At 40.9% G+C, this 134266-nt stretch overlaps 1 protein-coding gene across 2 annotated transcripts; it reads right to left on the bottom strand.

The window, feature by feature from the left end:
• Window positions 1-15838: 15838 nt before the first annotated feature.
• LOC120783052 (chemokine-like protein TAFA-1) lies at window positions 15839-119639 on the bottom strand. 2 transcript variants are annotated; one of them, XR_005706294.1, is made up of 6 exons: window positions 119558-119639; window positions 116935-117071; window positions 33975-34115; window positions 23424-23548; window positions 21918-22009; window positions 17070-17094 (listed from the first exon to the last, which is right to left on the bottom strand). XR_005706294.1 is itself a non-coding variant. In XM_040115732.1 (5 exons), exons 2-5 carry the CDS (start codon window positions 117056-117058, stop codon window positions 17077-17079), a joined length of 408 nt encoding a protein of 135 aa, XP_039971666.1. In that variant the 5' UTR covers window positions 117059-117071; window positions 119558-119639; the 3' UTR covers window positions 15839-17076. The 2 variants fall into 2 exon arrangements, 1 of the variants encoding a protein (XP_039971666.1); XM_040115732.1 differs by lacking the exon at window positions 21918-22009 and having other exon boundaries at window positions 15839-17094.
• Between the last annotated feature and the right edge of the window lie 14627 nt (window positions 119640-134266).

Genomic DNA, 134266 nt, shown 5'->3' with positions numbered 1-134266 from the left:
TGCACACAGCCAGTTAAGGAAGTAGAACACGTAGCAGACTATAAAGTCTGCATCACAGCTCACCTCCATTTGTGGAGTCACAGAACCCAAAAGAGAATCTCAAAGGGAAATCTCACAATAACAGCAGATTAGTGGCAACCAGTGACATTAACATGAAGGAAACCTTAATATCAAAGGGTCTGATGTTCCACACTTTGCTGCTGATGTGTGTTTCCAGGGAACATCCTTCATTAACCTCTGTGGTGATGATTGTGAGCTGCAAGGCCATCTTAAACAAAGCTGCCTATCAGGCTGCTGAGCTGCCTGGAAGGATTTCTGGGTCACTGACTGTGAGAGCTTAGCTCATAACAAAATGAAGGCTGTTGTCGCTGTGGAGTCGCACAACAGATGGGGTACAAAGACTGTTTACGGCCACAGTAATGGCAAAGTTTTTAGTTAAAGAGGTTAGTGAGAGTCGGAGGAATCAATTAGCTTTGGATGGGGCGAGGTTCCTAAAATTCATTAGTGACAGCCTAATTACAGAGGAACAATGGGCTGATAATTACATTTGCAGCTAATAGCGTATTACTGAGTTGATACAATCAGCAATTCTGCAATGAGAGACAACAGAGCTAGAAAACTCAGGCTCACTGCGGTGAAGGATAGGGCCTGTTCTTACAGATGTCCAACATCAGAATGTCTTCTCATGAGTCTGAGTGTTGGTGAAGAAGCACGTGGCTGTCACTGAACAATACCAATCCATTCATGAGCTGTCTGTGTATGTGATGGCTGGCAAATTTACTTAAGATTACTCAGTGTTAGCAAAGTATTTGGCAAGGTGTGGAAACAAAGTTTGTTGAATGCAAAAGAAACATTGCTCCCTGGCCTCACAAGGTTTTGTCAGCTCAGATGTATGTGTGCGTATGTGCAACTATAGTGGTTCAATTCTGCTGGAAAAAAAAATGCTTCATTGAAATATTGCAAGGGAGTTTTGCATAACAGAATTGCTCAATTTAATAAATAGTGAATATGTCATTTTAGAAATGTAATCACAGCTAACTTGAGTTGGGTACACCCACAGATATATAGGACTTCATTAACAAGGGAGGGGACACAAGTCATGCTGAAGGAAGCGGGACTGCCCAATACAGTCACGTTTCTGTCCTTTGATGATGGACAAGGTGAGCTGAGACACGGTGGGGATGCTGAGGACAGTAAAGTCTGGCACGAGAGCTCTGTGCTGTCATTGACCATTGATCTTCTGGGTGGCATACCCACCCCAGAAGAATTGGCAGCAAGGTGCCTGTCAGACTGAGGGAAGTGTCGTAATTACAACAGCTTGGAGGTTCCTTGATCCCTTTGTCGGATTCCCTAGTGAATGTCATACAAGACCTGGGCAGGAGACAAGGTCATCCTTGACTGCAGGTAAGTCATCTTAGTTGTTGAGTTGCTCTTCTTTCAGCTGAAAAAAAGGATCCCATCTGTAGGTGTGACAGATGTTTATACAGCTGGTACTGGGTAGAGTTTTGGTGGGTTGGCTCTGATTGGTCAAACAAGTACATGCACAGTTAAAACTGAGCAAAACTATAGAGCAATCCTAGTCTTAGTAACCAGACTGACAATCAGTTTGGGAGTGAGCACTCCACTCCTTTGTTTTGAATTGTTGGTAGGCCTATATTTAGATTTAGATTACAGGTTTTGCCTTTACAATATTTCTTTCAAATGTTTGTATGTAAAGAAATAAGGTAAGATAAAATGAATACCAGGCAAAACATTCTTAATGGGTCGACAGTATAATTATGGTCTTGTATTACATTACCATGTACTACAGTATGTATTACAGTATGTATCGGATACATACTGAATGGCCCAACAGTTCGTTTTTTTATTGATTTTATATGTAAAGAGCTATACGGCATGAGAGGAAGCCTTGATGTCTTTAAATGTAGCAGCAAAAATGAATCCAAGAAAAGATACCACTAATTATCTTAGTCATTTTTGCCATATCTTCGTGAATCCTGCCAGTCCACTTTGTAGTATCCATCTCACTGGTAATTTAATCCATGAGAGGAAGGTCCCATTTTAATTGATCGTTGTTTGGTTGGCAGGTAGTGCACAGGAAACCCTGGGCCATGATCAAGGGAACTATAACTGCTCATTAGGTAGTGTAATAGCATAAGATGTCCTCAGGGAAAGCCATAAACCATCTCCCCATTATAACTCATGCACACCTTTGCTCGTGAGAAATGTTGTAGTCCACGGCAGTCTAAATGTAAGAAAAGCCCACGAGATCAGACTGACTGGCCTGCTCTCAGCTGCCTTGACAGATGTCACCACGTGAACGATTGTCCTTGGGTAAACCTCTAGTGGGTTGGGGATGTGGTTAAACTGTATATAATGTAAGCCGTAGGAAATGAAAAGTCCCTGAGAGAGTTTGAGGCTTTATTTGAATAACTTGTCATATTTGCTTGTGGTCATGAATGCTGGTGTGCTTCTGAACATTCAAGAGGAAAACGCATCAGTGTCTAAAATAAACTAACCAACAAAAAAGTATGTAAATTACAATAACCTTAACATTCACAAAAGTTTTCTCACAACATTTTTTTCCCGACTGCAGCTGGCCTCACCAACAAGGCCAGAGACACCTACTCACGCTGAGTCTCACCCCCTCATTACTATCTTACACATCACACATAGTCTTTATGCTGCATACTGTCAACTTTTGAACTTTCCCTGGAGAACACTCACGCACAAAACCACACAGCTTGTTGATTTAAATAAAATTGCACGTATTTTTATAACATTTTTTCATATTTTATTGTCAGTTTTCTGTTTTCTATTTAAGCTTCTTGACTTGCAGTACTTGCATTATATTTTCCACTTACTGCGGTTATTGTTTATTGTTATGTACCAAAACACCAAGGTAAATTCCTTACATGTGAAAACCTACTTGGTATTAAAACTGGTTCTGATTGTGATTATTCTGTGACCTTTACTGACTGTACTCCAAAGTTTTTCATTTCTTATTTTGTATGTGCACATATAGGCTGCAGTATGTTGTATGAACTGCATAATCATCAGCAATAGCTAATTTACTAATCTATCATCTCAGGCACTCTAGCCCCGAGATGATAAATGGATTCAATATTTCAATCAGGGACACTTCGGTTGTAAAAGTTATTTTGATCACCGTGATTGTCTCATAGGTTTTCACAGGCTGGCACTGGACATGGAAACAAGTCACAACCCCTTCACTAGGGCAAGGAACACGTGGAAAAATCTTTGCGGGTTGCAGAAAACAATAAAATAGCAAAAGAAAGACACAATATACAGTGTATATCATAGACAGTGTAGCAGATCAGAAGAGAGACGAACAGACATACAGAATATAAAGTAAGAGTCTCTTACAAGGTCATAGCACAACATTCTCCTGAACAGCATCACCAGTGTAATGACGCACACAATCTGGCAGGAGAAATAAGTTTTGGACACGTCAGTAAGGGCAACACCTACAGCCGCTGCCAGGAAGAGCATTGTTTTGGAGAAGGTCTTTAGCTGGCTGCGGTGGGCCAAAGAGTTGATGGCAGCATCTGCATGGACCGGCACTAAGAAGCCCTGGTGTCCGACATCTGGTTGAGAGGAAAAATACGCAGCACAGGCGAACATATTCAGCTCACACTCACAGTGTGCAGACAGCCAGTGAAAGTAGAAATACAGAAGCAGCGAAGATGCTTACTGTCAAAGGGTTTCAAACTGTGCTTTCTTTTTGAACTATGACCCTTCTAATCATGACACTTCTCTGCTGCCAAAGGAGTCTTAGGTGAAGCACATGCAGCCTAATGTTAAGTTCATTTTCAATTCCTTACATTTTTGTTTGAAGCATCAGAGCTCTTCACTGCAATGAAATGAGTGAAAGTCATAACTTACATTGACCTTTTAGTATCCGCCAGTAAACCTTTTGCATCGCTGCAGAAAGCTGTTGCAGGCAGTGGACCCAGACATGACTAGATTGGACCGTGTGTCTGCCAGTCCCTCTGTCTAGCAGACAGATATATTGACTTTCATTCATAGGACATATCTCGCCATTTGCTCAGGGTAAATGTTAGAGCCATGACTATGCTTGACTGATGCTGTAGATCTGCTTTAGACGAAAGTAAATATTCTCCTCATGAGCAGTCCTGACGAGGTAGCTACTGGCTGTCAGCGGGACATTTACGTCTCTATTACAACTGGCGGGGCATGACACAACTCAGCCAGCCTTACTGCTATTTACACCCACTCACATCCTGCACACTGTATTTGTGACAGTGTGGCCTGTTCAACCAGTTTCATCCATTTCTTGGTTAAAATATGTGCAAAGACTTAAAGTATGTATCATCATGTCTAGTCAATACATTTAATTATGTCCATCACTTTTCTTATAACCTCACCCTTATTTTTCATAGTCCATCATTTATAGCCTGTCAAAGCCAGCCCACACCTTCTCCTCTGTCCCTGAAGTCTAGCAAGGCCATGGGAAAATTAGCTTGAGAAAAATATCATTTCAAATGGGTTGTACAACAGATATCAACACAAAGCTTCTACATCTCTTTCGGTGAAACAGGCTTTCAGTGGTCCTTCTATCCAATGTTCAAGCTGGAAACACATTGGTTGGTGCTCTGGCACTATTCTCAAATTACTTATAAGGTTTCCATCAACTCAGTTTATTTACATTAACTGAGACAGGAAATGGGCTATGCAGTTGCAGAATCATGTTTGATTTTACATCTATAAAAAAGTTTCAATAGATGTAAATAAAGTTTTTGAAATCCAATATATGGTGTTGTACATCACCATCCAAACGATCTCAACATTTTTTAAGTGGATGTTTTTTCCGGACTTAAATCTTATAGGGAAATTGAACTCACAAGATGTAGCCTGGCTTCGTGAGGTCACAACTTTCATGCTTACAATAAAATTTTCCTCAGCAGCTTAACTACTATAATATGCCAAGACACTGGTAAATACAGCTTCACAAGTGAGTTAAAAGGGAAATCATAAATTGCAGCAGTGTATGAAGTCATCTGCTCGTATGGTTTCATTGTGCATTTGACAGTTAAGGTTATGTTTACTGGTCTTGTTAATCTGGTGAGTAAGATGGTCCTGTAATGGAGGGGAATTAAAAAACTTAAAATTGAAGAACAGGTAATGGAATTTCCTTTTTGCTTAAAAAAACCTTTCAGTCTCAGTTCAGTGGACTTCAGTGGCCTCCCCAGTCACCAGATCTGAATCCAGTAGAACACCTTTGGGATGTGGTAGAACAAGAGGTAAGCAGCATGAATGTGCTGCTGACAAATCTGCAGAAATGATGTGATGCCATCATGTCAACAGGGACAGAATCACAAAGGAAAGTTTCTGACATTTTCTGGGAACCAATGCCACGAAGAACTGAGGCTGTTTTGAGAGCAAAGGGAGGTCCTGCCCAGCATCAGCAAGGTGTTCCTAACAAGTTGCTCGGTGACTGTATGTATAAACTAGACTTTATATTAACTGGCTTGTGCAATGACATGATAGGAATTAAAGCCACAGGATACTGAGAAATGGTGTAAAATGCCAAAATCCTCTTACATTGGCTATATAATGCTGTTTATTTCAATTCAGTATGACTTTTCTCAGTTATTTTGTGAAAGGTTTCTGTTGCCATAATTCAATAAACACGATTCCTCTCTGTATCGCAGAAGGCTTCGATTCAACCTTCATAAATGTCCCCTCTATGAATGCCTATGAATATGCAATTGCATCGTAGACATGTCTTATCACATACATGACATCCTATATATGAAATGGATAAAGAGCTGGTGTTGCTGTGCATAATGCTTCCTGCTTATGACATCCTAATTAGCAGCACCTTCACTAGTTCACAGCAGTAAGCGTGTATGAAAAACTCCTCTAGAGTCTACATGGATTTAGTTCTAATGGCCGTGGACTATTTCTCATTTTGTGACTGGTTTCACTGCAGTCCTCAGAGGGTTGGTTCCCCACGTGCACACTCCCAGGTCAGGCCATGACCCTGTCAAGCCTACCCACCTGGGGGATTAAACGGAGAGGGGGACTAGTGGTTTGGCATCAATGGAAGTACTCTGGAGGCCCCCTGTATTCAAGCGTTCGGTGTTGTGTAAATCAATACTGTGTGCACATGTGTACATATGCATGTGTGTGCAAATGCTAACTGTTTTCCTTGCAGTTGCATCCATGCCTCGTGTATGTTTGCGCCTGTACGGTATTGCATGCATATGATATACACATGCAATATTGCATTGCATATGAATGAAGCTGCCCTCGCATGCATTTCTACTTGGACATGCAGGTGACAGACACAATAACAGGGACTTCTGTCTAGTATATTGCAATCCAGAACACCACCACATCCTTCACTATGGCCTGAAATATTACCATAAAATGGGTTTAACACCTAAGCACCTCTATCTGTGATAGAGAGATATTGATTCAATATCTGTTGGTCAACATCTGTAAGGCAGAGTGATTGAAGCCTAAAGTCAAACATCATATGCTTCTCAAAGATAGAATTGAATGCAAAGCTGTAGGACTGCATCATATCATACAGGTGTTCCTATTACTATGTCTACCCTTTGCAGGGGTAAACACAATAACAAACACTAAATCGCCCCCCCCCCCAAAAAAAAAAAGACAATTTGAATTCACTTGAGAAATGAATTTCATACTGTTTGCTAGCCTCCACTCTGATTTTTCTTTTCTGAACCCTTTATATTACAGGTGCAGCATAGCAATAGACAGAGGCCAACCCTCCTTTTATACAAACTTAATCTCCATTCTTGTGAATGTCCTTTGATTTGTGACCTTTTGGGCTATGGGGTACACTCTGTGTGTCCCTGTAAGAGGCCTGCACCACCCACCCTCCATTCTGGTGGCTCAGTGATTAATGCCCTGCCCTCATCTTTTACTCTTTTGCTGCTTGAATCTGTCACATTGTGTTAGCTTCTTAAAAGTGTATGTTAGGTCTGGAATGTAGTTTGGTTTTTACCTTGTCTCCGCCTCCTTAGGAGAATATTCTGGCCAACACTTGTTGCTTTATAAAGGTGCACAGTCCAGTCCAATTATTCAGCAATAACAATAATATAACACCGAAGGGAGTTGATTAAATTCCAGTCACTCCCGTCACTGACTTTGTCACATGGCTATCTATCCAAAGACTTCTTTAATCTGATCGCTTCATGTGGGTCACAAGTGGATTTTCGCTGCTCTCTGAGCGCCCACTATTCATGTTTTATTAATGTCATATGCTGTCGAGTTGGGCTCTCCTAACCGACTTACCAAGTCATCCCTTTCCTTGTCACAAATCAAATTAGCCCAGGCTGTGATTAATCATCAGGCGGAGCACCCAGTGAAAGGGGGCTGACACCTTATTAATTTCCTTAATTATATCTTGTATTAGGTTTTAGAACTGTCCCGTCTAATTATGCCGCCTTTGACTCCCAACTCTTTCAACCTGGCTACACAAATTATTTGTGCAACCAGGGGTATTTAAATGGATTTCATTTAATATAGGCAAGTGTGATTAGTGTAATAAAGACGGGGTGGTGGTGGTGGGGTGAGGGGGTTGTTCAGGTGGAAGGTTTTCAAACTTCTTCGGTTTCAGTTCTTTCATTTCTTACAGACCACAAAGTCAGGGATAGGCTCGGAAGTTGGGTTACGCACCATTTTCCACACCATGGCTGAAAAAGGCTTTACAATATCTTGTGATGTTTGAGTTTTAGCTAGTAACACCAGGAATTATTGATTTCTGTAACCTTGATTTTGCCATATGAGAGTGAATGAATTGTGGACAATAAAAGCAGAAATACTATTTGTGTGTCTTGCATCTTTCAGATAGATTTGAAAGGCTGCCTTGGTGAATGGTAAGAAAAAAAGGCAAAGATCATTTATTTTAAACTTACACTTTATGTTTTGTGGTAGCGTCTTGTATAACAGCATCTTTAAAGGCTGTAATTTCATTGTCTCTCATATGAAGCCTTGGCAATATTAATATATTGCTATTTAGCATGCAGTAAAACAAATATCTGACTGCTGCAGCACAGCGCTGTGCTTCTGGGTAGCGAAAAATTATGAATCAGCCAAACGCTCACAGAGCTTTGCCGGCACTGTCATTATTTGTGTTTAGAAGGCAATTCTGGAGGTGCTGAAATGAAAAAGAGAGATTATGTGGCTGAGTGCACACACACTGCCTATGAGTCATAGGAGAAGGACTGTGCTGTTTAATCGATGACACAGTCCAGGCATTCATTTACTCAGCTGATCATATGGGGAGTGAGTTTAAATAGTTTAGCTCTGAGCACTTCAGGAAAATGCGCAGCCAGTCTTATATGAAATGAGAGTGGTGGCTCGGGACGTCCCTGTATCGGCCTGCTGCGTACTGGGGGTCACAGTTTCTCTCCAGTTGAACCTTTCACATTAAAGCTTTGCTATACTGAAAATTGCTTCATGTAAAACACAGCACTGCTTTCATACGTACTAGATGGATTCAATGAAGCTTGATATATAAGTGAGCAGTCAGAGTTGAAAGGTGCACCCCACTGACAGTCACTGGGCCACAGAGGCATGGGGCATTATATTACTTTTTGAGGCACCTGTAAATACATACTGGAAAGGCACTCTACACAAATGCATAACGTTGTCTTTGACTCAGAAATTCATCATGGATGTGTGAGGCTTTGGTGTCAAAACAAAATTAACTTCACAGCTTTGCAAAACAACATCTGGAGCGTCATGTTGAACACACTACTGAACACAAGTGCGAGCTCTTCTGCTTTTGATATATCATCCTTCTTTGGTATAGTACTCTTAAATGAATATTGATATTAACTGTAGGCAATTTAGACCAATAAATAAAACATTTGCCAACAAAAATTAACTTTAGATTACCCATTGCAGTTTTTAAAAATGAATGCAACATTTGTCAAGTGAGGATCACTTCATATGAGTAGAGACCGTGTACGCCGACTGCCTCTTTGTGAGCATATGTATGTTGTGGGGAAAAAATAAGTCGCCTCTATACTTCAGTGCCTCTATTTAGTCTGTCAGTTTGCATTATGACAGCGTTGTGTCACCTAAAGTTATTAAGTATATGTAGGCCTATTTTTCTTCTATTTGCTGTCTGTCAGGGAGAGTAGGATACAGTGTAAGGTTCTCTTTGTGACAACAGAGAAGCTAATACAGCAAAAATATTCATGCTACATAAGTCACTTGGTTGCAAAAAGCCACTTTTCAAAATGTATTGGGTTAAACTACAGTACATTTCAGGAAGCTGTTGTATGTAGGTCTGGTGTCAAAAAGGCATACAGGATATTCTCTTGAATTAGTGTAAATAGTCCTGCAAGCAAAAGTATTACCAATTTAGTTAGAGAATAAAACTGCTCAATATAAGATAATAATGAGAGGTCCTTGTTGACCTCTTCTATACAGAGGGCAGACAACTATTTCTCCCTAATAGATCCAGGAGGAACGAAGAGTGAAAAGGGCACATCTTTGTAAAGCATTCCAGATGTTTAGCACAGATTCTGGAGCACCCATGTGTTTTCGGGCCTTCTTTGTGTTCGGGCACCATGGCCATTTTAAATTTATGTCAGCCAGTTTTCCTGTAGTAATCATATAGTATGTCAAAATTATGACCATAAAGGCTTGTCTTACAAGATATTATGCTGCAATCCTCCAAACTGTAATTCTCTTTGACATCAAACAGAATACCATGCTTATGAGATGCCAGAGGCTATTATATAATATTGTTTATGTAGACTAATTGTAATGGGTTCTTTTTATACATGTGAATGAGTCATAAGAAGGAGCAGGTTATGTATAGAGCTGCTGTAACACGATTTAATGACATGGGCAATTTGCAGTTCTTGGGAAAACATTGTGATGCATAGCAGCGGGTTTTAATACAACACCTTGTGTTACAGCATGACTCTTTGCATGGTCTGTCTGTCTAGTTGCACTCATCAATGTGGCTTGACAAATAAAATGCATTGTGCTGATGGCTCAGGCACTAGTATCTCACTTCCAATGTGGATCAATGGCCATCGCCTTGAGACAGAGACACCATTCTATTTGGGATGATAGCTGCGGAAAAACAAGGTGGGGAAGGTAATACAAAAAAGAAATACCCTGGATAGTCATACCCAGGCACTGTCGTGGGAATAACATCTAAATTGGTTTCTGCACCATGCTCATGTTAACATTCCATTCTAGCAGCAAGGTTTGCTATACAAGCTGCTTAGATAAAGAAAGGCGTTCTGCCCTTTTGCGTGCTTGTGTGTCTGTATGCTTGTTGCTAGGTTATGGTGATTTGCAAAACAGCGTAGGCGGCTGTGAGTTATACGTATTTGGGGCCGGGATAGCACATTATGGTAATTCACACTAAATTCTGGTTTGATAGCCTCAACAAGACTTGCAAAATGACTATAGGTCACACCCAATTTTCTCTATAGCTTATGCAAGGAACGCCTGCCTGTATTCTTGGCACTGTACAGTCTAAGCATGGCACTTAGATTTCACCTGCCTAAGTGAAATGATAGAGTTGAATCTAAATGAGGCATGCTTGGCCCTCTAGGGTGGCTCTGTCTCCTCCAGGTCCAAAAACTGTGTCCTTCAGAATCCCTGCTTGCCCTTGTGCTTCTCATCTGCATACCAGAGAACGAAGCAGCTCATTGGCTGGCTTGAAGCTGGGAAAAGTGGTTCTATCCTGAGCCTGTTAGACGATCACCTTTACCATTAACCCAGACTAAAGACTCTGCTGAGAGCTGTGTCTTTCTCTACTGTATCAGTGTGTTAATATGTCATTAAGGAATAGCTAGTGCATTACACAATAAAATGTAGGTAACTGCTAAAATGCATGTCCACAGATTAAGTGTACCATTTGGATTTTAGTAAATCTGGGAAAGAAAATTGTGCACACCTAAATGAATTAAGTTCCCCAACACTATTTTTAGCAGCTAATTATTCTATCATTCTTAGTTATCAGTGTTGACCAAGTGGTATCTGGCAGGTTGTACTGACAAAGAAAACAACGTGTTATATTTGTTTTATATTAATTTGCTAAATGTCACAATATTTTGATTTGGTTGGATTTTCTCTCTTTAAACAGTGTCTATTTTTCTGTTCTATACTTTTTTATTGTGTTTTTTTTTTCTGTTACTTTAGTGCCTTTTAAATCATAAAAGCTCAAAGGTTTCTATGAATTGTTGTGGTTGTGGTTTCATGCTTGGAGTTTTGTGATTTGTTTTAACGAAAAAAGGACAGCGATTCAGTTTCAAAGGCAACAGAATGACTGCTTCCATGACTTCTCACTTTTAATGAGAAGTCATGGAAGCATGATATAATGTAGAGCAGACAGAGCTGGGTAATGAATGAACAGAGACATTCATCTTGACAATTTCTGTGTGAGAAAGGAGTTTAAATTTATTAAATTTTTCCCTTAGTAAAATAATGTGAATTAGATGAGAAGTTTTCATTTTTTAAAATTATGCCTGAACCCATAGTTCGTTTGTCATTTACTATATATAAATGAACTGGGACCTAACATGGATTTGGTTGACATTCAAGGTGTACCACTGTAAACACTGGGGCTTTTTAAAATATTGATCTTTATTCCGCATAACTTTGTGGATTAATGCAGTAGAAATGTTGGAACTGTATGGCGATTAAGTGGTAAGCACTGTCGCCTTATGGAAAGAGGAGCCAGGGTTCAAACTCAAGCCACTGAGCTGGGGATCTCAGAGTTTGTATGTACTCTCTATGTCTGTGGGGTTTTTTTTTCCAGGTGCTGTAGTTTCCTCCCACAGTACAAAGACCTGCATGTAGGTGAACTGTAAACTTAATTGATTTCTCGCAATTCTGAACAGGATAAGTAGTATATCTATGAAGATTCTATGTTATCAAGATTACAACTGATCACTGAAAATCGTATGTGATATTGTACTTCCCTTTGAAGTACATAATTGAAGGGATATGGACCTACTTGTTTAATCTTGAGGACATAATTCCATCCAACCTAGGTATTTAATTAGTTGTGAGTGACGGTGATTTCCAGTCACTGGAACCACTTTAGGTCATGTGAGCTGTAAAGGTCATGAGGCAGTAACACATGAGTCACCAGAGTCTAATTAAATCAGTTGTGAATTGTCGGTGTAGGGCAGTGAAACCTCTTAAAATTTAAGATAAATTAAGACTGGCATTCAATTGAAAGGTGTCATTCAAATTGTACTATCTGTTAAAAATGTACTCACATTTATAGAATAGAAACTATAGATTAAGACAAACAGGCATCTTAACAGAGACCGAAAGAGAAATATTGCACAAACCCACTGACATGGCAAAAATGTTTCAGTCAGCGTGTAGACAAGACAAATGCTCTAGTTATCCTTTCCACTGTCCAAACTTTAGCTAAGTTCACTGCAGCATACTGTGTGTGGGGGCAGCTGTGGACCAATGGCACAGTGCTTTGTCTCTGGCTGGCAGCCTGAAGGCCAGATTGTTGTTGTGAACTCTCCATACAAACTTGCAGACAACTTGAAACCCCCCCCCCCCAAAAAAGGCAAATTTTAATCTGTTCCTGGTTATTATAAACACTTTATATGTTTGCACAGAACAAATTTGCTAATATACTAGGAGAAAATATCTTTTTTCCCAAATTAAAATTATTTATGCAACAAGGTGATCTTTTAAACATATTTTGAAAGAACTATATCTAACTAATAGATAGATAAATAAATAAATAAATGTGTGATCAGAAAGTCAAAAAGCCTATATGATGTAAAGTACACAAAGGGGTTTTTTATTGTTCTGAATTGCATTGCACTGGGGTTTCTATATTCTGGCCAGGCAATATACAGTTATGTAAAAAACACATGCGCTGGTGCTTCTTGGTTTTCACATGTGAAAGAGAAATTTTTGCAGCTAAGTGTTTCTTAAGCCTGAAAGTGGGGCTTTGTGTCCTTATCCTCTTGTGACGGCCCCATTCTGACAACAGCAGACTGTTTGCACCGCCTGTAGTGGCTAGAGAGGCTCCTGCATCCCCTGTGTGCCAGCATGAAAGGGTCATGAAAACAAATGATTGAAAGTGAGTATTTCTGTAGATTTTTGTATTATAATAAAATATATGGTTGTAGCGTTTGAGATGTTTGAGACTCAAACTAAGCCTATGTGACTTATAAAAATATACATGGCATGCTTGTATATTCCCGTCAAGCCTGGAACAATGTATTAGCTCCTTTCTCTACCTGATCCATCTCTTTTCCAAATCATGCTGTTGGTTATTCATTCTCAAGTGGCAAACAAGTGAGAATCAGTGTGTTTATGTCGGTTCGGCTGTGTGGAGACACTGCTATGAAAAATGCTCTCTGTTTAATGGTAAAGTGTGAAGTCTGAAAGTGTGGTCTGTGATGTCCCACTGGTGCCCCTGGTGGGACAAGACCTGTCATGCTCAACAACCGCTCATGTACATCATGATGGATCTCGTTTTTTGACCCTTTGCAAGTTGCTGTATTTTGGGTTGAAATAGGAGGGGAAATAAGGTGAGGAAATTGTAAAGCAGCAGAGATATAAATTATCATTATGGCAGCTGCTGACAATCATAGACTGGCGAGTCATTTGGCTGACAAGTGTATTGGTGGTTGGCGGGCATGGCGCAGTGTCATGGGACTAGGACAGTGATATATTGTGTACCCATCAGAGTGTTCATTTGTTACAAACAATGGTGTTGCAGCAGGCCACTGGTGTGTTTCATTTTACACTATGTTGTTGTCTGTTTTGACCTTGTTTAGTTCCACAAAGTTAAGAAACTGTTACTCAAATGTAGCTGTGGGCTACTTTGTCAACTTTTTGATCTTTGCGATGACTACGGTGTCTTGTAAAGGATCACATCTTCCTCATTAACTTGTTAGTTATGTTGCTGCTGACACTGTGTATAATGACATGTCATTTTCCCATTTCTTATGTCCAGTAATCATTAGGAATTAATCAACAATCAACAAAAGACTGCCCGATATCATTACTTTTCATGGCAAATAGGCCTCTTGTAATAATGCCATAAAGTAACTGAACAGCTATCACTGAGACCAAGTTTTAGTGTCATTAAGCATATTGAGATGCTCTTAGTTGTCCAGCTCCAGTGGATGTTCATTGTAAAGGCGACATTCACAATGACTCATGTCCATAATGACTATAATTATAGGCCGCAAAGCCCCCACAGGAGTGTGCCCTTTCCACAAATTATAGGTTGCTGTGCTAAATGATTAAAGAATATGAATGTGATAAAGTGCAAAGACCAGAAGGGCTGTCAAAGAGCAGTGGAGGCTCCTACCAAAAGCTCCTAAAAGGAACCGAGCATTTACCCTTTACTCAGGGCAAAAGTTTGGGTTTTATGAGATACCCTTGGAAGTTTCTAATGCAAGTTTTATAAACAACACTGTCCAATATCCTCTTCTCACATCTTGGTTGTATGAAAGAGGTTGTCCTTGCTGTCAGGCGTTTATTAGCCGTCCAGCGTGATGTGGACGTGGCTGTCTCTGTGTCTCGGTGGGAAGTCGGCAGGACTTGATAGATGTCTCTCTTTTGAGACTGCTCAGCACTGTGGAGAGGGAAGAGGACCTGGCCCCTGTTATCTATGCATGTGGTGCACCTTTCTGCTTTGCCTAAAATGGAGCAGGACCTCTCTTCACAGCATGAGTCCATCATTTCTGGATAGAACTAAGGAGTGCATAAAAGAGAATAAGAAAAAGCACCTCTTCCATTGCTGATCCCTAAGCACCTTTTAAGCAAAAATCCCCTTAGAACTTGCCTAAGTAGGGGGCAAGTTCTAAGTAAAATCCCTTGATTTTCAAAACAAGCACTGAATTTGATGATAATCTTCACAGCACGTCATTGCGGGATGCCATTTTGACAGACTCTAAGTACCCTCTCTAGAAATACACACAGAATCATGGTAAAACAGAAAAATGCGCACATACGCTCACATGTATTCATATACAGCAACAGAAAAGAATCCCAGAAACACTGTCATACATACACACAAACTCATTCCCTGACTCATTTTCTTTTGCACGAGCCCAGTAATACTGCAGGACAGTAAATCCTATTAGATATTAGAAAACAAAGAAGGGAATGGCTCATTGGAGAGGAAAAAACAAGCTCTTGCTCTCCCTCCCTTAGCATATTCCTTCATGATTCTGGAAAGACAATTGGGAGATTGATGTGTCTGTCTTTTTCATACCTTTTGTGACTGCTCAGTGAGGCGACGGACTCCATGAAACTAGCTAAAATTCCTAAATGATGAATGTACACTAGTGCGTCCACTGGGAAAAGAAGCAAATCTCATATCAGCCGTGAGAGGAGGCTGATATTGAAAATCATCTGGAATTTTGTCTGGCACAATATTGGAAATCTTTATTCTAATTGAATGAATGAATTGAATGTGCTTTTATGATAAATCCACTCTGCCACCAAGGGAATTGTATAAATGAAGCATCACAGATTTGTTTGTGTGTTTACTGCATGTGAGTGTTGACTGCCCCTAAGTCATTTTCATACTTGGCTTGTGCTGTTGTTGATTGCTTGTTTACTCAAGCAAAAACTCTGTTCACAATGTTAACATATCATGTAAATGAAAGTCTTGACAAGATCTAGCACCCACATATTACAACATATCAAATAGTCAAAAGAGGAACATTTTTCAAAATATCAGTTACCATATGAAGGAATGGGAAACAGCATATCAGTATAGAAAACCATTTTTATTTCTCATAAGGCTGTCCTGTAATGTACTTATATCTACTGGGGGATAACTGCATGTTTCTCCATTGTGACTAACACTTTCTCACTGTCATTTTGAATAAATCATCTCTCTCGGGTGTGTGAGAGTGAGATCTACACGACAAACACAGTCAAGCAGTCGTCCGTGACCACTCTGCACAGCAGAAGCAGACACTAACTGTCCGATTATGGTCCAAGTTTTTCTGATGCTGTTCCACGTCCCTACTGTATCTGAGTGGAAAGCTCAGGGGTTGGTGTTAGCGCTGCTTTCTTTTGTGAGGCAGTTCTATACAGTGTTTTCCTCATCTTTACAGAAACTACGAGCATTTTCTTGCTTAACCAACAGCATTGCTGAATGACGAAAGTGACCAATTCTTTTTTTTATGATTCTTTGTGGCTTTTTCCAATGCAAGCATACACTGCAAAGCAGTTCTATACAACTGTATTGGGAACAGCCCCTGGATTATATTCAGGGGCTGATTAATAGTCGGAGCTCCTAATAGAGTCTTAAATATATTTTTCAGCTTCTTGGATCTGTCATCATATTTGTAATGTATTTATACAGTATATGTATATATACACAAATGATCTTACATACAAAGAAAAGAAGTGCTCATGAATTTACATTGGGAATGCCCCCAAAAAGAAGTCAAATTCAAATGTCCATCAAGGGGTTTGAAGGTGAGGCCACGATGGCAGACCCTAAAGCCTCCCAAAGATTCTTCATTACTTCATTATCCAGTGTTTTCCAGCTAAATCTCCTCCGTGCCTTCACAGCATAGCCATCCTGCTAAAGTAGTGAGTCCAACACAAATGCCTTCCACACAGAAGTAAAAGGACATCAAGGTAAGTTCTGTGGATCTCATGTTCAGGTCCATGTAGGCTCCTCAGCCTTTTTAACTTCAGGCAGAAGGGGCGAATGTCTTAAAATAATGTTTTAACAACCTCTAAATAACCCCTGCTAAGCTGTTTCAATTTTTGCGGGGGAGACAGAGTGAGGGAAACAGAGAGAGAGTAGGTTGGAAACTGGCCACAGCTGTGTGGATGAGGAGAGTCACCAACATGGGGCTCATTGATCAAACAGGGGATTAGACTGGTTTCAAATCCTTGGCACCACACGAGCAAAGCTGTTTTATCTGGGTGGATATCCTCTCTGTGGTCCCAGGTAATCCAGTCAGTAGCCGTGGATGTAATAGTTTTAGTCCGTTCGGTGGGAAGAGAAAGGGTAGATGAAGGGAAGAGTCTGGTACGCAGCCCTGCAATGGGAGCTCTCTGTTAGGTCCTGGGATGAATCTGCAACACAGAGGAGGAAGAGGAGAGGAGAGAAAACACAGATACACTTAGATAGAACAAAGGCGTACAAGTGTGCGAGGATTAGACTCTGAACAATTGCTCCGTTTGCATGTTTCAGAAACAAGGGGAGTCTTTTGAACTGTGGAGACTTTGTACAGCCCCGTCTCACCTCCTGGTTCCTGCTTCTACTATAAGCAGGCAGCTTATAAGAGTGGCAACAACGCAGAAAATGGAGGTGTGTTTGGCATTTAAACATTTCCTGGGATATATCAGGAAAGCGCTTTATACATTAAAAAAACAACAACCCTGATGTGTGTCCGTGCTGTGTACGTCCGCTTCACAAATTGACGTTCTAGCATATTTTTGACTTTATCTCAGACAATTATAGCCACATCCCTTCCCCCCTCAGCTTGCCTGCCCCCCCCATTTGCACCTTCATACAAAGCCAGCTAATCAAAGCTGAGGATTTTCCTCCAACCTGATAAAAGGGCTTTGACTTTGCTAATTGGGATTGGGGCCTCTGCTGTGGAGTCTTAGCTGTCTCTTCCGTGACTCTGGTCAGGGACTCTTATTCAGCCTCAGTTGCAGACCTGGACACATTTCAATCGTACATGGAGCAACCTTGAGACTGCTATTGAATGTCCTGCTTTTCAGCATTCTGCTCAACCTGAAGCTCAATAAAAACTGTGTGCATGATGTGTACAATTAGTTAAAGTAGTTGAGTCATTTGTCCTTTTATGACCATCTACGCAGCAAAAGCATGTAAATATTAGTCTGAATATTTCTTTAACTTGCTTTCATTACATTTTCCAGTTATTTTACTGCTTCAAGATTTGACAGTGAAGAAATCTGAAGTTACCTGCACACTGTGGAGCTAATTAGAAATCCCATAATCCTGTTCTACTAAGAAATACAGCCATGGCATTTCCAGCAGGCATGGCAGGTGGTAGCCAGGTGTGTGGATTTGATTGTGTAGGGTCTTCCTTGGGACTCTGTGAGCTGTAGCTCGCAGAGAGCCTCAGAGCTCCAATATGTTGGACATGCTAGCAAGAAAGCCAAATGATTTCCTTAAGCTTTTTTTCTGTGGGTAGAGTCGTGTGCACCTGTACTCACCTACTGTATTGTGTGTCATTTTGGGATTATTCTTAAGAAAATACTCAGTTAAGCAGGAGACTCTCTGGCTTTATAATTTGGGTTTAACATCAACATTGAGAAGAAAATGGAAAACACACTGCAGTGTATTAATGTTTTTTCGTTGACTGCATTGGATTTGACATAATAATTTGATACACTGCAAAAAATCTTGATTCTAGCAAGTCATTTACTTCATTTTAGAGTCATAAACTATTCTTTGAAAAATTCTGTGAATAGAGTGATATAGTTTTGCCAGTTTTCAATCAAAATTAACTTATTTTAAGAATTTTTTGGAATAAAGTGCAATTTGCCTCTCTGACTCTTTCCCTTCATCAAAATGGGTATGTTTTTAGTTCTGTTTGGATCTAAAGTGATGCACTTACTTGTAAGAATGAAAATATCATTTGTATTTTGATGCTGATCCAGATCTCAATGCAGATTAATAATTTCTATTATATTCTAAATATTCTATTTCTATAATTGTCTATTACTAAAATAACATATTTGCAGGATTGCACAGATTTTGCAGGGAATTGTGCTGAGAATTTCCTGGTTCTATCTTGTTTGAGGACACTGATGCTGGAAAGTTTCTGAAACAAGGGAAGCTCCACTAGAAACAATCCCATTGGCTAATTTTTTTTCAAAGAAAAACCTTTTTGAAGATACAATGACAGAACTCAACGTGTTGAATTCTTCTCCAGGTAATGTCACAGCGGCTTTCTCTGTACAGATTTGCTCTTTTCTCTCATGATCCTTAAACAAAGTAATCCTCTGGGCTCATCTGTCCGGCATTTGCATCTGTATCACCTACTGTACGACGACATATCAAAACGTTGGAGCAGAGAATGACCTCTGCCGGAACAAGAGCAGTAACAGATCACACATTACGGCTCACTCTCTATCTCAGACAAAATCCACCAGAGGTTTATTAGTGGGAGAAGAGGGGTTGTATGCAAATTCTGTCATTTCAACCCACATGCATGTGTGTGTGCTTGTGAGACTAAGAGTGTCCTCTGTTCTTTTTTTGTCCTCTGTCTCTTGAAATGAGCAGTGCAGCAGGTAGCAGCGGATTGTTCAAGGATTTCCTGCCTATCCCACCTTTGCTGGTAACTAAGCCATCTGCATTCTAATTTGCTGGTCGCATTAAACTGCAATTTACTCAGACTTCAGTTAGTAAAAGAAGCCAAGGGCAATTGCCTTAACAAAAGAATTTAATGCAAACACAACCTACCCTTTCTCCCCTTTCTCATTTAGTGCTGAACAAATCAGTCATTCCAGCTGAGAAACCTCTTCAAACAGCACTAAAGAGCACCCTCTACAACAGAAGACTCCAGACAACAAAATACATCAAGATCCATTTAATGTGACAGCGATAATGGATAAAGCAAAGAAAACGAGTATAAATTAATTAGTAGAATTGGAATGAACTCCTCCACCATAAACCTTTATAAAAATGTCAAGAGGATGACAACCTGGGCATTCTTTGCTGCCATCTGTCAGCTTTCAGTCTCATACTTTTCCAAAAAGTCATTTATTATTTATCCCAAATGACACACTGTTTACCATATGTATATGATTTTATGTTTGTCGTCATGATGACATTATACAGGAGTAAAGGAGGAGGGGAAGTGCGGTCAAGCACAGAGGTGAAACAAATGATTTTCTTTGTGAAGTTCAGCTGTATGTGGCATGGCACATGGCATGGTCACTTGGAGCTCATTTTGATCAACTGCAGTGTGCATTCCCCCAATTTGACAATTAGATGGTGATGCATCTGCTGGCAGGTCACTTTTGCTCCGAAACTGCCTCACAGATGGGCTACATCTCGTCACAGTGTGTTATTTTGCTTGAGAAGTGCCCTCCGCTCCTTTTAATAAGGGACATGCGGCTTTCTGAACAGCAAGTAAATCATGTTGGGCTAGTTGGAGTTGATACACACTATAAAGTGTGAAAGATGGCGGTGTAAAAGAACTGATTCACTGGAGTGCAATGTTAAGCACCCACTACTCTGAGCAATTACATACACCTTAGTAGAACTGCTGTAGGCTTACACTGTTAAAACAACTACTGTACATGAATGAGTGGTTATGCTGAAGTGTGAAATTACTAAAAAAAAGCCATTAAGGTTGATTTAATGCCTGATGAGGGTTGTATTACGTATGTATGACATTCCCGCCTTGATGCTGGCGACATATTCATACTCACTGTAACAGACTAATAGTGAGGTTATCAAATGAGCATAATTCTTTTCACTATCATCAAAAGCAGGAGCAAAGAACGAGTAGGAGAAAAGATGTTTTCATTACAGCCTCTCTCATTCTGCCTGTCTCTCTTAAGGTGTATAATTGTTTGGAGGGAGCAGAAATGGATTGATCTATTTAGCTAGTGGAGCGGGTAATGTAGATCTATGGTGGGCGAGTGTTTTGGAAGGTGCTCCCCAGCCTCGCTCTCACTGTCACTTCCACAAACAAAAGGGCCTGCCTTGTCTGCTGCTACAGAACAGGCAATGAAGGGCTCCCTCTCTGAAAGACATAAAGAAAGAAAAGAAGAAACATGGGTGTCAGGCAAGGGGCTTTGCTCGGCTTCTTACTTTAAATGCCAATTTTTATGAAAGATGGTGATGAAGTCTGTGTGTGGGTGAACATGTGTGCGTGCCTGCCTCATCGCGCTTCACTGACACTTTTCGGAGCAAAATGAAAACCTACAGGAAATAAAATGGCTGTGAACAAAAAACAAACAAACAGAAGAAAAACAAAAAAACAATGCTGTGTTCCAGGCTTGCTGACTTATGGGGAAACAAATACAAATAGGGAAATTTGGCCTGAGAGGCAGGTGAATGAGGAATGTTGGTCAAAAAAAGAGAGTAAAGTGCAGGATAAAAGGCCTTTCATTTAGCCTGTGGGCTATGCTGTGTGCTGATAGCTGCTTCAACAAGACCCTCAGAGGGGGATCAGGATATCAAGTGGACTCTGATAACAAGCCACACAACAAAAAGGGAAGAGGGCGGCCCGGGGGGTCTTGTGCACACATGTGAGCATACATGCACAAACACATACATATCAGACACATCAAACATGTGTGCGCATACACAACTAGGAGCAAACACAGAGAGGAGCAAGTAGCATGTCACAGATTAGTGCCTAATGGGATTGGCAGACTGGTGCAAGGCATTGTAATCAAGCCCACACAGTGGCCGATAGAAAAAACAGGACATGGAACAAAGGAAGCAATGAAAGGAAGAGGGACTGATCCTGCCATTACACACTGATCACAGACAGAAGGGTTCGGCTAAGGGGTGGACCTGGCTCTGTGTGTGTGTTGCTTTAGTACTCAATGAATGCGCTGCTACACTATATGCATGTTTTCCCATCTACACTTCATTTTAGTGATACTTGGGTCACCATTTATATGAAAAATTCAGCAACTTCCTTTTTTTTTGGGTGCGCTGCCTGTGCTGGGTGATAAATATTTACAGTGGGTGGTGGTGCGTTCAGTATTTGTGTCACGCCTGCCTAATCATGCACAGCATGTAAACACACATTTGATTATTTCGCGCTGAGTATTTGAGTTAATGAGAAGTCATTGAGCATGAGGTGGTCCCACTCTTACTGCCCGACACACCAGCGTATACAGTGAGGTGAGAGAGACGGGAGAACAGAAACACAGAACATCTTGAGAAAAAGACTAACCTTTACAGAAGCAAGAATGCAGCTCAATTTCTGTTGATGCATCCTCTGCATTTTGCTTCCAGAAGCTAAAAAGGGGAGTATGGCTGGGTATTCTGCAAAGAGAGGGTCAAGAAAAAAGGACATGTGTGTATTGGGTAGAAAAGCAGCTTCAGGCCTGACCTTTGGCCCTCTTCTTTTACGATTTTGATTAAATTAGACCAAAGCCATTTTACTCATAAATATGCATTAATGCTTTTTTCTCCATTTGTGTGCAAAAATGTACAATCCTGACTAATGTTTCTCAAGAGAATATGAAGAAAATAATTTGTCCCACGATATATAAAAACAATCATCGTCTCAAGTTTACTTATTTCAAATTGTGCAAAGGACTGAATGGAGAATTAGAGATGCATTCTTTGAACTGAACCAAATACTAAACCTTACGTTGACAGGCTGGAAAAACCCCATTCGATCAACCTCTTTCTGAAAATGTTAAGCCTGTGGTGGCTGCGAGAGAGCCCAGGGAAAGCTTTATGTCTATCTGCTGGCATATAAATCTGCAGAACAACCTTGGGAAGCCCCGTGTGGTCTAACCTTGACTGGCTGTACCCTGTTTCCCTACTATCACATTAGTCTCTTCTTCAATTCAAAGTCATTGTCACCAACCACTAAGAGAATTCGGGTGTGTATGTCTGTGTGTGTGTTTGGGAGGGTTGCTGATCACCAGCGGTGGTGAGGGTGGGGTGGGCGGTGGGGGTGGGGTGGGGAGGGTGGGGTCTGGGGGGGTCAATTAAATGAACTCCTTTCATTATTTTTGCATGCCGCATTGGGAGTCAGTTTACAGTGCTGAAGGGCAGTGCAGAAGCGGAGTGGCCATTAACTTCTATCTATGAGAGGAGTGTGGCCTGAGGCAGAGCCTACCTGTTTGTTTACTGCCTGCTTTATGTTTGTTCCTTACTGCTATGGGCCCTTGGATAGGTTGCTTACACCGAACAGAATCCACATCGTTATACGGAGGGTATTCTCGATACAGTGTGACCTGTGCACGTCCATGTTACCCACAGGTTTGATACTGTGCATGTTTGATTTTTCAGTGACAGAGGATTAATTAAAAATGAAGCAGGCAGTTGGCAGAGAAGCTTTGTAAATGAATTTAAACGGAGTATTCAAACACAGCTTCTTGTTATCTCTTGTGACTTCCTCATTTCAAGTCTAAGAAGAAAGGTTGAATAGTAAAGTGAAATCTGTCTGGCATTTTAGGCACATACTGTGTGAAAATGCTGTGAGTGTGGTGTGGTGTGCACATGTAAGTATGTGTGGGGGTGTGTTTATGCCTGGGTTTAAAATGTGCACATACAGAAAAGACATGTATTGTACATATATTTCTGCATCTGTGCATTGTGAGTATCAATCTGTGCATGCAGGTGGATGCATTTGTGCTTAGGGGTGTGTGTGTGTGTGTGTGTGTGTGTGTGTGTGTGTGTGTGTGTGTGTGTGTGTGCGTGTGTGCATTTTAGGAGGTCTCACCCTTGTGGTCTTGATTTTGTTCCCAGAGGAGCACATCCATCCAGAGTTGTCAGGCAGAGTCTTACACTCCTCTCCCTCCAGACACGGTTCCATCTCACACCACCATTTCCCAATTACAATGGATGCTGGGGAAGGTGAGCACAGATACGCAACAAAGCGGGTTGGTTTATCACACAGACACTTGTGTACACACACATTCCCGTATGCATGCACACAACGCAGATGCTAAGTCTTAAATATGAACCTTAAATGGACATTAAAAGTAAAAATAAATAATAACATATAATTAAAAACACAAGGAGTAACCAGAGTTTAAAATGTGGGCAGAATCATCACATAAGCTGAACAAATGCAGAGGCTTCCCACGTAAATATATAAAGTGTACAAATTCTACCCAGGCACACTTGTCGATGTGCACTCCCACACACTATATTATGAGAAACTCCAGAGAAACACACAGCCCTGTATCTAAATGAATGTTTTTCTTCCTCTTTGGCCTCAGAGCAATTGTATCATTGCTGCACAGGTACTTTTGCTGTTGACAATAATGTCTTATACCAACAGAAATTAATCATCATTTTGTTTTGATATAGCTACATTGCGTGTAGGGGAGCAATCTCATTTTTAATCAAAACTAATTGCCTCTCATTAACATCGACTGAATTCTTCCTCTAGCTATCTGACAAAAACAAATATGTTCTCATCTTCTCATCAAGATTTTGCTCTCCCTCCCTCTTTCTCTCTCTCTATTTCTCTCTCTCTCTTTCTCTCTCTCTCTACTTGTGTTTTTGTGCATGTGTGTGTGTGTGTGTGTTCTAAAAATATCTTTTAGGTGTTACTGATACAAAAAAAATAAATTCCATTCAGGATAGGTGAGTAACTTGAGTGAGTAGAAGGTAGAAGGTAGAACGTAAATAAATAAGCTTTGTTTCCCTACAGTATACTGTATGTTCTTGTAATGAATTTACCACAGCCCATATGGTTAATTTATCACATCAGTAAACGAGCTGCTCTGTTCTCTCACATTCAGTTGCACTGTATTTAAGATTAGCAACTGTGTCACTTGTAACAGTATTTATAAAAGTGAGACAAAAAGCACTGCTGAAAAATGCATTTTATAGAATTTTATATAGTTTTTCTTTTCTTTTGTGAAATCCGGATGTCCTGCAATGGAAACCTCTTTGATTCCAATCATAGCACACATATCAAAAACATTATTTCAAAGTAGAGTTCTGATTAATTTATTAACCACTAAGTTTGAAAAACTTTTTGTTTTTCACACTCCTCTGTTTGAGGAGTGTGAAGTTTCTGGCAGCAAATGTGAAAAGTTCAAAGCAATTTTTCAAACGATAAGTCACCTTTTAGGCCCCACAAAATTTTTTCAACATGCAGTATTTTTATCAAAATATGCTGTTTAAATCTCCAAAGAGCTTCTTTCCTTTTATCATGCTGACATAAAGAGGATGTTAGGGTCAAATGATTGGTCAAATGCGATGAGTTAAACTAGAATCATTTCATTTTCCAAACCCATTTTTTGAACCTTTTGGAGCAATATTTTTTTCCCCTCCAGCCTGTGTTGCCAAGGTTACAGGCCAACCACCAATCAATTGTGAGTATGAGCAACATGCCGTCTCCAGCTGATGGAAGAAGATGGTTAAGTGCAGTCCCTCAAAGAACGGAGTGTGCTACAGTTCTGTGTGAATGGGCACAGACACACCAAAACACACATGCATGCACGCACACGCACGCACTCACACACGCACGCACGCAAACACACACGCACACACAAATATATTCCAGAAAAAGACTGGATACAGAGTTACACCCCACTGCTGTTCAGAAAACTTGCTGCATTGCCTGACTTCATCCTTCACTTTTACCCCTCCATGAGCCCTGAGGATACTGAATGCCAGAACGAGAGCATCCACTTACCAGCTGTGAACCCGCCCTTTGGCTTCCCCCATGGATGTTTACCTTATCCACTAATTACCACATGTTGGTCCATCATCCACTGTGCTCCTGCTATCTTCCTTTTTCTCCCTCTGTCTTCCTCCATGGGCTAAATATGCATTTCACATTGTTAATCCTGTTTACATTCAGCTGCATTTTAGCTACAACCATAACTATGCAGGAAGTCCTTGTTAAGTGCCAAATTATGACTTGGCTTGAGGAGATGTGCTAAATCAGTTCTATCGAGGGATGATGATGTGCCGCCACTGTTTAGCCTCTTCCTCTTGCTGCAGAGAGTGAGGGGGAACTGGGAAGTTGTTTTTCATTATACCACCAGCTGAAAATGATTTATATTCAACAATATGAATGCAGAATCTACTTAAAATTGAAAATGGTGAAGTAATACTTGCAAAAATAAACTCAAGTCCTTCAAATGTAACCAGAGAGAAAGCAGGAAAAAGACAGAAAAGGAAGCGAAAGGAGGCAGGACATTAAAACACTGCCTCGCACGAGCTGCTGAAACATGAGAGCTACTTTGCATGAAATCTCAGTGATATTTACTGTACTTCACAGAACTGAATTCACCTCAGCCTCTTTGCCCTGAAATGTGTGCATGTGAAGCTTGGATAATTTATACACAGGAAGTCTTTTGATGTATTATTTGTTGCATCCACTATTTATTTCTATGATGACGAGTATTACATTCCTGTACTTGAATTAGGGAAGAGCCAGAACACCAACTGTTTTTTTTTGTTGCAAATAATATATGTCTAAGTGTATTTTCCATGATGTAGTGTTTTAATGTCTCTGAATTTTATTTAAACCAATACTTCAAGGGGGCAGCATGGTTGCTCAGTGGTTAGTGCTAACAGTGTGTTGTTGGATCAAATTAGCTGAAAAATCATCATTTCAACAAAAGAACATTGAATTACCTTTAGTAAATGTTTTTTTTTTGTGTGTGTCTGTTTTGCTTCATTATAAGGTCTTCATCATTGAAGGTTTCCATGAGATTCCTGTTTTTCACTCAAGCTCTATGTTGTATTTCAAACTTAAGGAAAACCATATGTTAAAGGACCCTCATTCACTTATTTGTTGAACAGTTGACTTATTGAGATTGGACATCAAATCCATTGAACGTGTACATTAACAATGGATGGTAGATCTACCATATGTTGTTACACTAACGCCCTCCTCCACTCAATGTGTTTTGCTTATTGTCACTTCACTTGGATTTTTAACGTTCAATATGCAGAATGATGTCTGTGCAGAGTTCAATATGCAACTTACACAAGAGTGATGTGGAAATGTGAAAGCTCCAGTTCACATACATCGAGAATGGACTTTTCAGTGAAGTAGGAGAAATCTTGTTTCTAGTAGTTAAACTTTTGAAATGAAGGATTATATTTATTAATTCTAGATTCGGGATTTTTCAATGAGGGAGAAGGAGCAGATGTAAAGTCTAAGAATTTTTAACAAGGTATTTTAACTTTTGTTTGGAAAAACAGCATCACTAATTGTCATTCTGCTGATGCATTGTTCACGTCTTGTGTTACATAAATAAAGATGCCTGATTCCAAGATTTTATAAATGTTGTTGACACTGTGGAGTCATGAGGCTGCGCAACAGTAGCCGTCATGACTCTTTAGCTTGAAAATAAAATATCCAACCAGAGACAGCACTACCTCCTCATTATCTGTATATTATGCCCACAAGATAAAAGATGGATTACCAGAGTCTTGACAAATTTCAGTGTGTTAGCCAGAAAATATGTCATCGTTCAGAAATTGTAAAGGGTTGCACTCCTGTGTTCAAATCATGTAAAAAAAACAACAACTTATTGTTGAAATTATTCCACAGCAAAGACCAGATGATGTGGGTAACCCACCATCTTTATGAACTGCAGTTTTGCACAACTCTAATTAATTAAACTCTTGACAGCTTCCCATCCTGTGCTAAAATGAGAGTCAAAGTTTAATGAGCAGTGACTATGAAATACATCTTAAAAATCTTCATGCTCAAATTTTATTTTGCCTTAAAAATCTATTTCAGTCCGTCAATGCGGATGAGAGCAGGCTCATCTCAGAACAACTTGACAAATCTTTGTTAAAGACATGTCTGCTCTGATGGCCACGAGGATAAAAACCAGACAGAGTTGAACCTCATGCAAAGACACACACACACACACACACACACACACACTTCATGTCTGTGGCTGTACCCGGGCCAGGACATCTGGCTCTGACCTTGACCACTGGAAAAGAGCCATTTCTGGGCTGGGATCCATGCATCACTCTCTGGTGACCACTATCTCCAACAGTCGTTTTACTTTAACTACTCCCTGTGCAATCGTCAGCATAGAGGGTATAACCTTTGTTTCAACATCAGCAAACTTTACTCTTCCTCTGCGTCTGCTAGGGAGTGAAGGGGGAGGGGGATTACTGTGGACCACTGTCCTAAACCCCGTTTTGGGTCGACTATTAATTTTCAGATCAATCCATTTAAGCTTAAAGCCTTCAATGTGATTTAAAGCACCAACATCAATTAACATGGTCCTCACATCTTACCATAAAGTAACTCCTGTACACTGTCAAAGTTGACAGATGGGCTTGGAATAATCAGCAAACAAGGACTATAAGAGTTTTTGATTCAAGATGTTAGCCATGTAGCAGGCTGGAGTCTTTAGCTTTGATGGACAAAAAACCGAGAGTGGAACTTGAATTGATTGAAAAACATGAAGCGATGGACCTTTTACAAGTGCACCTGTCAGATCACTGGTGAGTGGGCTCTGTGATAGATTGAACTTGCTGACACGTCCCTGCCAGGTAGCAGAATGTTTGAACACCTTGACGGATGAGGGAGAGAATTGATTTCTGTCTGCGTCAAAATGTGTATACGTGTCTTTGGCTCAATGAATACTTAATGTTTTTTTTTTTAACTAGGAGCACCCACACGGTGCTTGGTGGACTTAATCATAGCAAAACAAGTAAGCTGTAGTGTTTGCTTTTTTTCTGGTGAGTCACTTAGAGGAGTTTGCCCTCAGTCAAGATCTGGAGCAGAAAGCAATTAGGCTTTGAATTCTCATGCCATTTGTTGGGTAAATGTACAGTTTGGGGCGAAGGATCGATGCTCCCCAGAAGATAACATCTAGCTCCACTTTTTTTCTTTCACTGACTCATTCAGGTCATCTGGGTATTCTTCTCTTCCCCTCTACCTGAGCAGTTTAGGTCAGTGTCCTGCAAGTGCCCTGATTACTCAGTTATCAACCAAACAAATGGCCTAACAATCATTCATTCATACAGTGATCAGCCACAACATTAAAACCAGTGACTAGTTTTAATTTTGTGGCTGATCAGTGTATAATCATGCAAGTAAGAAAACAGTCCATTAATCAAGTGATCCCTCTCTCACTTTACTAGAAGAATTACAGAAAAAAAAAGCACATTTCCATCTGCATGAAGCAAATGAAGCAATTGTATAATTACAGCAGGACTGACACTTGGGCCACTGAACCCCAGGTCAGCCTCAGATAGTCATTATTCTGCATTAATCTTTGCCCCTCTCAGAAAAGAGAGAGCTGAAGTTTGATTACCTATTCCGAATTTATTGTTTGACTTTCCATTCACATAGCTTTAATGTATTTCTGGATTTGTAATGGACATCCTGCAGAATTGAAGTGGAATTCTTGTTTTCGTTTCATTATTTTCTGTGTGGAATTCAAAGTAATTCTTAAAAATGCCTGCAGAAGGTTTTACTTGTTTGCATGACCACAGATTCACTCAGTTGAAACTGGAATGTACAGTTACACATACAAACATCAGCGGAATTTATCGTGGATGATGCAAAATGGGCATGTGGAATAATTCAGGTTCAAATCACTGAAACTAAAAATTTGATGTGTATTTCGTATAAATATAAACACATTAAAACATACCTTTTATCTAAATGTCCCATCTGATGTTATGATTCCTTTTTGACTGTTTCTGTGTGTGCATTTTGAGTAACAATGAGTGATTGTAACTGTTTCTGTGGAGTTGGTGTGTGCATTTGTGTGCCTGTGTGTGTGTGCGTGTGTGTGTGTGTGAGTGGGTGTGTGCATGTGTGCCTATTAATGGATGAAAAATGACTCCTTTTGTTGTGTGGTTATTTCCTTTCCTTTATGTGGGTACAAAAGCGACTCACGAAAATGTATCTCCCACACAGCTGACATAGATCTGCCCTATGTTTCCTAACCTCCCTCTCTCTCCCTGTCAGATCAGGCTATTAGCATATTATGGCCTCCCAACTGCATGGGGCAGAGATTTTATGATAGAAGGATGAAATGTTCTCTTAGTTTTTCTCGGTTGTTACCAGTTTGAACTTCAGTATCAATGCAAGCAAGTGCAATAATTAATAAACTCCTGCAGTTCAGATATGTTTGCATGTACAAAACACATAAGGATTAGCTTTGCTAATGGGGAAACACTTGGATAAATCACATGTCCTGCTTATAATGAAACTATTATGTTTTAAAGACCATATCAAACAGTGTGTCTTATTCAAGCATACTCATGATATTCTGATTTTATTCATAAGGCGCATATGTTTGAACAGTAATGTACCTGGAAGAACTGAAGCCCTTCTTATCCCTCCCCTCAAGTAGATTCCATGTGTTTCTCCCCTGGATGTACCTCAAATGTACCATGACAACCTGTCATGCTCGGCTTTATGCGCCTGCAGCCAGACAGAAGGGTTCATTCCCCATCAGTGATCCACAGTGAGCGGGCATCTGCGTGCATCTCTTGTTGAAGGAGTTTACTGCTACAGCAGCTACATGACAGCACAAAGTGGTAGCATGTGTACATATTAGGGCATCTGCACGCATGTGTTGAGTAAATCGGTGCATATGTATGTGTGTATCTTTGTGAATGTGTGTGTATTTCCATACTCTGGCTGAGGTCTTACATATCTCATACACTGGGATAAAGGCAGTGGTGCAGTGACGAGCGTCTAATCTGAGTGCGTGTGATCGGCCCGGTGAGGTTGGAGAGATATGAGCGTTTGACTTGTTAAAAGGGATGTTCTTCACTAAGAGCCTCGTTGGCCATGACATAACTGGGACATAGTTCTCCTTGTCAAAGCTAATAATCAATTCCCACTATGCAGATAATCTGACGGCAGACCCCCACTGAGTATGACGCCTCCCAACACAAGCTGTCGTCACATCCCCATGCTGTATATTAATAACAACCAAAACAGTTACCAGTAGAACTGAAATAACCCCATGGAGCTCACATTCACGAGGTGGTGAACACTTGACAGTGGGAATGATCTTCACTGTGTGCTTTGATGTTGGAGTTTGATACTAATGACAGTTAATGCGGCACATCAGGGAAACTGCCTGTTTCTGCAAATTTGGCCAAGGATAAAGGAGTGTTCATTCTTCCAGGCTCTGTATGTGCGTCCAAACCAAATGACCTCTGAAGATATACTTTGGATTTGTTACATCTTCATATTTCTTAAAATTTTTTTATGGGAATATAACCTGTGTACAGTACACTGGCGGCAGGTGTACCCCAGGGGGTGGCGAGATGAGCTGGGCTGCAGCATCATTCTTTATTTGGATGGAACATTAATAACGCTGGGACCTGGGGAGAAAGCTCCATCTGGGCCAGGCTGGTGCGCTGCTGAGGGGCCAGACCACTGACTCCACAAGTCTATAATCCCTCACATAGCGCAATGTTGACAAACACACTCTTTCAGGTGTAGCTTTCCTAGACAATCAAACCCTTAAATAGAGTGACTGGAATCCCTGTTGGAACCCCTCCATTTATTTCCACATTTACAAAAAAAAAGATCCCTTAATTAAAATGTGTGTTTGCAATGACTGACACTAGTGACTACAAATAGACTCTTATGAATTATCACATAATTATTACTCCCATGGTGGTTTGAGTATTAAATAAATAAAAAGCCTGATTCACTTTAAGGCAGGTGAAAACTATCCAAGAGAGGTCGCAAAGGCCCCAACTTATGGAAAAACAATTATTAAGAGTGCAGGTCAACTTAACTCTTTCACTGTGGTGCAGTGGTGTTCAGTAGCGTAGCTTGCTGCTCAGTGACTTGTCATTTCCATTTTTTCAATGCTTGTTAATCAATACGAAACAACAAGGATTCTCTCGCTGTGGGAGTCCAGAGCACAGAGGCATGAAGTGTTAACAACATCTCCCACTTCACCACCTCCGCATGTTAGTCCATGTAACTTTGTTTTTCATTCCTATATCTTTGTCCAACTTCTGCTCACAACTTCTTTGGATTTTCTTATCTCAGGGTAGGAAAGGCCTGACGCATCACGTTTTATTCACCTTTTATTTTCAGATACAGGGTATGTTTTTTTACAGTCAGCTAACTAGCTGTTCATCTTAAGGACTGAGATGTAATTTGTATTAGTGGGCAATAAAAAGTTTCGGTCTGAGGTTTTCAGGTGTTTTATGAAGTCTGTCTAGACCATGTTTAGTAAAAAAGACTAGGAGGATATAAAAGGAGTCCAAAGTCCCTTGTCTTTTATGTGCTGTAGAGGAGACGTTTAGTTGTCTGCCTCTCTGTACATGGACAACAAAGCCTGCTAAAAAGGGTACATCAGAACCAAGGTCAGATCTCTGTAAATGTTTCATTCAGGAGATGTCTCCAACCACAGGGCAAACACAGCATCAGTTTTTGAACAAAACCCAGTCAAAAAATGAAGCTGTTCGCTGAGAAGTTTTATTGGTTTTTGGGTAATTCTTCATCCATCCTTGAGAAAGTTCTTTTGTGTCACCCTTGGGTCATATCTAATTCATATCATAGGATCTTCTTGAGTGTCATCTGTGGCTAACCAACTCTGTGAAGCCCACTGAGCAGGCCTGTCTGGCCCTTCATGTAACATTCCTCATAATGAATACATTTTTGGTGTCATTTCTTTGTGAAAGGGCAGTCAGACAGATGACTTTGATCTCCGCTGAAGGTGGAGGTGAAAAGATTGAGACTGAGGAGCAATAAATGAGTTCTGTGGAGTGAAGGGGGACATCGCAGTTCTGTCTCAGTAGACTTCTGACTTCCTGTCTGCTTTTTTTTTTTTTCCCTCATGGAGCTATCTCTGCCTGATTGTTTTTCTCAGCTAAGGTAATTCAGGTGCACTAGCCTGGAGCTTCCCTGACTTGTGTTTATTAGTTATTCATTTCCATCAGCCTGAGCTGCCTTGGGCGATGTGATCTGCAACGTGCTCCTTGCTCAGGTGTTCAACAGCCCAACTGGATCATCCTCTCTCTCCTATGACGCCCAGCAGCACAACACTACTGGGTTCTTAATGGTTGAATGTATTTTAATTATTAGAAAAAAGAAAACTCAGAGAGGCAGAAAAAGTTATATATGTTGCCATTCTTGGTCTGAGGTGTTGATTAAAGCATGTGAAGAATTAGCGTTTTCAAAATAATTCACTCAAACCTGATGATAACTCCACCGTGGAACCGCATTACATTTCTGATATGAAATGTTTAGTGATAGAAATAGTATTCAGGTTCTTTACATAAGTAAAAGTAGCAGTACCTCGTGATAAAAATACTCAAGTAAAACTCTTGCATTCAACATTTTTCTTCAGTAGGAATACACGAGTATTTTCAACAAAATTTAGGAGGGTAGGAGGTACTTTAATGTTATAGGTCGCTGCGGTGAAGCTTTTTTTTTTTTACTATTTTATACATTTTGGGGTTGTTTAAAATATAACTGCAGTATATTTTATAAACATCACATACCCCTTTTTTAATAAAACATAAAACTGAAAGGTCACTCCTAAATGTGGCTGTCAGATATTTGTAGGGAAGTAAAAATGACAATATTATATAGTATATATACAGTATAGTAGAAAATTGAGATACTCAAGTAGATTACAGGTACTTCCAAATTGTACTTAGGAACAGTATTTGAGTAATTTGGACGTCTGCACTTTGGACCAATGAGTCAATAGGAAATCTCTACTTCAATAATGCATGCATTGCCAAAGTAATACTATAATAAACCAAACTCAGCAGAAATGTACACAGACCTTCAAGGTACTCACATGGAAAACTTGGTTTGAGCTTGATTCTTGTAATTTCTTTAAAATTTACGTGATTTTTATTTAGATTATCTTTTTTATGCAATATCATTTTGTTGAAATCTAAATTTTTCTTTTTTTATTAATTTGACATGAATACTTTTTTCCATTACAGGATTATGAAAAGCTTTTTGAATCAAACTTATGCAGTGTAAAATGACTAACTACTGGTAGAACTAAATCTGTCACCAGAAAAGACCTTAAACTGGTTGGTCCTGCAAAACCTTTGATTATGTTAAGCTGCTTTTGCTTATTGTCTTGTTTTGTTTTTTTGTTTTTTGTTTTTTATGTCCACCAGGTTCCACCTCTCTACATATAGGGCACACTACTTCCTGCACTGGCGCTGAATGTTGTCAGTGGGGGTAATGTGTACATAACTTTTTTGTACATAACAGGGATTATAGATAATAGACAGAGACCTCTTCCCTCACAGGAGCCTTCAGTGATAAATAGTCAGCAGCAGCACAATTTTAAAAGAAATGAGTTGTCCTCACCATCCACACAGGAAGGTTTGTTGCGTGTCGTCCCGGCCACTTTCCCCGGTAAACAGGAGCACTTGACTGTCTGAGAACGCTCCTCGATACGATTTTTGTTACAGCATCGATGGGCAGCAATCACCTCACACGTACCTCCCTCTACAGTCAGACAAACAGACACAGAGGTGCGCAGTCAGTACATGTGAGAGATTCATAGGAAACATTCACTGAAAATTAACAGAAGCAACCATAGAGAGGTCCTGTAACTTTTCATTAACTGACTAAAAAGCGACTATACACTGTACAGTGTTTTTAACAGAAAAATCCAAATAAACAACAATAATATGAATGAAAGATTAGGAAACCTCGACTACCTCACATCATATCATGTGAGGCTTGCTGGAGTACAACCACTGGGCGCTGTAAGTATGTGTAACAAATTGGCCCTCGAGGCATCTCAATTATCTCATCTAATTGCCTCTCACTCAATGCTGGCTGTCCTCACTCCATACCAATCAGCCCATGATGAAGATCACACACACACACTCAGTATGCATTAATGTGCCTGTCCTTACATTCTTGATATCATTCATATATTGTCAATATGATTAAAAGAGATGAATCTTTTGTCTGGGCTACTCCAGCGAAGACTTGGCAGTCACTAGACTTACATGGCTGACACAATACAGTCTTAGGCTACACTACACTAACGCATTAACTCCAAACCATAGGTGACATCAGTCATAGCAAATGCTGTGCAATAGGTCCAAGTCTGACAAAGGAGGATGTCAAAAAAATTCTGTGAAAAGAGGAGGTGATATGCGCCAATGGCGGTACTGGGTCAAAATAACATTAGGGAGGATTGCCCAGGCGAGGGAGAGGGGTTGATGGAGCTGAGGGACACCCTGAAATGAGTTATACAGGCAGAGTGAGAGAGCTAGAGGACAAGGTGTGTCTGGCTGCCAGCGACTGGCCATGCCAGTGAGTAATGAGGGAGCCACTGGAAGTGCCCCCTTCACACAATTATAAAGCGTGGGGCTAATGCAGCCAACGGAGCTGCGGGAGAGAGGCCCTCCATCACCGCTCTCCCCTTTCCTTACGCCCCAGGAAAAACTCTTTATCTTCCCTTGACAGCCAGCGCCACAGACACCTGCATCCAACAATTAAACTGGAGCTCATCCCAGGACAGAGGAGAGGAGAGGCGGAGGGTTGAACTTATCCTATACAATTTACAGAAAGGATAGAGTGCAAAAAGAAGGGGAGACAACCAAATGCCACATTCTATCTTGTTTGTGCCTTATTTCACTTGGCTGTACCAAGTTTTAAAGAGGACATCCTTCTGTGGCGAGAAGATGCATTTGCCTCTACTGGCATGACAACAACCGATGAATTACGGGACTGAGCTCCCAGCAGCCTAGACAAGTTTGGCAACAGTTTTCTTCTCCCATTCCGACCAATGTTGGCCTTGGTCAGACCAAAGGCTGCAGAGTCCTGGATTATAGGGCAAACATTTGCAGTCCTGCTGGACCGTACTGTCGTGCAGTATTAATGTCACTCTCTCAGCGCTTGTTGTTAGATATTTCTGGACACGAGGAGGCAGAACACAGACTAAAAAAGTGAGGATGAAAATCCCTTGAGTGTGCTGAAACCCCAAAACCCCCAATGTGTTGGCTTGTTGAATATTTTACCGACAGCTTCCCGACCTGCAGACTTGCTTTCAAGTCAGAGCATATCTCTGAATAAGTGAGGACTTTATGTTACATCACAGAATACTGAATTGGGTTTTATCCCCTCAGCTAGCTTCAATGCCTGATTTGCAAGTAAGCACTACAGAAGCATAACCAGCAAACATCTGATAAGAGACAACAAAACACAGCCCGTATCATATTCATATCACTTATTTGAATGTTACTTTTCCTGATCTGTTACTTATGGATTTGGTTCTTCGATGGGATTTAAGTTAAGGAAACATTGTATGTTTCCCCATTTCAGCTTTTGACAGTTAAATTCACAAATGACCATTTATAGAAAATGGATATACAGTTACACCTGGTGAAGAAGACTCTGTTCTTTGAGTGAGCTCTCAAAGAGACTGAGCAGCAACATGGGTTTACTGGGAGAATGAATCTCCTACGACACATATTAGTACATAATAAAGGTATAACTGTGAACATACATGTACATACAAGTCAACAATACTGAAGCTTTGATTACATAACAGATGTTGGGGTGTTGGAGGGAGTTATGGCAGCAAGGACTATTGGCATGAGGGTAGAAGATTTATATGATATGTACGTATACAGTGTAACTGACACTTGTATAAATGGGATAGGCTGTTACTCGTAAACTGTTAGTCAAACAAATGAAGTACCGAAGAACCAAGAATACTAACCATGAACAAAACTGCATCACCAATCAGGTGACATGAGTGCAACTTCCTCTGCCTGAATAAAGCCATGTTCCATTCCAAAAGTTGTACATGAAGGACAACAAACAATTCATAATTCATGTTGATCTTTATAGACTTGCCATAGTTTAGAAGGGAGCCCACCACAAAGGAAAGGCTGCACAATACAACTTTAACATTGGACAGGAGTATTTCTGTACAGTAGATCAAGCAAGTTTTGAGTCGCAACCAGTTGATTTTCAATCTTTACTGAATGAATTGAAAACTGATGGTTGGTCTTAAGGCACATTCAACAATATTCTTTAGGAAGTATGGTACAATTTGATCGTTAATAATGTAAAGAATACATGGTTTGTGGGGATTAAGCTTGTGAAAATGGTGAATCGGAGGACAAAACTGATCTTTCAGTGAAATATTGTTGTGTATGTTTTACTTTTAGACTACTGACTGAATACATTTAATTTGAAAAATACATATTTTTATGATGATGATGATGATGATGATGACTATTATTATTATAATTATGGCCATCAGAATTCAGGGATATCCCTAACACACACACAGATGAGTGCATGTCAGCGAGTGGATCAGCAATGGTGTGAGGTCCAGCCATTAGCCAGGTGGACATTAGGCGTGATCACTGTGAACCATCTGGTATGTGGAGGAGAGGAAAGTGTAAATGGCTTCACGATGACTCTACTGGGCCGGTCACAAGAGTCATTTAGACAACAAATGGCTACTTGGACTACACATAATCCCATTCAGGTAGCTGGGAGCTTAGGGTAATAAAATTACCATCCATTTTCTGTGTCTGAGTTTGTGTGTGTTGTGTATTTATGCATATGATATCTTATGGTATTTCATAATGGTTATTTTCTGCTCAAGTGCACGGTGGTAACGGTGTGTGCAGTCTGGTACAATATAGGATCCTGACAACTTGACACATGACTGCAGGTTGTGATGGATGTAGTGCTTGTAGCCTGTCAGGCAGCTAAAGGGGTTAAACCAACCTGCTAAGATGGAGTGGCTGGCTGTGCAATCTAGCCTTTGGTGAGGGGAGGTGAAGGGCATCGATGGGACCATTGACTGGTCGTTTTTCTCTTGATGGCCCACAGCGACAGTAGCCATTAAATGACTGGATGAGGTGATTATGTTTAAGGAAATCAATGCTTCATTGTTTTCAGTTTAGCCCAGTGGCCAATTAGGAGGTGTTAATGAGGGAAGGTTGTAAAATGTGGAGATAGACAGGGAGAAGGAATGGGGGCTCATGGTAAAAAAGCCTCACTTCATATTAGAGTGTTTTCTGCAGAGCACAAAGAGTTTGAAATTTGTGGACCGTTACAGGCACTTTGGAAAAGGCAAGCCAAGTTGCATGTGTACATAACTTTTTACATTAACATAAATGTGCCACAATGGCCTGAGAATAAGAAAGTATCAGAAGTATAAAGTATAAAGCATAAGAAAGTATAAGTATTCTGGAAACTACTTGAAGAATTGGGGTTGTCTTATATCTAAGGACTAGACAATTACATGTTCACAAGATCAGATATTCTTTGTGAATGGAGAGAGTGCTACCCTTGAGTCAAAGTATGTTCCCAGAAAGTGTTGCATTATGGGTTGTTTGTGGCATTAATTGTTTGTGGGCTAGAGTGTATCTTTAAGTCCATTTGAGTTACTTTTAGAGTTACTCAGCCCTAAAAGTGTTTTGTTAGTCCAATTCAACCTACAGAACTTTTTGAACGCTTCTGTGACATGTTCTGCTGCCGCGGAAGAAATACATTCACAATGACTGAAAACGAGTTGATGGAGTCTTTACTGCAGAACCTGACCATGGACCAAATCATCTGTCAAGCTGGTCAAAATTATGCTGTCACATATGATGAGGAGCTTAAAAAGACTGAAAAGTCTGAAAAGTTCTAACTGCCAGAGAAAATCACTTTGACCTCTTCCAAGAGCCTGACAGGGGGGTGTATGAGAATGGGGCCGACAAACTACAAAAATATGAGATTTACTCTACGTGCTGCTTGAATGGTATTATTCATGTTTCACTTTTACGAGAGAAAAGGCTTGAAGGATGAGGACTTTCCTCTCCTTGGATCAGAAGTTTCTCAGGCAAACTTTCCCAGCAGGACTAGTGTGAAAGTATGTTGTGTTTGTACGTTTAAAAAAAATTAAAAAACAGGTGTTGGAAAAGGGGTTGAAGGTGAGGTTGGACGGGCTCGTCTTATAGCTGGGCCAATACGGTAAACCTTAGATGCTTGAAATCCATGCAGATGAATCACCATCAACACACTCCCATGACTACATTAGTTCTGTTCATAAATTCAAGGTCACAGTGAGAAACCCAGGACAATTCACCAAAAGACTCCGGGCTTCCAGACATTTACTTTTTATTGTCTGAGTGACAAAGGAAGTACTCTACTGGAAAGTGATTGCTTTCTGATCTCACTGCATCTGGCAATTTTCTGACACAGAGATCAGTGCAGGTGCTCACGACAATGTCACCACAAAAAACACAAACTCGTTCCACTACACTCTAGCTCAGCTTCAGCGTCAACAACTATAATCTATGCAGAGCACCCAAGAGCAGTACTCACTGGCACACTATCAGCAAGCATTTCTGTCACCTCTTCTCTCTCTCACTCTCTTTAGCTCTCTCTCTCACACACTGTTTCTCTCACTGCTACAGTTATTAAGTAATGACATATGGCCGAGGGAAGGAACGCAGCAGCCGGGAAAACTTAAGCCTTTCAAGGACTTGTCATAACAACTTAATCAGTGCATACTCAGGTGAAAATGAGCCATTTCTGCCTGCATGTTGGAGTGCCTGCTTTGTTTTGCCAGACAGACAGGCAGCTGCTGCACCAACACAGTCCATCTCTGTTTGCAATTCCTCCTTCTATGTGGGCTTGCTGCTGTTCCCCAGTGCTTCTGTGTACCTGACAGTTATCCAACGTAGTGCTTCTAATTTACATCTCGGGTGGCAACAGGAATTATGGTTCTCATTGTCAGTAAATAATTGTAGACCTGTAGAGCTGAGAAATGTAAATTTGATACTCAGTTCTTATTCAAGAAGTAGAGTGAAGGCTGCATTTCAAATTACTGCTGAAAATGATGCACATTTTGAATACAAATTGAGACTCTCACTTGCCAAATGCCTCTTTCAGTATAAAGTAAACAAAGATACTTTGTACTGTGTGCCAGACAAGTCGATTCAAACCCTCGCAAGTTTTATTAAACAGCAGATTGTTTATTGAGTTGGTTAATTTTCATGATGATTATCACAATGCATCTGACTGAAAACTTGTCAGATATGTCCAAAATTAAAAAAACCTCTTTTCTGTTTGTCCCAATTAGTTGTAAATTTTTAAGATTTGAGGGAAGAAAAAAAGGCAGATATTAAAATAGCAAAGGCATCAAAGTGGCTGTGGGCCAGCTGTCTCACTGCATATATGTTTAATGATGCTCATCAGAATTCTGCTTTTCATTACTTAAACATCAAGCTGGAACTTCATGAACACTCCCCCTGATTACTTAGGATAATGTTTAAACACGTTACAAAGCACCGCCGAGTGGATTCCAAATGGAGGCCTTAGAGGCAGTGCCAGGGAACAACTTTTCATGTCCTTCCCCTTGGCAACTGATATGGTTTATATATTTGATGAGAAATTACACAACCCTCATTTACTGCTCAAATTCATCCACTTCTGTAACAGCACCAGTTAAAATACACAGTGTATGAAGAGAAATCCATGGAAGAGGCAGAATTAGACCTCAATGTTAAAGTATATTTTCATGATGGGGTGTATCACTTCTGTGGTGCTAATGCTCTCTAAATTGCATCCCATGGATTATGGAGGAGATGTGAAGCAGCAAGAATAGGAGAAAAGAAGAGACAAACTGCATGCATAGTGTATATTTCTGTGTGTGTGCCACATGAAAGATATGCATGTTGCTGATTGGATGTGTTAACATGGACACTGACCGTGTGTGTTAACAGGAGAAAGAGTTGAATACCATGAACTACTCTTATTGTTCGGACATTCTTTGCGGTGACGAAGTCCACTAAAGCTTGAGCCCCAGCTGACTCTTGCCAATGAATAATAAAAGGTAGCTTCAAGGAGGAAGGCTACCAGAGGAGTTTGAACCATTCATTTCTAAACACATCTAAAGAAGTGGTAGGAATGCCAGCTTTGGGGCGTGGACTGTCTCCATGAATAACAAACAAATTTATCTCAGGGATTGGTAACCATTATTTATCTAATCTAAAAACCTTTTGACCCATGTGTCACTGATGCATCAGGAGCTGAAGTGGATTCACCATTTATCAAGTGCCCATCAGCACCCTGTTGCAGTGATCCGTATGGTTCCTCTGACCTCAGCCAGACAGAAGGCTTCAGGCTGGTTTCTCAATGACCCTTCTGTGGCCTGGATTTCACTTTCCTCCTGAGGCAGCATCACCCACAGTAATGGGAGTAGACAAACAAGTGGACATAGCAGCTATAGTAGTGCCTGGAGCTACTGCAAACCTGGGGGGGGGAGTGGGAGTGGGGAGAAAGACACTCCAGAGCTAAAGCTGACAGAAACCACTGACCCAGCTATACTGGAGTCACACGAATCAATGTTGTTTTTCCCCTCTGCTGGTGTTGCTTACTTCTGAATCTAGCTATACTCTTACAGAATACTGAGCACTATTCTACTACAGTGTGTCTAACTTACAGAAACATATTATGAATGGGTCTGAAAAAAAAGAGGAGAAAGCTAAGGAAAAAAAAGAGAAAAATCTAGTATGCACCTTGCTTTTAACAGGCATTCTTCATGCAAGAGGACATGAAGATAGGCTCCAGTTTACTGAATAGGACAAGTATAGTGCATCAATTGCACCATTGGTGGTAATAGTCTTGACATCTTTAACAGGTAATTCCATTAGTATGAATAAGAGATGTGAGATGCTGCTGGCCACAGCCCAGGTCGATTCTTAATCACCTGTATGGGTTTCCTCTCATAGACCTGTATGTCTCCAATGCTCGCATCTTTATGGTTATTAAAGTTAACGATTGCTGCGTGCCTCATTTACCAAGGCTCTATCAATACCAGTTCAGCACCATGAAATTACCCCAGTCCAGAGAGAGCAGCATGACAAACCGGATTAGGAAGGGCTCTGTAATGCCCTGGCATATATAACTCTCTGTGTGTCATGGACTCAGCCCGCCGCAAGAAGACGCACAGTCAAGCTCAAGCCCGGTGAACGGAGGTGCACTACAGGGGCTGCTGACAACCATTATAGCTTAAATGTCAATCCAAGCTTTTATCACCCATATGATTATTCAGAAAAGTGATTTAAACTAATAGCTGGCAGGTGTAAAAAACAAAACAAGAAAAAAAAAAAAAAAAGACCGCCACTTTGGAGAAAACACATTAGAAGTTGTCTGAAGTTACCTTACAGATAAATGGAAAAAGGGTGGTGATTATGGTAAACATATGCAGGAAGTAACCTACTTCTGTGGTCTTTCAGGTTTAAGCATAACATTGTTGGATACTCTTTTACAAGCACAACAGTTACATTTTGTATGGAGATGGGCTTCATTGGATTTTAATGTGGTATCAAAATAAAAACCTGCAGTAAAGGGGAGAGATGGCTTGTGTCCCTTCAGTTACATCCTGCTTATCTAATTTCCATGAAAGTACTGCACTATACCACAAATAGTATAGTGCAGTGCCAGAAACACAATAATATAGAATTTACTGTATGCTGTCACACTCATATAAAGAGACGCATTAGATAAAGCCAGCAAACTTCCACTTAAAACTTCTTGTTTCTCACTTTATTCCTCTCATCTTGTGTGTGTGTACACACTTGTGTCTTTAAAAACCAACACAACCACTGAATCCAAGCCTGCAGGTGTGGCTGCACTTCTTGGTTTTTTACTGCACTCTGCAGTACGGTTGGTGGTGCCTGACCTCTATCCAATGTCCATATGACACAGGTCACTGCTCACTCTAAATGAGAGTCGGATGGTGAAATGAGCAACTAAATTCTCCATTCAACATCACAAAACTGCCTTTTTGAATGGCACCATAGAGCATACCTCAAAAAGAGACATTCCTTGGGAGAAAACAATTGGATGCTGTGAGCCCTGAAAAATGGCCTGAATATAAACCACGACTTTTAGTTCACCTCTTCTAAAAAAGGGAAACAAAGGAAAGGGAAGGGAAAAAGATATGAAAATGGGTAAAAGTAAAGTTACAAAATGCTATATAGGATTGTTTGTTATGACACAGGGTATAGCTACTGTCTGGTCTGAAGTCCATTCTGAATATTCTATGACGCAGAATGACACAGTGGAGGAGGTGTGATGCTGTTTGGTGGTGCGGTGGCTGTTTCTGCGTGTGGGGTATGGAACGTCGCTCTAGGTTCAGGCGAGGTCTGCCTGGATTACACACAATGCATTATCTAACATGCATAATGTATCAGCAGGCACTTAACATCAAATTATGGATGCATGCAAAAATTCCCAGAGTAGTGTATGTAGAGGAAGGGCACTTTGCTGTGCAAATAATCTGCCCACTTTCTGTAAAGCCAAGCAATCGGGGAGCCGCATGATTTTGAATAACTGGGAACCATAAGCAATAAATGTCAATAAACTCACATCCTTCTCCCTGGCGTGTTTGCATGTTTTAATGTTGCCTTTGAGCATTAGGGCAGTTGGCTCACTGTCTGTCAATGCTCTGTCTTTTTTTATTTATTTATTCATTCATTTATTTATTTTATCGTCAACACTAAAACATCCTTTTAAATGCACAAGCACACATGCTTTACAAACACATAACTCTAGGGCAAGTGTAGCTAGAAAATTGTGAGAAGTGGCCCTGCTTTGCAGTGTAACTGGTTGAGGCCCATTTGAGCTGAAGCAGTCTGGTCTTACGCACGTGCAGTATGTTATGTCTCGCTAACTAAATATTCTACAGGAGTGTCAAATGCACAGGATCTATTAACAAAAGCTTACAGCTTTTGCACATGCTTTAAGATTAACTGCCTTCTCTATTCTCTGTTTAGGTCCAGTGTCATTGCCTGACATGTACATGACAAAGTGTTTTCCATTAAGCATCTTATTAAAACGGATATTGGCTTTTAAATGACGCATTCGAGAGATGATAATTGTATGGCAGGGCATTGATCACTTTCCCAAAGACTGACTTCCAAGTGATGATCAATCTAAGTAAGAGCAAAAGGGAGGAAAATCAGTGTACTAAACCCTCAGCTCCTGTCTGACAATGCAGAATGACAATGTCAGGTGTGGCATTTAGCGGCTGACCTTGCTCTCAGTGGCGGCAAGGACAGGAGAGTGTTGTGGACTACAAAGAAGGCAGGAGTGTGAAGCTGTTATAAAGAGCTCTAATCTGTCATGACTGAAGAAATTTTATTCAAATTGAGCAGCTAACAGTCATTTTTTCATACTTGCTTATTAGATGATAGGTCATATACTCAAGAATAACTTGGATTACGTTTTTCATCATAACATTAATCATGAATAAATCCATGAATCAAAAAAAGGGCACAAGGGGGATTCCAACAAGATAATGACCATTCGTCATTAGGTTTCCATTTTTTCATTTTCTGAATATTATTCTGTAGCTTTTGCTCTTTCATATACTGTACAGTGCATACTTTAAGGTAGGTTATATTTTTGATATAAAATTACATATACCGAGCCTTTCACCCCATTTTTGAGTGTCGCTATTAGAAACAACTATAGATACTTTTGCCTTTTGACATGGTTGGACAATATGTCGTACAATCAAGCTATTTTCCAGCATAACCAGGCCTTAAGTTTCCAGGAAAATAGGATTCAAAAAGAGAGAGTTGTTTCCATACATTCCGCGGTCCCCTTGATAAAATGTAATTGTAGCCCCAGACGGCGTCTGCACTGTTAATTCTCACCGCTCTCAATGGTGTTTCTTTACTGAAGAAATCATAAAGCAGTGCTGATAACTTCAGACACAGGTTCTAAGTCCTATCAGAGAGCAGAATGGAGACTATTGAAAATACAGCAAAGAACACAATGTACAACAGATTAACCGTGGGCCAAATAGACATTGGACAATGATAATCTATTTTTGTGTCCCAGGGCATTTCTCTACCTTTGGGGAAGAATCGCAGCTATGACAAATGACTATATGTGAGACGACAGAGGGAGCGCAGTTATTTGCAGACTCTAAAATCGGAACAAAATGAGGAGTGGAACACAATTTGGCATCAGATTACTCACAGTGATATCCATCAAAACACACAATTCAATCACTCAATATCATTACTGTCGGCTTGATAAGCTTTTAAGCTGAAGATAACATCTTGATGTGGTTACACAAATGGGAGAAGAGTCTCAGTCTCATCTGTTTTGTCAACCGCATACCACAGCAATGAGTGAGGTGATTCATTGTAAAAATCGTTTATCATTACAAGCCACCATCTTCATCCCCACAGAGATGAAGACAACAACAAACTTTCTACACTATTGACATCTCTTTGAATCAATACTTTTATTTAGTACTTTTTCCCCCCATATGTTTATTAAGAGTGTTTTTATATGAATGACATGTTTTCTGTGTGTGCAGACAAAATATTGCAATCAATTTTCTTTATTTTTTAAGATTTCTGTGGCTTCTTCGCAAACGTCATATTATTGAGAAGTCATTGAATTGACTTCCTGAATGTTGGATTTCTGTGAAAAGAAAAAGCCCTTCCTTTCACTGTTTTCTTTTTTGACTGAGAGTGATTACTTCATCCTCCACAGCAATCCGGTGCAGAGAGGAATCAATCATGAATTGCAATATGCCATGATTCAGTCATAGAAACTATCCCCCATCTATGACATTAAATAGCAGAAGTAATGAATGACACAGGCTCCCGTACCCATTAATTATAAAGATTAGAATCATGACTTTGAATTGAATTTGTTCCCACGTTGATTGTCAAGGTCATTCCCTCTTAATCAGAGGACTTAATTGCAAAGAAACACAGAGACAGAATGAAATAAGTGGTTTTCCATTTGATTTTCTATTGCCACACAACTTGTTTATGCAAAGTTATAGTAAAAAAATAAAAATGACCAAATTATTCAATTTTTAGAGTCTTGTATGACCATTACACCTAATATTCACATACAGTGCATGTACCATAGGCATTATATTGTCTCGTAACTATGAAACCCTTAGGTAGAGATGAAATGAAAACTTGAATCTCCTCATCAGTCTTGCCTCTACATACCTGTAAATTTGATCTGTGCCACAAGGGTGGACTGTGAAATCATGTGGCTGCACATCAAAGTGTGACTGAATTCAGTGTGCATACTAATGCCAGAGCAATGCATGCACTGGGCTCTGTGATGCAGAGAGAGAAGAAGAAGAGGGAGGGGGAGAAAGCAAGAAAGCAACCGGAGAAAATTTCTCTTCAAAGAAAAATAAATATATTGGAAAAACTGAATTATGTTGACATTTAGAGAATATTTTATCCATGAGAAAAAATAAGGTTAAACACAATTTTCAGGTACATAAAGGTCCACCTTAACTACTTTCCATGCTGGTATCTACCTTTTATGCATAGATTATGGCCCCGTCCCTACAACACATCACCTGGGGAGAAATATGGCTAGTATGGTGCCAAAGGCAGCAGTCACCGTGTGTATCCTCTTTATCAATCATATACACTGCATCATTTCCCTGGTCATTGCCTGCGTTCTGGTGGTGCTCCAAGTTCTGACTGTGGGATCAGAGCAAGAATATAAGTGATTGTCTTCTGGCAGAGAGGTGAGCTGCCTTGACAGGCAATGAAGAAAAGAGCCTCTGCACAGTACTTCACTAGATGCTCTCCCTATTTCTCTCTGTTCTGTCTCCCTCCCTCCATCCATTCATCCCTCCACCCATCTGTCCATCCATCCATCCATTGCTCTCCAAGGTAGGTCAAAAGAAAGATCCTGCTTGGCAGCTCATTCCTCACTCTGATGAAGCTGCTTGTTAGAGACTCATCAACTCCTCTCTGTGTCTCACACACACACACACACACACAAACACACACACACACACACACACACACACACACACACACACACACACACACACACATGCACAAACATACGCACACACTGCAACACTATCTTTCAATCTAATACTTGTCTTAGAATGTCTCCATTTCACTTTTCTCACTGCCTGCCCTCCATTCTCATATCTCAGGTCTCTCTCTCATTAAAGACATCTCGAAAAGTAGAGTGTACGATGGATGTATAGCATCAGACCATGCTGAACTGTGACGTGTTTGAAGAGCGCAGATTACACCATGCGTGGGCTCTCTCTACTCCAGGTCACTGACAAGAGGTCATTGAGGCGGAGGGGCCCCACTTGCAGTAAAAATGCATCATTGCCCTAAAAAAATATGCTTTGGGATGAGACACATGCATGCCACAATGGAGAAAATGCAAAAGGGGGACATTATAAAATGATATGTGTGTTATGAGAGTGCACACACACACACACACACACACACACACACACACACAAAGATTAGACTTTCTAAATTACTCTTACGTGCTGTAATTATCGCAATTAAGCCTATTATACAAAGGAGGTGTTCAGCAAGGCACGAGTAAATGTTCCAAAAATGGCAACTAATGGAATTGTACTAGTTGTCTTTTGCTTGACACTGTTACAAAGAAGTGCATTTTTTATTAATTTCATCATGGAGTAAATTGTACATTAATTTTCACATTATTGCTCCGATCTGTCAACACCTATGCACTCTAAACGGAGGAAAATGCAATAACGATATTTGCCAGCTGTTTCTCACACACAAATTGAATTAGAGTGCAGCTATCAAGGACAGCAACAGATGGTTGATCACAACAAGAGGAGAGTAAATCTCCAGTAGTTACTGTACTATGTTTATCTCCATGTTATCATCTAGAAAAGCACCATTAATTACCTGTTTCCACAACCAATGTCACGTAACAGTCAGACAGACTCGCTCAGCTGCACACAATGGCAGCTTGTTTAGATGTGTTTTAAAAGTCTCCCATTTTTCGTTCTCAGGGTTGCTCTGGCTGAGGGAGATAGCAACTCTTTTCAAAAAAGAAATGTCTTCAGACCCGCCTGCTCTCTTTGGAATTCAATTAATCACCCTCAAATTTGGCATGTTGCTTTCTCAGAATAGTGCAGCTTGTTGGTAACGTCACAAGTGGAGCTCGGCACGCCCTCTCAGGCCTCCACACCTCTGTTGGCATCAGCTGGAGGGCTTCGATAAGACGAAGGAACAGGGCGAGACACAGATTGTGGTTTATACTTCAGTCTAGTTTCTAACCTAACCTTCTAGCCCAACCCAAGAGGCTCTCACTCTGAATGTACAGTATCTACTCTCAAAGCATAGCCGCACAGCGGCATTCAAGAGGAATCTGTAGGAGGAGGGACCGAGCTGATTTTGATTATCAGTTAATCACTTAAAGGGAAATTACGGTTTCATACAACCTGGGGCTTATTTGTCGTAGTTTTGGCCATGATTTCTGTTGGTTGTCATGTGCTTCTGTCCCTGTCTTACTTCGTTGTAGAGATATCAATATTTTCCCAGATCTTGGCAGTTACTTTGGTGAATACAGTGTCTCAATGGCCAAAGCTATGTATATAAAACCCAAGTTGTAATAAACCTTAGTTTGTTTATAATTAAGAAATTTACCAAGACACAAGCCTAATTTGGGTTTTGAAAAGGGGAAAAATTTGTCATTATTTTTTTATATAGACAGACTCAATATATAATCAATTAAGCGATTTATTAACCCACAATGAAAAGTCAATAGATTCATTGATATTGAAAGGAATCCTCAGATGCAGCACCGTGACAGCAGCTGATGAAAAGGATGAAAAGGATGAAAAGAAACTGAGGAAAAGGCAGTCTGATAAAAAGACAGATGGAACAGGTTGCCAGCCAGCAAACTCGCCATACTGTTGTGTCTACTTGTATAACTCATCACAAGGTAAATTCCTTTTTTCCCCTTTCTTCATCAAGGCTGGGTCTCTCACTGACCTTGTCACAACTTTAACCAAAACTTTTTCTTAGAGGACAACTTTCCCACTGTATTTATTGGCTCCTCTTTCAGGAGAAAAAGAGGACCGTGAATGTGGGTCAGCCCTGCTGGAACACCTGAAGTTTTTCAGTTCCAAAATCACTGATGCAAAATCTGGCTGTGAAGAAGGCCCTGGGAAACTCTCTAATCAAAACACCTACCTCAGATCATCACTTGAGGAAACCATTAGATTTTTTTCACTAATGCAATCAAATGGAAGGAGGTAGAAGGACTTACTCTATTCTTTTCTGACTAAAGCTTCCTCTAACATGAACATAACAGACAAGAGGAGGAGAGCCAACAAGGAGTCGTGAAAAACCCTTGACATTAGCCACTATCAAATCCCCTGTCAAACCTCTTCTTAAACACTGTTAAACACATTATTCCTGTCATGCACTTTAATGACACTGCAGCCTTGGAAATGGCAAAAAGTTTCCTCGCCATAGCGCATACGCAGACTTTTAAGGATACATATATAAAGTTGAACGCACAGGAATTTGTCAATCGATCACAGCACAGTACTGTACTGTTCTGTCCTTTGCTGTAAAAGGTATAACTGTCACATATGACTCAGTTAATAATTCCAAAGTTAATAGTTGTAAATCAACCTTTGTAAACCTGTCAAATAAATTTGAATGAGAAATTCAAAATTGTGCAAGTGTGGGAAATATTTGTACTTGTAAAAAAAAAGAAAAAAAAGAAACTGTCTTAAAATGTATGAACGAGTTATATAAGTTGTGATGTTACACAAAGACAGACTGTGAAAAAAGAAGCGCTTTTGTACGGATACAAAACAGAAAATTGCATGTAAAACTCAGCGCTGCACAGTTCCCACACTGTGTATGACACTGAAGTTATAAGTATGAATTTTGACCCTGTCTTTACACCTGAATCTGATTGGATAATGACAACCCAATTAGAAAAGCAGAGTCCAGTCAGAGGCTGAGTGGTTCCCTTATCTTCAACTCCAGCACATGTCATGAAAGGTGTAGTAGATTTTCAAGATGGAAGACAGCGGGGGCTCTTCTGTGTGTTTGCATACATACACAGCACATTAAATATTAATGTTACAATTGTTTTCCACATCATCATCAAAAATAATGAAACCCACCTGGATCGCAGAAGAGCCCGTGCTGTTGTCCATATTACAAACACAAATCTTTTCTACAAATACAAATATATTCTACACATGTATCAAACTTGAATTTCTCATGCAGATTTATATTACAGGTTTACTAAGGTTGCTTTACAACTACAAACTTTGGAATTATTTGTGAACTTCACTTTACTCAAAATCTTGTTGACCCTAATTTGAGCCCACAGTGTTAAATCAGAATGCCTTGTCATATTATAAGGCATTCTCCATAATGTTGGAAGACATAGGGACGAACTTATTATCTCTCCCACTGACTAAACTGGTCAAGTAATGAGCTGTGCTGGCAACATAGGAGCCCCTTAATGCTGCTAAAGGGGACGCCCTGCTAAGACCTCCATACTGGAGACGTGTTCTTTCTACATGTACAGCGGCATGTGGCAAGGTATGCTGCGCTGCCCCCACAGCAAAGCACTGTTCGCTAAGTGTTAATGAATCAATCAATTTCTCCCAGATAAATCACAGCGAATGCCTCGCATTGGCCGACTGTCACCATGATGAATTCCTTCATTTCATGTAATAAGCTGGCTGGGAAGTGATTTATCCCTGGTGTGCAGGCAGCTTTATACAGCGGTGGACAGAGGCAGGAGATACAAAATGAAGTGTAATATGTCAGTGAAATATTTCCCATGCAGTCAGTGAATAAGCTTGAGCCGCAGGAAAAACACTCAAGTCCAAAACAGTCAATATAAAAAGATTTCACTCAATCGGCTGATCTTGTGTCGTGCTGAGGGGTCCCTGTGTGACCGTGGGCAAAAACACATTTTCTGACATCACCGTATAGCTTGTATAACCAGTAACTGGTTTTAACGTTGTGGCTGGATGGTATGATGGTACATATACAAAGTATATACATACAAAGACAATTGACTGATGAAAGGAAAAACTAAACATAAGGTGTTGTGCCACCATTTGCCGCCAAAACAGCTTCAATGCACCTTGGCATAAATTCTACAAGTCTCTGAAACTCTACTGGTGGGATGGAACCAGTCTTCCGGGCGATATTAGCTCATTTGTGGTTTTGGTGATGGTGGTAGAGAGCCTTGTCTAACACGTCACTCCAGAATCTCCCATAGGGGTTCAGTTGGGTTAGGATCTGGTGACTGCGAAGGCCATAGCATATGATTCACGTCATTTTCATACTCAAACCATTCAGTGACCCCTCGTACCCTGTGGATGGGGGCATGTATATTATATATGCATACACACTGTATATGCATACTTTGATATATATTCTGTATATATATACATACTCACACACCGATCAGCCACAACATTAAAACTGGTGACTGGTTATAATGTTGTGGCTGATCAGTGTATTACAGAATGAGATACAGATATGTGGAAGTAAGGATTACATTCTAATGGTATTGATTGCCTTTGCTTTGCCCTCGTTCAGCGGCAACATTAAGAGCTGGTGTGATTTTTTTAAATGCAGACTTCTTTTTTGGCTAAGTAGGAGGCACTGCACGCTAATCAATTTAAACCACTGCTGAGCTACAAGCATCACATGTAACACTCCTCTCCCAGTTTGAGTCAAGGGATTGATGTGAGTGTTTTGTGCTGATCCCAGTTAAGTGATGCTATTACTAGACTGAAGTCCATTTACCATTTGACCCACTAAACAAAAATACTACATCAGTAGCAGAGCAATTAGCGCATATCACTGAGTATTATTTTAACTGCAAAGACATTTTGATGTTCTCACCCATACTTTTTGATTGTATAAATAAATTGAAGTGATCTTTACAAAAGTTGACTGAAGCGACCACGATCTGCAAAAGAACAGAGTGAGATAGAAGGGAAATGAAATAAATTAATGTGGATTTAAGTGAGCCCTATCAAACTCATTCAGTATGAATAAAGAATGTCTACATTCAGAATTATTAATCTTATTTATATTATCATTGCTAAAAGATTTATACTGACCAAACTCCATTGCTGATTCCATTTGGTGAAGTGGAAGAAGGCTCGCAGCATTTTTCTCCCTGTTCCACAAATTTTAAATTAAAGTATCCTCCACTTCAATTTATAACTCATTTGGAATCTCTAATGGTGAAAGTAATAATAGTATTTCACAGTTTTCTGCAGAGTGAGATAATTTGAAGCGAGACATTAGGTGGCAAGTGGTCAGTAAATGAAAATAATATTACTTACAGAGCGCTCAAAAGATGGTCCAGAAGCCCTTACCCTGCCTAATCTGTTTCAATTAAGCAGATATGCAGGGACACTTTATATGCGTGTGTGAACATTTGTGGTGTAGTTTGAACTGTTTGTCCACATGGTGTCAAAAATATAGTTTGTAAAATAGATATCTTTTTCATAGTAAACACAGTGTAACTTTTTTGATTCCTCCTCACCCAAACTCAAAGTTCACAAATTAAGCCCCTTGAATTAGCCCCTGAGGAGCTGTCTAGCCCTCTTCCTCGTCATTACTACCACCTTTATGGTGCAATCTGATAATTCATTAAAAATAAATGAGACATCCCCTGAACCTACGGGCTGTAGTAATCGAAAGGTGATGTAAGAGGCTTTGCTTTAACGACTCAGGCAGCGTGATAATTAAGGTGTCACCGCCTGCTATCTTGTCATTGTATGTGTGCGTGTGACTGTGTGTGTCTGTGTGTGAGCATGTGTGTTAATAGATCCGAGCCCCCTAATCTCTTAATATGTGTCTGAGGTCTCATTTGAGTTCAAAGGTCACCATTTAATTATACTGCGGCAAATACTTAATTTTCAATTATGATGGCGCTGGGGAGCTCACCTTGAAAAAGGACGACTTAGAGACAGGCAGACGGGGCTCCTTCTCACCTTTTCAGAAAAGGTTCTTGTGTTTTTTTGAAACGCTAGAGTTTGTCAGTGTGGATGATTTGCATGGGGCTGTGGCATAATGAAGGTCTCCTGTTGGTGACCCTTTTTAGTTGTGACTTAGGGGTCATGTTGCAGGGATAAGCTCTGGCTGCAAAGTAATCTGTCTTTCACTGGGGCAATTAGCATACACACACACACACACACACACACACACACACACACACACACACACACACACACACACACACACACACACACACACACACACACACACGCACACACACAAAAGCTTGCTTGCACACAAACATGCCACTTAGAGAAACATTTATGTCTGTTTTCATATAACAGTAAGTCACATGCAACTCTTCCTTGTAGATAACTGAATGGTCAACGAAAGAAATCTGAATTTGGATTTATACACAGTATAAAGGAAACAGCGTTACAACACAGTTGGGCAACTATTGTTTGAGTCATTATTCAAAACATAATTTTCACTATGGGAAATGACCTGCAGTGGTGAAACTGCTATTCAATTATAATATCCCACATTTGAATTGAAGTCAAAGGAAGTGACTACAATTGGAACACTGTCAGGTGGCAGGTTTGACAATGTAATTTTAACTTCAGCTCAGTCCAGAGGTGCTGAGCAACATTAGTAGAAATATTAATCTCCAAAAGTCTGAAAGTGGCAGTTTTGTCTTCAGAGTTGAGAAGTTTAACATTTTTTCCAGCAGAAATGAGGCTAGCATTATGCAAAATTGCCCATTTTATGTTGCCTCAAATCTTCTCAGAGTGGCAGCCAATAGACAGCACTCAGCAGGACGCTTTCCTCTGAGCAGTTGGCACCGCTGAGCCTGAGCAGTGGGACAGTCTCACAACACAATGAGTGATGAAACGGCTCCCGAAAAACGCTCACTTCCTCGTTCACTTCCCCTCTTCCTCCCTGTCTGTTTCGCTCTCACTCTTTCTTTCTCTTGAATAATCCACTTCAACTGAAAAGTCCCCTTGTTCTCAGCATGGCACAGCGAATGCATGTTGAAAGACGTTCCATTTTACTTCATCTCAGCAAGAAAATGAGTCTGTTTCTGGCATCACTAGAGAAACAGCTTTTTCAGCTATGTACATACCTACAGTATGTGGGTGCCAGTTATCAACATTTCCATTTTTCCAGACATACAGATGCCCCCCCTTCACACTTCCAACCCCAAACACTCTCACCTATCTTACTCAAATGTTAAGGGCAAGGAAAGAGGAGTCCCATAAAAAGGCGTGAGGATGGAGAGATGAGAAGGATAAGAAAACTTTTGTACTGTTGAAAGCAATTTCCTCTGTTCTGTTTGTTTGATTCAAACTCTGCTCATTTATCAGGCAAAACTACCTGCCAAACAGGAGACAAAATACACAATAACTAAATCCCCACAGAGGTACAGAGAGAGGAAGAGGAGGAGGAAGAGGAAGGAAATTAGTAACAAGCCCCATTTCCAGTGGCTGACTCACTATTGTCACAACTGGACCCAGTCTGCCTCTCTCTCTCTCCTCTTTCAATAAAACCTACACTTGAACACCTACACTCAGTCTAAGGTGACATCCGTCTGCATCATGAGTGCAACCTACACAGACACAGGATAATAGCAACGGTCAGTGATGCTGACTGAAATTTTGCAGATTCAGGCAACACAACGTGGATGTATTTATTTATGACATATACTGTATATATTAAAACATGCATATTAAGGATTTGGTTGAGTAAAAATAATACATTGCAGGTCCTTTGTTGTCATCAGCCTTAAAAGACTGGTTTTTAAGTCTTTAAATCTTAATACAATTCTCTCCTGTCATATGATTGTTGATATAGTTATAGTCACTATAATCATTCCTCCCCCACACTGGCCGTGAAGTTATCGCTTCATAATGGAACTACGGTGTAAACATGGCTGTAAGCAGAATTTATGAGACACATCAAACATCAGCAGTGCAACCGTACCCCTGAAACAACTGAGACTTTTCACCAGAAAAATTTTCTTTTTCATATTTATATTGATTCATTTAACTGTTGAGTTAATATATTCGGTTCAATTTTATGTCCCTTTATGACGGTCTGATTGTTGTTTTATAGAGTATTTTTTTGGTCGCAGCAGATGGCTGTTATCAGCAAAAAAGCTCTGACACACTAAACCCACTCTATGCAACCTACTCAGCAAAAAAAAAAGGCAGACAGACACAGTTAGAGACTAGCCGGTGAACATAGTGGAGCATGTTGCACCTAAAGAGCCAGACATTTTGTCAGGAGTAGTTGGAGACCAAGAGCTGACTTGAAACTTTTCAAGATACCCACTAATGAAGGGATCACTACATGGCAGAGAGGAGGAATAATTACAGCATCCAGTAACTCCTTCAATACACAGTACATATGTCATGTGAGTGTTGTTTAAAGACTTGCAAAAAAATCCAAACCATCCTTCTACATTTGAGTGAATTTCATGGACTATTTTTATATCGTTTTAACCCCTCAGTTCTGATTGAAGTTGTGCACTCTCAGCTCGCATTTGGAACACATTTTCATTCGAAGAAGAGCTCTGCTGCATACACCAGCTGGCACCTTACCAAACAGTTTCAAGTATATACAATATAACCCCTGTTTTGCATGTTCAAAATTGTGTTTTTAAGCAAAACAATTTGGAGAATGTGTGTATTCTTCTGGGACACGGCAAGTGCCAATGCGTGTGTGTGACTGAGCAGACTGTTACTAATTTCGTTTTTCTGTTTTCACCTGTTCCCTCTCTTTATTGGCAGAGGAGACCTTGAAGCTCTGTGTTCTCTCCATCACTGGGGACCCTTTAGACATCCAAACAGCACCTGGATCACATGCTAAGATAGGTGGCAGCTGTGATATTCCAAATAGCGAAAGAGAGGGAGCAAAGAAGAGGGAAAGGGCATGCAGGGATTTATGTCTACCATTCAGCACTTATTGGGTACATCAGTATCTGCATGTATCCACTGAGGTGTCTATGTACACTGGGAAAAAAAGTGTTTTTCCTGTGTGTAGCTTCCTCCTACTCACGTGAGCAAACCCGCAGGGTGTGAATTTTAAAGAGGTAGGGGGTCTGACGGGGTCTCAATTGGACCGCAAATAGAAATACACTATTTAATATAATCAAAGCGAATAGTTGGAGCCTGGCTGTAAGTGAGAGAAGCAGGCAAGATGATGGAGAAGGTGTGTGCGTGTGTGTGTGTGTGTGTGTGGGGGGGGGGGGGGTCTCGTTAGTTTCCCACAGAGGTTTATCACTAGGTGGTCAGATCATCCCAGGGTTCTTCCTTTTTCTCCTGTGAGTGGTTTAATTAGAGTTTCAACAGCATCGGAGAAGACAAGGGAGAGTGGGATGTGAAATGAAATAGAGGAGGTTACTGAGCAAAGAAACTCTTTGTGCTTGTTCTTGAGGCACAAATTGCAATGCGTTGTTTGTACTGGATTAATCAGCAATTGTTCCACAATTGAGAGCTGGAATATTTATTCTGCAGACAAGCTGATAGCACTAATGATGATAATAATAACAACAATAACAACACTTGAATCTCTTGGGAAAAGCCTTTTCTCTGGGCATTTCTCCAATAATTACATGATGCATACCCATAATTCAGCACTAATGTGTTGTGAAAAATAGCGGGGGCTGAAGGGTAGGTTACACAACCGAGGGAGGCTGAAGTCTGAAAATAAACCAGGCAGAGCTAACATGAGGCTGCACTGCTGTATGACTGTGTGTTTAAGAGATAAAGCAGCTGAAAGGCAAAAATAATAATCCCACTGAGACATGGATGGTCCCTGAAAATGCAAATGATGTTGTTAGTTCCTATGGATCCCCCTTTGGACAGAGGGATCCTTGCTTTGACAAGGGTGCTTGTTTTTATCTCATACTTGGCTTGTCCACGTCTGTGATTGATGCAGGCCTTTTGGAAGCAGCAGCACTCACTCTGTTTAAGACCACATACCTGAGTCATGAATGTTTCATTCAGGGCACTAAATATGAACTGGCCGAGTGAGAGCCTCCCCAAGAGCACTGAGAAACAGAAGACTCGTGCATGCTAATAATGGCTTCAGAGAGGGTGGAAGAGAGAAAGGGGTTAATAGTAAGAAGGAGGCAGCATACATATCATCAGTTTACTGGCTTCAGTATTTCCTTCAATTACTTTCTTCTATGCATTTCTAACCTTTCTGTCAATCCCGCCCAACTCTTGTTACCAGCTACAAAAATTCCGTGACAAGCTTCCAAAAACAGAAATCACATGAAGAGTTTTGACTAAACCGGCACAGCAACAGATCCATCTTGTTGACTTGGGAGACGTGGGGAATAGTTTTTTGCTGCAGTGATACGATGGCCTGTCGTATCTGAATTCAGGCAAGATTCATCAATATAACATTTGCTGCAGTGGTGGCTGACAAGTCCTGCTGCATCCTACTGTGAGGTCTGCGCAGGTTGAGGTGGAGTTGGTTGGGGTGGAATAAAACCACAGAGTCAGTAAGTCATACCAACCCACCTTGCTATGCACACTTGACCTGACCCCCCCATCCCCCTGTTGAGGTGAGGAGGGAGCCCTGACATACTCCATGTTAGGAGCGGAAAAGATTGGAAAAGCACTCATCCATATGCCAAGAAAAGTCACATCCGCAGCACGATAGTGATACATGTTCAAGAGGTGATATGAGTGTATTTTCCATTGGTTGCCCTGTAATGTTGGGACAGCAACTTTGATGTGTTTTAGGTGTGGCATGCAAATAATTTAGACACACACACACACACACACACACACATACACCCTTACTTAAATACATACTGACTCTTCGGCATCAAGTCCCATTCACGTTGAATAGTTCCTTCTCTCCATGAGTAGATTATGATTTGTGGTGAACTCAGGCACACTAGATGCTTAACAGAGTTGAACAGGATGGAGGAGTCTCATTCTCATCTGCCAGAGGGAGACATACGCATACACAGAGAGACTGACTGAAAGAAAGGCAACAGAGGGAGAGGGGACGAAGGAGAGAAAGGATGGGAAGGGGCGATACACTGGAATGTGTCAAATGTTGCATGAATCACTAAATGCTTCCTTCTCTAATTGGCTCTATAGAGTGCATCAGCGTCCCCTGCGGTGGGGGCCAAATGCCTCCCAATGCATGTGTGTGTGTGTGTGTGTGTGTCCGTCTCATATCTAACACTCAAAGTGATGGGGATCAAAGGATTGCCACTGTGCGTACAGTGAGTCATGAAGTAATATTGTCAGCTCCACTAAGGCTCAGACCCGTGTACGCAAACGTATGGCAGAGCTCAGGACTGCAAGGGATCTACAATGCTTTATTCCAACAGTTGAAAGGCTGACATCAGTGTTGAACAGACATTCAAAGTGAATACCAAAGGCTCTTGTCCTGGTCCATCATATAGAGTGAGCAAATCTTTACAGTGTGCATTCATTTTCATTCAAAAGCAGTTAAGCATTCCTGATACAAACACAGACAAGCACACATTAACCTGCAAACTCACTATATTGTATGTACACTCTATTGAAGCACATAGAAGACTCATAAGGATACTACCAAAAAAGGTGAATTGGGGCAGAAAAAATGGTTCAGGTTTAACTTTTCTGACTAATGGCTTTCAGTGGCTTACATCACCATTACATCAGTTTTACCAAGCACTTATTAAGTATTCATGGATTCTCCAATCCGTGCATTGTTAAAGTAGCCATAATCTTACTGCTGTGTGTGCAACAATTGAAACCGACAGAGCAAAACGCAAAAACGAACTGCGTGTAACTCTAACATTTATATTTAATGGAACATGGGAGGTAAGAGAAATGACAGCATTTATGATACATTGTAATTGAATAACATCATTAGGCATACATGCATTCATCATTTGTGTAATACATTCATGAATATATAAAAAACGCCATATTCAATGATTTTTTCAGCAATGGTTTCTGTGTTGAGTTGGATAGTGTTCACTAATGCACACTTAAACACTGAGAATACAAGTGATAAATGATAATTTGCTTCTGCACTTCGATGGCTCGTACTCAGTTTCTCATTTTGTAGTCTTGCTGAGTGCAAGTCTCTGTATAGGCTCCCAGCTGGCACCATGGCTCACCATGCAGTTGCTGTTTAAATCACTGCTCTCTCATATGGTATTTTTTGTACACAATACTACATGATGTCCATAATATTCAATATAACAAGGCCGAAGCGCACATGTACAATGTGCTTGCTTCTTTCTTCCTTTTTGGGCAGTAACAATTTGCCTTCTTAAATGTGTGTATACCTGTAGGTAGGAGGTTATTGTACTGCGTGGGCGGTCGGTGCATGGCGAGTGGTTGTTTTCAAATCAACATGCAGCTCAATCAGCCATCTCCCTTCAACTACACAACTGGGATGTTGTGTGATGGTCGTCAACAGGGTCTGTGTGTGTGTGGGGAGGGAGGGAGGGGGTACTGAAGGTCACCACGACCACATGGTCATGATGGACAAGCTCACATGCAACTAATTGGGCCAGACACACTCTTGTAGGCACGTGGGCAGTGTTTATAAGAGTTGGTCATGTGAGAGCCAAATTAACAAGCATCTGGACTGCAACAGCTTGATACATGAGGGCTTTTATCCACCACACAGACTGTTTATTGAGTCTAAGGTACAAATATTTATGACAGTAAAGAGAGAATTTGAATACCTTAATTAATAAAATACTTAACATTACAGTTGCAGGACGTGTATGTTATGTCTATAACCTTGGAATATATCAAATAATTTGGAAAAATACAGATTATTGAATATGCAATAAAACTTAAAGTGGAGTAGGATAATGAGAGGATAAGGGCATTATTAAGCATGAATTTTGTTTTGTTTTTTCCCCAGTCTTGTGGAAGGTTATTTGTTGCTGGAGATTTCAGAGAGTGAAGATGGTTTGAAAAGGGTATGGCTTAATATTGAAGGAAGAAAAGCATGAACTGTTCTTCAGATCCCTGTGCCATGTTTCAGTATATTTAATATATATATGCACACCGTTCAATCGGTAACTGCTTTTAAGGATTGGTGTAATTGCAAAAATATTGTACTGTAATGTCTCTTTGTGAATGAATGAACCTAAAATTTCACCTAACAATAAGTCAATTTCCCTTCCTTTTTTCACAAATTTCCTTTTTGCCTTCCTCTCGCTAACAAGTAGGCTTTTTGCAAAAAAAAAAAAAAAAAAAAAAAAAGAGAAACGTGATGTGCTATCTATGGTGGAACCGAGCTGTCACACATGTACACTGCAAAGTACCATATCTAGAGTATTAAGTGAGAGAAATAAAACAGTACGTTAGGTGTAAATGACTCAAGCAACCGGTTAACATTGTTGGCAAAGTTCTGTTCTTAGTTTTCATAGTTTTCTAGTTTGCTATTTAAATTTGAATGGGGTGAAAATGAGTTTAATGCCAAGGAAAAAAAAAACAAGTTCACAACTAATCAGACAGTATTATTGCTAAGCTTGGAGTCTTTCAAATATCTTTTACAAGACATGTATTTGACAGTGTTATATAAAATGAAGTGCAATTCCAGCTTGCATAACACACTCCATATGTGTGCAGATGGCACATGGATTGAAATATTTAAAGAACAAAGACACTGGAATAAACTGATCTCTTGTCTGGTTCTTAATTAACAGTGTACTGCAGTAGTCATTTCAAAATTCGAACATCTCAAAACATATCAATATCATTAAGCAGATCCCCATGTCCACCTACAAAGGCTGACAAAACTGGTGTTAGTATTGTTTCAAATGAGCTGAAAAAGCAAACAATTTCAGTGTATTTTCTATGTATTATCTACAGTATTCTAATTTTGCCATACATCCCAGCTGTACGCAGGGAAGCAGGTGAGTGGGTGATACACTTGTCAGCCATATTCTGTTCAGAAGTGCTGTTATGGTTCTGTTGTTTGTTTCTTCCCATTCCCCAGCTATCCGCCAGTATTGCCAGGGAGAGTCAATTTAATAGGTAAGGGTCTGACTTTGGGACTGCTTGAGCGCACAGATATCAAACTGGTTGATAGAAAACACTTTTAACCACACAGGGTGTAGGCCATTACAATATGTGCATACACAGATACACAAACAAAATGTCATATACTGGAAGATATACAGTGGAAAAAGGAAAGGAGAAAGGATGGTTTCGTGCAAAACTGACAAACCTCTGAAACTGTGGGTAATTCTACCAACCCTCCTACCTCTCCCCTTTCTTGTACTTCTTGAGGCTGCTGAAAATAAAACTAGACGACCCATGGTGTACCCTGACCACTCTGTCTTAGCTAAAACTCCCAGGCCTCACCCCAGGAGAGACCCAACCTCCTCAGATGTACAGAAACTGAGCCCTCAAGTCACTTGGCTCTCCTTTACCTATCTGAAAGTCCTTACAATCATCATGGTCACATTTACCAAAAATCTCAATCCAGGAGATAAACACTCCAGCTGCTGTAAACACTGCCAAACCACATGTGTTCACAGTAACCCTGTTTTGTGACCAGGAACCTCAAAAAGTCCGTTTAGTTTAACTTTGCTAACAAAACTTGGCTTCCCTCAAGCCATAAAGCTGGCAATGATCAGAGTGCAGTCATTACAGGAATAACACTCGGTGAACATCAATAAATGCCCAGAAGGCTCATGGTTCAGGTCAATCATTCTAGTCAGTTAACGGTCTCCAAACAACAGGGCAAATTCATCAAAGGGCCTAATCACATTGGGCAAGTCCACATTTCGCCACAGAACAATATCCGCTAATGACATTAGCGAAGGGCTAGTAATATGATGTGATTTCCTGCTGTCACACTGAGGTGCTGATTGATGGTAGGGATGAGTGGATCATAATTCAGGGAAACTCAGTGTTCCCATACAAGCATCTCCACATGCTTTACACACACAGTTATGGGTGGGGTTGTATGCAGAATGTGTGGGTGGGATAAAAAAAGTAGGATACCTCAGTGTATGATAAATAAAAAACACCTTGGTTTGCTATTTGTTTAAGACCAAGGCAACACTAAATGTCACTCTATTATGGCTAAAACATGTTGGCATATCGCTTTGAGTTTGTCTACTTTTGCTGTTTGCTGGAAGTGAGACTAATATGTTTTTTTCCTGAATAAAAAAAAAAGTATTTCTGGGGTCAAGAGATTGAATTAATCTTTAACCCTCCTATTGTGTTTCTGTCAAATTTGGCCATTTTCAAGGTTTGTGAAACATACATTTAATTTTTTTCTGATCAAAACAAGGCTTCTTACATCCTCAAGAATGGCCTACTAAATACAATTTGCAATGAAAAACACTTTTTGATCCTTTTTCTTTTTTTTAAATACCTAGAAAAAAAAAGTTACATCTATGGTGTTATGGGTATTTGACCCGGTAGTAATTATGGGTTGTTTAAGCAGAAAAATACATAGTAAATGCTGCCAAACCGTCATAAATAACAAACATTTCAACAAAACAAAAATAATAGTGATAACATCCTATAATAATAGTATGATATTATTGTGTAATAATGTTAAAACACAGACACCCTCCCAATCAGACCCCATGAATATAGTAAAAGAAGCAAGCACACACACTAACACACACACACACACACACACACACACACACACAAACACTAAGACACAAACACACACACACACACACACACACTAACACACACACACACACACACACACACACACACACACACACACACACACACACACACACACACACACACACACACACACACACACACACACACACAAACACCTTGCCGGAGATGACACTTCATAAGTCTTGTTGTTTGGTTGACCAAAATAAAGTCTTGTTTTTGGAAATTAAATTAAATTTTCTCCTCTTTTTTTCATTGGAAAGTATATGCAGCCAATTTTGACCCATAACACAACAGTTTATACAATAAGTGCTCATTTCCAACATATAAGAAGATACAGACAAGTTATTTTGGGAATTATTTTTTTATCGTTAGCACCTAATGGTCTTATAATATATTTCCCTCTTCTGTTCATCATAAACAATAGAATAGATAAAATGTGCCTATTTTAAACTACAAATGATTTGTACTTTGTAAGTTAAATGTGGTTTAAGGTACATAAAATATCAAAGTAAATATATATATTATTGCTACGGATGAATAATAATTTACTTAGCAGATGAAACATTTTATTAGATGATAATTTGTGTTTTTTTCAATGCTTGTTAATGAATTCAAACCCGGGTCAAATCTGACGAACACTACAAAGCAAAGAAACCCTTGAGTAAACCCATGGAAGTACTCGCACACACTATACAGTACCAGTTCCCTGCGAAAAACAAGGAAGGACTGCAGTTGGATTCTTGGGAACTCAGATCAACAGGATCCCAGATATGTCCTCAACACAGAATAAATCTGTAATAACTATTACTCTTTCCCTAAGTATCCAAAGACTGTAACCAAAGCCAGGGTGGTGAGACATAAAATGCAATTTTGCTGTCATTGTTAAAATCCACATAATCAGCCATGTACCTTTCGATTAATATGACTGGATCCAAAGAAGTGCATTATCAATTTTCAAAATGGAAATAAATCATTAGTATGATGTGCCTTTTATGTCAGTGATTTTTATGAGCAAAATATTTCATCTAAATATTCAGTTTGGAGGCAAGGATTTTTATTCGAACTGTGGATTATACCGTAAAGCTCAAACAATGGCAGCAATTTTAACAGTGTCTTGAGTTTTGAAATAGGTAGTGACCACATTTATTTATCTCCCGTATTAGTTACACTTCACTATACTTAGCCCCTGGGCCAAGTTGCCTCAGATGTGTAGTCCCGTGCTGAGCAGTCACTGAGCAGTAACTTTTTTGGATGTTCCATGGTGTTTAAGTGTTACTGGGTTTTTGAGCGGGAAGAGCTCAGCATAGGCGGTCTATCCGCTCTGCCACCTCGCTGACAGGGAAGCAATGGTCCCTGGATCCAAGCCTCTTTGGCTCCCCTCCTCCTCCTCTTTCACTAAACACCACCTACGCCTCCCCAGCAGCACCTCCATCCATATTCACAGCCGCCTGCTCCCTGTCATATTCACCTCCCTGAGCCTCCACTGCAGCCCAGCTTCATTGTCACTCAGCTGGGGATTGGTGACCGGGAGAGCTGGGAGGAGGCCAGGGTCTGAATAATGGCTACTCCAACTCCTACCACGAGAGACCAGCAGTCGGTTTAGAGGCAATTTTACTGTGCCTATGAACACAGACTCCTGAGAGACACACACACAATAAAAGTGTGAAAACAACAGGGAAAAAGAAAAATGGCGCAAAAAGAAGGCAGCAGAGAGCTGACAAAGAAAACAAAGGAAAATGTGTTTCTCCTCTAACAATCTCCACAGCTGTTATTATCTGTGGCTCTATGCAATTACCACATCATATAGTCATTCAGCAAAATCGAAAACATAACACCACAATGCACTTCCTCAACACAGACACTAACACTGCAGTATGTGAGCACATCACAGCCAAAAATTTGTGACAATGCAGCATAGACAGATCCTAAAATACAAACCAAAATAACACGGTGTGTGGGATTTCTTCAATCTTCTTGCTCTGGAGGTCTGATGTAGTGAGGAGCGTGGTGCAGGACATCCCTGCAGCTCTTGTCCAAGCACAGCTGCCCTCTGATGGTGGTCCCATGCTGACTGGTGAGCATTACTGGCCGGGCTCCAGCTGGTGTCCCTTGATAGCCTCTGATCAATCACGACAGCTCATTACTGATCATCCCCCCTGCAGACAACAGTAGGCAGTGGGGTACCACCTTGGAGTCACCTTGGATATTTAAAGTAACTGTTTACACAACCTCTATATATGCCAGCCTGCTGAAGTTTACACTGTTGGTAGATGCGGTAAGTGGGCCTGATTTTATACAGAAACAGACCTGCTGAGTAATTGTCATAAGGCTTGTGTTCCCGGTACAGAAGGCAGCTGGCAGCTCTCTGCTGCCTAATCCAGCTTTGTGCCTGGTCCAGGTAGCTGTCAGCTCCAGCCTGGTCAGCTGGTGGGCTGGCAGCTAGCAGCACCATGGCAGAGAGGGCTCACTGTAGTTCACCTGGATACTGGGGCTGACACCCATCTATCCTCAACACCGAGTTGTGAGTCTGAGGTGTGACAAAGGACCTGTCACACCTCTGTCGGAAGGTCAGCCTTGATGGAGGTTGCTCTGCAGCAGATGCTCAATGTGGATGGGCAAGGTTAATGTGCCTGGCCTTACCCTGGGGTACACTGCCTTGTCAAAAATTAACAGAGGACAGCTCAGTTGAATCTCAGAGCAAGCAGGTTATAGACAGGCTTGCAAGTTTAGAATAACCTTAATTGCAAATCCTGCTCTTCTATATACATCAATGAGCCAAAACAGATGAAGTGAATAATGCTGTTTATCGTGTAACAATGGCACATGTCAAGGTGTGGGATATATTAGGCTCTAAGTGAACATTTCTCAGTTCTCGTAGTCAGTTTGTTGGATGCAAGAGAAATGGGCAGGTGTAAAGACCTGATTGACTTTGACATGGGCCAAATCGTTATGGCGACATGTCTGGGTTAGAGCATCTCCAAACTGGCAAATCTCTTGGGCTGTTCCTGGTCAGCAACGGTACCTACTGACAGTGGTCTGAGGAAGGAAAAACCACGAACCCGTGACAGGGTGTTGGCGGAAGTGCTGGAACAAGTCCCATCTGACTTAAGACTTATAGGATCCGCTAACATCTTACTAACATCCAGATACCACAGGCTACTTTCAAGGGCTTTGTAGAGTTCATGCTTTGTTGAGTCAGAGCTGTTTTAGTGGCATGCAAAGGACCAACACCACCAGAGGTGGTTGTAATGTTCTGACTGATCGGTGTAAATGTTTGTTTTATAAACGTTTGTTTACTGGTCAGGAAATTGTAAAAAGCTCAGATATACTTCGCTGCCAGGGCATGTGCCCTCTTCTCTGCTGACACCATCCTGAGCCGTTGACGGATACTGTAAATTCTCAAATAATGGCTAGGGCCATTATTTACCTCAGCTATAAAAAAGAATGCTGCTGTAACACTCTGCCTCGAGGTGGTGCAAATGTCAAAACTGCTGAGGCTATAACTTAGCTTGCCTGTAGATGGTGCATGCTTGCAGCAGTAAAGAACTGCTGCTGCTGCTGCTGCTATGTGGTGTGCTAAGTGGTTTCTGCTGCTCTCATCCTGGGACACTATACTTGGTTACAGGATATACATTGCAATGATGATGGAAAACATTTGATTCTAGCATGCTTAAGAGCTTTTTGATACTTAACCAGGGTGTTTTCATAAGCAACGCTGAGCTTGCCTGTTTTTCCACTTCATGCTCATTGTTTTGTCATTCTGTTCTATTCTGGTACTGTCGATCTGCTAATGTGTGTATCATCTTGTTTATTAATATAGCTGCCGAAGCTGGAGCCACGTGTTAGCAGTTTTACAAGAAATGCCACTGTCATATTCCCAACATGCCTCCCTGGGACATTCAGAGAAAAACTCGAGTAGAGTGTTCCATTTCCGGTTTCTCCAGAGATGGCTGGTGCTAACAGCATTATCATTATACAGACATGTGCTGCTGAAAATTAACACAGCTAGAATGAATGATTTACAGGGAAATTGTGAAAGGTAACTCCCAGCAATACACTTTCTTCATCTTCAGAAAATGCTTTAAATGCCATGGGCATGGGAGACAAATACTGGAAAAGGTGTATTTTACACAGTGCACTGGAATAGAATGGTAAATATTGCAGCATCAAGTCAATGAAATGGATGTCACAGTGGGACTTGTGTGTCCACGGCTGTAGCCCGAAGGTACAACAGTGGAGTTCAACACCAAACGGAATTCTCTCTCTCGCTCTCTCCACTCTGAAGTCCAGTCTGCACTATATAAAGAACCATGTCAGTGAAATTCACTCTGACAGCTACACGTTTTTCAATTTTTTTTTCCTAGGGCTGTATCATACTCTCAGATCATTTATAAATGAGTTGGCGGGATGTCTGCATCACGAGACGTGCCTGAGCATGGCGAGAGCACGATAATAGACACAATAGTTCTGGCTGGGCATCAGTTTTCTCTAGTGAAGTGGGTTACGGTGAGGCTTATTTTGTAGAATCACACTTGCAGTCATAAATTTTTCTCCTCCTGTTGGGCCTCTGTGCCAATTTTCAGTGTGAAAGGCAACACAAGCCGAACAAATAACAGGCCGGAAAGATATTTTCATGCTTGTACACACTTAGAACACACTTACTGCATGTCCATGTAGCCATACAGCTTAAAGGTAAACCATATGTGAATAATGCTAGCAGTTACTGGAGGAGAGAACAAAGCTGTAAGAGCAGGTCAATATATTGACTTCCATGGCTCACAGAGTCTGGGATTAAGGCAATGAGGCACTGTAAGATTGTTGAGGCTGAATGATATGTCTACGCATAGGCATTCATTTATATGTGGTCCACTGTAGACATCTGATGCTCCAGTGCAAAGATAACTGCCCACCCGGACAAAATGTGGTACATAGCAAGAGGGAGGTCAGGTATGTGTGCGGGATGACAAGTCCAGCTACCTGAAGGTGTGCAGGTGTCAGTCATACTGTGCCTTACATGCTTAGGGGTTTTGGTGTGGATCCGTCCCATCATTAGTGATCTCTACCTGTTGTTCTGTCATGACAGCTGTAACATCTGTCAGTATACCAGAAAGCTTCAATTTTCCGCACTCAAGGTCATCTGTGCTGCAGGGGCTGGGGGATCAGTAAAGCACTCTGAGGGTCTCAGGCAGCGATGGGAAGTGTGTTGAGTTTGCCTGAAAAAGCTGCTTGTCAGCGTTTTGCTACACGGAGGAAAGGTCAGCGCATCTGGGCATGCTGGTGCTGGTGCTGCTGCTGATTGCAGGGGGACATGTGAGGGAGCCACCGTGAAGGGCACATGGTTCGTCACAGAAGCACAGAGGGCCCGAACCTTCAGCTTCCATGTCAGAGAATTGAGGTTTGAAAGCAAACATCCTTTCCAGGACCTGGGAGAAATGACCATTCCAAGGCTATCTGAGTAACTTCAAGATCATGTGCTATTTTAAGTATATAAAGATTTAATTACATCTTCCATAACTGTTAACTTCTTAAGCCAAATGTGGCTCCTGAGCGTCAAAACAAATGCTGCAAGCTTTTAAAACAGCAGCAAAGTACTTTGGCTCACTTTCCACCGTTATGTATTAGCTCAATAAAATACAGTGGTAGAAGTAAAACAGTTGCGTAACAATTGACCAGCCTCCTCATTGTAAAAGGCTGAACATTGCTGTCTTGCCAAATTTAACTCAAGGCTTGGGACTAGAGTTGTGCGTGGACATAGGGCCTGCTTCCTCCTGGCTCTGACAGGCGCCCATGGGCTGCCCAGGGCCATTCCACATCATTTCTAGCCCCAGTTCCCTTTCATCTCCATTATTTATAGAGTTAGAGCAGAGGAACAATCTCCCTTGCGGCAGCTCATTGGGCTTATGTTTCCACTCCCTCCCCATTACAGAGAACCTTTATTTACACAGACATCACTAGTTAACCACTGGCCTCACAGGGACAATGCTGTATGCCTTCCATCTTTCCCTTCTGTGTAATATACTACAGTATGAGGGAGAGGGAATTGAGACTTAGCATTTCACCGGGAGCAGCAAAAGAATTTATCAAGTTTTGAGAAACCAGTCTTTGTGCTTTGTATCCTTGCAGCGGCTCTCAACTAAATGTCATCATCTGGCAATGTCCTCATGTTTTCAAAGTTTATTATCCTTAAGGGAGAGAGAAATCAACTCTGAGAAAGCAATTCGAACCTGAACAAATCCTGCTGCAGTTTCATTTGAAATTTTTAATCTGTCACATATACAGTAGATATCAGGAAAAAAAAAATCAAGTAACTATAACACTTTTAAAATAGAAAAAACTTTTAAAATAGAAAAATTTTTTTAAGAATATACAGAAAAGTCATGGAAAGAAGGGCTGGGTGGGGTAGGGGATGTACTGAGGATGGTGTTGCTAAGTCTCTTGGAAATACTTTAGACAAAGCAGACTTTTGAAGCCAAAAAGTGTGATGATGGAAAGAAAGAGGAAGGGGTGAACAGACTGAGAAAGAGAAATGCCAGTGTGTGTATTGTGCATCCTAATTTATCTTCCTCTGAAATATCAAAGGGTGATGTTTGGAGCTTTTGTCATCCTGATTTTAATACAAAGTAGTAGCTAGATGGCTTTGTAGGACAGCAGGAAGACACAGTTGTCCCCCTCAATGTGACGCATCCAAAGCCTGCCCATCAATCTCCAGACCTGCTGTGTCTGGGTCTGCTGCTTGGGAATTCTATGTCAGTGCCAACACTTATGAAAGCTGATGCTGGCCAATTATACTTTTGTACTTCGAATAATCAGGTAAAATTTCATGATGTATTGCATGTCAACTTAATTCCATATGACTGTGTATATGTCTGCACGAGAGCCTCAGTGTGTGTACATACTGAATTTGTCAGTGGCGCCACGTGTTAAACCATGTATGAAAGTAATTACGTCCCTGGAATGAACCAGTGTAAAAACTTGAGGATGCAATTATGCTCCCATTGAATAACTCATCCTTCCTGGCAAGAGCTAATTGCATTAAAATGGATTGTGTATAGTCCTCTAGCATGAGGCATTAAGATTAACGCCAGGAGAGTTAATAGTGTGTCATCTCCCGAGAACCCCCCCCACCCCACCCCCACCCCCCCGACTCTAATATAAGATTAGAAGCAGGGAGAATAAGAGATTGCAGGAGGATAGAAAAACATGCTCTGTTTCTCCTCTCAGCATCTGCTCTCCCAGCTGGGAAAACACCCAAGCTATTCATCAGGCTCCGTGCTGTTGTCTGCATGTATTCAACTCACTCAAAGGTCACAGCGTTAAAACACCAATCTGAAATCCTCTGGCCTGTTTTTGGAGTTCTGTCTCTTCAAATAGACCAAACCTTTAGGCCAAACTTATTTGCATACAACACAGATGGGTGTGGGTAGATATATGCATTTCTGCATCATTTATCAACCTCTTTTTTTCCTCTATGTTTGGTGGCCCAGGGTCCTGTTGACAATATGTCTTCTCCCCTCTCCCATACTCCGTTATGATAATTACTTTCTTTCATTCATATTTTTCTCTTTAGATTTAGAAGTCAACTTTTGAAGATGTCTCCTACATGGCCATGCTACTCAAATCAGTCTCGTGTGTCGACACAGAGGAGTCCTCTGAATACAGCTACCTCTTCTCTCTGAGGTACAAGTGTTAGGTGTGTGATCTGTGTGGCAGCTTACACTCGTAGACACTTGGGGTCCAGGAAAATGTGTGCGTGTTCAGTTGTAACACTCCCAAATGGCTCAACGCGCTGTGTCATAGTTCCCTGTCAGGCCCTCAGCGCTCCACCAGGCAGCTAATGCCTTGAAGAAATGGGCTCCCGAGCTCAACATTAATCCCTACAGCATTTCTGTCCTCACTTCCCTCCTTCCTTCCTGTCAGAGTGAATTCAATGTGACACATATTCACAAGAACACGAGCCCTTGTAATTGTTTGGGCTCTGGTGGATCCCAAGTCGTGATAACGGCGGTTAGCCATGTGGCTGTAATGCCAGTGTACCAAAACTTCTAGCAAGCTGGGGCAAATCCTCACTAATGGCTGCTGAGATATGTTGAAAAAGAAAAACAATTTCTCAGTTAAATGATGTGTAAAACAGATGTTGCTCCATTTTTTTTTTTTTTTTTTTGCCCTTTTGGGTCTAGGAAGAGCCATCTTAGACGTTCTTGGCTCACATCACCAAAGCAAACATTTTCTCATCCATAAATACTGTATAAAAAAAAAATCTAGAATATATATTCTGCATAGAATTAAATTTGGGAACTGATGATTTTTTGTGATGTTTTGCGCACAGTTTGCAGTTTTAACAAGCAGTTCCAATCTTAAAGGGTGGACTTAAGGCGGAAAAATGAATCAGGGAGGCGTTGCAGTGTTTCAGACAATGACACAGAGACTAAAATGAAAAAAAGTGAAGTCAATGATTAATATTTCATGTTTAAAAGCATGTCAGACATTTTGTGATTTAACTTTTGAAACAGAACTGTTGTTTAAAAGGATACTATTATTTATTAAACATGTTTATTTATTAAACATTAATTATAACAAGCCTGGTACAATGTAAATCTACTACTATGAAATAATGAAGCATTCAACTAACATTGATTTCCTTGAATTTTAAAAATAATTTATTGCTTAAAACTGAACAGTGAAATAATCCATTTGATTACTCAAAATCAGTAATTCCATCATATAACTGTCAGTCCCTGAGATCTTGAAATTATGCAGTCTTTTTACAGTATTTAGTAAGCCAACAAATAATTAAACTCGATGTTTCTTTGAATGTATCTGTTGTAGCAAATAAAGTATAGCCTAAAGTAAATGTTAAGCCGTATTTTAAGGAAGAAATTTCTGTGTCACTAAATAAATGCCACTAAATATAAATATCCTGTAAATAATATGCCGTCTGAGTGAACTGAGAACTGAGAACTCTGAATTGATTGGATTGAGAATTAATTCACAATCTAAAATTATTTCTCCATTGAACACCGTACAAAAGGGGGCACTAGTTTCAGACTCTTAGTCCAGTGCAGTGTGTGTCAAATCGATCATTTTTGTATTATTTCCTCTTGATGAAGGTCACTGTCTGACCGAACAGAAACAAAGCAGAGGAAAGTGTGTGAGACTGTGTATCTTTTTATGAAAATAGTTTGCTGCAAAAATTTGGAAGAATTTTACATTCCTCTGCCTGTATGAGTGTATGCTTTAAATATGTTTTGTTTATTTCTTTTAATTCTTTTAAAAATAACATTTATCTACAGTATAAAACTGTTGAATGGCTAAAAGAGTTACAGCAGTTTATGTGAATACTCATTTGTTATAAAATGACTCATTTACAGAGTGTGTGCACTGTGAGAATACAGATGTAATGATAGATTCCCCTTGTATGATGAAAAAGTGGCATGCTTCATTTATGGGTGAATAAAAAATGGAACTGTTTTTGACAAAAAACTATTCTGGTCAAAAACGCTAAAGCTGTGAAATCAAAACTATACTTGAACTTAAGGGGTACTTGTTTTATTTAAATGAAGTGGATTATATTAGTTATTTGTGTTACTCTTCTGGTAGACTTATTAAACATCACTTCAGCACCATGCACTGTTCAAATAGCCTGTTGCATGATGAGGCCCATTAGGCCTGGTTCCCATGCCTCTCCTCACGCGGGGGCAGTACGAGATGTTACGAGACCTTGTATTTACATTGTTATCTACAGTCGATTTATTAAAAATCATCTAAAGGTTCTGATATAAACAAATATGGCCAACGTGTTCTCCAGCAGTTTAGAACATTTTCAACACTGTACAGGCGCAGGTCTTTTGAAATAAAACAGGCTGTGGGGCCAAGTTACTTCACCTGATCAGAGTTGCTTAACATACAAAATGTTCACAAAATACTTAATGGTCATTAAGTATTAAAGCTAATTATTAGATGATTGCTGGGTGACTGTAGTGTGTGCACATTGTACACCGGGGTACTGCTCTTTGCCCATGTGGTTGAATTAAGCCTTTTTTGCTCCATCAACATAATGTTATTAACAACATACAAGGATCAATCAAAGGTGTCATGAGACAAGGCAGCTTACGCTGCTGCTACAGCTATGTATTAAGAATATGTTTATGATCTAACAACATACTCCACTGTATTATTCACTGATTCTGTATTTACATTCAGAGTAACTATGCTGGGTCTGACTGTTTTCACGTAACAGTGCTCTAGACTAAGGCTGCGCACTGACTCAGAGAACTCAGATTGAGGAAACACCAATCAGTGGTAATAAGGCTTCTAAAACCCTGCACAGCTTTTTACTGGAATCTATAGGGGACCCATTCTATATTTGCTTAACATCCTCTGGTTTGCTGATTGCTTCTGACAATGTGCATCTCTGAAGTCTGAGGGTGCATATGTACATGGATAAAGTACCAATATCTGAGCTCATGTACCTCTTGAGAGAGAATAAAGAAATGGTCAGGGGAAAGCACTTTTCCAGCCACAGTAAAAACCAACTAATGTGTGAGACTTAAAAGCTGTGGGGGAGGGAGATAACCTTAATAAAGTCGATAAAATTATTTTTCCAGGGTGAAACAACAAACTTTTATATCCTCGCTATTATGTTAAGAGAAGCTTTGATGAATTCATGCAATGGTAACGCCAAGAAACAAATGAGTTTTTGAGGCTGACCAAGAATAAACCACTGAAACTGGAGTGGACATCAATCAGTAGCCCTACAAGCTGGTTGCAAATTTTGCACCCCGATTCTCATTTTAAATATCCAACTATACTGTGCTATAAAACCTTAGTTAGCCCTCTTATGCTAGATGGCTATGAGAAAGGTTTTATAAGAATCACAATGCCTTACTTAAAGCTACTGTTATTTTAGGATTTATTTGATATCTTGTCCTCATACTGTAGGTGCTAGGTTCTTTGTGCAGTGATTCTAACCATACTTCACATTTCACAAGAACTCATGGTTAACATGCAGAGAGCTAAACGAGTTTTTTTTTCAATAATATCAGCATTGTAACCACATGCCCTAGTGCATCTGAGTTCACTGTGAGTCACTCAAAGCTCAGTCATCCAGCCATCTTACTCTCCATTCCATATTTGGACGCATTTATTCCACTCATTTCCAGTCGTGGAGAAATTGCAGCTTTTGTAAGATGGCATTCAATCCACAAGATGTAAAAATTTACTTTCCATCTGAAAACATTGCATGCTACCAGATAAAAATTTTACTGGTTCAGCAAGTTAAATGAACAGCTAATACTGGGGAAAAAGAAGTGCAAGAAAAACGGCTGCTTTTGCCATGTGTTGATTTGAATGACCTGACACCAATCACGCCCAAACAGACACTGGGAAACAACAGCTGTAGTTTTGGGCGAGCGTACCGACTGACGCCACGGTTTCCAGAGAAGACATGTGCAGCCCACGGCGTGTCAAGTCCGTCTCGCTGAGGCGGAGGTGCTTCTGAATGCACTGCCATGAGCGAGGAGCAGACAAGTTTTTATGTGATTAAGAAGATCTTACAGCCAGCGCTGTGATAATACATAGTCTTGCTATTGATTTGGCCCTGGGTTCTCCTGCTGTTGTTGTTTAGTGGCCCTTGACTTCGCTTTTGTGCTGAGGAGACACCTACCGAGTCCTGACTGCCAGCTGACTGACCAGATTCCTGAACTCAGGGCTGGATGGCGCCCCCCCCAATAAAAACCCATGGGAGCACACATGCTCAGGGAAGGTGAGAAGCCTGTGTGTGTGTGTGTGTGTGTGTCCATGTGGCTGCGCATCTACTAACTGTCTCTGTCTGTCACTGGACACATTTCTGATGTGTGTGTTCAGATATGTGTATGTTTGTGCGCGCTGAGTTCCTATCGACTGGTAGCAGTGTGAGTTAAATCTAATGAGCCTGGGGACGTGTGGATTAATCGAAGGAGCTGGCAGACAGATTCCTCTACCACTGCATACAGAACCAGTCAGAGAGCTGGTCAGTCAATGCCTCTTTTTCAATACATATTCAGATAAACGCACACATTCTTGTGTGTATTTGAGCATGTGTTGAGAACGCCCTCTGCCTCCCACCCCTCATTCCCATGCAGCATGGGGGTGTAATCTCAGTGTTTCAGAACCAGTTCAGGTACTGTTACTCTGAATAAATAATGCAGTCAAAATGTATCCATTAGTTTAAAGCAATGTGATAACCCAACGAGAAAGTGAAAGTGAAAGAGTTCATTTTGAATTCCGCTTTTTAAAACAAGCTGAGGCAGGAGGCTCCTGTCTTAAGGAGGAAAGCCCAGCTTTGTTTTTTTGTTTTTTTTACCTCAGAAAAAGGGTAAAGTAAATTCCTTCCCCTCTCTCACACACTACCTTTTAGAGAAGAAACCCATTAGGCCTGGGACAAATGGTTGATGGGACAGGAAAAACTCAATAATTCAACAACCATTGTTTCCTCTGATGTGCACCGCACTCTTCAATTGACCTCTGCTCCTCTGTTGTTTTTCCACTACCGGCTTGATGGATCTCCACACTATGAAACAAGTTTAGGAAGACTCTAAAGACCTTAAGAATACTAATAAAAGCATAGCTAGAGGCAGCAACTGTAGTGACTGCATTATGTATAAACACACACACATGTATGTCAGCCAAAATGAAACAGGCAAACAGAGAAAGACACACAGATAAGTGCACATGCCCTGGACTACATAAATCAACTCCTATCTGTTTATCAATGACAGCCAAGCTTCTTCCCCACAGCTTAACGGTCACTCAATGATAAATTAATTACTTGAGCGTTGCTAGTCTCTCCACTACAGCTACAGGCTTATCTCCATACGATGAACTTGCATGCGTGCATACACAGGCTCAGACAGAGGTCCGAAGCACTGTAACCCCAGTTGGGAAGTTATAATCAAATCTCTTTTTCTCCCATTAAAGTGCTTGTCAGACTGCTGAATCTGCTGATGTCATTGACTTCAACGGTTTAATGAACACGTCAACAAAAAGTGTGTGTACTGTACCAAAGCACAAGTGAGGGGGCAATTAATAAGCACAACAGTCCAACGGCTCACCGGAGGAATGTACTGTAAGAGGTGTTACTGATGTGGCAGGGCATTCGGAAATCACTCGCATTTTTACTCAATTATCCAACAGATATAACTGCTGCCTGACAACCAGTGTTTGACTGGGGAACAATCATTGGGTACCACTGCATTCTTTGCATTTCCATGTGGGGACCTGAAATCAGATGCTTAAGGTGGATTCAGAATTGTGTGTTACCCTTGACCATATAACTTTCCAACAAGTCCTCCAACCAAATGACCATATAAGTCTCTTGTGCCTACCCTCAGACACAACCCATTGGAGCCTCCATGCAGCAGGCGTACCTTGATCTTTGTCGTCATGATAATAATAATAATAAATATGCGATAAAGGTTGGTTAGGTCTAGGTCTACAAAAACTGCTTGCTTGGGTTTAGGAAAAGATTGTGGTTTGGGTTAAAATACATACTGTATTCGAGGATTAAAAGAGGCGGAAAACACAGATGACCTGTAAAGTTCCCTACTTGCCCTTCAAGGTGTATATTATTCACTTTAGCACTTTGACAATGAAATCTTATCTACCGGCTGGGTGTTGTGCAGTTCAGCATGGGGCTGGTATAATTATTGCTTTGATTAATTATTTTTTTTTCTCCATTAGGCAAAGAGTAATCCATCATATTGATAGTCCCCATAGATCCCTACGGGGAGTGCACGTTGACTGAATATTTATATGATGTGAACCATGTTTTACCGAGTCATTCATTGAAACTGTGTGAGGTGATATTTTCTTCTGTGCCACAGCGAAAACGCCCTCACCAGCAGCCTGACAAAAATAAAGATTTTATTTTCCCCACTATGTATGGCTCATTGATGGTCTTTCAGCCATGAACTGAGGGTATCACGAAATCCTCTGTCGGAATATCAGAATAACTGTTTCACTTTTTCCTCCCGTTTTTTGGAGACAGGGCATTTGGGAATGATTTCAAGTCTTATTCAAGGCCCTTAATAAACCAATACTATCGCTTGGGTAGATGAAAGCAGACTCTCCCACACAACCCAAAAGGAAAAGTCATTGAACTTCAGAGCCCAAAGTACTGTAAGATAACGCAGAGACGTGTTTCTGCATCTGTTGAGCCATGGCCAATTGGATTTGTTGAACCAATGATAAACTAGAAAAATGAAGGGCTTTTTCTGTGTAGCACCAGCATGTTTTAGGCAGATTAGTAAACCTCTTCCTCTTCGTGGAAATGCAAAAAAGGCAAACAAGTGACACAGACGAAAAAAAACAAAAAAATCCTTTTAGTAAGAGAGGCGCTGGCTGTTCCTTTAGTGGCAATAAGCCTGCATAAGACCACTTGGCTCACAATACATAATGTAAAACTAGCTGCCTGCAGAAGCTATGCTATCATGGAAAGGTGATGCATGATGGATGGAAGCGCAACTCTGCCTACAAAGGCTGAACTCTGTGAGGAGAGGAAGCTGCTAAGCCCCGCACACAGCATCTTAAGTTCCATCTACCGCATCGCTATTGGTTAACGATTCTTTACTTTGTTCCTGTGGGAACAGGAACCTATTATGATGGAACCTAGAAGGGAGTGAACGGAGTACTTTCACTGCATAATGCCAGTCAGCTCATATGCTTCATCACACACACTGAATGTCTGTTGAACATTCAGACATATAGCTTTTTCACTGTCTCGCACACAGTGAAAAGCAGTGTGAAAAAGCCTTATTGTCGTCACAGAATTCTGATTAACTTCAGACTAAAACCTCATACGTAACGGCAACCATCATACCAGTCTTTACATACAATACTGTATGTTGTAAGGTGTAATCAACTTCATCACTGATAGGATTCACATAACATTTTACATCCATGTTTTATATAATAATGTATCTTCATACTGCACCTAGATACCAGTGAAAAAAGCCTAGATATAGCACCAACTACACAGCCCAGACACACCACCGCATTCACCCACATACACGCAGGCAGTGTGTGTTTCCATTATAAACTTTTGCTCCCATCCCTGGTTTTGTTCTCTACTGTAATTGGAAAGCCAGTGAAGGCATTCTGGCAAACATGACCACGCAGCCAGGGGAAGGCATCCAGACAAAAAATATTAAAATGTATAAGTTTGACATTTTTTTTTTTTTTTTTTTATTGCGCAATGTGCAGTTCGGAGTTGGGTGTGGGTATGTCATGCACTAGAGTGAAGGGGACACTCATCTTCTCACATTACCCTCCGGTGTCTTCCCACGTCTGTCCTGGACGGTTATCTGTGGGCATGCTAAAGTTTAACGCTGATGAGAGCTGACTGACATCATGAGAAATTAATGTTACACATCAGCCAGAGTGCTCCTGCAGCTCAGGGTGGAGAAATTTAGATCTTTTCCTTTTTCCTTTAGCGAGGTGGATGGTGGTTTGACAGCTCTGTATTTGTGTGAGTGTGGGAGGGTAGTGGGTAGGTTTATAGTGTCTGGTGTTCATGTGAGGGATATGGGTTATGGGTATGTGAGGTTGAAGGTCTCAGGAATGCCCCTAACTTTCACAAGAAGTTTATTAATTCCTACTTTATTCTTAAAGTAGGGCACACTATAAGAACATTTTCCAGATGTTTGTATGAGCTTGCCTGAAAATGCATAGATTCTTTAATAACATTGGCCACAACCATGTCAATGGTCTCTGCAGATTAATTAGCGCATAGACATCTCCACCTTCAGACTAACGCGTAAACTTTGTTCTCGTTATGTGCCAGGTCCTTAATGAGCCAAGAGGCTTTGTGTTCTATGCTATTTTTACTGCCAAACGTTTTTGTTTTTTTATCTCCTCTTTTATGCAGTGTCAGCCTGCACAGAGGCTATACCAACAGTTCAAACACTTACATTTCTGCTAAATATGTGTCGGAAACCTTAATGTCTGGTGTTTTGAAAAAAAAAAAAAAAACAGACCTCATTTCACAGAGGAACTTACATTACAAGTTACTTTGTTGAGAAATTTATATGCTGGACTTAATTACTGCTGTAGCCAAACTGCCCATCGTCAGCATTCAGCAGGAGAGATCAGAGAGTTGAGTTCTTTGTTCTTCTGGCTAATTAGAATGTATATCTAACAGCAGTGGAAAACAAGTGTTGTAAAAATCATTATCATGAGGAGCATAAATCTCAGAATACATGATAATTTTACACAGCGCTCCACTCTCCACAGCTCTAATGTCTTAATTTCATCACGACACATGCAGATTTCAAACTATATACGGACAACTGTACAAATATTTTGTCCAATTGTCAGTCTCTCTACTTTCTCCCAATCAGCCCCTTTGAAATCACTTATTTAAAAAAACCTGTTGTAACCCTCTTTTTGCCTTATTAATTTATGCCCTCTATTCTGTGTGGCAGCTGGTGAGACAATAGGGTGGGGACTCCTATCTCCTCTGCTCATTGTGTAGCTGTCTGTGTATTACTTCTGTAATCTGTTGGTTTTTTTATGCTATCTATTGCAGGGCGGGGCCCCGGTGCTGGGGGAGACTAGGGGGCGGTGGGTTGGATGAAAGCTGGTGGGACAATTTATCATTCTGTTTCTCCCTTGTCAAGTCAAAACCCAAGACTGTTCTTCTCTTAGCCAAAGAAGAGTAATAACAATAGGCAAACAGTCGAGCCATTTCAAACATCTGTATTTCACACGCAATCCCCCCGCTGACTGAGGTTTGAACATTCCCCCCACAGCCCTTGACACAGCAAGCTGCCTGCCTCCTTTCTTTGGCAGTTGCTGCACACAAATATACACAGAGACACATGCCAGGAGCTTGCACATACCCCAGCAGAGATGCAGATAAACAGTTGAATAGATAAGGAGCCAACAAGATGAAATGTAAAAACAATTTGACTTGACATACCCCATACACGCACACACTCCTCCTCCTCCCTCTGTCTTCTATCCCTGCAATAAGAGCATCATCTCTGTTGACTTTATCAAACTGTGATGCTGTGGATAGATGCTTTTAGAAATGAGATGAGTGCTCACGAGTAATTAAAAGTGAAGACATTGAGAAGGAATTGTTACTCCCTTTTATGGTTATATAATAAACTAGCAAGCCATCAACATGTTGACGTTTTGACCCACGAGTACTCAGTAGTCATCACTACATTATTATATGAGTACTCAGTACTCATGGGTCGACCACACCCATCTTCGAACTCAGCCTTCATTTGATCTCAACTACTGCTGTAAAGTTGTGACAAAGTCTGTTCACAGACAGACAGACACCTGTCACAGTACTCAAAACCACCTCAGTGGTAGTTCCCACTACAGTAGGTGTGTCCAGGACCACATTTTGCCATGATGACACACACGCCCGCACACTCACACATACACAGGCTCATAAAGGCGAAAACAATACCAGCTCTTCTGCCGTGGCTGGTAAAAATACCCGCAAGTCTTTTAGCAGTAGGAGTTCAGGAGAGCCATGCAGGAGTGGTTATATGTTCAAAAACACACACACCTCTGTGGATTGAATGTCAGACAGGCAACCACGACCCACCGCAGGAAGAAAAATACAATTTAAGTGCAATTTCTGCTCATTATGCAACTATATGTTTCCTGTAGGCATAATTTTATCATTCACCTCACAAAATGTGCCTGGAGACATTTTTCTCCCACTTGAGCGAACACAACTTCTTTTCTAGCACTGAAAGTACGGCTGTTTGTGGCAACTTTACCCGTGTCAAAAAAATGTACTTGCCTGGGAAAAAAATATCTCACTAAAGATTTTGATCCAACATTGTTTGAGACTGGCATTTGTGAAAAGTGTGTTCTCCTGTGGGGAACAGCAATATAGTCCAAGACGTGATTCTGAATAAAATTTTGGGCTTGGTCAAAGGGCCTTTAATATGTATGCTACAGACATCTTTAGAGGCTACTGCATACAGGTACCCTACTGAAAATGGTACAGACAACTTTTGCAAGTTTAATTTAAATTATTTGAAATAAATAAAGGTATCAATGGAAAGTGATATCCAGGAGCTATGCTAGAATTATGTTCTAAGATTTCTGGATGAAAATGAATCATGCAGACATATACCATTTTTTCCATTTCTGCAATATATCCTTCACCTATGACATACTTGTTACATAGTCATATTTATTCATTTATATTTGTTCATTTTCTCCGCATCCCGATAGTACAGCCCATCATCAAACCAAACACATAATTAATCACTGGAAATTTCTTGAGAATCTGAATCAACAGGCACATGGGGAACAATCAGAAACATCTGAAGCTGGAACTGATCAGAAACATCAGTTGATAAAGCTTAATTTGACAGAAAACTTCAGCTCAGGTGTAAGGCCCAAGGAAGAAAAGTGAAGCAGCCTTGTCGCCAGTGATGCATTGGGACTAAGTACATTTACTCAAGTATTGTGCTTGAGTACAGTTTTCTTGTACTTTACCTTACTTCAGTATTTCCATTTTATGCTGCTTCTACTCCTCTATATTTCAGAAGGCAATAGTAGCACTTTTTACTGCACTGTATTTATTTATGAACTTTAGTTACTACTTAATTTTCAGATATAGAGTTTTCATGCAAAACACATCAATTTATAAAATATGAGGCATTGTTACTGATCAAACTACCCAACGACATGGTAAGTTGTTAAAATTAGCTCCACCTCGACAGCATCAAAATGCTGCTAACATGTAAATCATAATGAACAAAAGTCTCTTAATGTATAACAAAATAAATGGTGCTTTTTTGCATTAGAAGTATGTTTTATTTTTGATACTGGAACATTTTGCCTGTATTACTTATTTACTTGTATTTAAGTTAAATCTTGAATGAATGCTTTTTGTAACAGAGTATTTTTATACTGTGTTACTGCTTCTTTTACTAATGAAAAAGTTTCTCAGAACATCTTCCATCACTGCCCTACCAATATCAACACAGCGAGTCAAAACATACTTAATGTATGAAAAGGAAAAAATTGAGCAAAATCTACAGTAAAACAAGAAACACAGAAATTTCAAATGTTCAGCACGTAACCATGCTATTCCCCACGCACCACATGACCCAGGTCTGAACTGACTGAACCATTGTTAAGAGCGCTGCTGCGGTGGCAGGACCAAAAAAGGACAATTTGTAGGACAATTTTAAGTCTTTTCTTAACAATAGCTTTGACTTATCTCAACTTTGACTTATCTTGAACATTCTGTGCACCTTTGTTTAGAGTTAATGTTCTACCTAAAGAGTGCCTGAAGCACACCACCCCACTCTAGGTTAGACCTCATCAGCCAGGCTCCTTGACTGCATATTCCTTCCTTAATGGTTTAAATAGAAGTGATGGTGACAGCACAGGAGTGGTTAGTAGCAGCAGATCTGATCCATTAGGAAACTAAGGACTCCTGCTGTTTTATTTCTACAACTTCAACTCCTTTTCCTACCTTTTTTCACCCTGCCAGATCCTGCCAATAGCACAGACATGCCTCGTTGCATTCTCTTCCCTATCACACTATTTTCATCAGCCACTTCTTTATTTATGTTTCTTTCTTTCTTTATTTATTTATATTTTCCCAATAGCATTCAGACTATGCAAACACTTTTGACTGCCTCTGGCAGTTTGGCTGGAGTTTGTCTTCTTTCCCTAAAATGAATATATAACTATTTTGGATTTATTGTTGAAGCTGAAGCATGAATTATTTACAAGTTATAACTAAGTGTCCCCAACCCAAAAACAATGGGGGCCAGCAGACTTGTGTGGTTTATAATAATTGTTCAACTTGGATATTTTGCAGTTTTGTACATAAGCTCATTACCAAGACAGTTTTTACCAACTTTACAAAATTATTTCCATTTTAATTTAGACTCAAGTTTTATTCTCTTCCACTCTTCACATGCCATTGCACCATTAAGGTCATAAATATGCATCAGCAAATCAAAACACACGTTCAAAGTTCCTTTAGTCTTGTCTCTCACTTTCATATATTTCAGTTTCCGTTACAATGCATTATATTGAAGCCAGAAAAACAAGCAGAAACCTCCAGTCAGCTTTGTGAAGTTGTCCCATCAAGTGAACAAGCTGTCTCTGCCAAATAGATGAACAACGCAATGGCAAGTTTCTGCCAATTTGCATGATGAGAAAATGATATGCTGGGCAATGGCCCTGGTGTTGCTGAAAAGAAATATGGAAAATAGATGCTATATTTAGCATCCCCACGAGCATTCAGTTGGGGGTGGCTCTGGCTCAAATTCGTGCTGCTTTCTGTGAGCACTGGGATGAAACATTGGTAGTGGCTGTATTTAAGAACCATGGTAATCTAACATTTCAGGAATTGCTTTCTTGTCCCTAACTGACAGCAAATCACACAGCTGAGATATCTCAGGGTGTAAAATGAAAAAAGGATGTGTTTGAAGCACGAAATACATACATTTTTATTTTTATGATATCCGTGGTTGGGGGGTACAATATATATCTCCAGCACTGGCGTGTAAGGGCCAGGAGCCGCGCCCTGATTGAGCCCCCTTTAGTACCATCAGGTAGTGATTATCGCTCAGGCCATGATCAGTACAATACAGGATCCCTTGGCTGCCTGGTCCAGACCTCTTTTCTACTCGCACCAGGAATGAGCCAAGCAGCCTGTTATAATCTATACAAGTACAGGTGCAGTGTGTGTGTGTGTGTGTGTGTGTGTGTGTGTGTGTGTGTGTGTGTGTGTGTGTGTGTGTGTGTGTGTGTGTGTGTGTGTGTGTGTGTGTGTGTGTGTGTGTGTGTGTGTGTGTGTGTGCTGTGCATGCGCATATGAGTTTAGATTATAGTTTATACTCTGCAGGTATACTGCTGTAGCTTCTACCTCTGATTAACTCAGTGGGGATAAAATGACTGTGAGGGGATAGGGACTGGGATGAACAAGGCTCGAAAAGGAAAAGAATGGTGCAGAGAAGAAGTGAGGCTGGATGGGAGAGTGGGTGGACAATTTGATGAGTCTGTCCACTGTGTGTGCATTCGTGTGTCTGAGTTGAACTGTACTATTTGTTTGTATGTGTATAGATGGTATATACCTGTTTGTCAGAATGAACCACTTTGAGAAAGAAAATTGAAAGCAAAAAATAATAACTTAAATACAATAAATTCTTAACCTGCAGCATTTTTCACATTGCTATTGTTTTTCCAGTGTATTTGTATGCAAATTCAAATGCATGTGATGCAATATGGACTTTTATTTTAGTCTAAGCATTTTTTTAAAAAATTACTTTTGTTCTATGACAGTCTTTTCACAGAGGCAGAGCATGATGGAGTGACTCGAACTTTATAAATATTTTCTGTTGCTCTGGTTGTGGAAAACCATCATTGCAGAACTTGGCATTTTCCATTACAGCTTGACAGCTTCTCTCTGAAGTTTGAAAACATCACCTCATATTTTTCTCAAGCCCTTTGGTCCTCAGCCTCATAACTGGGCTAGGAAAATCCAAGTCAACAAGTTGAGCCTAATAGGCAATTAGCTTTTCAATAAGCCCTACTCACTGTGATTACTGGACTACATTAGACTGTGATTCTCAGTAAGAAATGCTTGCAAGCTAGATAATCACAGCCATGTTTGAAAGTAATTACTGTTTTGGGGCAGTCAAAAGTATTTAGCAGGTAGTGGTTATATTTATTGAGTGCACATTGATACAAATATACTCCAAGAAGCACACTGAATATAGTGAATTTAAGTTTTTTTTTTTAGTGTACTACCAGACCAGGAACAAAGCATTTCTCCAGTGGTGCTCAGTTTAGGCTCACTTCACACATTTTGTGTTGTCTCTACAACGCCCGTTGACACGGCCCTTCCTACTCTCATACTCACAGACTTCATAGTGTGTGCCTCTGCTTCTCCGTGTCCCTGGCCTCTCCTTGCCCCCCCTCCCCCAATCTCCTCCTGTTTCCTTGCATCAGCTCCATTTTTGTCTCTGAGTGTCTGTGAGAGTACCAGTCGTTCACCCGCTCTAGCCTAAGCCAAAGGATCGATGAGGGACGGGGCCTCTTACTGTAATCACTGACCCACTCCCCAGCCACCATTTGGCCCCTGACCTCCTTTTCCTCAGCTCTGAGCACGGAGCTTTATTTCTGCAGAGCCAGGTCCAAGAGGTCATAATCATTTCAGTTCACTTGGGTTACATCCCCTGAGCCAACTCAAACTCTAAAAGCCGTGACAGATTTTGCTCCAATTATTTACCGTGGCTCTGACTTCACACTGTTGGCATAACTCAGCCAGACTGGCAGAATATACAGGCCCAGAACACGGCAAGTCGTATAGTTCACGACAGCCAGGTTGTAGCCTTTATAAGATACAAAGTGTCTCAAAGGCTAAGTTTGTGACAGATTTACAATCCATTCCTGACTGACCACATGCCTTGTGTAGCTGAGGAGTTTCTTCCTCTGAGTGCCTCAAGTATCTAGGCTACATACCTGGGGGTGTTTTGATAAATCATAACTTATGTAGTCCAGATATCTGTCTCCATGGCAACGCTCAACCCTTGTGCATAGAATCTGCAGCACTGCATAGCATAGCATGGCTCTCAGCATCTAAGAGCAACAATTATAACTAAATTCCTTAATAAGTGATAGAAGGATGAGAATTTGATTCATGTCCACGGTCAACTACATAAGATTTTTCACATGTTTGCATTCTGCTTGTGTGTCCCTGGACCTCAACCTGCTTCCAGCTCGGTAATGCATCAGGTGAAGACCCCTTGGGGTAATGGTTTAGGGTCTGCTCAGGACCAAAATTTCAAAAATATTCACTTCTCCATAGCTGCTGAAATCAGATGTTAGACAAAAGATTCTACCTAATTAAGTGTTAGGCAATAAGGACATGGCTGTCAGAGGAAGCTTTATTTTCCAACCAAGTGACAGCACTACTGATGTTGAATAACAACATCGGCCATGCTGTAATGTTTGAAGAACAGGTTTTGTGCATAATGTGGGAGGTTGATAGGGTCATTATTTACAATAACAGCCCTCTCCCTGAGATGTTGAATACTTAATCCATCATCTGTGAATCATCTACAAAGAGTGATTTATTCCTCAGTGTCTGCTGCTGCAGCAGCTCCTCTACAGTGAGAGCTGATAGCAATCATGTCAAATCCTGCTGCCTTTAGAACATACATTTGTGAAGGCATGTTGTTATTCTCTATAGCACTCATGCGAATTTCAATGTGCAGTGAATCATTAAATTATAGTATGAAATGAAAGGAGTTCCCCACAAATGTGCATAGTCGTATGTGCAAATCCCTTGCGTACCCTCATCTTGTCTGAATGTGAAGTGATCAGCAATGTCGGAGTATTGTGTGTCTTTAATCTACACTTGCTTGCTGCTTGTTACATAGGACTTCATTCAGCTGAATCTTCAAACAGACTTCGAAATATGTGCTGAGAGAGGGCTGATGAGTTAAAAGACTCCACTTGACTTATTGCAAAGTCAGAGTGCAAAGTTTGGTTCACCTCAGAAAGACACTGACTGGCTCAGTGCTTCACTGAGGTTTAATTTGGAGCTTTACATTGTCTTTTTGTGTTGTTATTTTCTATAATGTTACGTTCTATTGTGCTATTTCTTGCCACAAACGGCATTTAAAATACCAAGTGGAACAACTAATATTTCTAAATGTAAGTATAAACACATTTATCATGATGACATCACAATAATCACATTAAACAACCTCATTATTTGCACACTGAAAAGTTTGCTTCAGCAACATCTATGCCCGGATAGGTTTGAAAATATTAAGACCGTAACAACTAATGGCTAATCTGTGATGTGCTCGAATGCATATCACACTGAAATGAGAAAAACCTTCTTTATGAAATGATAAATATTTCTGGGACAGAGTATGCATGGTGCAAAAGCAAGATTTAGGTTTCAGTCAGGGGACGCGCTGTTAGCTCCCATTAGCCAGTGGGCTGCCATGTCACTCGATATTAGCATCACCTAGTGTCCACCAGGCCCGCACCATAAGGTGAGTCAGAGTTAAAGCTGCTATTTCTTACTATAGTGCCAAGACTTAGTCACTTGTCTTTTTTTTCACTCATCTCTTTTATGCTCTTCATCTATTTTCTTCCAATACTTCTCTTCCTTTTACATTTTTATAAATGCGTCATATAATTGCAAGCGGCAGAAAATGTCCTTTGCTTTGAATTACATACTGTATGTTATTAATATTTCGAGCTTAAAGAGTGCAGTGAGCAGCAAACACAATGGAAAGAAAATGCAGAGACTGGATGCAGAAATGGAGGGCAAAACCAGCCATTGTTTACTCTCTGAGGAGCCTTGCTTAGAGGTTGCATTAGGTGCTTAAAAAAGAATTTATTTATCCCGGTGTATAGTTGGTAAATAATAAATAATGAATTAATTGATTCCTTTCTTCAGGGGTCCTTTGCTTTGAAGCAGGTTAGGCTTTGAAAACTTTGGCATCAGAGAGAATTTTGCCAGGTAATTACACTTCCAAGGCCTGGCTGTGTAATAGATTCTAGTTTTTAACTATCACAAAAGCTGCAGTCTGCAGCCATACTAGGGATTAATAACACTTTTGTTTGCCCAAGTAATATTGTTAACTGAACCCATGACTACACAATCAGAGCAAAGACAGGGTATTTTTACAGCTTTTTGTGAAGTATAAAAGGCATATGACATACTGTTATCTCTTGACCCAGCATACAAGTAAAGTTTAGATGTTGATAGTTTAGAATGTTGACGTTAAAAATGTAGAGGATCAGAGGCAGGTTGCACATGCAGGGTGATTCACGTTTAAATCCAGATCATGTGTTGATTTTTATCTGACACGGACATGGAAACATCTGATCGATACCAGTATCAGTTGTTCTGAAACATTTATAGACTACATGCTTTTGTCTGTGCACTCTCTCCTTTCTCTGGCCCCCTATCTCTTTCCATCAGCAATTTTCTGTTTCACCATGATATCCAATAATATTTCACTCTTATAATTCACCCTGGACAACCATTCAAAAAACAAATTACACAAGAGTTTCTTTGACTCCAACAAGACTCATCTTAGCATAATGAAATCAGAAAATTCATCATATCCTCTCTGGATAATCAACAGTTATTTGTGCATTTCTTAAGTGGGAGGACTGTCACTGTGACTACTAGACTGGCTAATAAATTGTGACATTCAGGCACAGTGGCCAGGCATTGTAAAAGATATGTATCTCAATAAGTAATCATCAGGTTGCTCTTGAGAGGAGAAGGTCGTCACCAAACATCACCAATTATATCTTATTGTATGTAACACTGCGTCAAAGCACATGCCTTCTAGAAGTAGAAACAGGAGGACAGTTATGGGGGTTTGCATAGATTACAGATGATAACGAGGAGGCTGGCGATCAAATACAATGACTGTTATGTGACAGTAATCTGATATAATTACATGTAGATGAGTCATTATTTGTGTGTTTGCTCATCTCTTAGATAACGGTACTTGTGAGGCAAAAGAGACCCGCACATTTAATGAGCTGAGAGGTGCAGACGGAGAGAGTATCGCCAACTGAATGAGAACAAGCTTTAGGAGGCCGGGGGGTGTAACCAGAGTACTGCGCTGAAATGTTCCAGTTACAAAGGATGCATGCATCTGTATGCAAAAATGAACAACATTTAACATGAATATGCATCTGTGCAAAGGCACGCGCACACACAAAGCCACCAAGCAAACGCACCGCCTAACACAAGAGAGAGCGCAGCATGTCCACTTGAAAGTAAATGAACCAGCAAAATATCTCAGCATGCAGACTCAGTATTAAGTGCCTCTCTTCAACGTGAAAAAGTTAACTTATATCTCCTGGCTGTCGCCAACACAGAAGACTGCAGCAACTCTAAACTGAGCGTGAGCAATGGCAGGGAAAAAAACTAAATGATATGTTGCTGAATTTTATAATGGGGCAAGACAATCCATTAATGCTAAAAAGCCTTCTTGACTTTCCCTTGACATTGCCAAGTTCTCTTGTCTGAGTCGTGCTAATTTGAGTGACTGTGAGTATACCAGTGTGGGTGTGTTTAATGTCCCAGCAGTTATGACTAGTAGTGTAAACAGGCAGCCTAGCACCATCTGTTTCTTTATGATCCCTGGTTTGACTGTGTCTAAGTTACTACCTCCTTTCTCTTCCCTCTTAACAACAGCCCTCTAGAGACAACTCTAAAACTGAGGCCTTACTTTTAAAGAACCACATCCACTGTACCATAAAACCTTAAATTGTCTCCCATTACCCCCAACCTGGCTTGTGGATTCATCCCGTAAGGGGTAATGGATTAGCAAGAGGACAGGATGTGGTAAGGCATCTTAGTTAACATTATGAGGCATGTGTGTCTGAACTTGCATTATTTAGAACTTGTGTGTTAAATTACTTGCTGTGTAGAGACTCAACTCCAGCAGACTGCATTTCCTACTCATGCTCGTATCTCTACTCCCTCTCCCTCATCATGTGGTCCTAATTCTGATTTCACTCACGGATCTCTTGGATCTCCCCACCATCTTCTGTACCACCAAGAGTCCCCTTGTTTAATCTATCATTTAAGAGCATTAGTTAGAGAGGGGCCTATTAAGAAAAAAAAAAAAAAACCACCCTGGCTGATCCTCTCACTGGCAAGTGTGGTTTTTACTAGAGGGATAAAGTCTGCCGTAATTTCTCACCCTTTCCGGAGGTGCTAGGTTAAGTAGGTTAGCAATGATTTGGCATTTTAGAGTGCAGAAACAGGAGACATTAAAAGCCCTCACTAGTATACTACATTTTACGATTGGATTCCTTTAGAGTGGGGCTTATTGTAGACAACTAAGGAGCAGGGAAAGAAAATGTGGAACTACTAAAGAGCAGTGAAAGCGGAGCTGCGTATTAGGGTGTTGCTGATTATCTGTTGTTCTGTTCGGATTTCTCATATCAAATGGATTTGAAGCTTACAAGCTCTGATAGCTCTGTTGCTCATAATATGTGTAAGCAAGCATGTCTTTATAGGTGAATGTGTGCTTGGGTGGCGGTGTGCAGTTTGCACATGTGTGTGCGTCTGAGTGCATGTAGGTAATATCTTTGTTTTCATCTCTAAGGGGCCTTAGCAGCTCGTATGTCTCAACCATGACGGACAGGGCCCAAGTGGTTTTCCCAGCGTGCTGCTGATCCCATCACATCAACATGAAATGTTGATAGCGCGGCAATCGGGAAGTCGAAGACTGTTTGGTTGGTGCACTCTTTACAGGCAGCTCTGCTCATTGATTTGTTCTTGGGTTTTTAAGGGTTTGGGTTTCCTAACGATTCACCTGCGGTTCTTTTCCTCTTTGACCAGAAAGAGCGAACCCTTGGGATGTTACTGCACGCTCTATCATATCTGTTTGGCCTGTCCTTACTGCAGTGGGCCCGAGACACCGACGCTTCAAAATACAGATCTGTCTACTTAAAGTATCGGCCTGGCACCCCACAGGAAGGCCAGCGGGCACACTGAGCATCAGAATTTTACATCAACCAATGAAAAGATCCAAGCTAGAGATGCACATGCAGATCAAGTGTGATGGAACTGGTTGCTGAAAATAACTAGAAGAAAAACTAATTCAGAATCATGCCTGCCAATCATTTCAGTTGTTCACAACTATTCTGATAAAAATGCTCCAAAGAGTATCCAATTACCTGCTATTTTTTAGACTTTTGTAAATTTAGAGGTCTTCAGCAGCCACATGAATTTGAAAGGCTCCAACTGAAACCTGTGACAGCCTTTCATAAAAGGCATCTGTTGTGTTTTAATAATGACAGATATGTCGTCCAAGTTGAAAGAGGAATTATGTATCTGGAAGACGGGAGACTGATTGACACAACCGCAAGAGCCGTCCGATAACTGCATCTGACTCCCTCAACAAACACAAAGAAGACAAGGTGTTCAGTGGGAGGATAATAGTAGAGGACATCAAAGCATTAGTGGCAGCTCTGCAACTATATATACAGAGTGCTTTGCTATCACTGTTCTCAGTGCATCATGTCGCTCACACAATCCATGCCCATAAAAGCCAATCACACTATATGTAATGCTCTGATTTGGGGTGACTGTGGATTATTGACTTCAAGGTAATCATAGTGTAATACTTTTTTTTTTTTTTCATCCTTGGAATAATCATCCTTGAGTACACAATAGCCAAATAGCCCTTTTTAGTTGACACAACCTCTTTCTGAGACCAAAGTTTTTTTTTTTTTTCTCTGTGCCATTAGTTGAACAAAAAGGAGTCTGATATAAGTCTGTCTGGTTTTGTAATGGTTTGCCGCCACAGGGAAATGGGTTTGTTCATTGGAAATCTTAAACAAAGCACAAGGTCTTTTGGCCCTGTCTGATTTGGGAGTGGGGAGACCGGGATTGACTATTATCTCATGGGGGCTGCCGCTGAGGAGCATTGGGAGGCTGCAGCCAGACCCCAGGTGCAGTATCGTACACAGAGGAAATTGAGCAAACAGGAGATAAGTGAGATGGAGGGCTGTCGCTCTCTGTAGGGCCGCGTCACGGGACCATCCCTCACTATTAGGTTTCCACTCCTCTCTGCTCCTTGCCCCTCGTTCCCACTCTGCTCTCCTCTCCCTCTCTCTCCTCTGCTATCTTAAACATGGAATGAAATATCATTCCAGACTAAGTGTTTGGTGGTGAAGGACGTCTTGGAGACTGGTCCTTTTTGACTCCCCCTCTATACAAAGCATCAAGCTGCATTACCCTGAGACAACAGCCTAATCAAAAGCTAGAACTTGCTATTTTGCTGTGCAATGCATACTATAAATATGACATATTGACATGGGTGGGGGTGGGAGGTAGCAACAGGAACAGTAGGGAAGGCATTTACAGTCTATGTAGCAGCTTGTGCTGGAACACCCTGAGGCGAGTGAATAAACAGACGATGCCCAGACAATGCTTAGTCAAAGCCTGCGTTGGCAGTACAGAAATGTGGCAGACAGGCGAGTCAGAGAGCAAGACAAATCATATTATGATGGTCCACCACCATCTAGCTTGGCACATAAATGAACTGAACATTATTAGAATCAACACATACATAAACATGCTCAGCATCCATGTCAGCTGGTGGAGGTGTACCCCCGTCCACCCAGAGGAGATGGTAGCGACAGAGACAGGAGATGAGGGGTGGCCTGTGGTGGTCATCACAGCAGCTAACGAGCCTGCTGGAACAGAGCGATAGTGGCAGGCTCCAGATGTGGAAGGGCCCAGGGGCCCTGAGAGTACATCTCCACCCATCACATACCCCTGGAGTGGGTGGAAAGATGAAGGGAGGTGGTCGCTTCTGGCTTGTATACATCACTTAGATTGAGAAGAAAGGGGATGGTTGCATGCCTGAGAACATATTGTGCTTCATTTTGGGGGAACAGAAATGGGAAATGTGGGGGCCGTTAATGACTTGTGTGTTATCTATGTTGTACGCTTGAGAGAGCGCAGGCTTGCTTGAGTTTCAGTGAAAAAAAAGGGAAAAAAGAATTAGTTGTACAGAAAAGTGAGAGTGTGGTGAGTTATATTAATAAAAAAAAATAGAACTGTACCTACTGTGTTCAGGAAGGGCTTACATAAGGACAGATGATAAAAATGTCACCATGTTGCATCATGCTGCTGGCCAGCCAACCTCTACTTTTGTCCCAGTGATAAAAAGCTATTTTCTGTCCTTGCCAGATTCTGTTGTTAGCCTCATTAAAAATAATTATAATGAAATAAATTCAAAAATACAGTACTGCGTAAATGAAGGGAATAGTTTGCACATGCACATTCACAGCCCTGAAGAAAATCAGCTGTGTGTTAAATGCACCGCATATTATCTACCCAATAGTTATCATTACCTCACTGTCAGTGGAAACTTGTGTTTTTCCTTCCATATGGCAGCCATGTTAACTTGACTCACTTGTGTGTGGGTGACATCATGAAAACACTGAACAAGTGGGAGGCTTGACTCTGTCTGCACTGACATGTGTAGTGTGATGACAAACTGTTGATATGCTCATTATAGCAATTGCATGTGTAGATGCCACATCCTCATGCCAAACCATGTCAATTTCTCCTTCCATTCCTTTTCCTTTGTGGAATTTACTTCATTTCCAAACCTAAAGCAACTACGACCATAGTCTTACATCACACAGCACCCCAGTCCTGGCCTCTGACCCACATAACTCTGTGTTATCCCAAGGAAAACATCTGCAGCAGGAGGAGGGAAGAACAACAAAATCAACATTACAGCTCTCTCTTTTCACATTTTCTTACCCTTTTCCTGTTTGATAGCACAGGCACGATTTATTAGCTCCTGGAAGTTGTTATGCCAAAAACATACTGGATCTATCTTCATTAGTAATTGGTCAGCGTGAGCTCAGTCAGAGGAAAAAAGAGGCCCCTGTCACTTGCAAAGATATCTAGGGCTATTTTGATAGATTCTCAGGGGACCTGACCTTTGTTTTAGTCAGTAGGGGCTCAGGGTTGACTGAGGAGCCAGTTAGCCCTGGTTTATTGAGTGCTTCTTGCCAAATGTTTGTTCAGTTGTTCTCTTTTTCCTAAAATCACAATTGGATGAAAAGTAGATTGTGTCGTTAAGAGATATGTAAGATAAGATCCAGTTTCAGTCTGGTGTGTAAATGGTTGATAAAGAGCAATATTTACTTAGAAAGCAATATTTACAATATTACTTTCTTTATTCATGAGAGCAATATAGGAGGGTATTCCAGCTGTACTGATTATTCCTGATAAATCCTTGAGTGAAGGTGACCCTGACTGAACATACACGTGCAAGATTTTGTATATGTCCTTCTAACTTATCTACAAGGGGCTGTGCAGTTGAGCAAGTCACAGTCATCCGTTTGCGGGTACTGAATTTACGTGTTAGATTCTTCTACTTCTACAAGACTGGCAGCCCACCTGCTACAAAAGCCTTAGCAGCTTATCCCTCATTACATAGTGTGTGTGTGTGTGTGTGTAATGAGGGAGATTATGTTAAAGCTCATGCAAAGCACAAATGTATGCTCTCATTAAGTGTAGACATGTCACCATGCTAAAGCCAATCAGCTCTGAGTTACACTGAGACAGGTGAAGAAGTACAGCTCTATGGTTTATCACTTCACCTAATATTGCAAACAAGCATCCAGCTGGTCCTGCAGATCAGCCAGATATGCCCCTGTGTGTGTGTTTAGGTGTGTGTATGAGAGCATTAACAACATGTATGGTGGTGAGAAAAAGCATCTAAAGCGGCATTTCTCTTCCTACTGTAGATTTTCTCTTATCCTAATATTAATGTTCCCGTCTTATGGAGTGTTATTGAATCAAAAAGAGGGCAAGGTGAAGCCTGGGGGACTGAGAGAAGCAGCAGATAAAAAAAGCTATAGAGAAGCTTATTTTCTTTTCATTTAGTCCTGTGTGGTGAATTTGTGGCTCCAATCGATTCTGGGTAATAAATAAATAAAACACACATAACGTGGATCTGTTACTTTTAGATTAGTACACATTAGAGTGAGGCCTGCCCATACCTTGATGCGAGGAGGAAGAAAAAAAGTAAATAAAGCATTCCCTTGTTTCCTGTCTGCTAAAGCTGATATTTTGTAAGGTGTCACTGGCAGTCGGCAGCAGTTTTCTTGGCCAAATACACAGCGCGGTTCAGCGTTGGTGTGAATGCTAAAAACACATTCCCTGGGAGAGCATTTGCTCATGAATACCATTTTCTGACATTATGATCCCCCAGCACTTGCATGCAGCTGAAATGTGTGAGGAGGGAGGAAAACTTGATTTTCATCTAATGCTCCACAGTCCACACTTCTTTCTCTCGCTTTTTCTTTTTTTTTTTCTTGACTAAGCCAACAGTCCAATTATAGGGAGTGGAAAGTAGCGAAGAGAAGCAGAGTGGCGAGTATCGGAATACAATTTATGAATCATTAAGAGAGAGTGGGCATTAATTTTTCATAGCCCTTAGACCACCAACAAGTGTTGGAGTGGATTCAGTAAACAGGCGTGTGCACAATCCTGTATGTGCATGCACCGCACTGGCAGCCTCGACTGCATTTATGCAGCACTGGATGAATTCACGCACAACCGCACCCTGCATCATAATGTAAATACACATATGCTTAGCCTCGCACACACACACATACAATAAGCACATCCTCAAATCCCTTTGGAGGAATCTTAATTGCTGTCTGTGTGGCTGACACGGTGGGGAATCTGAAATCAACCCCCTAGCACAGTCTTCTCACCCTCACCCTCCCCTTCTCTTTGGCTTCTACTCCAAAATGCTCACTCCTCTCTCCCCTCAACCCTTGAGCATAATTACTCTTCTTTCTACAGACAGAGTATTGGTTTCCTCTAACTAAAGAGCAGCAGGCTCCTGCTTCCTCCTATCACTCCAGACCTTAGCTGGGTCGCCTCTCCTAATCACACACTAAAAGCCTGGAACTATATCAAAGGGGATGTGTGTGTGTGTGTGTGTGTGTGTGTGTGTGTGTGTCCACTCGCTTGTGTGTGCCTGTAGAGGTGTATGTGTTTATATGAGCATTTGTGCTCATGTGCACTCATTTGCGAAAGAGTGTGTGTGCATATGCACGCCCACCCCCCCTCCACACACACACACACACCCTGGGTATTGTGTGTTAGATCAAAGCCATAAACCCCTCTGGGCTTGACACACTCTAGCAAGGCTGCTGCGGCGTGGAAGCTGAGCCGCAGTAATTCTGCTGATACTGTATGCTGCTATTAAAAAAAAAAGTTGAGTGGGGGAGTGAGCTTTTTTTGCACAATGGGGGATCACAGACTTCTCTCATTGTTCTGCGGAGGAGGTGTATGTGCGTATGTTGATGGGATATAAGAGATAGTGGGGGCGGTTGGGTAGAAGAAAGTGATATGTGTTCAGTTATAGATTTCACCTCTCACGCTCCTGTCCTGAAACATTCCCCTGGGTAGCAAAGGACGTCAGGATTTCTACAGAGGCTGGATAGTGTGGGTCACTGTTTAGAGAGAGCTTTGCTGACAGCCAATGCTGAGCCCATGTCACGGCGTGTAAAAAAATAAAAAATAAAATAAAACAAGCCTGAACAGCTACAGCATACATGCTCCGTGGGGAATACAATAGCTGAACAGAATGTACAAGAGGGGCCCCAGTCGTATTTAGATTTCACAGGGAATGTGTATTTTTCTTTTCATCCCCATCTCCAGCTTTGTGTTTTCAGCTCTTTTCTATCCTTTACAGAGAACAACAGGTACGTGCTTTACCGAAAGGGGTGAGATGACTCAGTGATGGTTGGGTGCCGAGCAGCTGCTGCTGCTGGTGATGGGGTAAGGCACGAGAATATTCATTCAGGGCCTAGCGATTGTTCCTAGCAACTCTAATCATCTTGGCCAGTGGTCGAGGGTCTTGGGGCGAAGTGTTGTCGGGAGCTGCAGACATCAAGGTGGCACAGCAGGTGTCATATTTTTTGTCACTTTCTATTTTGGTCTTCTGTCTCAGAGGTGTGGTGGTGGGAAACAGGAGAGATGGCTAAACCAAGAGAGGGGATCTTTGAAGTAGTGAGTCTGGTCACACGAGAGGGAGGTGCTCTCCCTCTTCTCTATTTTTGCTTTACCCTCATTCATTTTGCCTCCTTCCTTTCTTCCTTATCCACCTGAGAGCTGGGGCTTTTGGAATAGCACAGGAGGACTTTTGGCAGGGGTCTCTGTTGGAGGACAGGTATAGAAAAGGGGACGCTTCTTGAAATCAATCTCTCTCTCTCTCTCTCTCTCTCTCCTTCTCTTTTCTTACTTAATACTCCTGGCTTTAGCATGGAAGTCTGATGAATAATGGAGTGAATTGTGACCTTTGCAGTGGGGGTTCAGGCCTGCTCTGCACCCTTCTGATCTGATGAGTGCTTTTGATCCAACCCACACCAGAGTGCAAAGAAACCAGAGAAGTAAAAACCCTCTGACAGACTATACTGTGCATGGTTTGCCACTCTGATCCTAAAAAATGACAATATTTACCTCAAAGTGAATCTACAAAAAGCAAAAATCTCAGATACTACTACAGGAAAAGGGGAAATTAAAAATCTACAAAGCATGCAGCTTCAGCTGTCTCTGCATCACCCATGCCTTATTATAGGACCTGGAACAAACTGCGTTTGTTTTATTGTGCTACTGAATTATTGGCACAGATCTAATATGTCCTTGCATCACTAAGTGAGGTCTAATAACAGCACATGTGAACATAAACTAAAAACATGTGTCTTTTACTTTAGCATCCTGAGCTGTATGCCGTTTTCTCATTTGTCAAAGCATCCTTCAGGGTGGATAATAGAACGACAAATAAATCCACATGGTTAAATTAAAAGAAGCTGTGATTTGGCGATGATTTATATTTGCTCAGTTCGATAAATGTGCATTCCCTTCAACTTACCCTGCACTCTGCATCACGTCATTGACCTCCGAGTCAAAGCTCTCCCTCTTTTCACACCATACACCTTCTCTCTACCTTTGCCCTGGGGAATCCGTTCACAGCGAAGACTCAAATAACATGCTCGCACTTCAGGGAAAGGGAAGAGGAGGAGGGAAAAGTGCAAGACAAAGGTGATAGAGAGAAAGCAAAAAAGAGAGGGCACACCTGTCTCAGCAGGCCCGAGTGGGGAGATGATATCCTGATTAAAACGAGATGTAGAGTCTAAAAAACATCGATCACACAAAACACTCTTCACCTCGGCCAGAGAGTCCCAAGATGTAAGAGACATTAAAAAATCATGAGGAGTCGATCCCCTCACTTATGTCAGGGATGGGGAAAGTGAAGGTGTGAGAGAGTGAGAGAGAGTATAGTGGTGGAAGGAGAGAAGTCTTTAAGTGTTCCTGCCAAACGGAGTGTGAAGGAGGGTCAGGAAAGCTGCATGCAAGAGTGTAGAGAAGACAAGAGGTGAGGGGAGAAGAGGAGGTTGTTGTTCAAAGAAGGGAAAGCTCCATCACTTTAGGAGAAAACTCACACATCCTAGACTGATTCTCACAACACAGTAGCTGGAACAAGTTCAGAACAATACAAAATTATAATTAGGCCTCATAACAGGGTCAAAATAATACATTATCCAAGAGTTTAACATCATCTCTTGCAATATGAGCCGAGATATTTGCTCAAGACAAAAAAATCTTCCTCGCCAAGCTGCTATGTTGACAGGTGGCTGGATTTTGCTACTTGTTGTCTGACAACAGGTGATGTGGTTGCGGTGGTAGCCGGGGGACTGCTCGTGCTCCCAGACTGTTAGGGTTCTGTTATTAACCTTGGAAAGGGACTGATGAGTCATTTTAATGGAGATGGGTTCGTTCTCTCCCATTCTCCTTTCCTTTTAAAACACAGAGTGGAAGTAAAAGAGACAAAGTGAGATAGTCTACCACCTGTGTTACTCATCTTCCCAAATTGTGCCAAGTGATCTGTTGCAGTGAAACAAGTCAGAAGCGTGGTAACTATGGAGGCGAAGGAGTTAAAGGTGTGTTTGCAGTGCCATTTCTGCAGTAAATGATCCTGTTTAAAAGCCCTGACATTATGTACCTTTTCAGGAGAATTCTGGACTCTTTCTGAGAAATACAGTTTATTTTTTTGGCGTGTATTATATGCACGCCTGATGGGCTGATGGAGTTGAACACAGTGCCTGGTAAGTGTTGCTGCCCCTGAGTAAATGAGTGACAATTTACTACTGTTGTTGTTGCTGCTGTTGAGCCCTATGATCTGTGTGATCATGTTCAAATGCAGGAAAATGGAGGGAACAAATGGATTTCAGGAGAAAGGATAGCTCTCAGATCTCCACCACAATGATCACAGCTGAATCCACTGGCCACTGAACATTGCTCTGTGACAGATGCTGATTGCTATTGAAACATGCCATCTGTAATTTTAGTTGCAAGTGCATGTGAACTGGAAATGTGTGCAGTGACATTCAGCCACACAACCACAGTCTCTCACATATTCATTCAGCTCTTCCAAACTGTGATTGCAATGAAAAGCGTATGTATTGCATGGGCTCAAATGTGAAGCACAATGCAGACACAACTACCTTTTTTGAGAATTTCAGAAAAATGTTAATTTGAGACACTATTGATTCTAATTGTTAGATTTAGCTTTGTTGCTCAGTGTGAGTTAAAGAATTTTTTTCCAGAGTTAAAGTTTCATTGCTAAGACAGTTATTCCTTTGAGCTGCAACTCCCTTCATTTTTTGGGGGGGGGGTTAATAAATAAATTTAATTTAATTTAATAAAAAAAATCGCAAATGTTACATTTATGCTGTGCTCAGCAGTATACACCACATGTTTCCACTCTACTCCTGCTTAGTCCGTCAACTCCTTGAGTTAAGATCCTAGGGAGACAATTTGTGCAGTCCATTAAAGGCTTATGAATTGGATTTAGACCAGTGGACTGGTGTGAATGGAGAGTCTAAGCATACAAGCTGACAGCCACCCCTAACCACCCACTTTTTCACTCTGTGAATAGTGTTGGCTCTGCGCTGATTTACGTCTCAACCACAAATACATAACTCATTACCGTAGTCCAGAGCTCAGGGCGCTATTCACAACAGAAGCACAACAGAAACTAGCTGTCTATCGACTGACATCTATTCTATGCTGCACACAGGCCTGTGCGGGAAGCGTGCTGCTCTTTAAAGACAGAAAAGACACTTTAATCTCATCAACTTGGTCGTTAATAACATCTTGTACATCCAGTGAACAGCTTTTAATCTGAGCTCAGGTATGAGGAAGAGCTTGACACTTTGCTGCTTTTGAAATGCAAGCGTTACATGCTGCTGTAAGATTTAATATAGCAAGTGATAAGGGGAAAAGAAAAAGATTAATGCTTAAATTCAAATTTTTTTGTCTTTCTGTTTTGATTCCTGGCTCATGTCAACAAGCCTTGTTGACTTCCAAGTCAAACTAAAAACATGGCTGATGTCAGACCCTGCTGTGTGGTTTACCACAGAAACCACACATCCACACACAATGTCATGCCATTGCTCATGTTTTGAGCCAACAGAAAGATGTATAATGTTTTTAAACCCTGTATGTGTTGATTTATTCAAACTACAGATATGCTGGTTCAAAGTAATCCAAACTGTGTGATGGTTATTTATTAATAAGGCTAAGTTCTTGATGTTAAAATTCAGATCTGAAATTGAATTATGATGCCCTTAGAAAGTGTTAGATGCTAATGAATAGGACATGCAGGATGAATGTTGAGTAAATTCCCTCCCGGCTCTTAAAACTGCAGTCCAGTCCATCTTTCGTTTGAAACAGAATGAACAGTAGTTACTCATATTTAAATGTCAATAGTCAATGGAAAAAATACCAACAGCTCATGTTGCTTTCTCCACAAGTGGATGTATAAGTCTTAATTACATACCACTAGAATGAATTCCTGTTTTAAGCCATTTTAATAAATATTTTCATTCTGGTTGATTGGAAACGTTTCCTATCAGCATTATCCCTCTTTTTGTCATTACATCTCAAACTGTCTGTGAATATTGCTGATTGTGGGGCTATTAAAAGCAGGCACTTATGTCTTTGTTTCAGAACTAAGCTGCAGACCCAACCATGCCATGTCACAAAAGTGAACACATTTAGCACCACGCCTCTCACATAAATGAAGAGCAGCAGACATGCAAGCATGAATACTGTACTGTAGGTATGTATATGCAGTCATGTGCGTGCACGCTGAAAAAAACTGGGCATAAATGTAAAACAAAGGCACCGCTAAGGGAATTTTGGTTTTAAACATATTTCAAGTTTTAGATAAGCCAGTTTCTGTAAAAGGTGAGTCAAATGGTTGGTTTGATATTGTCAAACCTACTGTGAGTTTGATGAAATCACCCTAGAAGTGTCTGTTGCACTTCAAGGCATTAAATATTAATTTCTCCTCTTAGGATCCACTGGTTCACAGAGAAAGTGGAAGCCACAGGGCACTTAATGGGATACTTATCACACTTACTCTGATAGGCCCAGTGCTTATCTTGCTATTTAACATTTGCTATACTCGAAATCATGCTGCATAGTTTTTCATCAACACTAGGCTGTGACATGTGCTTTGGGTCTGTGTGTATGTGGCAGTTTAAGGGTTTGCACATTTGTGTTTTTCTTTCGTCATTTATACACATGGATGGTGCAAAAACCAAGTGTGTAGGAATGTGCGTGCGTCTGCATTTGTATGTGATTTAGTGCATAACGGAAGCTGGATTTTTACACTGGCCTGTTAAATGCCCAATATCAAAACTAGGCGCTGTAGAGCTGTCAGCCACACGGCAAGCATAGGCCTAATATCTCACATGGACTGCGGATTAGTTTCTGTCTGTTGCTCAGGGTGAAATGTGTAATCTCATATCTGAGAAGTGGGAGGGAGAGGGGGAGGAGGAATGAGGGGATTCTTGCCATTAATGTCTAACCTTTTAAAAATGGATTTGCAAGTGTGACGAGATAAGGGACCAAATGTGATCCTGAAAATGTCTCCACCCTGTGACAAGAAACAGCAAGAAAAGGAAGGAAGCGGAGACAATCACACTTTTCACTGTGTAATTAAACACACTGTACATAAGATGTCGCCTTTCATCTGATATCAAATGTGTGTACAGAGAAGATTAACACTAGATGTACTTAGCATATGTTTTGCGTTGGACTGATTAAGTAAAAAACTATTTTGACAATGCAGCACAAAGCTATTCTCATTAAAATGTAACACCTTTAAAAGCAGCTGGACATCATCTGCATAAGTGGTAGGGCTGGAAAATAATGAAAACAAGCTTGTTTGGGTGACGTTACTCAACACCATCATAGCCGGTATCTTACTTTTACAAATAAATACACATTGTTCCAATTAAATCTATTTAGTAATTATAGAAATAGGTTGGAGACTAGCTTGAGCTCCACTGTATGAGCCTGACTGAGTCACGTGTAGTGGTACAAAACGGTGGCAATATTTTATCATTTTATGATTATAAACAAATCCTATTAAAAGAAAAACACCAACAATGGAGTAATCAAGGCTAATTTGTACAAAGTACACAAAATAACAGGTATTTGGTCAGAAACCAAAGTACCTGATTAGGGCATTATTTGAAACATTGCAGGATCACCAAAAGTGATTAAAATTCATCTGGTGAGTGTTGTGAAGATTTTGCTGATTATTGGTCATGGATATGCTGAAACTATTTTTTGAAGCTTGAAATTATCAATACTAATTCATGCACATGATGCTGTCTCCATCCTGAAGCTCAGTCCCCTGTGCTCAGTCTTTTAACCCTTACGGATTATGCTGCAAAGACTTTATCCCCAGAAATGGTCAAGCTCAATGCTTCCACATTATAGGGAGTTAGTCCATTGGTTCGCTATTCTGTAAACAGGGAAATGTCTTTACCCGTGTTAGTTCGGATCACGTTGCATGTAGCCTTCAGTATAATGTCAGCACATCCTCATCTGGAGCCATTGTTACCTGGCTATGCCCATGGATTCTAGAAGACCCCAATCTAGGGCGTCTTCGCAGGCAAAAACAGCCATCTCCTTTGACCTTGGCTACTACAGCAATTCTGCTTCATTTTTATCAGAATGGCTCCGTTTTCCCCAAATAATCTCAGAGAGCTGCCCAACGTCAGAAGGAGAGAAGACGGTTTGCCTTTCAGAGAGATTTGCTGCTGTTTCGCCTACGACCTCAAGGCCCATGCTTGACTTGCGTAACCCAATAGAAAATTCCCTAACAGTGAGGAACATGAATGTCTGAACGTGCTATATAAATGAACTTGATTCGATTCGATTTGAACCAAGTTTCATGGTTTCAAAGTTGTCAAGACATCTCACTAAAAAGCAAAATTGTCATCCTCGTGGTGCTGCAAGAGGAAATGTCAGGGGATCATCAGACTTAATATCAATACCAGAAGGTGTAGTGGCCGTACTCGAAAAATGACACCGCACACAATTCACTATTTACGCAGCCTTGCGTTGAAAAACAGATGGGTATGTGCCTCTCACTTGACACAAGGATTATCTGTGGAAAACGGCGTTTCGGCGCCTGATCGGACAGTGAGAAGGACATTACATGGGGTCAACCTTTACAGCCCCCATTGAAGAAAACCGCTAGATTAAACTTTGCCAAAGAATATGAAAAAGGCCTGATGAATACTGGCAGCACATTCTTTCATCAGATAAAACCAAAATAAATTTGTTTTAATTAGATGGAGTTCAGCATGTTTGTTGTGGACCTGGCCAGGACCACTACAGTGACCACATAGTGCCAAATGTGAAACATGGAGGCGGGAATGTGCTGATATGGGTCTGCGTGAGTACAATAGGTGTGGGGGAGATGGCATTTATAGAAAACAGTATGAATGCAAGTTTTATACCCAAATACTGAATGAAAAGATGAAACCTTGTCTCAAGAAGCTTGACAGGAGAGGAACTTTCCGACATGACAATGATCCCAAAACACACTGCAAAAATCACACAAGAGTTTTTAAAGAAGAAAAAAGTGAAAATTCTGACCTGGCCGAGTACGTCTCCTCGCTCAAATCCAATAGATCACTTCTGGAACATTTTAAATTGGAAGTTAGAGCAACAAAGCCCCTCCAGCAAAGAGAAGCTGAAAAGAATCATCTGTGAAGAACGGCAAAATATCTTTTCAGAAATTTGTACAAGACTGGTGACATCCATGACCAGTAGGATCAAATCTGTCATGAAAAATAAAGGTGGACATACAAAATATTACAAAAATAAAAGAATGGAATCTCACTAATGAAGGGTGTACTGACTTTCGTTGCAGTTGGTTCTTTAATATAGTTTAATTAGACAAACATTTCTGTTTTCCAGATTATTTGGCTTAATTCTTCCTGGGCTTTGGCTAAAAACAAATATCATTTAATTAAATTGACCGTATTTGTAATTTTTTAACATTTTAGTGATATTGACTAGTGGTGTACTCCGTTTTGGTAGATACTGTAGACAACCATACTGTTGAATCTGGGTGGGCCATCACTTATGCAAGAAAAAATGTCAGCATACTTTATTCTTTTCACATGTAAAGACAAAACCCAATCTTCAAGCATGCTCAGTAACATCTGTTCAACATGGAGCTACTCTCAAGATATTTCAAATGTATCAGAATAATCTACATTGTCCACTTTCATTGTAATGATCCCACTACTAACAGTATGGCTACTTTGCTTGCTTTTGATTTTGAGTTTTTGGACCACAATGGATGACCATGTCACAGAGACAGAAGCTACAGTATATCAAATTGTGACTACACAGACAAATGTTGACAGTTTAATTTATTGTTGATAGTCTCCTAAGAGGTTTTGCAGATAGCAGTAAAAAGATTGAATAACACTTGCATTTTGCTTTAAGTTTTTTACAGACAGAGGGTAATATCCATATGAAAACACTGATGAATATACACACTTTGAGTTCTGAGACAGTCCTGATAACGATCTGCCACATCAGCCAAGACATCAGTGGGGCAGTAGGGGAAAAGATAGGCTTTTAAAGAGGTTAGAGTTTTCACTGCCTGGCAGACTGGGAGTATGGCCTGCTCATGAAGACCCAATAACAACCTCTCTTAGTTGCTCCTGGCCGACCATTACAGCATCTGCCTGTTCAAATAGATGCCATCTGTCTGGCCAGGCTTCAGCAACAGCACTGCAGCAAGCTGGTTGGCTGGCTCAGACATCCTATCTCGTTCTTTTGCATACACATAAGTGCTTCTCTAGTCACTGGACAGGGGACGTGAGATTGATCGGCCAAATTTTTCTCAATGTTCAGACACAATGCTGTCTCCTCCAACTGGCAGCAAGGTTTAACAGGATCCACACATCCACAGAAAACACGAATCTAATTGTCTTCCCCCTCATATTCCGCCACAAAGCACAGGCACAGGTATTCTTCCTGGCTAACAAGAAGAGATTAGAAAGATAGAAATTACAAAGATTAGGATGTCATTACCTTATGGTTCTTAAATGTTTTACACTGTTATTAATGTTAAACCCACAATTTATGCCTCTAGTATTGATTTGTATCCCTCACATGTACAGTAGGAGAGCCACATTTCTACTTTGAGACGACATATTCCCTTTTTGCTCCTGAAAAGGAATATGAGGCTGTTTCATTGCTGCTGCCCCTCGTGTGATCTGTACGCCTTCCTCATCCGATTCACCTCAAGATGACATAGTGTGTTCACAAGAGCCTTTAAGACCTCACAAGGGACTCATATCCACCTTAAATATCAACAATACTACCAACATTAGCACACCACACCTCTGGCTAGAGAGTGAGAAAGAGGTCCCATCATCTGTAGATAACATTTGTTAGGCACAAATGTAGGACTTTCATCTCCAACAACTCCAGAAAATCTCCCCTCAGTGATTCAGCGCTGAAGTGGTACTCAGGTTAATTCCAGGTGTCTTCATCCTATTCTAACAGTGGTAGGTGAAACACTTATCATACACACTGTTGACTTTTTGATACTTAGAGGATGGTTCTCAATGTTTAGGAACACTGACACAATCTGATCAATATGTTAGTGTGTCATATGCTTGGACATGGTGTTTTGGTTAAGATTCTTTGAACTCAAGCAGTGATATAAAGGGTGACAAGAGCATGCAACTGAGTTGAACATTAAATGTTAAACTTCCAATAGTTACTAGTGTATATAGGCCAATTAAGGCCGCAGCCAATGATGTCTTCAGATTTCTTAATTTATCTGACCAACAGTCCAAAACCCAAAGATTTTTAGTTTGGCATCATACATGGTAAAAAAAAACATTTTCAAATACTCATATTTGAGAAGTTACAACCATTAAGTGCATTTTTGCTAGAAAAACAATTTGAAACAATTTGTTGATAATCATTGATCGGCTAATCGATTGATCAACTACTATATTCAAACCTACGGCTAATGTATTTTCTTCTACATTATTGTTGATGGTGTTCACATGAAGTCTCATGAAAAAATTCAGATTAAATATAATCCATTAATTTTATTTGTCACACTTTCCTTTTTTTTTTTTTTTTTTTTTTCTTCTGGTTCAAGTAGAGTTCTGATTAAAGCCAACAAGTCCAAAATCAATACAGATCTTATTTTAACCAGATCAGTCACTTCAGCATTTAATGACCCCAACTCAAGCTTGATTAAAAAATGTTTAATCTTTGATAACAATGTAAAAAATGTCAGCTCCAACTCCATTGCTCTGATTAATAATGATAAGTCAAACATGCATACATTCGGTCAAACCGGGGAGGGTAAAAAAAATCAGCACAGTTCCAGAAGTGATCTATTGGATTTGAGCGTCCCCAACCCCGTCAGGGATGGGGACAGACCAGGCCAAGACTTTCCACTGACTGTTGACACCTTTTGTGATGGAATCCACTGTGCTTACACTCTCTCATGGAAAAACATAGCCTCAATAACCCTTCTCAAACATGCTGTCATAAAATTTATTCTCATATCCCTTTATCTTTGTTTGAGGCATCTTTGTGAGCCAGAACAGCAGTTAATTTCAAGATTGATTTGACATTGTAAAGTTTGTCCTGCAAAACAACTAAAGATTAAAGTAAATAAAAATAATGACACGGCGTTAGGTAAGAGCTACAGCTACATCTACATACACAACACACACAGCTCTTCAGATTTTGGTAAGGTGGATGTCACAATGTCAGAGCAGAGAGCAACCTGACAGAAACAGATATTCTCCACGTCTGACTGATACGTCTAGTCTCTAATGAGTCTCGTTCAGGGGTTTCTCTCTTCTCCACCACTCTTCCTTTTCACTAGCTAAACATTCCTTTGCCACCATCCTTCTTAGTGTTTATTCCCCTACATTCCGGTGTGCATTGCCAACTACAGTACATTACAGCAGTGGGACAAATAGTCATAGCTCTTTGAATATGTACCCCCTTTAAGCCCGTCACAGCCGCAGCTGTGGGTGACATTTCCCATTTGCTGAGCCAAAAAAAGAAAATAAACTCCAGCACTGTCTGTCTGCCCTCTCATGTGAATCATCCAAAATTGTAATAACATCACTGTAGCAACATGTTGCTACACAGAGTCCCGTCCTTGTGTGTCTGTCCTGACAGTACAGCTCCTCTAAAGCCCAACAAAACTCTGTGAAGAAGCAACTACTGCTGAAGCCATGTTTCACGTTAAGGGGATGCCCTGTCATATATAAGGAATTAATATCATGCTAACAGCATGTGTGCATGTCCACACTGCAATCAGACAGAAGATAAAGGTGTGGAAGTACAACATAAGTGACAAAGAAAGTGAATGAATAATACTGGTGACTGGTTAAGATGAGTGTTGAAACAGAGCCAGCTTCATCTCTCTCCGCTAACTCTCTTTTTGACATACATCCTGCAAAAAGCAAAGGGAAAAAAAGTGTAGCATGCGAGGTACAGAGGTGCTGCACACTCCACTGAATATATCACAAAACATTTCTGTATTTTATTCATGGTGTAATCAAAGACTTACACTTTGATTGCGCCTATGAGAAGAGGAGCGCAGCTCTATGCGAGGCTTGCACTCAGCAATACAGGGGAAGAGGTGGAATGTAACACTAAAAGCTAATATACAGTAAGTGAGCCAGAGGAACTTCTACTCTCCTCATCGAAACATCAGACTGTTACTTTGCTTCTTTGCATCTGCTAGGAGTGAAGCTAAAGCTCTCGATCCTGACGAAAGCAGAGCACAATGGCTCAGCTCTGAGTACACTCCTCATTATCCATTCACACCGAGTTACATACATACATGAATGGAGGTCATCAATAGGGGAAAAAAATACTAAATTGCTTGTAAGAAAAGAGAAATAAAGCAGCATTTAGCTTGTCTAAGGAAATCCTTTGTACAGCATGAAACAAGAAGCATATTAAAATGCATCTTGAGGTTAAACATAAATGTCTTGCATACTGATTTTCCTGCTTTTGCATTTGTCTGGGATAACCAACAGGTGTTAACCTGCACAGTTTGCTTTTGGGCCAAATCTTGGGCACAGACATGCCATTTCATTTCCCCATGCTCCCCTTTTGTGAATTCGAGGGATACAATTATTTTGCACTGTGATTATGTCTAAATGTCCTACAAAAGTAAAGGCTTAGCAGCAACATTATAACAAGGAACTTTTTGTTTGTCTTTCGTGTAGGAGCTTAAGCTCACAGGCATTGATGTGGATTCAACTCCACAAGGACAGAGTAAAAAACATATTCTGATTACAAAAAAAAATGAGGTGAGGGATCTGGTTATACATCAGTATAGTTCTAGCATTTTTTAATTTAGCAGGCATGCGTGCTTTGCAGTTATGCCTTGGAGAGGGCTGAAATCCACAAGGAGAGGTAAAAGATGTTATGATCAAAGACGGCATGAGGAAAGGTATTCAGTTCTATTAGCTCAGTTCCAATAACACTCTTGTACACATGTATGCCATCCTCATATTTTCGTTGATGCCTTCAGGGAAAAGGTAGAACAAGTTCCTTAGAGCAGGCATTAATCTTCATGTAAACTCAACTCATAAAACTTATAGAAAGAAGGTCAAAAGGTCTTTTCGTTGGAAGAGCCTAGTAGCTCATGCCACTTAAACCTCTGGGCCATGAGATGAGAAAGAGAAAATCCTATATAGCCTGCCTGGCTGTCTGAGGTTCTAATAATATTTCCTTGCAAATACCGACTGCAAATTTAGAGAACAGGACTGGGATAAGACCCAAGGTGGATGAGCTGTGCAGCTAATAGACGGACAAGATGTCCAGAGAACAACAAAGACAAAGAGCATAACAGTGAGCGAGAGATGGTGTGTGAGAGAGAAAGCTCCTCTGGGTCATTAGGCTACAGACAGACACATGCAGGTGCCACCTCATCCTTCATTCTCTCACTCTCCTGGCCAACAGGCACCGAGCGGGAAGGTATGAGGCCACTGAGCCATGTTCAGTGAACCTGACATGTGCTGGAGATACTGTGGCAAATGAAGATGCATTGCAGGGCCAGTGGATACTAATTGTCCTCCGACATTTTCAACAGTCTGTCACCATTTTCGCCGTGTACAGTAAAAGTGATTGGCACATTTAATACAAGATACACAATGGCGTGAAAATCACAAAATGGTGGCTGATAGAGATTAAAATAAGATATCCTGTCTATTTATTCAGGCATTTTGCTGTGTGTCGTATTCTGTATAGCAGTTATGAACACTTAACTATGACATCTCAACCTAAATTTCATTAATAGAGTGTCTGCTGTCAGATAAAGCTATGATAAGACAATACAGTGTTGCCTCTGCACAGTGGCCACATAGATTCACCCAGACACATCAGACAAGACAAATAGGCCTCAGCTAATGCTGACAGAGTACACCGGGTGAAAAATTTAGACGGACTTTCAATCATATGTTTGACAAGTTGGGACATATTCAAGCAAGAGGACTTCTGTTTCCATAATTCCAAACTCCATAATCCATTTTTGGCCCCTGTCACAGCTTGAACGAATGCTTCACTGGGCTGAACCAAGAAAACAAGTCACCTTGCCAACAAATTGAAGATATGTATATCAAATTTCATGTTATTAGGAGTGTGAAAAAAAATCTTTGCACAGAGGGAGCAAAGCATTTTATGAATGTATGTAAACGAGGTGTGTTTACGTGTAGAGGGGTAACATGATAGGAGAAAAAAAAATTAACTTTAAACATCCATTAACTGATTTTTTTGGCCACTCGGGGGCACGGAAAAGAGCTGTAAACGAAATGCTGACATATTTTAAATTTTTAAATTGATATGGCGAACTTGTTAGCAAATATTTTCCTATTTAAATCCAGCAGATTTAGAGCAACATTAGCTTTCAATATTCACTCTCCTTTTAGCTTTGTAGTAGTCTCCACCACACAACACTATGAGAGCCCTGAACCAAAACTGTCGTCTGTGGGTTTATCACTATGAGCGACCTATTTTACAAGTAGCCGTGTGATCTATTGTTAATATAAAAATATTTATTATAGCTGCTTTAAAGCAGATATACAGATTTTAAACTATTAATATTTCAGACGCTAAAATCTCAGTGAACAAGGAATTGATCAATTCAAACCAGAGGCTAAAGCTGATATTCAGAATCAGTGATTGTATCTGTGTCTATTTCAACATTTCAGAGGTGAAGCCACAAAAAAGGCGGAAACAGAGGTAAAATATTCACTTGCTCCTGGCACTCTGAAAGAACCAGCTATATGTCAAAGTCAGCAGAGGTCAACATGCAAATTTTCTTTGGATTCTGTTGCCTGTCTGTTCACATTTCCTGAATTGTGACTGAAAAGCCATGGTAAAAATAATTTATGTTTTATATATCCCACCAAAGTGTCTTACAAAATAAAAACAAACATAATAAAAGAAAAAAGAGACAAGTGAAACGCTTTAGAAAGTATATTAGTAATATGGTTAAGACAACGTAATTTGACTGCCACTGGGTAAATGAGTTGCTGGGCCATAGTGAGGCCGCTGCAAACAAAACACTCAATGGGTAACATTTGTCCCCTGCAGTGGTTTTAAATGATGCCATGAGGTAGCTCTGCTGCATCACAATTACCTGGCAGTGTCTCTTTGCTTCATTAACATAAGCAAGCTATTTCACTTCAGTGGGATGCCACGAAAGGGCTTGAGGGGCCTAGAATTGAGAAGCTGCATAAGATATTGTATGAATAAAGATGATAATGATCTATGTTACAGTAACTTTCTGTAGCTCTGTTTAATATAAGTAAAATGGATGCGCAGCAGGGAGCTAGAATAAATAAAATCTGACAGAAAAAAGTACACGTAGAGCACTTTCTAAACTGGATGAAAATAGGCTGACTGTGAGACATGCATGTCAAAGTATTGCTAGACAGGTGGGTTGTTTGGACACACTTTGCACTGTGTGACTGGTTTGTCTATTTTCATACTCTTCAATTTATAGAAAAATAATTGGGGGAATGGGCCACCTGTTGTACATAGTACCTGTACACTCTGCTTGACATAACTGTCTGAGATCATACAAGAATAGGGTCGTATCTGCTACCATCTAATCTCACTCAAAGAGGTAGAAAAAGCACCAGAGTACATTCACTTAAAGGCTTGTGATGAGAAAGACTGCTGAGTAAATAAATACTAATGACACAGCAATATTACCATAGGTGAAATGGAATCTGTTTGCCAAGACAGAATCTGAAACAGTCAGAAAAACAGAGCTAATTTCTCACTGGGTGACTCACTCATTGCTGTCAAACTTTCTGGCAAACAACATCCTAATTGACTGATTACTGTGCCCCGCCCCCATTCACAGTTTAGCAACCGTAACCAAGCAGGACAGGCCGATCCAGCTTTAGACTTATCCACACGGAGAAGCGGTGCACATGACGCTTTTAATAGGAGCGAGAATCTATAGAGTATGGACAGTGGTGTCCATTATTTTTTTGCGTTTACAAAACCAAACACACGAGACCAAAAGTACCACAAGCTGCAAATGTAAGCATGCCCGGCTAACTAGCTTACTACCCACAGTAGTACCGTAGCATTAGTTCCAAAGACAAAAGGCAAAGAGTGTCTAAGTAGGTAATATTTTGTGGGGTTACAGGTAACGTTAGAAAGAAATTTATAAAATATTTAGAGTTTTAGTAATAGCATTAGCTCATGCTAGCTGGCTACAGCTGATTGTATCAGGTAGCGATAATTGTCATTTCAGCTGACAAAATCCAAGATGGTCAGCCAGAAATAAAAGTTCTGCTTTTGTTTGCTTCTGTTGAAATCAAAGACCACTTGTTTTAATAATTACTGCAAACTCTGGGTGGTACATCTATGACTGTTATCACTTTACACTGTTAATGTGCCGTGAGAGAACGGAAAGCTTGGCAGGCAGAGCAGTGGTAACTAAGGTGGCAGGGCTTAGTGAACACTCAATCAAAGAGAAACATATGCAGCAAGTGGTGAATGAAGAAAGAATATAGAACTTCTGGTCTACTTTGTCAGTGGAGCTAAACCTCTAAGTGAATATCTGATTATGTGTGGAGGAAAAAAGTCAAGAAATGGTACACAGGCCATAGAAACTGCCAATTCAACCTCCACTCCTCCCTTCCCTCTTGCTGGCCATAAAACGCAGTGTAATAGGATTCCTAAGCTTTTCCAGTGACTGCTTCCACTATCACACAGACATTTAAGTGCACTAATCCATGACAAATTGTCTCATCTGATCCATGACAAATCGTCTGAGGGGCCGATAGAGACGAGGAGATGGAGGGAGGGCGGAAAGGGGGGGGGGGGCAAGACGATGGAGGGCTGGGGGAAGAGGCCAGGCGCGGAGAGAGTGCTCCTCAGCACCTGAATGAGCAGGCAGTTATTGCCTAGTTTTTTAGAAAGGTTGCTCTCATTACCTCGAAGGACATGCTGTGTGATAGATTCAGAGGGATCACATAGTGCTGATGAGCTCTCTACCTAAGCCCACAGTTTTCAAAGCAATTATAATCCCACATGGAGATAGATTATAGGATTTGAGTTCCTCTGTTGGCAAAAGGAAAGATTTTTAGATGTCATGTTCACAAAATGAATATTTTTAATTAAATTTGTATCATATTATATATAATTTATGATTTTCATCAGCCAGTAGTTTAATTTAGCTCTACAGGAAGTGTTTTTAAATGAGCCACGCACAAGTGAATATGTAGTTAAACAAAAAAGCATTGAATAAAAAACATGGCAACCTGCAACATTATAAAAGGCTATTTCACAACCTTGGACAATAATCATTTGGGTGTGTGTGTGTGTGTGTGTGTGTGTGTGTGTGTGTGTGTGTGTGTGTGTGTGTGTGTGTGTGTGTGTATAAACATGCGCATGTGGCTTATACTATATGTTGCTGTTTTTCCACATGAGCCACTGCTGCTAGCTTGACCAAAAAAAAAATTTTCATCCACTTTACAAAGATATGATTAAGGACTCATCCATTCAAGTGACTGTAATTTAATTGAATTTTCTTTCACCATGAATTCTCACACTAATTAGTTCCCACAGTTTAATGGGGATGCAAAAAAAAAAACAGAAAACCTATATGGACAGCTGTTCTTGTGGATAGTTGGGATGGAGCTACTGTTCATACTGTAAAAGCTTACACCTCCACAGAAGAGGCAAAGCAACAAGATTACCACTTTGAGGACAACTATGTTAAACAAAAGTACACCTTCACTTCTGTGTTTCTGCCACTAAAACTGAGCTATTGCAATGAGGAGTCTGGGAACTATGGAAATGAGTTCCAAGTTGAAAACAGTGGGTGCATTCAGCATTCAGTTTGTGAGCCAGTGAAGCTAATTTCTTAACATTCCCAAACACTGCCAGAAAAATCATCAATCTTCTGAAGCAGCCATCCGCTCAGCAATGGAAAAAGAAAAAAAAAGAAAGGAAAAAAATCAATTCATACTGTGTGTATGTATGGCTTCCAGACTTCCACCCTGTCCTATTTACTAAAAAGACAGCTATCTTAAATCAAGTTCAAGGTTTATTTCAACACCCTGCATCTTGTCAGATTTTCCTCTCCTCAGAGGACCCCAATCCTTGGATCTTAAGATAAAATACTGGAGCTTCAATAGATACATGAAGCTAAAGTCCAGCACAAAAGTATTTTGACAGGTTGTGTTCTAAAAACATCTTTATATTTGCCAAACACATCCTTGCTTATGATCACACTGTTGCTCTTATTTGACCGTCTTGGCTAATCAGAGTAATTACATGTTTTCTTCCACCTCAAAGAGTTTCCAACACTGAGGGAGCTTTATGGCACATGGAACATTGAGCTAATTAAAATGCCTTCCAATCATCTGTGATTAAACTTTACACGCCATTTCAAATCAATGAATAAAAATTTAACAGCAGGACCACTGCATTAGTTATCAGCCTTTTCAGCTATTCCATAACCATTTTGTGCTGTCATGCGCAACATTTTTCATGTACATGCAAAATCAGCACGTCTATGGCTGGCAGTCACTGCTGAATCACAGTTCATTTCAGCCTTTGATTATGATATTCTTTCAAATGAACAGCAGATAACTTACATAATAAATGGCTGAATAATATGTGAAGAAGAGTTCTGTAATGGTGCACATATACACTCTCATCATGGCTGACAAAAAAAAAAAAAGGTCAAACAAAACGTCAGCAACAGACTGCTATCAAAGCGTAACAGGCTAGTAGAGTTAGCTTTAGAGCTGTTCTATTAGATCTGAGAGTTTCTTAAACTGCCCTGTCATAGTCATAATAACACTAAGCACCAGCTAAAGTGTTGTTATATTCAGCCCCTCTGGGTATTGATACATTATGAACAGGGCTACTGAACATGGCCACTGTATTTGCACTTCAGCTGAACAAGGGTGAATAAATACAGTACCCGCAGAGGGTAACTTATTGACAGTACGGTACTACAATGAGTAGGCAACACATCACGGAGCACTTTCATTTGAACGATAGAAGAAACCAAATCTGCAGTAACTACTGTCAAGCAATGCACTCAGTGTAAATTTGTTGCACTTCTACTGTCTTGTGATGGAGTCCAGTAATATGTGCTGTCAAGAGTGACCTGGTTTATGTTGCAGTAGTCTTGGCTGTGTTGGCAGGTGTTGAGAGTCGGGCTTGTGTGCTTCACGTCACATTCAGCTCCTCTGTCAATGTAGTGGATTATTTCTTGAGAGACCAAAATTGGCTGCCCAGAATCAGGACACCATCAATCTTCAGCCGCATGAGCAGGATGCAGGGGAGGCTGTGTGAAACAGGGGCTCATGGGAAAGAGAGTGGCGCCGCTTCCTGAGCAGGTGACGAAGCAGTCAGTCAACTCGTTACTCAATCTCCGCCTCAGTGGTGACTATGCCGATTTGTCACGGAAACATTCAAAACAATAAATAAATGGGCTCCTGAAATCTCCGCAGTCACAGTTGCAGATTTTTTTTTCTTTTTTTTTCTTTTTTACTGTCAGCTCAAAGTTGCAGGAGGCAGGTCAGCTGATTCCTTAAACATTGTTAGATGCTTCGACAGGCTAGAGTATTATATCTGTACCTAGCTCAACGTGACCTTCACTTCCCCTCCTTAGATTCCCACACAGCCCCTTGTCTGTAAATCTTTGTCCATGTGGGATGGTTTGTCAATTTTTGTACCATTCAGACTCTCAGACAGTCAGCTGGGCTGCATGCCAAGATCCACAAAAATTTATTTCAGCACATGGTTTCTTACAAAATACCAGCCCAATATTCCACCTCAAGACAATACAGTCGTACAGCATGTTGCAATGCAAGGGACAGGAAAGCAGCTTCACCTATCTGGTCATCAAGCAATTTTAAAGCTAATGAATCAATAATCCCAGTAAATGGATGTGAGTCTAAGATAAAACACTATTTCTATTCATCTTTTTATCAGCACAGAAGACGTTTTGAATCACATATATCACATTCTTCCTTAGAGAAACCATTCTACAACTTAATTTACAGTATTGCAGACGTTATATCACACACCCTTTCATCATCTTTTAGAAAGTCAGAAACATTAGTTTATTACAGAAAACAGAAAAGCATGAAAACCAATGGACTCTTCAAGGCCAGACATCTCCTTTTTGCCATGTCCTAAATATCCATATCTATTTATATCTGAGGGCCCTGGCCTCAATGAAACCAGAGAGCTTCTCAAATTATAAAATCAATTCTAATTCAAATATTCATCATAGCATTTCAATTCTGAGAGAGCAGTTCTGGTTAAATCGGTTAACGCCACTCCACGGCTGAGTAAGATTGATGTCAGCTTAATCCTCTTTAAAAAAACATGATATACAGTAAATTGTACAGTTGCCGAGCAGCAGGGAAAAAAAAAAAAAGCAGAAATGTTTTCTTTCTGAGCGCTCAGTTGTAAAATATCATAACATATCCTAAGATCATGATTGTCAGCACCAATTATGCCTGTCATACATCACAGTTTGTTTGATTTGAAAAGTTTTCCAGAGAGCACTAATAAAACTATAAATAACACTATAAAAGTGTGAATGCTGGTATATCAAGTAACATCTCTCTTAGTGTCGTTAATCAAAATTGAGTGGCCAAGCCTAAATCAGTGCAATAATGTAAATGAAATCTGAGACTTTAAAAGATCAAATCAGCAGAGTGTGTGTATATCATCCATCTCTACAATGTGAGTTTGCATCCTCTCAGACCTGGCGTTTCCTGAACACAGCTCCAGCATCCCCAGCAGACTCATGAAAATGCCACACCATAATGGCCTTAGTGATGAAATGGATTGTGAATGTGCGAGCGTGTGCATGTCCGTACCCTCCTTAGTTTTGTATGCCGTACGTGTGTGAGTTGGTCTGTCTGACATGAACTCTTACAGAGGACTCTCAGCCATAGCCATCCTTTGCCTGGAAGACTCTTCTAGATCTATGGTGGCGGTGGTGGTTGGAGGGGAGGGGGGTGTTTTTTCCCCTTCTTCCCCTTTGGGACCACTGCATTATTCAAAAGACACTTACTGAGCCTTGCACTTCCTTGTACATCTTTGGCACCAAGCTTGACTTGCCAACCAGTCAAAAAAAAAAAAAAAAAAAAAAAGAAAGAAAGAAAGAAAGAGAGAAAGGAAAAAAAGAAGAAAACAAGAAAAACTGGAAGCTAGCCTTTAAAAAATTCATTCAGAGCTCTCTGTCGCTCATCACTCACCCTCTTTTTCCAATTAATGGGACCGGGATACTTTGAGAACTTTCTATCTATCATAGCTGGGATTTTCATGTATCAGCAGTTCCACAGCAAAAGTAAGCCAATGCTCCGACATGCTGCTTAATGTCACCAGTGTTTAACACAAAGCATTGACAATTCAGGGCTGGATTTTTTTTTTACTCTTGCTGTACTTCAATAACCGGTTTTTAGCTTGGCAATGCAACACATACAAAGAGAACCAAGCAGAAGATAGCATCAATGTTTAACAGCCGCTTGGTTTCTGGAGAGAGCCCCACTCTGCATGAGGGTTCAGCATGGGAGTCACACTCATTGTCAGAAGCTTAAAGAAAGCCTCTGCTTTGCTCGAAAAAACCTTTGCCTTCCCCGTTACACTCCCACATACCCCATAAGCAGTGCTGGTAAGCTTTTCCATAATCGGAGAATTAGAGCCGCCTCGGCGTCTACCCTCCCCTTTTGCCCCTACAGTGCAGAAGGCGTCAAGCTTAATTGGCAAACGTTTCCAGTGCAAAAGAGGGAAACATAATTGTCATTTCCATCTAAGCCACAGTGATCAAAGCTCCCTTGGTTACCAGCACAGTAATAGGGACTTTTGCCTACAGCTTGTCCTACTCGTAACAGTCTGCCAGCAGGATTCAGGGTGCAGTAGTCAAGAATTCCTCACCGCGCACAAGAAAAGCACATCCCTACCAGCTAACTCACAATGTTTGAAGATGCTCTTTGTCTATCTGGGCCTCCATGTACAGATTTAAACACAAGCGTGCAGCTAACAACCAACAAGCAACCAAAGTCTAACAACCATATCGCTTTCATAAATCGCACAAAAAGTATGCAGATAGATAGATTTGAGTACGACTAAATATAAGTATGTAACATGCAATTAGAAGTACAATTAGTAGTCTTCCCCTTTGCTTATCTCATATGACCGTGAGCATGGTGAATCATCATGTTACAGTACAGTACTGTGGCAAATCATTCTGACATACTGCAGCAGTCCCTTGTGGCTGCTTTTAAACAGACAAAGCTGAGAAGTGCTGCCCCATCGAAAGGGCAACATCTCGCACTGTAACACTGTCCTGTGAAACCTGAAATCTGTCAAAGAGGCACACGTACCCAGGGTGAGAATGTCGGTGCGACCGGGACGCGCCACATGGTGCTGCTGGATGGTCTGGTAGAGTGTGGCCTGGCACAACAACAGGAAGCCCAGGCTAATCCACATGGCCAACAACCAGGACATGGTAAGGCCGGGTCTGCAGGACGGTGCACAGCAGGGGGGAAACAACAGGAGAACAGGGACAGAGATGTATTACAGCGTGTCTCCATACATATTTAAAAACAAACACATTGTGTTTAATTTACTGTGTCAAACAAAAGGAAGTAACAAGTATATTGACAAATCTTCTGAAATACCACGGTATCAACTAGAAATATTTAGACTCATATGTCTATTAGTATGATTTATTTAGAAACATGTGCATGGGTACTTTCTTATTATAACACTAAGAATGAAAAGAAAAAGTCGAGAGCGAGGCTTGTAGTAAAAAAAACAAAACCCTGCAGACAACAAATGTAATCTCTTCAATATCTGTCTTGTCCAAACCTGCTGCAGTCTTAAAGGACTACTAACAGATGAAATGCAGAAGAAGGAAACTAACCTGCTGCAATCTCTTTGTCAGACTAATAATTTTATAATGAGCTATGTCATCTTTTTATGAAAACTACAGTGCCTTGAACAACATCACTGGAGCCCTGAATATTGTAAAAAGTTTATAAAAGACTGCATTTCTGAGCACAGCAGAAACAGCCTTTTTGCAGATTTGTTCAGTGACTGCCTAATGGCTGGTGAGCGCCAGCATATGGAGACACGCCTTAGCCCTCATTGAATAATGAGGCTCTCCTCCTTTCCAGGTGTTATGAGCGCTTCGCTCCATTCAGGACCCCGCGGTGGGAAATTCAAAATCTTCACCCCACCTCCTCTAAAACAAACTGCGGCCTGGTGTGCTTAGGCTCCCCGCCTCCGACTTTTAAAACTTCACGTCAGCATCCCACTCAGTGAGACTGTTTATGGGCGTTTTCGAAAAATGTATCAATCTTGGCCTGATGATCAGTTTTGAGAGAAATATTTTCACCCAAGTCGCTCACTGTGTTGCTCTGAAATCAAGGGCTCCGGCTGCATTCGTTTACACTTCTCACTTTTCACTGAGATTGTTCCTTTCTGTGTGAATCTGATGATCTAATGTAACAGTGTGAATCTAATACTTCTTGAACGTTTGATTCCACCATATCGTAAAAACGCAAGAGAATATAAAGCAGACTATGAGCCCCAGGGAGTCTGTGCAACACACACTTCAAAATAGCCTAATGAACTTTACATTTGACTGAGGGGTTTGTGTAGCCATGAATTAAGAGAGTGCCATGAAAACAGAGCTGATCCAGTAGGAGATTTGCAGAAAGCACCAAAGCCACCGCTTGCCTGCCCGTTTGCTCAAGCCAGACTCCTTTTTGTTTTGAACATCTGTGCATCTGGGATTAAAACCATTAGGCTACTAAATGTCACCCGTGTGTTCTGTGCCCTCGGTGACATTGAGACTGCTTAATATTCGGCCAAAATTAAGCACATAATTACGAGCAGCACATTTTGAAATCCCCACCCCTACACTAAATCCAACATAATCCGCGCTTTTTGTGGAAATGTGAACCGGTCCCATGGGTATGTTTTCCTCTTCTTTCTTTTTTTTTTTTTTTAACACCACACCATAGTTCTGCTGACTTCATATTCAAAAGAACTGAATCCTTTGCGCTCGGATAGTTAACTGCATATTGCATAAAGACCCTGAGCTACTCCCGGTTATCGGAAGGCATTCGTGCCGAAAATAGTATGTGGTTCTTACCAGCAGCTTTTTACCGGGGGAGAAGACGCGCGGCAGACTCTAAATAAAACGAGCAAGCATGGGTATCATCTGAAAAGGAAGTTCAGAGGAAAAGAGAGCAGCTTTCAGGAAAAGAGAACCGAACTTCTGTTCTCGGAGCCTCGTTTTCGCAGCGCAAGAAGGCTCTCCTATAAATAAACTATCCATCTTGAGAGGCACGTTCAAAGCAGTTTACTCGCAGTTTTGTAGTGTCACGTAAAACGAGAGCACATCTCCTCTATGCGTAATTGTCCAGTCCAGCGTCGGATAGTAAATGCGGTCGGGGGGGGGGGTAGGAACTGCAGATACACCTGCAGGCAGCCTCCCTTACTGGAGCACCTGCGTACAGCGTCGCCCCAACAACATGAGACTCGTTTTGTTTCCTGCTCTTCTTCCTCGGCTTCAGCTTCAGCTTCAGAGATGACTCCCAAAACCCTACGTGTCTGAGGTTCATATAACAGGAACTGAACTTTTTTGCATTTTATTAGACGCACTTACAGTGTGTATTTCAGGAAGTTGTCAAGATGAGTGCAACACATTTACCCGCATCTAAACAGGCTTGAAACTTATATAACGTGATCCAAAAGAATATTTGTAGTATGATATAAAGGATTTTTTTAGTAGAAGCTGTTTTTCATGTGTCAATTCTTGTATACCGTGGGAGCCCAGTCCTCTTCACTCAGCTCAGACACATCTTTCTACAAGCAGTATTTTGTGAGAAATGTATCCCTAAGACACAGTTGTCCAAGTAAATCAACCCCCCCCCCCACCCCACTCATCCCATCCCCACACACCAGAGGTATTCCTCGAAAGTCCCACACCCTTACCTGAGCAGTGCGTTCAGGAGGAAGGGGCTCGGTCAGAATCACTGCCTGCCTGCGCAGCAGACTCACTCCTCTGTCTTAAATCCATCCATACTTTGAAGCCGGGGATTCCTGCGCGAAATTCCAGCACTTAGACGAACCGAACAACGCACAAAAGGAGCTAAAATGCTGTTCTTGTCCTCAAAATTCCCTCCTTTTGGACCCCTTCTGCTCAGTTCCTTTGGAAATCCTTGACAGCACAAACAGTCACCAAAAGCAAAACACCCAGGGGTCTATGTCACTCACTGGCCAGGATTTGAGGGATGGGAGGCTGATCATGTCACTGCTGTATCAGCCACATACGTGCAGCTCTCTGTTCCTCTCCTTCCTTCAGTCTGTGTCTCTTCTCCGTCAGTAGAACTCCTATGTTGTGATGACTGGGAGCCAGTTTACCCCCCTCACTTGTCGTCTCCTTCTCACGCGTGCAGCGGAAGGCTCCAGTGGAATGACTGCTCTGTCTGCTCTTGGCTGCGTCCCCCCATTGAGAAGCTGTGCTGATAGTATGAGCCTCAGTGCTCTCTTCAACGCACTAAGTAGAGTCTGTGTCAGAGAGGCAGAGCCAGTGTGTGAGTGAGCGTGCGTGCGTGCGTGCTTGCTTGCGTGCGTGCGTGCGTGCGTGTGTGTGTATTACAATGTAGCCCAGCTGGAAAGAGAGAGAGAGAGCTGAGAGAGAGTCAGATCACGTCTTAAAGCAAGACTGCCCACTCCTGCATCAAGACTTTATCAGCAAATGAAGCATGCTTTATTAACCCACCACTCTTTACATCCCAACCTCGCATCCACAACGTCATGAGACATGCTCACTTTGTACATATTTGCCTGTATCCATGTGCACATGTACGTGTGTGAGTTGGAGAGGGCGTGGAGGGAGGACGACTGAATGTGCCTCTTAGTCATCACCCTCCAGCATTTGAGGGGCAAGAGTGAAATATGCTCCAAGCACAGCACTTTTAATAGAAGGTAGAGTGCCTCATCAGAGCTCTGCAATCACTATATTATCCATTACGAGCTGGCTGTGCTCTGTTTTTGTGGTGATGAGTGAGGGTTTGTTTTTAACGGCCAGCCCCTTTTGGACCTTATCCACCACTGAAACAAACTTGCATTTGCAGTGGCAGCCTGAGTCTGTGAGCCTCCCTCTGTCACTTGCCCACAAACCGAATCTGCTGGCTCTGAAGGAAACCACTGACACCCACTGTCTTTTGTATGCCCGCGTGTGTTGGTGTGGCTTTATGCATGCATGGGTTTCCACTGTGCCACAGCCATGCAGGCAGTTGAAAGCAATCAGTCTTGTTTGTGTGGTGTATGTTTCCCTCAAACATATTCCCTCCATATGGAGGAGCTCGCATTTAGCTCATTATACTGTTAACCAGAGATTTACAGTATATGCCAGTCCCATGCACCTGCCATGGCTGACTCACTCACACCCTGACATTTCACAGAAAATGAACTCTGTGCTATTCACAACAATACACAGCTGAAGGGCTAAATAAACTTGCAGACAGTGAGGATTGTGTTGGTACTGTGGGGGAGTACAGACAAATGAACTTGATGATTGATATCCCGATAAACTTTCTCTCAGAGCTGTTAGCTGCACCCCGTTTTCTTCGCATGCTATGATTTCTGTGAATACTGTGCATACCTGTATGTCTCGGGGAGCTGTGGCGCAAAATGATCAGTTTCCTGATTGGCTGTCATTATCCACTTATCCAGTCAGGTGGCATTTCTGAGATGGTTAAGAAGCCCTTCAATTGCTGATCACCGTGCCATGCCACAGAGCATCCTGGACCATCCCTGCTGCTGCTATCACTTCTGCTTGTTCTTTATAAGCTATGGTGTGATTTGACAGCCAGATGCGCACAGCCCCACAGAGTTACAATCTGCAGGGGAGAGAGGGGCTGAATGTAGAAAAACACAGTGTAGCAAAATGGAGGACGAGATGTGTGAGTGTGTGTGTGTGTGTGTGTGTGTGTGTGTGTGTGTGTGTGTGTGTGTGTGTGTGTGTGTGTGTGTGTGTGGTAGGGGGGGTTATTATTCTCTCTGTGGGATTACTCAAAGTGCGATGTGAGTACCTGAGTGGGTAAAGTAGTAGCAGTTAACAGAGATCACCTCTTGTGCCTGACAACTGGGCAAAAAAAAACAAAGAGTGGTGTGTTAGTAATTCCTGGATGTGTTTTTAGCCATGTGCTGGTGTGTTATTGCGTTTGGACTGTGTCCTCTGTACTTACATATCTCTGTAATAATCTGATGGGACTGCAGTTATGAATAGTGAAGCTGCCATCTGGATCTCCGTTGGGTAAAGCACACCACATGTTAAGTGACCAGATTCACATTAAGCAGGAACTGCAGAGTAATTACCACATTGATTAGTGTTTCTACACTGCCAAGCTATATTTATACAAAATGGCTTGATTACCAATAAATGGGATTATTTGTATTTGTGCATATTTGTTGATATTTCCTTTTGTTCGGGGTGTTATTAGCATGCACGCTTGAATTTCATTTTGTCTTCAACGCTTAATGTCTTTATGATCTGTCCCATTAGACTGAGATGAAGGCGTGAAATGAAACAGACCCACAAACAAGCCTCAGAGGAGAATTTAAGATTGAAGGCATCCAATTACTACGTGTTCCTTTCAGCAATATGCAGTACCCACACAAGTCTCCCATTTGTATCTTATTTTTTTCCCAGTTGTTAATTTGTTGCGGGCTCCATTCTGTGTCAGTCTGAGCTGTGTTGGGAGAATGGACTGGACAACAGAATTTCACAGTAATTCTGGATTGTTGCCGTGGTCCCACTCTTCTCTGTCTCCCTTCTCAGGGGCTTCCATCATTTCCAAACAGCTGTTGCCGCAGCCTGTGCCAAGACCTAACCACAGCCGACCAATCGCTGGCCAACTCTGTGTTTGGATCTGGGCAGCCTTATTAAACAGTAGCATTTGCCAATCGCTGTCTCGCTCTGTCTTTCTGTCTCATTCTGTCATTCTCTTTCCTTCTGGTTCTCCCTCTGGCTAATAAAATTCTTCCATCCAGTGCCGCCAACAAGCTTCAATTTGCACCCACTAGTTGTAATGTGAAACCCCCCCCCCCAATTACCACCACCACCACCACCAGCTTTCCGTTTTACTACAAAGGATGAGACCTTGTCCACTATTGTTCCTGCATAATTTACACCATTTCTCACTGAGTTGAGATGAGGGGAGTTGTGTGTTAGTAAACCTAATCTCCGAGGCACTCGCTGCATAAAACACTCCATCAGAGAGAAAGGTAGAGTGACACAGAGAGGCAGAAGACAGAAGGAGAGAAAGAAAATAGCAAGAAAGAAGAAAAGATTAAGGCAGGCAGAGAAAATTCATTCGGATGAAGTATGCAGCGGCAAGTCTTGCTCACTGGTGGGTGGTGAAGGGGAAGAAGATGATTAATGAAATGAAGGAGACTGATCTATAGTAAGAATTTATTTCGCAATTATCAGATCGTTCATTTTGTGCTCTTGCTCACAGGTGTTCATTACTGAGGGAATCTGGAATTGAGGATATTGTCGATTTCTAACAGTGGAAACGTTAGTGGATATACAGTTCTCCACACATAAACGTCTCAGGCTTTACCTTCAGCTTTTCTCCTCTGTCAGCAGATCCTGTGAGATTAAACGCTAACATGTCAGTCTGAACTCTAAAAGGTAGTGATACACAGTTCCACAAGAGCAAATTGTTATTTCATAGCCATATATGTAAAGGATTTTTCTTGTCATGTCCCTAATAACATTCTCATTTTTATTAAGAGACAAATTCAAGTCAGTTAGTCTTTGACACACTTCACTCCTCTGTAACTGAACTGTTTTCATTCACTGGGGTTTCTGTTCAATAGAAAAGGCATAAGTAGCATGACAGTATACCTCTTTATAAAATCTAAGGGAGGAAGTATGTTTAGGCGTGGCTGTCAGTAGTTTCCCCTTATCATCCCCCTCTCTACAAGGAAATGAATGTTTTTACTACACCTGCTCTGCCTCTAGTGAGTCTGCTTTTTGTTTTCACCTTTGAGATCAGCTGTTGTAACAGGCCACTGAGTGTACTATGTACCTAACTTATTTAACCACATTCTTAAAAAAAAAAAAAAAAAAAAAACACGTTCTCATGGCACTGTGTACAAATAGCACACCACTTTCAGGACATAGGCATCCAAACCTTCATATCAATACCAATAGTACCAACTGTAGTAGTAAAATCCCAAGATATATACTCTGTGTGCCAAGGGTATATTAAGAATGTTAAGAATATATGCTCTGTTGTTTGCCAAGGTGTATTGAGAATATACTGTGATATTCAGTATAGACCGGAATTTATTGGACATTGATTTTAACTTTTAACATTGATTTTAATGATAATAACACTCAATCATTGGGCTTGCAGTGAGTAATACAAGTATTGTCATTAATCTGAATTAAGAAAATGATTGCTATAATACACAGTTCAGAAATATTAAAGTTTTAAAAAAGTGTGGCCTAAGACACCTTGGAGATAGTGGTGTCAGGAAGTACCCGGGCGTACCCAGGCAGGCCAGGAGAGTTGGGGATTTTCCAAAGAGACTGACACCATTATTTCCAGGTGGATATGGAGGATGTAACCAAATATGGAAAGCATGACACCATTAATTCCTGATGAAGTGAAGTTCATTTTTTAGAAAAGAAGGTGGAGAACCCACCAGCAAGGAGGAACAATTTGGAAATAAAAGATTATGTCTAGCTATGCTTTCTTCAGTTGGTTTCTTGAGCTAACTCGGGTTCATCTTTTGTGAAAGAATCAACTCTATTGCATTGAACTCTCATCATCTCCAGTGGGTTTTTGGGAACTTTTTGAGACTCCAGTAACTCATCACCTTCACTGAAGTTAAGTGTTGGAAGAGAGGTCCAGAGATACACTCTGGCCCGATCTGGGCAACTTATTCTCCAACACAACATCAAAGACCCGTTGACTGTGTGTCCAGGTCAGGCTTCTTAGGGCAGTAATACATGAGTTTGACTCGGGGTGAGTGTTCGCTCCCGTCATATGCGGGCTCGGGTATACGCAGGCACGCGACACCAGTGGAGAAGTCCGCCTAACTACTCTTGGACTTTATTACAATCAACAACAATCTAACAATTTCCAAGTGGTGATGTAACCTGGGGTCATAGGGTGGTTTGAGACTCACCAGGTATAAGCAATCAAGGTCGATCAGACCCCAACTTGTGTCCCAGCAGTACTACTCCACAAATCACGCACTCTGTAGTCACCTGGAGGCTCCACTGTGTACCTGATGGTTCTCCTCTTTGCTGCCCATATAATGCCCAGCAGCACAAGTGCTGTACAGAGTGAAAAACCACCAAAGTTTCTACAACCCACCTCTTTGGGTATCAGGGAGCTCTTCATCCCTGCCTCTGACATTGCTCCTCCAGCTTTTACTACCTTTCTTTGATATTTGGGCCTCCTCAATCCAGGGAACAGACAGCTCAAACATGCTCACCTGCTTTGAGACTTCTGACAGTGGAACCACATCCAGGCCTCAGTGTTATCAATGTAATTGTGTCAGGAAATTTAAGCTACCTGTTCAAGTCCGCACGCAGCTGGCACTGGTTTGCTGCAGTGAATACACCTGATGGCACCTTGCGCTGTGGTTGAGGCTAATCACCTGCCTGTATGAAAGCATTATGCGTCCTAGGTGGGAGATATACTTGTTGTTGATGGCTGATGGCATGTGCTCTGCCACTGCCTTTAGCATGGGCTCGGGGGGCCAGCACCAGCACTAGCGGCTTTCTTCCAAGCCTTTGTGCAGCTTCCCAGTATGTACTCCAAATCAAAAACATTTCACAATAAAACATCACATATAAAAAACTTTGTCAGCCATCCTTAAATAAACTCCTGCACCAACAGCAACAGATCTAAGATGTATAATGTGTGCAACTTTAAGTACTATTTACTATTGAACGATTATGCTGTTCTCTATCTGCACACACATATATTATATACAGCATAAGGTTCCTTATCACTGCCTGGCATGTGGGCATATTTATGCTAATGAACATATAACTAGCAGTATAAATCTTGGCACACAAAACAGCATCCTTGTGGCTGTATTGTAGGCGACTGTCAGTCTACTACTCTTTTTATACCCAGCAGCATCTAGTAAACCCTTAGAAGCCAGGCTTTTACGTCAAATGAGAACACTAAAATTCACAAGTGAACTACTGAGCAGTTTATTTTTGACATTGTCCATGTCATTTGTAAATTGCTGACCCAAGACATGTGAATTCACTGCTCACTTTAAGACCAGACTATTATTTCGCAAAACTGGACTTTTCAATTCTTTTTACATCTAGCTTTTACATTATTCTTTTTGAGACTAAATAAAACTCCATTTTGTATACATGCTGTACCCTCACACATATTGTTGAGAAACAGCACTGCAGGGAGAAAATATAACCAAATCATATGCATACAAAAAATTCCAGTCTGGCATGAGTTCAGTGTTTTGTTTGTAGAAATACAAAACAACTTAGGCGACCTACTTTGTTTCGTGAAGAGCTATATAAATCATACTCATTATTGCTATCAAATTGGCTTTCACTTGTTTATAAACGTGTACCTTTGAGCTAATTTAATACTCACGGCATCTTTACACTCAAACTTAGTGAAATTGCCTCAAATGTTTTTTATGTGTTGTATGTTATTAAAGAGTCTGCATGCTTGTGCCTGAATTATATATATACATATAGTGCAGGCAGCAGTGAAAAAAGGTTATGGGGTGGGCTTTTGTGTTTGAAGTAGGTCAGAAATTTTGTGCTGGTAATGCGCTGGGACTTACCAGGTCTCAGCAGAAGACGTTTTCCTCCCCTTGCCAGTTTAGGATGGAGGAGTAATTGAGCGCTAGACGACTCTACTCCTGGAGACGATAGCAACCATGGAAATGTCCCCTCACAGACCAATAAAAATGTCCTCTGCTTCTTGCTGTAATTGGAACAGGGAAAGTGGGGTTGGGCTCTGGCCCTGAGGAGACCACCTGTGGAAATGCTTTGCTCAATACACCACTATTAAACGGATGAGACGGGGGACTTGCTGAGAGAAAAAAGCTGATAAAAAGAGTGATGCTGATGAGAACAAGGAGACAAAAAAGAAAAAAAATGCAGCCACTGCTTACATGTAATTGCTCGAGGCTTCCTCAGAGTGACAGCTGTCAGAGTGACAGAGTCAGAGTGAGGAAAAAGTTATTGATTTATCAAACAGTTTAATAATACAGATTGAAGAGCACCTGAATCAAATTTTAGAAGTTAACAAGGAAATGAGACGAAAGGTTGGATGCTGCAAGAAATCTTTACTGTGAAAGTTCTCAGTGAACATTTCTGGGAGAATGCTCTATAGATTGTAAACATCCATATTAAGTTACCCAGCAACAAATTGCATTTTACATTATTTTCACATCCAACTACTAGTGTTGATTTTTAAAACTGCATTCATTGATCTGTTGGCCATCAGGAGGGCATAGAAACAACCTGTAAACGAGACATTGATAGTTTTACCTCATAAAAGTTGATATGGTGAATGTGTTAGCAAATCGTTTTCTATTTACACATCAACTGTAAACTCTTGGAGGAAATACATGGCTCTTTAGCAGATAAATGCTCCTCTGATGTTTGCCAGCTAATCACTAACTAGCAGAGTATAACACCTAATAAGACATTTTCTACTACTATTAAATTTTAGTTTTTTCCCTAAATTTTTCTTAATGAGCCAGGACCAAAACCTTATTCTCATTTTTCAGTTACCTAACCTTAGTTCCCAAAGCCAAGCTATAGTGTACACTCAACTTTTGCTGTGTTTATTAACTGAACTCAACCTTTAAATAACACTGTCACATGATGAACCACATAAAATGTCTTTTAGTTTATAAGGAACAATGCACATTGATCAATACTGACACTTTCAAAATACCAATATAAATGTGTCAGGGTAACAATAAATATCTTGCTCTAAAGCAGCTAAATGCACTGCTATTTTTACCATATAGTCACTTTATCATATTCCATTTTGTAGGCGGCAGTGTGCTATACAGCTGGTTTATCAGAGGTTTTTTGCTGAAAACAGCTGCCTGCTGCTGGAAACAGGGTTGATCAGAGCAGTGAGAGAGAACCAAAAAAGCAAAGTCGGGCCCAAAAAACCAAAATAATGAGGGTAAAGATTCCAAAACTCTCCATAGAGCTGAGAGGGACTGCAGAGTTGTCTGATAATTCTCTGTGGGTTCATCATTTTGTTGCTGTTTTGGTTTTTTTTGTTGTTTTTTTTTGCAAAGCAAAACTAAAACTGACTGAAAGGTGATGAAGAAAAGAAGAGTTTCAAAGTCACTGAAATGTTTTCTCAGCTGTGTTTTACTGTATTCATCTGGATACAGAAGAACAGGTTTCATCCTATTCCAGCCTGTAAAAAAAGGGCATGATCCCGGTCAGCAAGACTCACACTTCACTCAGGTCATCTTAAAAAAACACAGATGACAGACAGGAGACGGATTCACTTCCGCACATATAGGGGTACTGAATTTTTGGAAGAACGGACTGAGATAAAAGTAAGAGAGAAGGAAACAAGAGTGAGAAGCTGGCGGCAGATGGAGTGAAACGGGTAAGGCATTCACACTCCAACTCCGTTCAGACATTCACCTGGCTTTTCTCTTCTGCTGCATTCATGTTGCACAGCCAATTCCAGGGCGATGAGCCAGCTGTGTGCTTCTCAAGGTAAGAGAGTGAATAGAGTGGTACAATCTGTGGCTGATGCTGAGGATGGACAGAGCCTACACACTGACCTTCCTTACGCCAGCTTTACTTCAGCAGGGGAGGAGGGTTTCATAAAGGGATTATTCCGCTCAGTCACCTTTGACCTGTCTGGCTGCCTTCCATAATGCCTCAAGCTGCCTGTCCATCACTCAAAGAGAAGCAGAAAGAGAGGGACATAAGAGAAGAGATGGTTTCAACCTGTGGGAAGGGATTAAACCCTCCATTGCTTTGCTGGGGAGGAAAAAGGGGGATCAGACAACTCAGCTGACAGCCACTGCAGCCACTGTCGCGTGACTCGGCAGGTCAGCGTAATATGGAGGAACTGAAGTGACCTTTTTTCATCAGCCATGAGACAAGGGTTTTCAGCGTTTTCCCTCCGCTGACAATTATGGTCTGTCAAAAGTGGAGTTCCACCCACAAAGGATTGCATTTTCCATTGCAATTCATTGGAGTTGGCGAATGACTTCCACCTCTTCATTGGGAGGTCCTATAGCAATGTTCAAAGCAGTTCTTTTTAATGTACCAAATCACTAGAAACATAAAGCACTGACTTCAATCAATCACTCAGTGAGTGAGCGTAGCCCTGCACGATCGCTTGCAACTGAACGGAGAAATGAATGGACCGTCAAAGGAAGTGATTCAGCTCAGTTCGTTCACCCTAAAAATTCCTTCTTTTGAACAAATCGTTCACCAACAACACTACAGTAAGGTAGTGAAGGGATGACTCAGCCATGCTTGAACACAGTGTTATAGAGCACACATCTGTTAGACTTACTCACTAAATCTTGATAATAACAACTTCATTTTAATCCAGGATCTGAGTAGAGCCATGAAGAGCATGCAGTGGCAGAAACCTGTTTTCTCCCATCCCTCCAACCTTCAGAACAGGTGATGAAAAGCATTAATGAAAAGGACCTATAATATACAGTAGATAAATCATCATGTGCTATATCACAAGTGTATGTGGGGAATGGCATGATAGAAGCATGTTTGGTATCTGAATGGTTTGAACTCTTAAAGGCAAAAACTGACCATGACAGATGGTTGATATTTTGGCTGCCAATAAGCCATTGAGTTGCTCACTCCACCAAAACTGAATATCCCACAAGTCTCAAAGGAAAGCACTATGAGAGAGGCATCCAATTCCACCTTTCTTTCAGCAGTCGTCTGCCAGGCACACAGGAATGAAAGAAGCCAGATTGAGAGGGCAAGAAAGCAAAGGAGATTGAGACATGGAGAGGAGATGTGGGGGAGAGAGAGAGGGAAGCTGGCATAAAAAAAGTGGATGCACAAAGTAGAGTACACAGGAAGCGGAGAGAGAAAGAAGTTGAGAATACTGAGGATTTTCTCCTCTCCACTCTCTTACTTTTCCCCCTCTGGCGATGTGGTGGTTATTTACTGCGGCCTTTCCTCTCCCAGTGGAATGGGAGGAAAATGGGCTCTTAACTGGGTTTACATACATCACCTGCTGACACTGATGCTTGTAGTTGTGGAATGCCTACATCTTGTGTTTCTTTTTTAAAATCAATTATTTACAGAGTATCTAAAGAGTCTTGCAATTCATCACAGCTAATTGCAGTGCATCATCCCTGCCATAGATCATGTCAGCATCATCCTGCCCTCTTTCAGCTTTGTTTTAAATGGTTGGAGGAAAGTTAAGGAATGTTTCTGAATTTACTGAATTTACATGAAATAAATCAAATCAAACAAAATAAAAACAAAGTCAACTATAAATAGTAACTAGAGAGCATCTTGTGATGGGATCAAACCAGCTGCGATGGCTGTCAACATGTTGATGTTCCGACCCATGAGTACTTAGTAGTCATTACTATGATATTACATGGGTACTCAGTACTCGGACCACACCCATCTTCCAATTAGGCCTTCATTCATTCGTGATCTCAAATACACACCTGTAAAGTTTCGTGACTGTATCGGTCACAGTTGTGACGCTATTGGAGTGAGGAAATCTGTCCACGCACAGACAGACACACAGACTGACAGACGTCTAAACACCTGCCAAAGTACCCAGACCCGCCAGTAGTAGTTCCCACTACAGTAGGTGTCTCCAGAACCACATTTTGCCATGATGACACACACACACACACACACACACACAGACTCACAATGTGAAAACAATACTAGCCACCCTGTCACAGCCGGTAATAATTCTGCATGTCAAAAGTCAGTTAAAACTGTGAGGCTTTTGAAGAACTCTTTCACTTCTAGAAGGAACCTGGATGCACCTGTAAGGAAATTCAGTATGGAAATATCTTTAATATTGCCCCCAAAAAAAAGTTAAAAAAAAAGGAGGGAGAAAAATGTTAAAACAACCATCAGCATTGGTCATTTTGATCACTTAAGATTAGTTATGCTCAAGTTTTCCTGACAAGCAACCTATTGTGGTCAGAGGCGAGAGAGGTGTGACAGTTTATTTTATTTTGGCTCCCAAACTGAATGCATAGGCTGCACAAAGCAGTCTATGTTACATTTATCCCAAGCAGCAGTGAAATGACTGAATGTTAGCTTCAGTTAGCTAGCAAGCAATGCACACAACAAATGTGTGTAGAGTGTGCATTTGAGTTTGTTTGTGTTAGAACTCTGACTGCTCTCAGGAACTTTAGTTCCGTTATATTTTCTTCCGTCTTTCATCTTTTCCTCTCGTCTGTTTGTTTCTGAAGTAGAGATAGAAAGCTATAGAAAGATAGAAAGATAATCAAAGACTCCCATGATGAAAAATTTTCAACTAACATGGACACATTTTGCCTCGATTTGTGCCACCTAGAGTATATTTGCATATGTTTGCACCCACTTGTCTCTTTAATAGGACTTTGTATGCAATCGCGCCACATCTAAAATCTTTTTCAATTTATGCCTGAACACACCTTTAGGGAGGAGGTTGAGATACATGGAATTTTGGCAAACTGTGACACCAGAGACCACTGACCCACAGTCAGTGTTGATTTCTTTGAGCTATGACCGTAAATTTTTTTGTAGTTGTAGTTTTGTTTAGCCATGAACCATGATCTTTCGGCAGCCTTACCCAAGCAGATTTAGTTGCTTAAATTTGTGCTTAACTTAACCAAAGGGTGGTCAGATCAGAAAACACACATTTGGTTTGTTTTGAAAGGCAGTGAGAAATTACATGTTTTGTTCTCTTAAACCATTAGGCCACAAGGCCCAGCATGTTTCTTCCTTGTGTCGTGTGGCTTGAGTATTGTGTAGCACAAACGAATAAGACTCAGAAGTCCTTCGCATTAAGATTGAAGCTAGGTACACCTGTAGCCCACAGGATGGATTAAGTTGACACCTACTTTTGAAATATGTTTAATATTCTTCTCATCATGCCTACCCCCCAGCAAGAGCTTTTATAGTCTGTTTGCTTTTACATGAAGCTAATGCAATATGATTGTATTATGTGGCAATCCAATAAATATACTGCATTAACCTTTACAAATCAAAACACGTCAGCTCCTCCTAGCTGTTGCTGTTTGCCTAAAATGCTTGGATTATACAAAAACATAATCATTATGTTTCATTTTTACTTGTTTATACAGTCAGTGGACCTGTTACTCCTTTCCTTTGAATGGAAATAACAGAAATGCTCCTGTAAAATCTATTGTTTATCGCCATCATTGTTAGAAAGGAAGGATGCATTTTATTTAAAACGCCAGACATGTAGCACAAACACTCAAAAAATCCATTTTAGACAAGCAATATTTTCCTTTATAGTTCACACTACCAAGAAATGATAAATCTTGTATGTACATGAACTTCATTTCAATCAACCTGAATGAAGTTCATGTCAATATTTCCAGGGCAGATCAAGACAGAGCTAACAGGAAAACAGGAGTTGGGGCTAATATGTAAAAGGCGGTAAGAGAATGTTGTAAAATTGGAAGTAAGAGCAAGGTGAATGATGGCAAGATGATCGTGGGGAATGAGGTGAAGACAGCGGCAAGAGAGGGGAGGCATAACAGGAGGAGAGAGAGAGGTCTGATTGACAATTTGCATCCTCTTCAGAGGGTATCAGGGGACATGATTGAATCCAGTCAGGCTGAACCCATTAGGGGAGCGCTGCTGTCGGAGGCTGAGCAGAAAGCCATTCCCAGGCAACTGGTCCCTGCTCTTCACTGGCCTCCATTTATATTCATGCCGGGGCTGAGTTTTTGTGGAAGAAGAGTGAGTGGGAGAGAAAGAGGGACTGAAGCGAGCCTCGTCCAGCCATCCATTTGCTATTTGTGAGCCGTAAAGTTCTTACCCGCTGCCAGGATCACTCACTTAACCTGTGCGTGACTGATCCCATTTGCATGTGATTTTCATGGGTCAATATGTCTATAAATTGGATTCAAATTGTTGTCATGTAACATCTCAAACCACTTAAAATCACTGGGAAAAGCCATTTAAAAGCTCCGGGGAAAATGCAAAGGACATCTGCATGTTAAGCAGTGTAGCATGTCTCTTCACATCAGCCTGCCATGAAAATGTGGCCATAATCTGAAACCTAACTGGTGCATTTCCTTGGAAGACAGCTATGTGACACATTTTGGTTGAATGGAGATAATCATTCTACTGAAGGTTTTTCTTTGTACTTCTTAGTAGATCCCTGGGTGTGATGAGAGCAGAGGAGATATAACACACTTGAGGGTGTGATAAGCTGCAATGGCTGAGGGCTCCTGGGAACAGTTGCTGACAGCTGTCCCACCCCTCATGTCTCTATTCACCTCAGCCAGACAGCTGATCCAGAGCAGCCCGAGAGTTTGACTATGTGACAAAGAAGGTGGAGTGTTGGGGAGATTCATCCACGTGTCTCCATTTATCTCACAAACACAGCACATACGCCCAAAGCTACAATATTGCAGCAGCCTTGGTTTGTCAAAGCAGAGACGATGGGACCACGCTGACAGACCTCTTTCTTCACAAGAGTGAAAATCAAGAGGTAGTAGAGAAGATTTTATCCTTTTTTTTTGTGAAGGCTTGAATTGGACCTTTTGTCATATTCAGCGGTTGTGTGTGACTCAGAGGTAAGTAGCAAAATAGGGACACTGTGGTATTTGAAAACAGTTGTATTCGTATTTTTGTCAGTACCTTAGAAGTGCACTCAGTAGGACACCAAATTGCCAATTAGGCTGTTTTTATAGAAGCTGCCGTGGCGCCACTAATCCAGTTTTTATGCATCTACTCCTTGCTTTGATTAAATTATCAAAACATAAATTTGAAAGCCCATTCAGAGTATTTTTCAGAATCCAAAAGTAGCTGAAATAATATTTAAAGTCATAAATATAGAGGTCATTTGAAGGAGAGGTAATTAGATGGATACTCTTACTCTTGGGACTACTGTGAAGTGGACTGGCATAGAAGCATGGTCACTATGCAATACATCTGACTGGGACTGTTTTTTTTTTTTTTTATCTCTCTTCGTCTCTCTCTCTTCATCTGTCCCTTGCCCCCCTGCTTCTTCCTCTGTGTCCCTGAGCTTTAATATAGTCACAGAGGGATCATGTTCGAGTTATGAATGTCCCAATTAGCAGGAAGTGGACGGAGTCTTGACAGTGGTACTCAAGTGACTGGTGCAAAAACGTTGCCAGACCTTAGTTTTATTTAGACAGGTTAATGCAGGCTATTGACTTCTCTGTGAGGACCACCATTAGGTCAAATATACTTCATTCACTAATGCACGCCTAATGGTTCCACTATAGATTAGCCATAAAAGTGGATGATCATAAATATTGCTGGATTTTAAAACATTTATGAGTGAAATCCAATGCCCTGCTTCTAAAATTGTGAGTCACTAACCAGTGGCACTGGATTTAGATATATGCTTCATGTTAAAAGCAGTGAAAAATATTTGGACTCAGCACAACTACATCGAACCCAACATTGTT

This window comes from Xiphias gladius, chromosome 21, assembly GCF_016859285.1.
Source record: "Xiphias gladius isolate SHS-SW01 ecotype Sanya breed wild chromosome 21, ASM1685928v1, whole genome shotgun sequence".
Classification (NCBI taxonomy): Eukaryota; Metazoa; Chordata; class Actinopteri; order Istiophoriformes; family Xiphiidae; genus Xiphias; species Xiphias gladius.
The sequence above is the reverse complement of the archived record's forward strand: the minus strand, read 5'-3'. Positions and strand labels throughout refer to the sequence as shown.

Bases quoted from the DNA above. Each gene is read 5' to 3' on its own strand.
- LOC120783052 (XM_040115732.1), bottom strand. From the start codon at position 117,058: ATGTCCTGGTTGTTGGCCATGTGGATTAGCCTGGGCTTCCTGTTGTTG. The intron at 34,116-116,934 runs GTACGTGTGCCT...GTCTGACTGTAG, and splicing joins CACCGACATTCTCACCCTGG to AGGGAGGTACGTGTGAGGTG. The intron at 23,549-33,974 runs GTGAGGACAACT...CACCTTCCCCAG, and splicing joins CAAACCTTCCTGTGTGGATG to CATCCATTGTAATTGGGAAA.